This window comes from Tiliqua scincoides, chromosome 3 (genome assembly GCF_035046505.1).
Source record: "Tiliqua scincoides isolate rTilSci1 chromosome 3, rTilSci1.hap2, whole genome shotgun sequence".
Lineage (NCBI taxonomy): Eukaryota > Metazoa > Chordata > Lepidosauria > Squamata > Scincidae > Tiliqua > Tiliqua scincoides.
In genome coordinates this window covers 178,731,787-178,844,838 of record NC_089823.1, presented here as the reverse complement: position 1 = coordinate 178,844,838, position 113,052 = coordinate 178,731,787, and the positions used below count along the sequence as shown (strand labels likewise).

The 113,052-nt window shown below is 44.0% G+C and overlaps 2 protein-coding genes and 1 long non-coding RNA gene across 4 annotated transcripts; 1 reads left to right on the top strand and 2 right to left on the bottom strand.

Annotated features, from left to right (window-relative positions):
* Positions 1 to 8,149: 8,149 nt before the first annotated feature.
* On the bottom strand, positions 8,150 to 22,294 carry SPMIP5 (sperm microtubule inner protein 5). The gene is made up of 5 exons (XM_066621456.1): positions 22,237 to 22,294; positions 20,085 to 20,306; positions 12,391 to 12,577; positions 10,561 to 10,658; positions 8,150 to 8,310 (listed from the first exon to the last, which is right to left on the bottom strand). The coding sequence occupies exons 1-5, from the start codon at positions 22,292 to 22,294 to the stop codon at positions 8,150 to 8,152; spliced, it is 726 nt and encodes a 241-aa protein (XP_066477553.1).
* A 7,928-nt stretch (positions 22,295 to 30,222) lies between these two features.
* Positions 30,223 to 95,812, bottom strand: HSPA12A (heat shock protein family A (Hsp70) member 12A). Of its 2 annotated transcripts, none has more exons than XM_066620189.1 (12): positions 95,686 to 95,812; positions 81,320 to 81,405; positions 77,825 to 77,952; positions 71,937 to 72,123; positions 69,760 to 69,864; positions 61,877 to 61,993; positions 44,294 to 44,465; positions 41,312 to 41,398; positions 40,244 to 40,348; positions 38,909 to 39,167; positions 35,525 to 35,628; positions 30,223 to 33,861 (listed from the first exon to the last, which is right to left on the bottom strand). In XM_066620189.1, exons 1-12 carry the CDS (start codon positions 95,711 to 95,713, stop codon positions 33,227 to 33,229), a joined length of 2,013 nt encoding a protein of 670 aa, XP_066476286.1. In that variant the 5' UTR covers positions 95,714 to 95,812; the 3' UTR covers positions 30,223 to 33,226. The 2 variants fall into 2 exon arrangements, with proteins under 2 accessions (XP_066476286.1, XP_066476287.1); XM_066620190.1 differs by having other exon boundaries at positions 77,825 to 77,949.
* Positions 95,813 to 102,431: 6,619 nt separating this feature from the next.
* Positions 102,432 to 105,419, top strand: LOC136644368 (uncharacterized). Its single transcript, XR_010794090.1, has 3 exons — positions 102,432 to 102,606; positions 104,556 to 104,700; positions 105,180 to 105,419. It is a non-coding gene; the product is annotated as an uncharacterized lncRNA (long non-coding RNA).
* The last annotated feature ends 7,633 nt before the right edge of the window (positions 105,420 to 113,052 follow it).

Sequence of the window (113,052 nt, the reverse complement as noted above, 5' to 3'; positions counted from 1 at the left end):
GTGACTCTAAAAGACTCAAGTTGATTCCCCCCCCCCTTTAAAAAGCCCACCACAAAAAAAACAGGGCTGCTGCCAGGCTCTGCATGTGTGTCATAGTTCTCCTTTAAGACTCCCCTGCTGTCCCCATCCATCTGTAAACAGGGCAGGAGGGGATGGGAGGGACTGTGCGAGAGCTAGGACAGAAGCTGCAAGAGAGAAAAGGGTCACATGCAGCAGCTGTGAGGCTTACCATGATGACCAGATCCTTTGCTGCTCTACTCAGAAGTAGTCCCTCTACAGCTGGCCATTCAATGAAGCTCTCCCCTTCCCACCAGCCATGCGGTGCAAAGCATGATCACTATGAACTCCCTCCCCTTTTCCCTAGGCTTATTAAGCAAATCTCACCCTTCCTGGGCTTCTCAAGCAAATCATAAGGCAAGAACCCCCTTGGCCTTTCCTCCTTCCTTCCCTCCCTCAGCCAATGAAGATATCAGAATGCCCATCCTTTGTCCAATGATCATCTGTTCCTTCCTTCCTATCAGAGATGGGAAAAGAGCCCAGTCCCTCTTCCCCGCCATTCACTGCAAGAGGAGAGCATTAACCCTTTCCTGCTTCCTGGCTGGAACTTTCCTACTGCTTGCCTGGGACCTACTCATGGTCCCATGAGGTTTTCCACACTGTGAAAACAGTAAGCAAACATACCCAGACAGATTCAAATCTGCATGTGTGGGAATGAGTGCTGAGTCAGGGAGGCCCTCACTCGAGTATTTTTCAGAGTCTTCCATGAGTACAACTCACATGTCAACGAGTCACCCATAAATCATGCATTTTTGCAAGTCAGGTCTGAGTCCGAGTTCCCAACCCTGCTTGGGAGCCTCCACAGAAGACAAAATGGTGATATGAAGCCAGCTGCACTGACCCACTGGGGAGAGTGCACAGGTAAGTAGGTTGAGCCTGGGGGGCAGTCATGCTCTTCAGGCTCCACCCAAGTTTCACCTCTGTCTCCTCCCCAACCCCTTCGATGTGAATAGAACCCTTCGGTAGCGCTGTTCATACACACCTACCAGCCCTGTCTTGCCATACCATAGTGCTGCCATGCATGCCATACTGCTGCAGCCCAACCAGCAAGGCTTTTGCCCCAAGTCTAACTCTTGTTGTGTTTAAGTTGCTCTTCACTCATTGGGCCAGAATGTGTATGCATATTTGAATGTGTAGTGATGTGTAATAATGATGCCATCCATCTGCAATACATTGCTTGCCGTGGGGTGTATTTTTTAATGTGTATTCTACCTTCTGTCACAACTAGTTAACTAAGGTCGCAGTCCAATCCTCCACCACTGATGCAGCCATGTTGATGGTGGAGTATTGTGTCCAGTTCTGGTCGCCGCATCTCAAAAAAGACATAGTGGAAATGGAAAAGGTGCAAAAGAGAGCGACTAAGATGATTACTGGGCTGAGGCACCTTCCTTATGAGGAAAGGCTACGGCATTTGGGCCTCTTCAGCCTAGAAAAGAGACGCCTGAGGGGGGACATGATTGAGACATACAAAATTATGCAGGGGATGGACAGAGTGGATAGGGAGATGCTCTTTACACTCTCACATAATACCAGGACATCCACTAAAATTGAGTGTTGGGCGGGTTAGGAGAGACAAAAGAAAATATTTACTCAGCGTGTGGTCGGTCTGTTGAACTCCTTGCCACAGGATGTGGTGCTGGCGTCTAGCCTAGATGCCTTTAAAAGGGGATTGGACAAGTTTCTGGAGGAAAAATCCATTATGGGATACAAGCCATGATGTGTATGTGCAACCTCCTGATTTTAGAAATGGGCTATGTCAGATGCAAGGGAGGGCACCGGGATGCAGGTCTCTTGTTATCTGGTGTGCTCCCTGGGACATTTGGTGGGCCGCTGTGAGATACAGGAAGCTGGACTAGATGGGCCTATGGCCTGATCCAGTGGGGCTGTTCTTATGTGTGTGTGTGTGGGGGGGGGGGGATCAGGAGGCCTGCCAGAGATAAGCAGAAATATTTTCTACTTACCTCTGAATAAGCTTCCTGGTGGCCAGTGGGTCACCTCAGACTTATGCCAGCTATATAGCTGGTGTAAGTCCAAGCAGAGAAAATGGGTGGGATGGGTTTGAAAAGAAGGAATAAAATCCTGGCTTATGCTGGTGCCACTGGATACACCCCTGCCCCCCTCCTTTACCCAAAACTCCCCAGCCTGAAACTTCCCCTACCCCTTCCCATTCATGGCACACACTGCCATCAACTTACCAAGAGTGGCAGTCCTCTGAGATCCAATGGCTTGCACTCCACCCTTTTTCCCCATTTGTAACTGCAGCCTGTAAGCACACAACAGTGACTCGAATTTCATGCAGCGGCAAAGGACCTTGCACTGCTAGAGTGCAATTTCCAGCACTGCAAGGCCCACATAGGACTGGGGCATCAGTATATCTGGCTCCAAAGCATTAACCCAGCTGTCATTTGACTTCATAACGCAAGTGATTCCGCTGAGATAACCTTCGTCATACAGTTCTTTGAATATAATAGTCCAATAGATCCTATATATACACAGACTAAAAACATACAGCAGGAGTGGCTTCCTTGTGGATCTATTCTGTGCATCTTAGGGCACAATCCTAACCCCTTATGTCAGTGCTTTCCAGCACTGACATAAGGGCAATGCAGCTCTGAGGTAAGGGAACAAACATTCCCCTACTTTGAGGAGGCCTCTGTGAGTGACACCCAACTGCAGGATGCAGCACACGTCCCACTGGCACTGCTATGCCAGTGCTGGAAAGCACTGACATAAGGGGTTAGGATTGCGCCCTCAGTTTTAACAAAAATAATTGCATGTTAAGAATTTAAGAGACAACCCTGTCCCTTGCTGCATACTCTTCCCCTTTCTGGTATACTGCTGCACACATAGGAGTCTCCTACCAATGACTCCTCCCCGCCATTCCTGTTAGTTTTCCAGCAAAAGCATATCTGTCACTGCAAAAAGACTGTGTGGCTAACAGCGCGTAGTGGGAAGGGGCTGGATCTGCCCCAAAAGCCTTTAAGGAAGCAAAAAAAAAAATGTTTTCTTCCAGTCACAACCTTCTGTCTCAACCAAAAATGTAACAGGAAATGAAAATGATTTCCCATCAAGCTTATTTTTATTCAAAGCAGCTAATTCTCATCTACAATGAGACCAAGGTTGGTTATTCAATGGAAACATTTTTAATCGTTTTAAGTAGAAGAACTCAAGTTACAGTATGACATATTTGTCTATTGACTAACCTTGAAAAGGGAGTTCAGAAAGCCCCCTTTTTGAGCTATGTGCTGAGGGTTGCCAGTGTTTTCCTAACCAAGCTCTTATGCCTCTGAACAGCATGAAAAGAAGAAATGCATCTAGTGATGGGGAAAACCATCACAGCACTTGCACATTGGGCAAAATTGCTTGTTGTGAAATTAAGAAGAGCCCTGTTGGATCAGGACAAAGGCCCATCTAGTCCAACTTCCTGTATCTCACAGTGGCCCACCAAATGCCTTAGGGAACACACTAGACCACAGACACAACCTGCATTTTGGTACCCTCACCTGCATCTAGCATCTAGCAATCAGCAGCAGCGTATCTCTGCCTTGCACATACCTACCATGACTTGTAACCAGTGATAAACCTTTCCTCCAGATTTTTGTCCAATCCCCTCTTAAAGGCATCTAGGCAAGATGCCATCACTACTTCTTGTGGCAAGGAGTTCTACAGACTAAATACATGCTGGGTAAAGAAATGTTTTCTTTTGTCTGTCCTAACTAGGGCACAGGAGCCCTGCCAGAAAAAGTGGCCCTTAAAAAAAGTGTGGACTTTGCAGAAACAGCTACAAGAAGAAGTTGTAATGAAGCAAAGTCTACGAGCTGACAAACACTAACTGGGTCCAAAAGCCCATTCTCTAGTTTTAAAGATATGCCCTAGAAAATTCTATCGAGCCTTTTTGGTGCTGCTGCTCTCGGCATCAATGTATTCGCAGTTAACGATGGGTTACCAAACATCCTCTTTTGATAATGAAGCGGGGCAGCATTTGCTTTGTTGACTGGTGTTTATTTTAACAACACTTTACAAAGCTATCACATAAAATGCAAAGTTAAATGAACACCAAATTACTGTCCATTTCCCTGGCTTTTCAGTACTAATGGGGATATTTTTATGACCTTTCCAATGGCTTAATTTTTTTTTAAAATGACAACATAAAAACATTTGTTGTTTGAAAATGAAAGTGGCTATAAACCATATATTACTTGTAAATACAGCATGTTCCTGCAACATTCATTTCAATGTCTCGTTGCAGCCTAATTGATATATATTTTGGTTGACGCACATTGTTCTCTTGTAAAGGTGTCAAATTCCTCAGTTATACTGCTGACAAAAGGCCTACAGCCTGAGATACATAAATTATTATTCTCCTTACCATATAATCAGTCATATCTATTAGAACGCTATTTGCAACAAAACATGTTCAAAATATGTACAAGACTGAGCAGTCTCTCCCCCTTCCCCCCACACACTCTCATATTGCACTTTACACAGTAAACGTTGTGTTTTTTAAAAACATGTTTTCAACTGAAGTTTTCAAATCCAAACTATTCTACTGAACTGTAAAATCACAGTTATAAAATTGTAAAATTATAGTAGCGTAAAAACAGAGCTCAGAACTGTTGTAGTGATAATATGCAGATCTAAGATCAGGGCTTACACACACACACACACACACACACACACACACACACACAGGTGTGCAAAAGGAGATCCCTGCTGTCACGAAATTAGGTTGTTAAGTGAACATTCAGATCAATCTAGTACTTCTGTTGTGCAAACTCCCTGCTAGAAACTAGCTGGCAGCACAGGCTATTGGAAATAGATTGCCTCTTTGTTGTGTAAACAGACACTCTGCTGCAGGCTATGGGAGACCTGATGGCCTCATTAAGAGCCTCTTGTGTTTTGTCTTATATGTGGTCCATCTTTAAGCAATGCATGCCTATATATTGTTGGCATCCTTCAGTCTTGGAAGACTATGGTATCACGCTCTGAATGGTGGTTCTGGAATAGAGTGTCCTCTCCAGTGCGCGAAGCCTGGGTAAAGTAGATATGGAGGATAGACTGTTACCTATGCAGCAAATCCCCCCTCTCCACATCACTGAAATGATCCAATGGAAAGGCAGAGGCCAATACGGTTGGTTCCAGCGGCATCGCAGGAGTTGCCAGAATGTGACTGTGTTCAGCCATGAACTGCCTCAGGGACTCCGGCTCCGGATTTTGCCTCAAGGTTGACACCTGAAGCCTTTTCCATAACTGGATGTAGCCACAAGGCAGTGGAGGTTTGGGATCAGAGTTTTCCTTCTCTCAGATGAGCTGCCTTCCCAGGCTAATGAGTCCCATCTACCTCAGAGAGGTTTCTGAGAGACACTTCCTGTTTGACAAAAAACCAGAAGTCAGAAGCCTCTAGGAAACCTTCGGAGGCGCAAGGAGGCTGCATGTGGCCTCCTTGTGCCTCAGATCACCTCTGGATGCAACCAGAAGGCACTTCCGACCATGTACAGAGGTCCTCTGTCCCCACTATGGATCTTTATATCCCCAGGTTTGGTATCCACTGGGGGGTGCAGGATCAGATCCCCAGCAGACACCGAGGGCTGACCTGTATTTATAGTCTGCCTAGCTCAATATTTTCTGGCAGTGGTTCTCCAGGGTTAAAGACAGGACTCTTTCTCAGCCAATCTTAGGATTCTAGGAAATTGAACCTGGTATGCTCTGCAGGCAACTATAGCTTATAGTTCTACAACAGAACTACAGGCCCTTACAATAAGGCCAAGTGGGGTTCTCATGTTGGAGAGATTAACACAGACTCCCTTGCACACTAAAAGCTCCCATGTCAAGGAGAAGGGTTTTTACTTAACTTTATCCACATGATGGTACATTCAAGTATGCAATTCCCAGGCTCAGCTGGAGAGGTGGCACCCAGGAAGGACTATACCAGATTCTATTTCCACATATCTGATCAGGCCTCAAGGTCTTTTTCCACATTCTGGAAAAAAAGGTTCCCCAAGTGGCACAATCCACTTTCCTCTTTCTGAGCAGAACTACACTGAAGCGGTACTCTTGCACTAACAAGGGATTTTTAAGAGCTAATTCCTAATGCAAATAAAGTTAATAATTATAATTTGCAATGCAGCAGATGCCATCTCATTTGCCTCCCTCTTCTGATGGCAGACTGTACAAATTATAGGCTGAGGAGGAAAATCACAGTCTAAAGGGTGAGAGTTTAAGCGAAAGAATTAAAACTTAAATGCTCAACAAGGTGCGACTGAATGCAAAAACAGTGCAATTAAAATTATGCATGTGTTAAAAAAACAAACCCTTAACAAATTATGGAACTGATTAGAGAGGTGAACGCAAATGTCTCCTTCTGATTTTGACAAAGTAAATGGGGGTGATTTCATTATCTAAATAGATGAGTGCACACGAATACACCTGGAAGTGGGTGAAAGAAATGTACCTCAATTACCATAAGAAATTTTTTTTGGGGGGGGAGGGGGAATCAAAGCTCTATCATGCAAGCAAAACACTCAGCTTTTCTACTTTTGAACAGTAGATTGAAAGTAGTACTGCAAAAGTACAGTAATTCTTTCTAAAAGATAAGTCTCAAAACTTATTCTGAGCCTTTTTAAACAACTATTTCTTGGTATAATAAATGCATACCGCCGTTTTAGAGAATCCAAGTGCCTTCCCTTCTGCTAGTACCTTTGCTATGGGAATATTACATTTCTCAGTTCTAATATGTGGCAGAAAGTAAAATGCAGGCTCCCCCTATGAATCTCCCATCTTGTTAACACATTTGCCATGTGGAACATGGCTGTCAGAGGCATGCAGTGAACTACAAAACTGACTGCTTCCTTTCTAGCTTTGGTTCAACATGTAGTCTGCCAGTTTTGTGGCTGATGTCACTTCCAGATGCCAAGTGGACCAAGTCACAGAATGGTATCAGTAGCTCCTGGATGCGCTGAATGTATGAAGTTGACTTGACAGAGCATCAATCCATTCAGGGCCATTTTGTCTGCATGGACTGGCATTGCCTCTTCAGAGATGGCGGTCTTTCCTGGTCCTAACTGGGGATGTGAGGGATTGAAACTGGGACCTTCTGCGTGCAAAGCATGTGCTCTCCTGTTCAGCTATGGATCCACCCCCAAACATTCACTGGATATCATGCATTGCATATCATGCAAACAAACTAACTAACTAACTAACTAAAAAAAAAAAACCTGTAGAAGTATTACACTTCCAGTAGAGTGTTATCAAGGCATGAACTAGCTGAATCTCTTGTTGGAGTCCAGTTCAAACTGTGTTTAAAACATATGGGCATTCAAGTGACTAACAGCACAATCTTTAGTCATTTAGTCCGAGCAATAAAAGATGACTTCAGTAAGGCTTTTCAAGAGAGTAGAATATGGTTCAGTTCTGCTCTTAAATGGTTAATCTCATGCTCCAAGTGTTGTGTAAGAATAATGAAAGGGCTGTTTATGGTTGGACAGATTGAAATAGTGTACAACCTCATAATGGTACAACCTGATGAATTTTAAACTAGGTTTAGTTAGGGCCCAATCCTATCCAACTTTCCAGTAGTGATGCAATTGCAATGCAACAAGGCCTCTGCGCCATCTTTGCGGAGATAGGCCGGCGCATGGACATGAGCTGGCCTCCCTGTGCTGACCATGCTCCTGTCAAATTATTTTAATCCTTGACCCTAACTTAAATACATTACTCTTACTCCAAAGTGTTGAATCCATTTAGAAATAACTGATCTGAGGTATTTCATTCTGCCAGTTTTATTTCACAGCACTTGATATTTCATTTTTACACTTCCTCAATTATAAAAGAAACTACTATATATTTTGAATTTTTGATTCCTGAGAGAGTCATCAGAACAATATTTTTCTAGTGCAAATTCAGTTTACAAGCTGTGTCATGGTTCCCAACAGCCACCACAACACACCCCTGCAAGTGAAACGGATATGCTACATTTCTTATTTGAAATACTTACAATCCCTCTGACTAGGAACATGATCAAATAGAGAATCCTTCATGTTCATCTCAGTCATTTCTGTACGTTTTTAATTGTCTGTTGCCAAAGTTCAAAACATTACACATCTGCGGCTTTCTTCTCATTCACCAGCTGCTCCAGAGCCTGTTCAGCCTTGCGTTTCTTGGCAAGATAAGCCCCATAGTTCTCATCCATGTGATTGCAAACAGAACAGCTTCGGGAAATGTTGCCAAATGTCCTTCCAATGCCAGAACGTTCATCTGAAAGACATAAAGGTGTATTTCAGGGCTGGTCTAGCCATGAGGAGAACTGAAGCAGCTGCTCCAAGCTGCAGGCTAGAAGAGGCAATGAACTAATGCAGAATATCCCACCATGTCCACCTCTGCCTCCCTCCAGCCCACTGCCCACCCAGCCAATTCACCCCGAACTGTGATCCTTTTCTTGCCCAGTTAAAGTGAACGAGAAGGGATGAGAACAGCAGCAACTAACCTCTTCCTCTACTGCAGTTGTTCCCAACCTTTATTTGGGACGCTACCCCCTTAAGAAGGGTAGTAGCCTGACCAGAGACCTATAGGTGCCATTAGTATGGCACTTATGGGTTTCACCACCACCAACGCCAAATGCAAGTACGTAAAAAAACCCCATCTTACTTACATGCATTCGGCGGCAGTGGCAACTGCAGCAAAACCTGGAAGTGTTGTACTAATCACACCTATGGGTCCCTGGTTGGGTTGCTACGCTCCTTAATGGGGTAGCGCCTCAAACAAAGGTTGGGAACGCCGCCCTGGACGGTCGCAACACCCAGGTTGGGAAATACTGCTCAAGTGCTACTGTCACAAGCAACTGCAGTTGGTAGTACTGGAGAAAGGAAGTGGAGTGATCCTGTTCTAATCACTTCCTCCCAGGAAAGTGAGCAAAACAGGATCACTTTGCCTCTTCTGCTCCCAAAGCCACGTGACAACTGCGTTCCATTAGGGAGTCTAAACCTCCATGTTCTCAGTAGCTAAAAGAGGCAGAGGCCCACATTGTGATGTCTCCAGTCCATAAGGTGAAATATATTGACTCACCATGAACACTGAACTTACGTTTTAATCCAGTGGACTCTCAGTTTATACCCAGTAAATAATTATAAAGCTTGAAAATTTCTTATATATCTTTTATGTATATATTATTAACAACCCCTGGGGGCTGGGGGATTAAAATAGGCCCTCAGCTTGGCTGCACTTGTCGTAAGAGGAGACTAAACAGCCACCGGGTAGATGGGACTCGTTAGCCTGGGAAGGCAGCTCATCTGAGAGAAAGAAAACTCTAATCCCAAACCTCCACTGCCTTGTGGCTGCATCCAGTTACCGAAAAGGCTTCAGGAGTCAACCTCGAGGCAAAATCCGGACCCAGAGTCCCTGAGGCAGTTCGCGGCTGAACACAGACACGTTCTGGCAACTCCTGCAATGCCACTGGAACCAACCGTACTGGCTTCTGCCTTTCCATTGGACCATTTCAGCGACATAGAGAGGGGGGATTTGCTGCATGGGTAACAGTCTATCCTCCATATCTACCTTACCCAGGCTTCGCGCACTGGAGAGGGCACTCTGTTCCAGAACCACTATCAGAGCGCGATACCATAGTCTTCAGAGACTGAAAGATGCCAACATCATATTATTGTGATGCAAAAAGGAGTTCAGCCAACATATTTCTGAGAGCTGCAGATTATATGTCAAAGAGTCGCATGTAGCTCACAAGCTGCAGTTTGGCCACTCCTGAAATATACCCTGGTCCTAAAACACCAACATAGATATAATGGGATATTGATTCAGTGTTGAATCTTTTATCTCAGGGATGGCCAGATTGACATCCCAACCCAGGTTGGGGTTCCATGATTCCATGGAAGATGACCTCCACACACATATTCTCAGCCAAATGGGGAATCACATGCTCAAAATGGGTTCTTGCTCATATAGTTCTCCTCGCTGATCCAACTATTGGAGCCCTGTCCAAAAGGATAACATTCTAGTGTTGGAGTGTCTGAAAAGGAAGCACCGGGCTGAATTCACTCTTCTCTCTTCCTAGTAGCTGTTTTGTAGAATTTGGGATATTCTGAAAGATATTCTGGGGATACTCCCCAGGCAGAAACCAGAGGTCCCACATAAGAACTTTTATATCAAGGCACCTTCTCTGTGTTCAACAACAGGGTGAACAGGGAAATTCTCCAATGCTCTTGCCCCTCGCTCTACACTTCTTCTATTCCATTTCCTTCCTTTTCAAGTCTAAGGAGCGTGAGGAGGATGGTGGCTAGATGTCCTGCTGGGTACGAGGGGGAATGGCATTTAACACAACAAGGTCAAGGGAGCATTGGGGAGTACTAGCTTAGGTTCTAGGAGAATTTGGGCTAGCTGTGGAGACTGGGAATGGAGAAGGTAAACCCAGAATAAGACAAGCAAACACAATCCCCTGACTAGGCTCCCAGAAAATTGTAAGCTTTAAAGGAAAATACAGTATCCATAATGCCTTACGTGGAATATGACCAGTATACTTGGGCAGCATCCCCTCAGACCTATAGAATCTCTGCTGTGGGCGTGAGAACGTGGTCTTGGTTACATGTTCCTCTCCCCTAAATGAAAACACCATAATGAATTTCTAGAGATGTATTTGTTGTTTTCCAAATGTCTTAACTATCAATATTTTTTACATACTTTTCAGTCATGATTAAACCAAAAGTAAAAGTGAGTGTCTTGCCATGTTTCTCCTGTTTTCTTTTCTTGCTAACTGGTTAAACCCTTTTTCTTCCTTTTTTTTTTATTTAAAAAAGGCAAAATCCAGTCAGGGCTGTCTTTTTTTCCTGCTTTGCACATTTAACAAGGAAATATTAAATGTATAACAAGGCAAAACGTCAACAAGCGGTTGATTGATTGATTCCCTATCCATGTATCACAATGATGGAAAGAGTTATACCTGATGAACCATTGCTTTTGTACAGAGCAAAAGAGAGAGGCCCACAAATTTTGTTCATTGAATCTAGTAGTTCATCACTGTTCTAATGAGACAGACTTTGTGGCTTCCTGTTTCACAGTGCCAAAGTTACTGCAGCCCTTTTGTACCTTTCTAATGAGGACTTCTTTCAGAGGAGGAATGGCAGATAGCATATATTCATTGTAGCTACCTGTGTTCCCCCCCAAAGCTGTGTGGCTGAGCAACTCAAAGCTGAACTCCACACAGTATAGAACTCAGTAACTTGGACGTTTGGTATTGATGTGTGATGTCATTGCCAAGTATCCAGGACAGATTCTCAACAACATGGTGGAAGATAAGGGGCCTGCACACTGGCACAGATCTCTTTCAGGAAAATAGATAGCAATCTCTTTCCTCCAATCAAACCCAGGCTAAGGTTGGCCATCATGGGTTGGCCAAGCTGAGCACTGACCCAGAGCCCAGGATTATTAGAACATCAATTTCAAGGAGCAGTGGTGCAGAATAATGTGCTCTGGCTGCCACCATTTAAAAAAAACAAAAAACAATGATGCGACAGGCTTAGCCCATTGCCACATGACTGTAATGCAGCGATGGGAGAAGCACATTGCATTATTAATTTTTTTTTTTAAGTCAGTCACCAGCATAGCTGCTATGAAGCGTTCCAGACCGCTGGTGCCTGGCCATTTCGGGGCAGGAAGGGACTTAGTATAGGGACCATACAATCTGGTACCAACTCTGCCCATGTAAGCAAGGCTACACTCCAAAACAATCTCAGTCTCGCATCATTTTGAAATGGTTTCTTTCTGCCACCCTGTGTCTACAGTGGTTGTTTTAAATAAATGCATTCGTTCTATAATGAAGGCTATCCTTGCTGATCACAAGACTTACTTTTTTGGTTGACATTAGGAATCTGACAATTCTGTTTGTTGATCTTGGCTATTAACACTCACAGACCACTTTCTTAGGAAAAAAAATTAGCAACCCTAAATTCATATGAACACTCCCACTGACATTACCAAAATGATTTGTGCCAGTCTACAATCAACCACCCAGTTGCCCACTGTGAAGGATAAAATTGGTCACATGTAGGAAATCCTGAGAAGTTTTGGAAAGATATTAGAATGCATCAAGTTCCTCCAGTTTAAGTTCAGTGCAATTTTTTGGATTTTTTTAGACAGAATTTTCTCCTTTCCCAGTACATTAACACTTACTTACACAGAATGTCCAGGGAACAAAACATAAACTGTGCATGAAAAGGTACAACACACACACATATAATATCATAGATGAGTAAAGACCATTATAGAACATCCTTTGTACGTGGCTACTCGGATCCAGTGCTCTGCATTTCAAAGATCTTTATGCCAACATACTTGATGTCTGTGCTAGCAGGATCATGGCCGCCCTTCTCCAGCAAGTTCTTAAAATCTTGATAGCAATTTTCTGCCATAACGTGGTACCGCATTCCATGACCAAACTCTGTAACTTTGGACCTGGGCACAAATCCAGTCCAGCCTGGAATGGGTGGCTCCAGGAGACCTCGTCTTGTTTCTACAGGCCCTGCATTATGATGAAATGTAATATTTTAAAGTTTCTTGTTCTTAAAGATAATAATTAAAAAAGTAATCTATGGGTTCTAACAAAGAAAAAAAGCACCTAGAGCAACAGCTCCAAGATTTGGAAAGCATATGAAGGTTCTTTACATGCATGCCATGGTCATCCCAATGTTATGGTTTAATGCCACAGGACTTCCTACTCATCTCCATGAAACAAAACGTAATCAAGCACCAATGTTGGGACCTGATTTGTGCTGCATTTGCTTGGTGGCTCAATGCTTCATGGTAACAACAACCAGCAGGCCCATTAGAGACATATGGAATAGTGGGGTGGAATGGTGACATCCTGTAGTATACTATCAGTCAATCACTGCAGACCATTAACTGAAAAAAGAGGGAGAATACTCACTGAAGTTTCCCTTTAATACACCAAAAGCGCAAAATCAAGGGGCCAAGACAAAGAAATTTTTTACAAAAAGTATGATTTTCCTCAGCCAGTAAGAGAAATAACTGTTCTACATAGTTTCAGGGTTTATTATTAAATCTATTTATATATCAGTTCTAAAAAAAATTCACACAAAAGCACTTTATAATTAAGAACATAAAACCATATCCCCAAGTCAACAACAATACACACCAGCAATATAAAATCACCAGCTGAAAGAAAAAACCCCACTGTAAGACATTAAGCTAGAATCAGTTAGGTGCCTAGCAGAATATTTTGAGGACTTGTTTAAAAGCAACCAGTGTGACGGCCTGATGAACCTCCTCAGCAAAGTCTGTAGCTGTGCTCCATAAGCATATTTGCGCAAGTGATAGACTAGAGAGTAGGGTCTAGGCAAGCAAGGAATTTCTAAGATACCTTATTTTTCGCTCCATAAAACGCATTTCCCCCCCCCCCCCAAAAGTGGCTCTCTTATGGAGCGAATACTGCAAAAAAAAAAAAACAAAAAAACTCCGCCCCGGCCCCGCCCCCTGCCTGCTCTGCCCGGCTTCCCCGGGCAGTCAGAGGCTGAGCTGGCGGGGAGGGGCTCCTGCCTTCCCTCAGCGCCTGGCGGACTGTAGCAGCGCTGGACGGAGCGTGAGGGCGATGAGCAGGGCTCCAAGGCGCCGCAGCCCGCCAGAGCCTGAGCCTCGCAAGCCCGTGTGTCTACTCAGAAGTAAGTCTCAGAGTCACTGGGGCTCACTCCCAGGAAAGCATGGGTGGGGTGGCAGTCTCGCTGCCCAATCCTGTGCATGCCTACTCTGAAGTAAGTCCCATTAGAGTCAGGGGGGCTTACTCCCAGGAAAGCCTCTCTCTCCCCCCCCCCAAGCCTGGAGCATCACAGCTTCTCTCTTCTGCCCCCCAAACCTGGAGCATCACAGCCTCTCCCCCCCCCCAAAGCCTGGAGCATCACAGCCTCTCTCCCCCCCCCCCAAAGCCTGGAGCATCACAGCCTCTCTCTCTCCCCCCCCAAGCCTGGAGCATCACAGCTTCTCTCTTCTGCCCCCCAAACCTGGAGCATCACAGCCTCTCTCCCCCCCAAAGCCTGGAGCATCACAGCCTCTCTCCCCCCCCAAAGCCTGGAGCATCACAGCCTCTCTCTCTCTCCCCAAGCCTCTCTCTCCCCAAGCCTCTCTCTCCCCCCCCAAGCCTAGAGCATCACAGACTCTTCCCCCCCCAAACCTGGAGCATCACAACTTCTCTACAACGCAAACACTTTTCCCCCTCTCTCACACACACAGGCTGCCCCCTTCTCTTACACACACAGATGCTCTGCCCCCCCCCACACTCACACAGCAGGGGAGGGGCGCTTTCACTCACCTCATCCAGTATCTGAATGTAAGCCCCCCCCCTGCCATCATAAAGAAAAAACTGTCTCCTTGGTCAGAATGCCAGTGTTTGCTTATTGCACAAGCCCCAGGTAAGGCTCAGTTCTCACCATAAATCCAGAGGTTTGTTGTGTCTTGAGAATTCAAGTTGTGGTTGGACTTTCCACTTGTTCATTTGTATTGTATTGTATGGGAACTGGCGAGGAGGTAGATGTGGTGCCAGCAGTGGCCCCTTTAAGGGTAAGGCCTGGGCATCCAGCAGAGTGTGCTGCACAGCTGCAGCCACTGGAAGGCAATAGGGCCCTCAGGGATATAAGGAGTACCTGAGGCAGAAAGGGTTTGTGGGTTTTGGAGTGCAGGTTGGAGGTAGGAGAGGAGACTGACTTTATTGAATTTGGAATCTGACTGTGGCTTGTGACTGGACTTGGATACCCTGACGGATTTGACTGACCTACCGTACCTGGAACCTGACCTTGGACTGTAATTTGGCTTATTGGCTCTGGGCTCTGATTTGGCAACTGTGATTGATGGGACTGATTTACTTGGCATCTGTGGACTGGAACTGGACTCACTTTTGCTTGCTGCACTGGTGAGTTGCACAAGGGGGACTGATCAGCCTTAAGTGGGCACAAGGCCCAGTGGATTGGAATTTGGCAGAACATCATTGTAGCAGAAAGATAATGTGATACCCTATTTGTGTGCACCTGCTTTTGTGAGCCTTATAAATTCTGAGTTCTTGGGGTTTCCAGAAAACCAGAGTACTCAAACCCTTAAGTCTCTCCATTTGTTAATGATGGTGATAATGGTTCTTAATGCCACTGTTGACTGCTGTTCACTTTACATGGTTCAAGTGTTATTCTGTTATAGTTTATTAAATATTTTATTACACTATTTGGTTCAGAATATTTTTTCCTGTTTTCCTCCTCTAAAAACTAGGTGCGTCTTATGGAGCGAAAAATACGGTAGGTTCAAAATTAGAAATTTCAAGTGATACAATTAAGTACACAATTCCAATTGCAAAAAGCATACAGTTAAGGGTACAATCTTATACAAACTTACCTGGGAGTAAGCCCCATTGACTATAATGGGACTTACTTCTAAGTAGATATACATAGACATGGACTCTGACACAACAGGAAATACAATAGTGCTCCCCTTGGTTAACAAAGCAGCCAAGTGCAGATGTCACTCCATCAACTGTATACTCTGAAGCAATTTCCTCTGTGCACTTACCTGTGTTAGCTCAAACCGAGGCTATTATTGCCCAAGTTTTAATGGTTTAATGTTAGGGCAAACCCACCAGATGATAAATATTTAAGTTCCTGCAAGACATAAACATCTACTTTGTCTATCTTACAGCTTGGGATCAAGGCATTTGAGGAAATGTCTTCTCTGCACTGCAAAGAGATCAGATCAGTCAATCCTACAGGAAATCAACCCTGTTTGTTAAGCTGAAGCTGAAATACTTTGGTATTTCTCATGAGAAGGGAGGACTCTTTAGAAAAGACCCGGATGCTGGGGAAAAATTGAAGGCAAAAGGAGAAGGGGACAGCAGAGGGTGAGATGGTTAGTAGTGTCACAGAGGTAATGAACATGAATTTGGACAAACTCCGGAAGTTAGTGGTAGACGGGGGGGGGGGGGGCCTGGGATGCTGTGGTCCATGAGGTCACGAAGAGTCGGACATGACTTAACGACTGAACAACTCCTCTCATATGAACCAGCCTCTCCTCTGAGGTTGTGAGGGGACCATGCTGCATGTAATGCAGCTGTAATATCTGCTGCACTTTTCCTTTACAGCACATGCCTTATCTCGTCTGATCTTGGAAGCTAAGCAGGGTCAGGCCTGGTTAGTACTTGGATGGGAGACCGCCTGGGAATACTGGGTGCTGTAGGCTTATACCATAGTCTTTCGAGACTGAAGGTTGCCAACCATATTTCCTTTACAACATTCAGGCCACTCGTAGCCATGAATTTCCCGGGCAGAAGCCAGATTGGGTGTGACAAGAAGCAGGACTTACTGTTTGGTGGCACCATTATGCAACTCCTTCCCAGTACAATTAAGAACTATGCCTTCATGGTAGGACTATGCCCTCATTGGATGAGGCCTCAAAACTTATTTTTTACCATTTTTTCCCTCTTAAATATTTCTGGTGCTTAGCTTTTTTTTTGGTCTCTGCTACTTGCATTTTCTATTTTTATTCCTGTTAATTTTAGCTATGCTGCTATATCATAGGTTTTTAGCACTGTTTTATTGTGCATTGATACTTTACTATTTGTTGTAAACAGTCTCGAGTGCTCTATACTTTAGGAAGAAAGGTGGTATATAAACCCTTCAACTAGATATACAATATTTTTGAAAATGGATTCCAAAACGTGCACTACTTTATTTCTAGGGGACATCCACTAAAACTGAGTGTCAGGAGAGTTAGAACAGACAAAAGAAAATATTTCTTTACCCAGCATGTACTTAGTCTATGGAACTCCTTGCACAGAATGTGGTGATGGTGTCTGGCCTAGATGCCTTTAAAAGGGGTTTGGGCAGATTTCTGGAGGAAAAGTCCATCACAGGTTACAAACCATGATGGGTTACGTGCAAACACCTGGCTTTAGAAGTAGGTTACCAGGTGCCAGGGAATGCACCAGATTGTCACTAGTGAATGCCAGGTGCAAGGAAGTGGCACCAGGATCCAACTATATTGTCTTGTGTGCTCCCTGAGGTATCTAGTGAAATACAGAAAGCTGGACTAGATGGGCCTTTGGCCTGACCCAGCAGGGCTCTTATGTTCTATACCTCTTGGCTGTGATCTGGAGGTCATGGGATAGGTCCACGTAGCTGTAGATAAAATGTCAGACAGAAAGCAATTTCTATTGCTCTTGCCTGCAATAACAGAGCTATCAGAGTTCTTTGTCACGGCTTAGTGCTGCTAGTCTCAGATGACGTTTCTACAAAAGACTTGGAAAAACCTCCCTAGTACTTCTTCCAAAGAGAGAACCGTCATTACCCCCTTAAACACTACAATTCATCAATGCAGCTGTAATATCTGCTGCACTTTTCCTCTGCACCATTCAGGCCACACACAGGCTGCTGCTATGAATTTTCCTGGCAGCAGACTACAAAAACAAAAACAGCTTTTGCTACTAGAATTTGTCATCTGTACTCCATTACACAGGAACAAAGGCCAAGGTTTTCAGAAGGAAATCAAAGCTGCCTTAAGCTCTCTCATTTTATTAAAGGAAAAGGACAGAACAGAAAAATCACAGAGACAGTTTTGGCCACAAGAACTCACAGCAAATGGAACTCAACACTGCTAATCAGCCCTACTTCTTACTTGCAAAGTAAAATATAGCTCAGAAGGAATCATGGTTCCCTGTCCCCCTTAGGATACATTTCTAATGGCTCAAACATGGCCGCCTTATGGCTTGTTAGGGAGGAATCAGGAAATGCTAGTGACAAAGCTCGAAATAGGAGCTGAGAGTATCTCTAAGCCAGGGGTGCCCAAACCCTGGCCTGGGGCCACATGTGGCCCTCAGGGAGCCCCCAGTCTCCAATGAGCCTCTGGCCCTCCGGAGATTTGGTGGAGCCCGCACTGGCTCAACGCATCTGCTCTCAGCATCTCGCGTGAGCTGTGGGATGAGGGCTTCCTCCACTGCTTGCTGTTTCACGCCTGTGAAACAGCAAAGTAGCGGCAGCAAAGGAAAGGCCAGCTTTGCTTTGTGCAAGGCCTTTTATAGGCCTTGAGCTATTACAAAACCTTCATTCATCCATATAAGTTCATCTTTAATATATTCATTTATGTAAACTTATGCAAATTTATTCAAATTTTAAATGTAAATTAATTCTTTTTTTCCCCTGGCCCCCGACACAGTGTCAGAAAGATGATGTGGCCCTCCAGCCAAAAACTTTGGACACCCCCTGCTCTAAGCAATAAGATCAAATACAGAACTGACTTAAGTTGGTATGAAAATACAGGTAGAGTCTTGGCATTGCAGAGGTTCTGTTCCAGGAACCCCCATGGATGCTAAAAACCACAGATAAGCAAATCCATGGTCTGATCCACAGAGAACCTCTGGGACGAAACCAGAGGTCATATCTGGCAGGTCTTCTCAGTTGCAGGGAGGTTGCACACCACACGACTGAGAAGGCTGGCTGGAACCTTTAAGGCTCTGAGGTCCTTAGACCCAGGCTTTGCCATCTGTGGTGAAACAATCTGCGGATGATGTGTAACTGTACACTTTACTCTTCTTATATCTCTTTTCCCTATACTCAGGGTCAGTAAGTCGGGACCCTTGGACAAATGCTAGGGTCCAATGTTCTCACTGCTTTTCCCATACACTTTGTAAAAGCCATATTACAGCAACATGCAATGGTTCTAAAATGGGGAGGAGTCTCTTCAGTGACCCCAAGGAGACTTCCAGCTGGCTCCCAACTAGTGTTGGATACAGTGGAGACCATGACTCTCTGCTGAACCAGCGTTCTAGGATTGGGCTGTGAGAGACAGTTGACACTTTTACTTCCAGGTTTTTTCTCCTCTCCCACTCAATTTCCTAGTCTTCCTTCTCTAATTATCACCGCTACCTCAAACTTCTCAAGGCTCTATCTTCTTTTTTAAGAAATCTCAACCAGTATAGTAAAATCAGTTATCCAATTTAGGATGAATGGTTCCAAAGAGAAACAGAAGTGCCATGGAAACACAGGATCTTCAGTTCCACCCTCTGTTCTAGAATTCTCCACACTGTGGTCTTGTTGCTGGACAACAGCCTGTGGGTGGCCAAGCCTGCTGATGGAATTCCAGGAGGGCTAACCATTCTACGCCCTGCCTATGAATCTTTACTCTCCTCCCTTCTTTTATTTCCACCTAAACTGAAACTATACACTTAACAAAACCTATAAAACCAACAAATCATATTAATAACCACCAGCTTGCCATGCCATCTTCTGCTTACCCTGCAGATTGTTCCAGAAAGGAACTTACAATTCTTAACATACAAACGCACACACTCACACCCCCTCAGGTGCATGCTATTTCCAATCTCAAATGTCCAAAATTGACTTCTATGAGTATCCTACATGAGGGGCTTTTTTTCCAAAAGAAGTAACTGAGTCCAACTCAAGAGTCTCTGAAGTGACCCACTTCAACACCAGCCCAACAATGCACCAACAAAATCCTGCTACATGGACTCTGTTGTACTCTAGTAACATCAGAGCTCCCTGTTGTACTCTAGTACATTGCTTTCTCAAACTGTGGGTTGGGACCCACTAGGTGGGTCGTGAACCAATTTCAGGTGGGTAGCCATTCATTTCAAAGTTTTATTTTGAATCTATTAGACTTGATGCTACCATGGGATGTGACTGCGTTTGGGGAAAATGTTACAGACCTGTACTTTGAACAAGCTAATATGTATAGTCTCTTAACAATGATAGTAAATGGGACTTACTCCTGGGTAAGTGTGGGTAGGATTGCAGCCTAGATTTGTTAAAACTTTTCCTGCTTGATGATGTCGCTTCCAGTCATTACATCACTTCTGATGGGTCCTGACAGATTCTCATTCTAAAAAGTGGGTCTCAGTGCTAAATGTGTAAGAGCCAGTGCTCCAGAAGCAACAGAGCTCCCTGGTGGATAAGTATTTTGTAAAAGGTGATAACGTTTGCAGTGTGTGTGGCTACATTCAAGTTAGTTAGAAGTGACGCATACTGTACCCAGCACATAAGGATGACGTTTGTAATTATAGTCATCAAGTACATCTATCATCTCTTCATTGGAGCGAAGAGGTGGGAGCTGTGGTGTTGTAGCTGCTGCATGCTGCAGTTCACAGGTTTGCTGCTCTTTTCTCTCAGTAGCATTACGAAACGCATTCACACAATACACAGAATCGCTTCCAAAGCTAGTCCCAATTCGGTAGAATCTAAGAGGAATATAGCCTAGAAGAGGGATCAGAAGCAATTCAAAGCATCACTAAGAAGCCATCAATGGGATAGTCTCTGCTTACCAACAAAATAATAATCTTGAACCTGCACAGACACTGGAAACACTGAATAATTCCACTGCTTATGCATCATTTGTGTAAAGTGACCAGAAAGGGAGCCAATTATGTTCTGTGTAGTTGCAGCAAGTGTGTGAAAATGATTTAGGAGGTTTTCTTCAGCTCCAGGTTTTGGCAGTGATCACCCCTTCCCAGTCATCATCAACTTGTCATTTTGACATATCCTGCCACATAATTAAAGGCTATATAATTTAATATGTGCTGCATTTGTTTCTCTTTATTGGCTGTTTTCATTTGTAAACCACCTTGAGTTCCTGGAAGGACAAAAAGGTGGGGTGTAAATAAATACACACACACACACAGCATGAACTTTGTCTGGCTGCAGTTTGTCTTCCTACTCCAAACATAACAGTGTGCCAAACCCAAACCAGAAATGCCCACCTTTACTACAAATTCATCTCAGAACACCCAAGGTGCATTCCCACTGGACTCATCACATCTCACAAGTACATATCCATGCTTTTGGGAGGGTTGCTGATAGAGAGAGTGATCAGCAGGAAATGCCTGCGTATGTGAAGAGCGTGGGGAGGATACAAATGGTGAGTGAATTGGACCCTGTATATTCAGTGATATACAGATGTGAAAAGAGCCCCCCTCCCTGTGACTGGGCTGGACCACTGTGTAATTTGATGTTAAAGCACTTTTCACATACTCATAGTACTATACTATTATTCCTTATTATCTGAGGCTGCAATCCTAACCAGGTCTACTCAGAAGTAAGTCCTATTTTGTTCAATGGGGCTTACTCTCAGGAAAGTGTGGTTAAGGATTGCAGCCTAAATCCCCAGGTGGCCCCATGGGTCCCCTCAGATCTGTGCCCGCTATTGACCAGGTCCAGATTTGAGGAGACCTGTGTCAGGTCTCCTAGGCCAGGAGGGGGGATAAGATATGGTGGCAAGGCTTGCTGCCATCACCAACCCCTCCCATCCCTGCCTTACAGCATGTTTGTGACAGTGCATGCTGGCAGTGGGCTGGCATGAACCCTTCAGGATCTGGCTCTAAGGCTACCATTCCATCCACACTTTACTGAGAGTAAGTCCCAATGAATACAGTTAGACTTACCTCTGAGTAGACATGCATAGGATTGCACTGTAGAAGTCAAGAACAAGAGGATGGGAGAAAGGTGGAAGAAGGAAACACAGAGGAAGAGAATACCAGTACTTCAGTTTTGTGTTCTTGGATTTAGGCTGCAGTCCTATACACACCTATCTGGGAGTAAGTCCTGTTGAAACCAGTGGGGCTTACTTCTGAGTAGACATGCATACAATTACAGTAGGTAGGGTATGCTCCAAAGTGTATCAGAAAATAGTGGACTTTCAGCAGGAATTGGAAGCAAGTAAAAGAAAAGCCTTCAGACAAGGGTTTGGGGAGGGGACATAAGGGGCAGCAAGATAGCTCTTCAACAAGGATACAGGAGGGAGAACAAGAAGGACAATGAAGGCAGCAGCATCCTTGGGTAGGGAGATAAGGGGATAGGTCCTTGGCCTGAGGGCAGGTGACTGAGGCTGGAATCCTAACTACACTTTCCTGAGAGTAAACCCCATTGACTAAAATAGGACTTACTTCTGAGTAGACCTAGTTAGGATTGTGCCCTTAGTTGGGCACTTAATGATACAGCTTGCAGCACCTGTTGGCAATGCGATAGCTTCAGGAGGAGATAGGTACTAAGAATATCCACGCGCTAAGCAATACTTGTGCTAAGAGTGACCCTAGCAGGTAGTAGCACCATTATCCTTCTTGGCAAAAGTATTTTCTTTTCCACTGAGTTATCAGCTGAGAAACAGGGTCAACATTCAGACCAAGCCTACCTGTGTATCCTGGGATCAGAGGGTGGCATTCATCTACCTGCCGTCGAAATGCCGTCATGCTTTTTCAGGCTATGACAAAAAAAAAGGCACTGAATCCACACCCTAACATAGCAATTGTCAATCTTTTTCATCTCACAGCACACTAATAAGGCACTAAAATTGTCAAGGCACACCATGTTGCCAGTGGGGGTTCACATCCCCCATTGACCCTACTAATAAATGACCTTCCCCCAAATTCTTGTGGCATACCTGTGGCCCACTCATGGTACATTACTAGTTGGCAACCTCAGTCTCAAAAGACTATGGTATCAAGCTCTGAATGGTGGTTCTGGAACAGCGTCTAGTGTGGCTGAAAAGGCCAATTCGGGAGTGACAATCCCTTCCACACTGGGAGCAAGTGCAGTCTGTCCCTGGTCTGTCTCCCTGGCTATGGAGACAGAGTCCTTCTTTGCCTCAGACTGCTGGCCAAGTGTCTCTTCAAACTGGGAAAGGCCATGCTGTACAGCCTGCCTCCAAGCGGGCCACTCAGAGACGAGGGTTTCCCACCTGTTGAGGTCCACTCCTAAGGCCTTCAGATCTCTCTTGCAGCTGTGGTCTACCTATAGGGCACTTTCCCTGCACAAGTTCTCCATAGAGGAGATTCTTTGGGATCCATCCCTTCTCTCCCTCTGCAATCCTCCATTACCATGGCGAATTAACTATTAGTTGATCCACACTTAGTGATTGAAAACAGCTGCCTTAACATTACAAAGCCAATGAAAGACAGACTCAATTCAAAGTCTTCTACCACTTCAGTTCACAAACACCTGAAATTCATTCATTGGTGCATTCATCACATTCTCAATTTGTGTGAGTCGTTACAAAATAAGCTGAAAAGGAAAATTCTGTTTGAAACCTTGAGAAGAGTTACTCATGAGCCAACAGTTTGACTGAGGGCCCTATCCTATCCAACTTTCCAGCCTTGAGGAAAGGGAACAAGTGTTCCCTTACCTGGAGGAGGCCTCCATGATTGCCCCCCCCCATGTAGCACATGCCCCATTGGCATGGCTGCACTGGTGTTGGAAAACTGGCTAGGATTTAGCCCTCAGGCTGCAATCCTAGCCACACTTTGCTGAGAGTAAGCCCCATTGAACACAAGAGGACTTACTTCTAAGTAGTCATGCATAGGATTGGGCCCTCAGTTTAAGGCACAGCTTCCTGCGTAGGTGTCATCCAGCCAACATAGCTAAACATGGACCATCCCTTAGTGGGTGTCATTACTTTTAAAGCCTGTCCTGGCCATCAGCACATCAGATGTGCTGTGGTTTCCTTGGTTTCTGGGCTGGCTGCATTTCCTGATCCTCCTCTCAACAGAGCATCAAAGTGCAAACAGAGGTAATTCCCAGAAAGGGAGAGGTTGGGGGTTAACTTCCAACCAATGTGCCTTCATGTGCCTGGCCCCCGCCTAAGAAACCATCAGGCCAGCCCTGCAAACTGGGATTCCCAAACGAGACAATGCCTCACTGGAGGGAAGGGGGCTGGAACGTTTACCTAGCTGAGCTCTGCGGACAATAAAGCCCTCTGCAACCGGCCGCTTCCCCAACAGGTGAGCTCCCCCCTGTCCAGCCCCATCCCAGGGCATTGTGACTTCAGCCCGACCACTGCCACACGTAGGCGGAGGGAGAGGCTTCCGGAACGTCCTTGCCATTCACAGGCAAGGCAGGGCAATCCAGCTCCATCGGGGGCGCTGTGGGGCCAGGAGGAGGAAAATCAACACCGCCCCCCTCCACGTAGCAATTGGACACGTGTAGGTTTACTAATCAGTCCCGTCCCCCCCGCCCACCGTGAGCAAGGAGGGAAAAGGTTAACAGGTTGCAGGATCACGGTCCTTGTGTGAACTGGAAAGCTTGGGTTGCACACTTCCAAGCACTTACCTGGGAGTAAGTCCCGCTGAACTCAGTGGAGCTCATCTCGGAGTAGACTTGCTTAGGTTGCTGTCCTACAGCCCCTGTGCGTTCGGGATTTGCTTCTTGGTTAAGGAGGCTGAAATCCTAGCCACACTTACCTGGGAGTAAGCCCCATTGACTGTAATGGGCATTACTTCTGAGTAGACATGCCTAGGATGGGGCTCTGAACCTCCTACCCCAAATTAAGACCCGGAGCGTGTATGTGTGGGGAAGTTTAACTTGGCTTCCAGGAGGTGGGGGGCGGGGGTCCATTGCCTCGCCAGGACGACCTGGTTCCTTCTCTGAGGACAGCTTTTGTCAGATCCCAGTCTTGAGAGGGAGACAGGCTCACCAGATCCAGTGGAGGACAGAGTGCCTATATACCTTTAAAGCAATGTATAGCAGAGGGAATTTGGCCAGGGGCAACTCGACATGGAAGGGTTGAAAAAGCTGCAGCTGTCCAAATTCCTTCTCTATACGATGGTTTAAAAGTATAGGCATTCGGTCTTCCAGTGGATTTGGTCACCCTGGTTAGAGAAGACACTGCTTCGTCCAGGTCAGGCGTAACAGAGATAACGTAACACAAGGTTTGCAGGATCTTGCCCTTTTTCAGCACCGTAAAGGAGCTCTCACAACTCTTTCAGCTCTTGGGAGTTTTAAAGCAGCCCAGACTTCACATGGGCACAATGGCCAGTCAGATGTCTTCAAGCCCTTCCCAACCCACAGCCCTCTCCTACTATTACTCCCCAGTAACCTAACGATCAACACCAAACATAGGGCTTAAGAAGGTCAGGGGTGTGTGTGTGCCCATTTCAATAGACCAGTGTTTCTCAATGTTTGTCCTCTGCCATACCACTTCACATGATCCACCTATTCAAAATACCACAAGAAGTAACTGGCAATGACATCATTGCCAGTTTTTTCTGGGTTGGGAGGTCAGATGCAACTTGCCAAGCACTAGTAAGAGGATGGATGGCAGGGTTTTCTTCAAGCACTGAAAAGCATGTTTTGGAGGCTCCTACCACTGTTTGTTGTGTTGCATTCCTGGTCTTGTTGCTGGGTTGCAGGTGTTCAGGGGTCTTGTGAGTACCACCAGATGCCACCACAAGTATCACTGGTGGTACCTATACCACTGATTGAGAAACACTGTAATAGATTAGTCCAGATTTTGCCTGGGGACAGCACTTCATTCTTTTGGGGGGGGGGGGGTCGGAAACAAACTTGCATGCAAAAGCCAAAGATAATCAGCACAACACATGATTTACTGTGTTTTATTTGACACATTTGAAGGGCACAGTATTCAGAAGATGCAATAATCACAAGCTGCAATGTGCTCCAGAAGCCAGTGAGGTTTCTAGTCTTGCAACAGGAAGGGAAAATGAATGAAATCACAATGACCAGTAATATTATTGTGTTTTTTTTACAATGTATTTGAAGGATTTGCAAATGAGAGTACTGTAACATTACGCCCTACACAATGCGCCGTGGTTTATTTGTAGCATAAATATGCAGTTTACCATAGCAGTGACATTGCTGTTGGTTGAAAATTACATCCTTGAACAATATATTCAAATGCTTGGGGTTTTATGGAAGCGCCATACAGTGCTCTGACTGAGTACTGATCCAGGTGACTCTGAGCACTGCTGGACGTGTATCAGATTCTACTGTAGTTGGTTCTTAATGTGCAGGTCTAGACTAAGTCATTTTGGGCCACATCTTCCATAATTTTGCTCAGACAGAAAATTCCAATGAAAGCAGTTTTGCTGACAGGCTGTATGTTTGTGTCCTCTTATTAGGGCACTGAGCACAATGCTTTTCTTACATTTTTTACTGATCAAGAGTTCTGTGAGAAACCAGCAGCAGAAGCTACTTAAATACCTAATCTATTAGTTTCTTCCTTGCCTGTGAATTATTTTTACCAAGTTAATAGACAGGCTAAGTTCTATCTATAAGCTAACCAACATATGCCACATTTTATCCATATGCCTGTAGCATATGGATACATACTAGTCACAGAATCACATTCTAGGTCTATCTCTAAAGCGTTGCAACAGACACTTATCCTAGCTTGGCTATAATGGGGGGGGGGGGGTAGATTGTGAGTGGCAGTCTGCAAGTCCAGCAAAATTATTCTCAATTTGAGGACAGAGTTGGATGAAAAAGAAAGTGTTTGGAAAAATTGCATCTCACAATAGTAGCAGTGCTACGGCAGCATTTAAAAAAATAGGCTATTGGACGTTTCCTTTAAAACGTTAAAACTACAGATAAGAGGCAGTGAATTACTGTTCAGCCACTGCTATGTGGCTATAGCCCAGAGTGCTTCCACCAACACATTTGCAATTGCCCTAGTTTTACGTACTCCAGTGGGAATCAGTTGGCAAGAACACACATACGCTGAAGCAGTGTCAGCTGCAGTATATTTTTGTAAAGCGTTGCAGCCATCTGCGAGTCATCTCCCATCATTGGCTGCAGGCATAATGAAAATATTACATCAGGGGAATGAAATCAGATCAGACACCATCATGTCTGCATCCAAAAGGAGTCCTTTCCCGGTGAGCTTTTGTACTGCTAGGTGAACTTCAGTTCTCTTCCAGATTCATGGAACTGTCCTGTTAGCAAGATGAATTAGATCTCTGTGCAGAAGTAAAGAAACTTCTGGTTTGAGACAAAACCAGATTCACAATATTGCAGAATTACATTTTGTGGTTTAGAAAGAGCAGTGAAAGTAGATTAGTTAACACATAATATATGCATATTTTGTTCAGGAAAGATAATGGGTTGGGGGGCTCTATAGTGTTGATTCACAAAGAAAGTGGTATCCTGGTTCTAAGTATTACATGTTACTGACAGCATTCATAAATATATGTTGGGTGACTCAAAAAGCCCACCCTTCTACCCCACTTTAATCTTGTCCAATTATGTGGACAAAGGAAAATGTTTAATATAGAATGAAACAAACTGCTAGTAATAGCTTGGAGTATGTGACTTACAGCCCAATTTGAACCAACTTTCCAGTGCCAATGCAGCCATGACAACAGGGCACACACACTGTAGTCTGCAGTGGGGGATAGTCACAGAAGCCTCCTCAGGGTAAGGGAACTGCATTGGTAGAGAAAGGGCTACATTGGTACTGGAAAGTTGGTTAAGATTGGGCTGTTAGTGATTCTGATCAACCACTATGATACTGAGAACCAAACCAAAGCAGGCCATTGTCCTGTATAGTCCAGATACAGAAGAAGGGTGAGCAGGCACATAATGATGACATTTTACTATTTGTCATAAAGGATTATAATTAATTGGCACATCTAAAAGCTGGAAAGTGTCTCAGGAGATTGTTACCCAAAGGATATTTTTCCAACTTGCCTGAAAAGGTGAAGGGGGGAGGGGAACAACCCTTCAAGTGCTAAGAATTTCACAGTCTTTGGTGATTGCTTCAAAATTCCTATAGTGTGAAATCCCTTCCTAATGTGGACAGGGAATATGAAGGATGGCAGTTTTACCCAGTCCTTATGTAGTAGCACTGCTCCTTTGCTAGCAATGTTAAAAGTAGTTATAAATTTGGGACCTGCATTTCCTGCCCCCTTTTAAATAGATGATGATGTGACAATTGGAACAAATATACTCTAAGACAGGGGTGTCCAAAGTTTTTGGCAGGAGGGCCACATCAGCTCTCTGATACTGTGTCGGGGGCCGGGAAAAAAAAAGAATTAATTTACATTTAAAATTTGAATAAATTTACATAAGTTTACATAAATGAATATATTAAAGATGAACTTATATGAACGAATGAAGGTCTTGCAATAGCTCAATGCCTATAAAAGGCCTTGCACAAAGCAAGGCTGGCCTTTCCTTTGCTACCGCTGCTGCATCACAGATGTGAAAGAGCAAGCAGTGGAGGGAGCCCTCATCCCACAGCTCACATGAGAGGTCAAACAGTCGCTGTCACGCTGAGAGAAGTTGCGTTGGGCCAGTGCGGGCTTCAACAAATCTCTGGAGGGCCAGAGGCTCATTGGAGACTGGGGGTTCCCTGAGGGCCGCATTAAGAGACCCCGAGGGCCGCAAGTGGCCCCCGGGCCGGGGTTTGGGCACCCCTGCTCTAAGACAATCAGGAGGTCATCATCCACTTTTTTGACTACTCAAAGGTCAGGAGGACTTTAGATGGCCATGTGGCATGGCCACATGCAATCATATTTCCATGACTGGGATGCAGATTGCACTACGTGGCCTATCAAAAGAGGTGGTAAATCAAAAATAGTTGCCCTATCACCTACCCTAGGACTGAGACATTTTTTAATTCCCTAGTAAGCAAACTGCATTCATGTTCTCCAGTTTTCTAGGTTGTCACTGTATTTATTACTTTGTTCTATAGCTAGTTTGTACAACTTGGGAGCCACTGTGCTAAATGCAGCCCACCAGAGCAATCCCCCTATTTTTATATGAAGCTGCCTTAAACATAAGAATGTATGAAACTGCCCTGTGCTGAATAGACCATTGGTCCATCTGGTTCAGTATTGTCTATGCTTACTGACAGTGACTTTTTTAGGGTTTCACATAAGGGTCTTTCCCCATCCTATGTTCTGTGTGTAAAGCAGATGCTCTACCACTAAGCTATGGCTCCTCCCCTAAAAACAAATAGCTATTTGTGACTGGTGGCCCACATTGTGTTTGAATGATCAGAAGCTCGGCAGGCCCAGTCTAACAGTAAGTATAAAGATATATCTCAAATAATAAGAGATATTATTGAAATGAACATGTGTTTTCAAATGGGACATCGTGCAAGATAACACCATGCTCCTATGTTATCACTCAATGAGAGCCTATGTATGTCCACTGAGAAGTTCCATTGAGCTTAATGGAACTTACTCTCAGGTAAATGTGTAGAGGATTGCAGCCTAAGGGCCCAATCCTAAGCATCCTCAGTGCAGGTGCTGAGCTCCAGCACTCAGTGTTGCAAACATGCCGAGAGGAGGGGCCACTGGCATTGGGTCAGCACCAGTCAGCACTTAGGCAATTGGAAGTGAGCCAGCACCAGTCAGGAAGAACTGGGGCAGGACTATCCTTCGAGCTGGGATAGAAAGCGTTGACAAAGCGTCGGGATAAAAAGCCCAACACAGAGTTTCTCAAGTCTGCACTGGCCAAATAGCTGGTGCAGACGTAAGAAGCCCCATTGAGGGGACAAGGGTTTTCCCCAGGGGAAAAGGAGGAAAGTTTCCTTTCCCCGAGGAGACTTCCGGTGGCCTTGGTGGTGCTGCTGGATGCAGGGGTAGCCATTTTGGTGCTAGTTTGCACAACTTGGGAGCCACTGTGCTAAATGCAGCCCACCAGAGCAATCCCCCTATTTTTATATGAAGCTGCCTTAAACATAAGAATGTATGAAACTGCCCTGTGCTGAATAGACCATTGGTCCATCTGGTTCAGTATTGTCTATGCTTACCGACAGTGACTTTTTTAGGGTTTCACATAAGGGTCTTTCCCCATCCTATGTTCTGTGTGTAAAGCAGATGCTCTACCACTAAGCTATGGCTCCTCCCCTAAAAACAAATAGCTATTTGTGACTGGTGGCCCACATTGTGTTTGAATGATCAGAAGCTCGGCAGGCCCAGTCTAACAGTAAGTATAAAGATATATCTCAAATAATAAGAGATATTATTGAAATGAACATGTGTTTTCAAATGGGACATCGTGCAAGATAACACCATGCTCCTATGTTATCACTCAATGAGAGCCTATGTATGTCCACTGAGAAGTTCCATTGAGCTTAATGGAACTTACTCTCAGGTAAATGTGTAGAGGATTGCAGCCTAAGGGCCCAATCCTAAGCATCCTCAGTGCAGGTGCTGAGCTCCAGCACTCAGTGTTGCAAACATGCCGAGAGGAGGGGCCACTGGCATTGGGTCAGCACCAGTCAGCACTTAGGCAATTGGAAGTGAGCCAGCACCAGTCAGGAAGAACTGGGGCAGGACTATCCTTCGAGCTGGGATATAAAGCGTTGACAAAGTGTCGGGATAAAAAGCCCAACACAGAGTTTCTCAAGTCTGCACTGGCCAAATAGCTGGTGCAGACGTAAGAAGCCCCATTGAGGGGACAAGGGTTTTCCCCAGGGGAAAAGGAGGAAAGTTTCCTTTCCCCGAGGAGACTTCCGGTGGCCTTGGTGGTGCTGCTGGATGCAGGGGTAGCCATTTTGGTGCCGCTGCACCTGTTGGAACTGCCGGCTTCAGGATTGGGCTGTTAGTCTTCATATAAGAGAGTTTACTAACAGAAGGATTGCTTCATTGTCATTCCTATGCCTTCCTATAAAAGTCATTGGGAACCATTAAAGCCCCCCCAAAAGAATTAAAAACCTAGCAGTATGCGTGCATGCTATTATTTGTGTAAAAGAAGAACGTGGTATTGTCTGACATCCTGACATTCCTCTCCCCTTATTAAAAGATCAGCTTGTGCATGTCATATCTTGCCATCTTTAAAAGCCTATAATTAGCAAAGCAGACTGAGAAACAGTATTATTTAAAATTGACCACCGAATGCAAATCAACAGGGGTAAAGAGCATTCTATACAAGAAAACAGCATTTTAGAAAGAAAACTTCTGTACAATATTTAAATATTGTATGTACATTAAATGATTTTCATAACCCATCCAAAGAGTTGCTTGTTTGTAAAGCATGGAAGGCAACATACAGAGACATATACATAGATATAAAAATTAAATATTTGACTTTAAAATACAGCGGGCAGCATAAAAGATAATGCCAACATGCACACTTTCTAATTATTCCAAAAGAATAATTATTCAAGAAACAGCAGGCCAGATACACTGTGACTAGAATTATCCAGTCTATCCCTTTGATAGATAATTCTGCAAAGCTTATTCACATTCTATCAGGGAACAATGTAACAAACAAAAATATGAGTGTGCCCCTCACTTCTTCACTGAGAATTTAAAATACTGATTGAACAATGCAGACCTGGCCCCTACAATATTATTTAAGTGCCTGACAAAGAATCTGAGGTGTTTTTTTTTTCTTTTTAAGTAAAGGGATTCTATGGCTTTTTACTCATGCATAGCTAATAGGCTCAATTCAACAATTAACCCTCCAGTAGCGTCTTCAAAGCATGATGGATTTCAGTGGATGATGGAAATGTTTTCAAAGTGATGTGAAAAATGACAGCATTTTTAGCTGACCACAGCAGACCCATTGGAGCCTTCCGCACAGTACTGGGATCTGTTTTTGAATGAATGACTCTGTGTCCGTGTAGTGACTCTCAGTTGTACGATGTTGAAGTTGCCTCCATGTATTTTAAACTATTGAACTGAAAGAATGCACCATGAAAAGAAGTGTATTTTACCAAGCCACCCTTAATCACAGTAGGTGAGTTTGCCAAGGTGAGCAGTAACATCAAATGCCTCTAGATGGTAAGTCACTCCAGACTAACCAGTTGTCAGAGTCAGACAGCATCATTGTACTACAATTCAAAGCAGTTTCCACACATACAGCTTGTGTGCCATTGCTCTTATTCACACTTGGAAGACATCCCATTTGTCACTTTCAGCTTTTGATTGTTCTGAAACCATGGTATGTATCTTTTTTTTAAGGGGGGGGGATCTCCTCTCTCCTCTCCTGGAAGCCATTTGAACCATGCACATAGCAGTGTTCTGGCTCCCTCTTTTGGTCAGAAATAGCATAGCTTGACTTTGGAAATTTTTCTTGCTATTCCCTGCTGACATTGATCTCCTGGCTGTTTTGGCAGGTGTGAGTTATTTAAGCTTCCTTAAAGCTTAAAGATGTGGTTTGTCACAGATGTGGGGAAGCTTGGAAACTGCACACTTCATAAAAGAAACACCCAGCTTATGGAACATTAATGACATCATGGAAGACAAAGGGGAGGTAAACATGTCTGTCAAAGACAAGCAACTGGTCTGCAAGTGGATTACTAACTTCTTATGTTTTCCTGATAAAGAGTTCTGAATAATGTTGAAAGCTGTATAATTCCTCCACCAATAGGTGAAATTAACTGGTTCAATGAAAATATAGCATTTTTCTGAAACTGTATTCTAGAGCTATCACTCCAACACAGATCCAACTAACTTAACAGATATCTGAGAGAGAATGAAAATGGTCCCTGACTTTCTCCAACCTGAGGACAGGCATATTTTCTGGTTAACTTCTACTCCCTTATTTGTTTTAAATATTTCTTCATGAACTGGCTAGCTGGAGGTATGTATAAAAGTGTCTCCTTTCCCGAAGTAAAATGTGATGTGGGGACACATTATAATTTTCTAAAACTACTGAAAAGAAGGACTTCTACAAGACTCATCCAATGGAGAAAGAGAAGGAGTGGAAATGCAAATGTTTTGTGGCCTAGATTTTTGTTTTTCTTAAACAGAACAGAAAAGCACCACTCCAAATACATCATGTGTGCCTATCCCGGAGCAAATATACTTTGGTAGCAAAGGAAGCCAATTTCTAAAGTTGGGTTGTCAATATTGTTCATTTCTATTTTAAAATGACAGGCCAGATGTTTGTGCTCTAGCATGCATATTCAAATATGTAAATTAGAGAGGTCTGCTTTTTAAAACTGCTAAACATCTACAAGCCTCCATGAATAACAATAGCCAATGGCACAGGCCCCCTTCATTAGCTGCTAGAGATCAGTGATTCTGGAAAGATGATATTCTGCTGCCGTAAGCATTGATATCAGGGAGAGAAATTGATTACTGGAGCCTTAAATACAGGACCAGGAATATCAGCAGTGATAGTTTTAGTCACAAATACAGACCATATGTATGACTTCTTATAGTTTGTTTTCCCAATCCAGAGGGCAGTGACCATCCAGTGACTAATTCTCATTATGTACTTAGCCATTTGGAGTTATTTTGCTTAGCACCAGATAACCATGTGTTGGGGCCACTGAACAGATCACTTCAAAAACAAAACAAAAGCCTGACATGTTCTCTTTCAATGGCTATCCTTATCTGCCTGTTAAAATTCAAGTCCATTTGATGACAAGTGGAAAACATAAGAATTGAGCATTGAAATAAGAGGCAGTGGGGATGGAAGGACAGTGATTAGTAGTTTAGGAAATCAATTCCAGCTTTGACACTTTTAGAGGTGGCAATATCAATTGCCATGGCTTTAATCTCAGTGTCCCCAAACTGCATTAGCGTTTTGATCTCCCTCCGGCTTGGCACCGATATATCTGTTCCTGTAAGATCCAGACGGAGTGTGCCACACTTTTTCACTCCTGGTTCAGTAATGAAACTGACGTTATCGTGTTCAGAGCTGTAGATATTGATCACGATGACCAGTTGGGAAGGCTTGGCAGGGGTATAACTGCGTGACACAGTCTCACCAAGTGCCACCGACTGGTCGGCAGAGATAAATTTGTCGAAGACATCAGTGCACCAGCGGGTGCCATCTTTAACAAGCAGCTTCTCTGTAGGGTGCTTCCCTTCCACATAACGATTTAGGACCCCTACGCCATAGGTCAGAGGGGAACGGCGCACTTTTATGACAGCAGGATCCAAGCCAAATAACACTGCTCCCTTAAGGATAGTGAGCCCCACATCCTGAGGAATGATAATTCGACATTTTGAGCCAAATGCATTCTGGATGGCTTGTTGTAGTAGTGGCGCTTCAGCAAATCCACCCACGAGGAACAGGAACTTCACATTAGTAACTTCTGGCTTTTCAAATAGCTCACCTTAGCAGAGAAAGAAACTGGCTTAGTCAGGAAATCTATGGGGTCAGTAAAACAATACCATGGTTAGGATCTACCAGTAAGAACTACAAATGGAAAGAGCACTTAGGGTGCAACCCTGGGTCACCCTTGGGCCAGCCCGGGAGTGTCACAGACACTCAGTAAGGCTAGTTTTCACCTCTTTTAGAGTCGGGGAAGCTAGTGCAAGGTGGCGCGGCAGCCTCCCAGGATCGCTTCCCAACTTCGGTAAATTATGCTGGCCAAGGGTGGCCAGCATTGGGGAGGGCAGAAGAAAGGTGTTCCAGGGTGGGCAGCAGGTGGACCAGTGGGAGGAGGAGGGGGACGAGACTAGAATCTGACACTTAGGCCGGATCCTAACCCCCTCCCAAGCAGTTTGGCCTTACGCCACGTCACTCGGGTCTGTGGCACCTCTTTATGCGATACAGATCCAAGTAGCCGCATGGGGTAAGGAGAACGCCGTGCGACACGGGGTAAGGAGAATGAATTCCCCCTTGCTTCAAGTTGTGTGGCAGCCAGCCTCAAACCCATGCTGGATACAGGGCAGACCAGGTGGCCTGCCTGTTTCAGTGTGAGTTGGGATGGGTTGCCAATATAGCTTCATAAGTGAAAATGAAATATGCACCTTTTAAATCAATCATACACAGGATGAAAGCATGAAGAAATTGAAATGGGCCTGATACCCTTCAATCCTAGGATGTTATTGAACGTCTGCTGACTAAAATCGTGCTTGACATCTCAAATATTTCTTCCCACTCTGGCTGTTCACAGAATGAAATAATTGTAGGATTTGACATTAGGGCTGCAAGCGGTAATCGGTTTAATTGGTAAGTTAATCACCTAATACCCTAGTTAATTAATAGGTAGGGGCCAGTTTTAATTGGTAGGGCTCAGAGACTGGGCACACATATTTTTCTTTTTTTAGGCTATTTTGGTTCTATGATGTTGTCATAATAAGAAATGAGAGAGATGGCCTTTCCTTCTCATAATGAGAACTTGCACCTTAATAAAAGTAAATGATTGTACTTGTCCTGCTCTGTCTACAAAGTCATCTAGGTTGAGGTTTTTGTATTATGTAAAAGTATTTAATAGTATGTTATTTAACATATTTAACCAATATGTTGTTTAAAAGGTGCTGAGCAGGTAGTTGGACCAGAAGTCCCCTTCCTCGAAGTCCCCTTCCAAATCTCACATTCTATGACTGATAAATTAAGCATCACTTAATCGAGAGATGTAATTAGGAGGAATTTTAATATTGGGAAGACCATCCACCAATTTCCCAAGTTCTGACTCTACAAACATACAGTTATCATAACATAAAGCAGATGCCATATATCCAGACACTGACAGTAGTTTGGATGTAGAGAACTACAAGCAGTGTTTTGCCCAAAGAAGGGGGCTTTCCTGTGCCCTTTTCATCATACCAGCCACTGTGCTTGCACAGTCACAGATTAGGACTGCACACTTAGTGACTCGTGTATCAGCTGCTGTGGTTTGAGGACAGGTTGAATGCCACACAGGAGAAATTATCTCAGGATATTCACTGGGAAAACAATTCCTGGATTACTATACTATATAGAGAAAACTCCTTGAATGTTTAATGTTTAATTAAGCAAAAATTGTCTCAGAAATTCAACATGATACGTACTGAGATGCTGTGTGATTTGGTCAATGGTGGGTTTGAAGAGGGCGTTCATTGCATCTGGACTCATCCTCAGCATTCCTTGAGAGGACCATTTCACAAAATCCACACTGCAAGAAGAAAGTTCGCTTTTAAACTAACATCTGTTTTAAAGCTAAGACCTCCTCTTTGAGATGCATTAAGTACTACCAGGATGTGCTTTCGAGAACACAGATGTGGCACAGCTCTCCTTGGAAAATGTATGAGGCCTTTTATTTTTTTAAGCAAGTAAACATTCCCCTGAAACTGTCTGATACATGTCCAGACCAATAGGTTCCTTTTTATTAAAAAATATTTATTTTATGTCCTTAAATCAATGTGTGCTGAGTTTGAATTTGTGCTGCTACCTTCTTTGTCCATGACTGCACTCTATGGTGATAATAATACAGCATATTCATGTACAGTAATAACTATGATGGGGAAGAATGACACATTTACTACTTTGTCATTTTCCAGCTGAGGCTGGAATTTGAAGTGGAAAGCTGGAGGGGCGGGGAGTGAACTGCTTCTTAACAGTTCCTGCCTGCAACTACGTTTACTTTCCCCAAGAAAAAAAATATGGGTACTTGTATCATTTTCTTTATGGGGATGGGGGAAGAAAAGTAGGAATTTCCAGTGAAAGAATGGCTCAAGGTGTAAGGCTTAAAACTCTCCTCCTGCCCTGCTGCACCCATTATCTTTCACATCAAATGGCAGCACAAATGTGTCTGCATGTGTAGGAAAAAGAATCACAGAACTATGCATCACATGTAGTTTGACTACAGATATCGAAGAAAAATAAAAACGTATGAAGTTCTGAGAGGAACAGTAAATTGATACAGACTTGAGCCCTGATCAGACACTTGGCTCCACAGGGAGATGAGCATGGAGTAGAGGGGAAACACCAGTCCTGTTCCCTTCTATCACTGACCCTGGGAGAGATTCCTTCTGTGAATGGGAAAACTGGGAATCAAATATTTCCAGTTAGGGGGAGTGTTTGTCTCTCCATGATATAGTGTTTGTCTATGAAGACAGACAATGCATGGAGGGCAGGGGGTTTCAGGAATACATTGGTGAGTGAACAGGACTTGCCAGTGCACTTTAATTGTTGGCCACTCCCATCCCTGACCACCCATTTGTTTCCACGTTACTTAATATATACAATAAAATAATTACTACTTCAAATCAAGGAAATGGTAGCAACACTGAATTTTGTTAGTGCTTCACTTTGAACAAGCTACAACTTGGTTACATCTAGGTCATTTGTTTCCCCCCCCCCCCCACTTCTAACTGATGTAAAAGGATCACTTCATAAGCTATTTTTATCCTGTTTATGAAACACCACTGATTTGAGGTTGTTTACATTAACTAAAGCCATGATGAAGAGTATACAAATTCATGATCAGTGGAATATTTCTTAGCTCACACCTGGTCATTGGTTCCATTCACTCACCTGACTTGGGAGTGGAAATGTGAACATCTGTTAATTTTAAACCAGCCTATCAGAGCTAGGGATTTATCTCCCTAAAATGAGATAAAAGAAAATTGTCCAGCTCGGTTAAGACAGATAGCAAGATGCAAGTTAGGCTTTGCAAAATGCCAGCCAAGACAAAAGCTCTAGTTAGGAAGAACGTTCTCTCCTGTGTCAGTGAATTGTAAGTGGATGCTTTAACCCAGGGAAATCTTAAAGCCTGATCCTATTGGTCACAGTGCTGGTCCTCCAGCTCCACTGCTAGGGCTGGGTGTTGTAAAAATGCTGTTGGGCTCAGAATGATTGAAAGAAGGTAAAAAAAAATCACTTCCAGCTTTTTTGGTAAAACCAGAAGCGATTTTTTTTACCTTGTTTCAGTCATTTTGAGTCTGGCAGAGGCTGCAGGCAAATGCACACAGCCTCTGTGGGACTCAGAAGACCCTCCGGAGACAAGAGGAATGCAGCTCCTCTCACCTTCAGAGGGGGTGCATGGTGGCTCTGCAGGTACCTGATCCACAGGTAAGTGTAAATATGGGATCCGGGAATATGGGGTCCCTCTGTACCCCTACTGGGCAGTGGGTAGGCTTTTTAGGGCAGAGGATATAGAGGAGGGTGGGAGAAAGATGGGAAGGGGGTGTTACTGGGCAGAAGGCAAATCGGGTCTGGGGGCATGCTGCTGAATCGTATGCCCCCTCCAGAGCCATGAAGCCCAACATGGGCCTCCTTGGTTCTGTGTTTGCTAGGTTGCAGGCACAGATCCAAGGAGGCCCATTGGGGCCAGCAACGTTTCAATGTTTCTTTACCCCGATGAGACTCCAGCAGCTGCTCTGGCCCCATGAGAAACACTCAATCTGTTTTGATTTTATTTTGAGCTTTGCCACTTGATCTCAAGTATAGAATGTGATTGGTTGTTTATTTTTTATTTTTTTGGCCTTGTTCCATTTTAATCCCCCATAAAAAGTTTCCCTTCATTTGAATAAAAAGAACCTTTAACAACTTGCCTGATATATATGTAAGCATACTACCCCAAAAAGGCTTGAGCATGTGTGTGACTGTACAGGGATATCTGTTGGGCAGCCCAATTCTAGTTAGCACCAATGCAGCAGGGCCAGCGTGGTTGCGCTGCATCCTGTGCTGGAAGTGAGCAGGCTGGAAGTCTCTTCCAAGTAAGGGGGCATTTATCCCCTTGCCCTGGGGAAAGACCCAGCCTGTACAATCGGAATACTTGAACCTGCATCCTCCTGGGACCTGGTCCATCCATCCCATCCCTCCCTACCCCATTACTCCCTTCCCTGCCTTCCCCTGAACTTCCCCACTCCTGCAATGCTTGGAGCAGCTCTTGCCTGCTCTGGCACATATTCCTCCTTACACTGGTGATGGCAGGATGGCACAGATCTTTCCAACGGACACTCCTGTTCCATTGCAACATGATTTACAGCATGTTTGCAACAGCATGCGCTGGTGCAGTGGTTACTGCAGTGGCACAGGGTAAGTATAGGACTGTGCCATGAGAGAGGGAGAGAAGCGTGGAGGTTGTTCAAGGCACTGGCCTTCTCTCTCCTCAGGTAACTCAGCATGAGAGCTGTTGGTTGACAGAAAAAAATCCAGATGAGTGAATGGGTGGAAACATGACCCTGATGGTGCATTTCTGGTGGCTTGAACCCACCCTACAAATACAGCCAGGGTGTGACTATGTGTGATTCTGACATGATCTGAGGGTGGGGAAAAGCACCAGATTTCCCTGAGGGGAACATATGACTTCTTAGTACTTCCATGGAAATTTCCACACTCACATATTGTGAAAAGTAATTTTTTTCCCCCATTTCACAAACAAATTATGCCTTTCTCTCTGGCACTGTGCACCATCTAAAACCTCTGGATTCTTTGGACCTCCCACCTACTTGCTTTTCCTTAAAGCGTGTTCGACACTGTGACCTCGGAATTTCTTGTAGTAGTCAATGAATGAGAAAGGAAGAGTGATGTTGAGTGGATTCGTCCGGTCTGGGGCCGCTGCCCTCTTGCGCGATTCAAATGCTATCATCAGATCAACCCAGGCAGCAGGACGCTTGATTTTAAATTGTTCAATAAAATCTTCTCCAAATATCTTACACAGGAGTTTTTCAAATTCGTAGTCCACACCTAAGGAACCATGTGGCCCACCTGTAACAGAAACACAATATATTGTATAGGCACTGCAATATGCATAAAGAAATTATACAGAAAAGCACATTTCACATGGTACAGGAAAACTTAGAGACAATTAAGGTTATACAATTCTAAAGATACATACTGTGGAGTGTTCCATTCAGTGGGATTTGGCCAAGGTTCTAAATCATGGCAAGAAATTCTCCCCATATTTAGTACTATCAGAAGACCAGCATTGAATTGGGGTGGGGGCTGGCCCAGGAACATGCCAGTGTGGGTCATATCTAGTCAATGTGCACCCATCTCCACATGTGCACTGAATGGGAAGAATAATGCCCAAAAAGGACTTTTCTGCTGAAGAATTGTACTTATGAGTATATTATAAGTGACGTATAATAGATGTATTTGCCAGGTTTTGAGTACAAATAATATGTTCAATAATTACACCTATGAAGATGTGAATTATCCTAGACTGAAAGATGGTTTCTTACTCTGATTATCCAGGGGTTCTACTAGATATTACTTCATTAGTCACAGGTCAGGGAAGGAACAACTTCATAAGGAGAGGCAGATGAAAGGGTTTTTCTTCCTCACTTTTTTGAACTAGCTCCATTTACTTGCCTAAGATCCCAATCCTATCCATTCCCCACCCTGCCGATGCAGCAGCACCAAAAAGGCAAAAAGGGGAGGAAGTCGCAAAGGTCTCCCCCAGGTAAGGGAATAGAGGTAAGCCTCTGCTGCAAGGAGAGATCTACTCAGACCTGTGTTAACAAATTAGCAGGCACAGGTCTGCATGGACCCACACCATGGGAATGGATCCAGATAGGGCTAGAATTTGGTGGTCACTGCAGATGCCAAACCAACTCCTTCCTGGACCTGATCCACCCTCCCCTTGCCCCATTTCTGCCCTGTTCATCCTACTCCTGCCCCGTCAATGCCTCATTCTTCCCTCACCCACCCCTGTTCCTGCCTCAGCAGGTAGCTGGTGATCCCACAATGCAGGTGGGAAGGCTCACCATTGCTTCGATAACAGCACAGTCATGTGAAATGCAAGATTCTACAAATGGTAAGAGTGAACAATGCAATTTTACCAGTAGCCTTATAGAGTTCCTTCAAGTGTCCTTCAGGTAATCTGATCTGGTGGACAGTGACATCAACTGTCCCTCCTCCACTGTCAACAACTATGTACCGGTCACCTGTTAATATGAGAGTAACAACAAGGCACAGCCTGTATTAGTGTCAAATCAAATGCTTAAGCTTTTTACAGACACTAACAAGATGCATGAACACCTTGTCTAATGAAATTGCCTGCTACTCGTAGTTTGCTATCTAAAAAACATGCAGAGGTTGATAATGGGAATAAGATTTGCAGTGCAGCATGTTAACAGCTGTAAGCATAGACACTGGAAAAATGTGCAGAGTGAGAAACAGAATGGTGTGTGTCACCCACAAACACTACAACTTGTTTTTAAAGTGGACAGAATCAAGAGTGTGAGCTGGATCAAGACAAGTTGGTCTATAAGGCTCTTTTTGAAAATGTGAAGCTCTTATTCATACTTTAAACCTCCAGCAATTAATTAGTCCTTGGTGAATCACAAAATGCAAACAGCACCCAACCCTTCTTTCTCTCTTTGTCCCCTCTTGCTGCCACTGCCGCCCATGATCACAGCCATGACGCTATTCCAGGTTCCAGCCTCAAAGCTAGGGTTGGGATAGCACCATAAGGCAGTTCCCAGCTGATGAAGCAGAATGTGGCACTCTGAGGTCTACACATGCTTTCTTTTTCTCTCTTCTAGCCTCAAACAGGTAGATTATTTTTGCTTCTACATAGCTTAGGAGGGGGCAGGGAAGGGGGGAAGAAACAAGTCCTATGTGATAAGGAGGAAGAAGAAGAATAGAAATTGGGTTTGAATATGAATTTGCAAGGCTGCCTTAAAATGCGTACCTGCATTTCTCACACCACACTGTTTTCTGTGGTGTATTTTATTAACAGCACGCAACTTTCAGACTGAAGGGGCCACAAAAAGGACACATGTGCCTTTCGGCTACTAAAAGTGCTCCCGAGTGACTTAAAAACACTAAGCAATTTTGTACAGAACACATTGTCACTGGCAGTATAAAACCAGCAAGAGCAAAGGTCATTCCGGAAAGGACACTACCTTCCTCCAACTCGGACCAGATCTCTCCTATGACATTTTCCACCAAAAAGGTGCGGCTCTGCCGGTTACGCCGTATATGTTCTTTAGCTAGTGGATGACAGAGAGAAAATGACTTAAGTATAAGAAAGCATGAACAAGCTGAAAGCGTATGTTGCAGGAAGCGAATGCAAGAAGGCTGGCTAGTTATCATTTTGTTAAGTTCTAGCAGACTATTCAATATTCTAAATACTTTGGAGATAAAAGCCATGCCCCCCACTTGGAGACATTCTTTTAATTCTTACAATGAATGGATTCCAAAGATGGCAGTGCCAGAGGCTGAAAGCTTTTAATTTTGCATTAACAAAATGGAATTTATATTGAGATCATTTTGGGTTGTAACTATACTTCTGCCAGCAGAGGGCATAATTGACAGAGAATCAGGACACATGTTTTAATTCATTTGTATTAAGAATGGGTAGTATTAGGTTGAGGTGTTTACAAAGTAATTTTAGGTGATCACTTTGCTGTGGCAAACACAAATGCCATTGCTGTTCAAAAGGAAGGACAGTTCCTGAAAATGCCTTTAAGGAAAACCTCTGAAATGGTCTCCATCTCTGAACACTTCAGTTATTGTCATTATCACTATGGAGCTAACTGTTACTGTACATATGGAATGTGTCTGGTCCAGAAATTTCTTAAATGAATAACTGGAAGGATTTTCTTATCATTCATGATAAATCAAGATCAATGTATTGTAGTAACAATATAATCCAGAAGCACTTTTTCCATTATTTAATACAAATGAAGTTGAGTTCTCAGATGCTCTGAGTTTTGCTAAGAAAATGCTGAATAATAAAACTGCACATATAATTGACACATAAATCTACACACAGAGAGAAAAATGAAATCATATCAAATGTTGCTCTCATTTAGATCTCAAGCCAGCAGTATAAAAGCAGTAGAGATGCTGAGAAAAAATAAAGGCACATTCAATGGGATATGACTGTAATGGGCACCATCCACCACACTGCTCTCTTGTGAAGCCCCACTGAAATGAATGGGAGTGGACTGTTCATACTGAAAAATATTTATGTTTGGAGAGCTAAAAATCAGAATTATAACACACAGGGTTTATAATAGCATCCACACATTTTTGGTTAGCTAACAATGTTTACAACTTATGTTTCCCATGGGTCTTTCCTTTGAAAGGCACTGTAAGGTCAACTGTACAGTTAAGGCACTGTAAGGTCAACTGCAAAAAACCTAATTCTCAATACCGTCTGCTCTCTTTATTCACTAGGATTAGGTTCCTGGAAACTCTAGTGGATAGCGAATTCACAGATAATGATTCATCGATCCTATGGGATCAATGGGGTTAGGTACAAAGGGGTATGGGGGGAAGGGGCACCATGAGAAGAATTCAGCAGACCTTCCGGAAGCGAACAGAGTACAGAAGAAAGTGCCAAAATATCTCTGAATGCTGCAGAGACCTTCAGAATGGCCCCCACAACCAACACAGACCCCTTTAAAATGATTGGCAGAAGCTTCTATAGGCCATTTTAAAGGGGTCCGTGCTGGTCACAGGCACTATTCTGAAGGTCCCCGCAGCCTCCAGAAGGTCTCTGCATAGTAGATGATGAGAACAGGCGTGGAAAATGAGAGAAGGTAGCAATTCTCCCACTCACAAAAGAGTGAATTCACATATAAAGAGAACCGACTGTAGATGTATACAGCATTACTATGTATCACTCAAGACCAGTTTTAATTTTGCAAAGTGCTTCACAGTCTTGAATGCATTTGGTCTCATGGCAACTTGTGAAGAGGGTTTTTCCCCTGCAGATTACATAAATACTTAGTGGAGTAAAGTTATTTGCTGAAGGCACATGTACTCAGTGAAGCATCCCAGTTGCTAGAGATGACAATTAAAAGGTTATGATTAAACAGATTTCAACAGTGTTGACAGAGGCTCAAGTTACTGGATTATTTCGCAATACTAGTCTACCTTGCGAACAATGACACCATGCTCATATTTTCTGCTGCGCGGGGTTTTCTATGTTCTGGTTGAGGGAGTCTGTGAATATCCTTACTATTTCTGTGCTTCCGTTCAATTATATTCTGTTCAATCAATCTATAAAATAAGCCACAACTCTTGTGCAGTTGTGCAGTTTAAGACTGCTATAAGGCAGTATCTGCTGGTGGACTGCTAGTTTCTGCCAGTTGATAAACCCAATGGGATTAAGCTGTTAGTTTTGACTAGACATGCCTAGGATTGTGCTGTTAGTTACGCTAAAGATGCTATACAGCGCAATCCTAGGCACGTCTACTCAGAAGTAAGCCTCACTGAGTTTAATGAGACTTTTTCCCAGGTAAGTGTGTATAGGATTGCAACCTTAATCATCTTTTATTCACAAAATCAGGATGGATAAAAGGTAGGGAAAGGCTGTTCTTCTGTCTTTATTCTCTCCCTACCCAGTGTGAAGAATGTCCTGATCATCAAATTTAAATTAATCTCTTTTGTTTCAATTTGGTCATTCCCACATTTGATCCTATCGTTTAGAAAGATCCAATAAACTACACATATTCCGCAGACTGCAAATTAGTCCACATTTTTTAAAGCCTGATTGTATGAACAGGATTGTTATCACACATCATACGAGAACTAAGGGCGCAATCCTAACCCCTCATGCCAGTGCTTTCCAGCACTGACATAAGGACAATGCAGCTCTGAGGTAAGGGAACAAACATTCCCTTATTTGAGGAGGCCTCCGTGAGTGACACCCAACTGAAGGATGCAGCACACGTCCCATTGGTACCGCTATGCCAGTGCTGGAAAGCACTTACATAAGGGGTTAGGATTGAGCCCTAATTCAGATTAAACGGATTGTGTAAATCCCTCTTCAGTCATGCCAGCAAGTTCTGAAGATATCTGGGGGCAAAAGACTCTGACAAGAAATGACGGTAGAAGAGCTAGAATTGAACCACAGCCTGCTAGGTATCTGGTACCTGGGGTAAAGCCTGTGCCAATACTCTCACTCGGATTATAACCATTGATGGGCCCTTTGCTGCTGAGGTCGATCATCTGATGAAGGCGGAGTTTCCGGCAGTAGATTGATGCGGCCTCTGGTTCCAGGGCAATTATCAGTTGCTCAGGATTCTCAGGGGATGCCATTCCTGCCTGTGAAAAAAGAATCATGGGAACAGGAGGCAAAGTGGAGGGTTTTTTTTTTTTAAAGAAACATTGAACAATCAGTCAGTTTTAAAGCTCTGACTACAGTGAAATTCTTTTGCCAGTCCTGACCTTTTCATTCTATTTTTTAAAGAACATCTGCAACCATGTTTAACTAGCTGAGAGTAAAGCACCTAGTTCGTTTCACGTATTCATAATTGGGAAGGATGCATGCATTTTCCCTACAGAATATATACTGTAGTTAGTAAAGCAGGTACATGCAATAAACCTAAATAAAGATATATTTTCTTTTAAAAAAAACAACAGTGTATTATAGGTTTCCAAGCTTAACAGGAAATTCCAGATTTCGTATAAAGTAGCAATTTTCAACTTTTTAAAATCTTATGGCGCCCTGATAAGGCATTAAAATTGTCAAGGGAAACCATCAGTTTTTTGACAACTGACAAGGCGCACCACACTGCCAACTGTGGGATTACATCCCCCAGTAGCCCTGCGAATATATGACCCACCCCACCCCCAAACTCCCGCAGCACACCTGCAGATCATTCATGACACACCAGTGTGCCACAGCACAGTGGCGGAAAACAGCTGGTATAAAGGAACAGAGCCAGTTTTGGCCTTTGTGTCTATAGATGCCCCACCTCCTCTGCCTCCTGCCAAAGGAGGAACGTCCACATTGTATGAACAGGGAAACATTTTCAGGGATGACTCTTCATCACACACTTTACACCAGGCCATTGCGCTCACATGTTGTTTATTTGAGGGGGCATACAAGAAGGGGGTGGCCTCAGGACCAGTCTGCAACAATCCCCTTTTGTTACTGAGCGACGCAGGTCAGAGAGTTGCCCACCTCCCCCAGATCATCTTTTCTGGTATAAGATCAGGCTGGGAAGCTTCTCTTTGCCTGGAGCCCCCCTGCCCTGGCCTCCCTCCTTGAGCCTTTGCCAGCTTCCCCCTTGTGACTTCTTGCTCTCTCCTTTTTCAGGACCCTCCCACCAGGATGTCTGCTTCTTTGCCCTTGGTCCTTTCCCCCTTTTCCACTACTTGCCTCCCACTGTGCCACACTCGCTTGCAGTCCATCCTTCTCCCCTCCCCTCCCCCCAGCTCTCCTTTCCCCTCCTGACTCCTATGACTGTCTTTGAGCTTTCAGATACTTTCCTCTCTTGGCTTCTCCTATTTTCGACCTCCAAACTGTTCTCATCCTTCTTCTCTCTCTTGCCTCCCTTCTCCTCAGTTTTCCCTTTTGCATCTTCCCACTTCCACACCCTTGCCTTCTGAAGCATTGCTGCCAACTGGTGAGGTGCTGGCATCTTGTCTTCTGGGGTTGTTCAGTGATGACATCATCACAGGTCCATGGAGTCAAGGCTGTGGCCAGCTCCCAGAGGAAGCGGATATGCCATACAGCATCACCAGCATTCAACATAGCTATTTCCATCTCTCTGCCCAATACGAAACAGGAAAGACGCATTGCCATTCACCTAAACAAGATTGGGTTATGCAGGAACATGGAAATATTATTAACATTATTATTAACAGTATTTATATACCGCTTTTCAGCTAAAAGTTCACAAAGCGGTTTACAGAGAAAAATCAAATAACTAAATGGCTCCCTGTCCCAAAAGGGCTCACAATCTAAAAAGATGCAAATGAATACCAGCAGACAGCCACTAGAACAGACAGTGCTGGGGTGAGGTGGGCCAGTTACTCTCCCCCTGCTAAAAAAAGGAGCACCCACTTGAAAAAGTACCTCTTACCCAATTAGTAGGGGTTAATAGTTTTTCTAGGCTGCTAAGTTATCATTCTGGTCCCTGAATATGTTCATAACTGTTCTGAAAGCCAAGGATATATTGTAAATACAGCCCTGAGGGCTAGCAACTCAGCATGCATTCTAGCCAGCATTAAGCACATTTAACTCACAACAACTGACGGAAGCCAATGCGGTTAAATATGCTTAGTTTTGCCTAGATCATACGGTTATTAAAAGAACACAAATCCTGTCTCTGAAGATTCTAACCAGCTTAAGGGTACATGTTTTTCAAGTTATGTCACTGGAAATAGGACTACACTTGGAATAAATTAATCAAGCACAAATGAACAATAAATATTAAAAAATTATATCGGCCAATGATACTTGCACAAATGTATGCATCTTTCCTCATCTATTATCTCTTGTTTGTAATGCCTATTCTTGTTTGATGTACCCCATTCAGAAGCAAAATTGCATTCTTAGGGGTGTGAAGGTCAATGCTAAGAGTGGCAGAACAGTCTAAAGAACTTTTTTACATTGCTGCATGCATGACCAAGTAGGGTTCAAGGTAATGTGTTCAGCTGAAGATTGAAGACAGTAGTAATCATGGAAGTAAATCCTCTTCTCTGGTACTCTGATATATGTAGTTCCATCAGAAATAACTCCTAAAGATTTGCAATACAACACAACATTGTAGGATTGATTTAAGAACTGAAGCAGCTTTTAATTAGGAAGCTTTGAGACATATATTGTGTTCCATGTTAAAGGACATTCCTACATTCTAGAACTATGTAACATATTGCAGGTTGTGAATGGAATGCTGGTTTTCTGAAGGATTACAAAGAATAGGCCATGGAAAATAAAAGCATGATAGACACAAAACGTACTACTAATGCCTCAGCATTATTATTTAAGGCATACTGGTCTTATTTATGATATACTTTGGGTAAATGATGGTGCTGGAGTGATATTTGACAAAACACATTCCCCATTACCATACAGAACAATACATAGTGAAGGCTATGATTAGACTTCTTTATACAAGATAATGCACAGAGCCTCTTTTATGGATATCTAAAGAAAGGATTTAAATCCCAAAAACAAAAGGTCATCCTTAAAGCACAACTGTATCCGTGACCAGTATAAAAAGCTAAGTTCCTTCTGACCCACTTAGATTCTGCCTATGGAAAATTATACTCTTGGGTCATGATTCAAAGAATCATGTGAGAAGTTATGTGCATGTAATAAGGGCTTCTTAGCACTTTATCCTAATAATAGTCCCACATGCCAGTTAACAATTTTCTTACAAAATCTGGCAACATGTCAAAAGTGGCTTCTGATGCAACAAAAGAAACAAGCCCTTGCGAAAAAGCCCTTGCTGGTGTCTAAAGGACCTGGCAAGATTCATATTAGCAATTAAGATTTAACAACTTAACGAAAGATTTTTTCAGCCTTAATAAAATGAGCATCTTACCTAAAATGAGCATCTTAATAAAATGAGCATCTTTCACAAGTGTGAAAATGTGTCACACTTCCTTGACACATGTGTGTATGTGCATGAGGAAGGCTTTTACTTTCAGTATCAGGTGGTTGCATCAGGATGTGATTTTTTGAAATAAGATACGTACATCCATTGCATTTGAAAGATTGTTGTTGTTTAGAAGCATTTCTTACCACTTTGCGAAAAAGTTTTACACACACACACACACACACACACACACACACACACACACACACACACACACACACACACAGGTTTTATTTCTTGCTCAAGACATTCCTGATGCCTCAGAGGCAGGCAGATGCTCCTTAAAATCTTGGAAAACTACATGCAGACCTCCCGCTCTTCGCCTTTGCCGCCTCGTGCTACTGTCAACATAATCAGTGGAGACTGCTTCTGACAGAGTGAGAGACACGGGGCTCGATGCTAAAAAGCCTGAAGTTATTCAAGTTCTCACCATAATGGGTTACTGAGTTCAACAATCTTTTCAGTTTGAATTTCGAGCTATCCATTTGATTCTGTGAAGAGATCTGCTTTCAGCTGAAGAACTACATTGTGGAGGAATCTTGGAGGGGAAAAAAGTCTGGAAGATCTGTGGTTCCCACAGCATTTTGAAACAAATGATTTAAGTATGGAGTAAGATAATTAGTTCACTGAATTATGCCTAATGAGTGACAATAGTGACATTTAGCCTTTATGCTACCAGTTATTTTCATGTCAATCTGAACATTGATTTGACAGCTCATCAGAGCTGAGCTGGAAATAAACTCAACCAGTGGAGAAAAATTCATCTGTTTTTGTCCATGTATTTCTACTAAAAGCGCAATCCTAACCCTGCACCAATACAGCCAGGCTGCATGGCCTGCACTGTATCCAATGCAGGATTGAAGTGAGCTGGAGGTCACCTCAGAGTAAGAGGATATTTTTTCCCTTAGCCCATGTTTTTCTCCAGCCTACCCTATGGGGCTACTTGGATCTGCACCAGCTATTTGGCTGGTGCACATCCAAAAAGCCAATGTAGTTCTCCAAAACCCAGGAGTGGGGGTTACAGCGTGCACTGCTGTCGTCGATTTCTCCCCATCCTGAGCCTGATCTGCCCCTGTTCAACCCTCCCCTACCCAGAAATGCCCCATCCACACCTCCAAAACGCTCTCCTGCCATCCTCTCCCACCCCTGCGCCATCCGGCACACACTTAACTGTGCCAGCTGGTATGGGGACTGGATCCAGTGCCCGCAGGTCAGTGTATGTCATTGTGCTGGTGGCTGCTGGCCCTTGAGTCCATGCAAAAATGTCTTATGGCACATTTGCGACATTTAAGCAGGAACAGGGAGGCCTGCACCAATTCAACTCCCTTTAGGACGGTGCAACCTTTGTATAGAAGGTGTGGATAGAAAGCCTAAAAAAACTATTTACTTAATCTTGAGTTTATCATAATTTTCACACACTCACCAATCCACCCACCCACCCAATTTGAAATTCTCATTTTAACATGCCTATACATCATGCTCTAGAATTTAATAATTCAAAATCTTAAGTTACGCAGCACCATAGTAATCAAATACTGGGGGGAAAATCACATAAAGCAAGATGCATCCTGCCTCAAAAGCATGAATACAAATCGGGGGAGGGGGGGAAAGCTGCATGATAAATTGCAAGAAAGCCAGTACTGAGCTAATGCAGTACAAAAAAGCATTAAGGATTGCAGACCTCTACAATAATGGATGCAGTGTTCTTCCAGAACTGTGAAGAAAGGGCAGACTCGATGCCAACTGATTCTGTTCATATGGTTGAAAGAAAAATATCAGACCAGGTAACAATAATCTGGTTTTGCCTCCTCTCTAGGAAGATCCACTGTTGGCTCACATTCTGTTGGCAGAAAGAGGAGGATGCTAGTGAAACGTCACTTCTGCCAATGAGTAGTGTGAGGCCACCGGCGGAATCAACGGCAGCCCAGTGGGCGCATCAGTGGAGCTGACTGCATCTGCCGGCGCCAACAAGTTGGTGGTTGGGGCAGGTGGTGGGCAGAATGGGGAGGGGAATGGAAGGAATGGGGGAGTTTCTAGGCAGGGAGGAGGGAGGTGGAATGAGGAAGGGAGAGAGTGGATTTGGCGGCACTCCAATGCAGCCAAATCCACTCCCTCTCCGCCACTCTTACTTTGCGATCCTGGGTCAGCAAAAGAGCTGGTGCAGGAGACCTATACAGAAAACAGAGGCCTTCCCCAGAGCAAGTGTACAAAGGTTCACTTATTTCCATTTTTGTAAATGACTGTGCACAACAGCTCAATCTGGGATAGGACTGGGCTGTTACACACATCTCAGGAAATAATATCTGATTGTGTGACGCTGCTGTTCACCTGTACTGCTTTCCATGTGTGAGGGGCACGTTGATTCTCTCCTCCCACCTCAGGTATTCGCATCTTGGATTCTGCGACAGAAGAGCTCCCAGACAGTTGGGACAAGACGGCAGTGATCACGTGAAGAGCTGCTCAGGAGGACTGGCTTTTTATTTTCTATTTTGTCAGCTGCTGCTACAACTTGCTAAAAGCAGCCCTTCCTCAGCTCACTGTGCCCTGGAGCAGCACTGACACGCTTCCATTGCTTCTTCCCTCTCCCACTGTTAACTTTGCATCTCTTCTCAGCTCCCCCACTCTTCTTGCTCTCTGTTTCATTCCTCTTTCACCCTTTGCTCTGTCTCATGTCTAGCTTTTCTTTCATCCCTTCCAATGTCCTATTCTTTCGGGTTCACTCTCCCTGCCCATCCCTACTGTTTGTTTCTCCTTTAACTCTTTATTTCCTTCACTTTTTCCTCATATTTTCTCCCCCCTACTTTACCCCCTACTTTATTCTCTATGACTCCATCACTTCTGTCCCCCTGCACCAACTTGGTTCTTTATTTTCTTTTTCATTGTCCTTTCCACAGGGTTTCTTCCCCCCTTTCTACATTATTACTCATCTTCCTTATTTCCAACGCTTTCACTTTGCTATAAATAACTGCAGCACCTGCTGCCGCCACAGAAGGGAGCATTAACCATGTGGCGCCATGTTTTCAACCATTAAGCAGAAAAGTTGTTCCATGCTTTCAATAATAATTTTTAAAAACAGACAACAGAGAGCCTAAGAACACAATGTTATCACTCTCAACCACAATGAATAAGAGCACCACCCCACCATGCCCTGCAAAGCATCAATTAGAATAAAAACCAATGTGATAACAATCCACCTCACCACACCTGATCATACATCCATAGTAAGTGCAACATCTGCATGAGTTCTGACTCCAGGGTTCTGTAGCAACTCACAAAACTGCTGCAGAATTTCCAATCATGTCTATCATTTGTCTAAACTGCCTCATAATAAGAGGACACTTGGTACCCTGAAACCTCTATTACTGAAAAGTTGGCAAAAGCATTTCTTCCAATCCTAGACCTACTACCACGATCTAATGACATTTCTAGAAGTGCTTGCCATTTATTATTACTCTTATCAGCATTTATATAGCGTGATTCATGGGCATTTATGAAAGTTTTGCATAAGTACTACACAGGCAAAGCTTGAAAAAAGAAGTTTATCTTTGGAAGAAGCCTCATCTGAACGGCAGTAATCCTCTCTAACCATGCTAAATTTACCAAGATCCAAGTGTGCCAAGATCTCAAACTGTATCTAATTTAGCATTAATGGGTCCATATTCACACATGAGAGCTAATTTAATTAATTGCTAAGTGGTGATGATTCTAGGTATTTAAAGCAGTGGGTCCTTATTGTCAGATAGGAGATTGTCTGGAGAGAGACCCACGCTTCTGAGTTCATACAAAGGCACAATATTTTGGATTTCATGTAAATTAATTTCCAGCCCAAAGCCTTCCTCATATTGCCCAAGAATTTCCTTTTGTTCAGAGGTCTCTGGCTGAGGGGTTAAACAAAAAAAAACAAACAAGCAAAAAGATTGTTATCAGCCAATGTAATATGCCTCTCCTCATTAAAAATTTTTGCAAAATAAATTGCTTCTTGAGTCATTTGCTGAAGGTACTATAGAAATGACGAATAAAATTTGCACTCATGGATGCTTCCCCTTCCCAAATTGGGACCACGGTGGGGGATGGTGACAATGATGACAGTTAAAACTCCCCTTCCCTGTGTTGTAGTTTCCCACTCCCACCTCCTAAATGTGGACCCATATGAGAGGTTTCAGAAACTTGGTCCATCATCATTTGCCCTTGAAAATGCAAATGCTTTGAGGAAACATCTCCCAGATCACCTCAATCGAAGCAAATCCTGGCACTTTTTAGAAAAAGGACAGAGATGCTTCTCTACCCAGCACACATTCTGCTTTTCCACAGCAACAATGTGGTTTTAGCTGCCCCCCACAAACCACAGCTGCTGTAAAAACACCACAGTGTAGTGGATGAAGCCATAGTATAGAGGAGCGTAATCAGTGATAAATTGTGTTTCACAAGATGCAGAGGGTCGGTCGGTAAGTGCAGCTTTTATAGATAGCGCTAACATTTGATAGCTCATTTAGTTTGTCAGTTGTCATATTTTTGCAAGGATGCGCTAAAATGTTTCTGGTCATTTACAAGGCGCATCAGCTCGGGTCCTGCTCTGCTTAAGTTCCGAAGCTGTTAGCAGTTAGTTATGCTATACGTACAAATGCAGGATTGCGGAGTATTCCATTAGTGTGGCGCATTCGATATATTTGCGCAAACCTAACTGCCGCAATTAGCAGGTGCAAATTGAAATCTGTTAGTGCACATTTCCTGCTCCATGCATTTTAACACTACGATCAATTAAGCTTCCTTAATTAATTATGGCTTGAAAATATTGCAATGCTCATACTAAATTATAGCTTTGTAACAGCATGGGTGTTTATGCTAAAAAGAGAGTCCATAAGTGAAAAGTATCACCAGAAGAATCACGGCCACGAGAACTAGCAGTAATAATGCCGATCCGTTCACTGACAACAATCTGTCTCTACCAGCAAGTGTCAATTAAATGAGTTCCTCCATTTCCCGTAATACTGCTAATGTGGTTAATTCCTGATGCTTTGGCTACTCTCTGCAAAGGTTGGCAGGAAATGAAGTGCAGCCTTGCAGCTTTACATCATCACTTGCCTTTGTTCCTGAAGAGCTTTCCGTAATAGATATAGGAATTAGCCAGGAACTGACAACAACTATAACATGTCTGCTGTACAATATCAAATCAATCATCCACTATCCTAAAAATACTATTTCAGTTTCTATAAAATCAAATATCCCATGAATGCCTTCGGAAATCCTGCATCAAAACATATTTGTGAGCCATGCCTGCAAGTAGACAGCTTAAGCCAAGCAAACAGAATTTAGTATAAAAACTAACTGCAAACATGCAATTTGAATAGTTTGGGCTATAAGTTACAGTTATCTTGCCAGGGAATCTGGAATACTTAGAAGCAAATTATGCGATCAAACAGATGAAGCTGTCTTACAGTGAGTCAGACCATTGATCTGTCTAGCTCAGTATTGTCTGCAGCAGCTCTCCAGGGCTTCGGGAAGAGGTCTTTCCCGACACTGAGGCAGTGGAGGTATTGGAGGAGAGGAGGAGGATCAGACATACCATCCAATTCACAGACACAATGTACTCCCTGTGGCATTTGGTGGGCCACTGTGAGATACAGGAAGCTTGACTAGATGGGCCTTTGGCCTGATCCAGTAGGGCTCTTCTTATGACACTGTATGTTCAGTGCAGGATTCAGCAGATATTTTGCCCATATCCAGTCACATTCCACAAAACTTAAGAGTTCAGAAAGAACTATATATATATAAAACATTTAGGTATGGGCTAAAAATTTGTGACCTATACAAACAAAGCTTAGTTAGCAACCAAATTCCAACTGGCCCATGATCTACCAAAAGCACATAACTTTGTCATACTATACAACATCTTGTTTTTAATTACTTAAGAAATAACACATTAATATTAATAACACACTAATAATGCATTAATAACAAATATAATTAGATTATATGCCACCTATGGTTTGCCTGGCTCTTATTAATTATAACTTCAGCATGTAGGAAATGACATTCTTTTTTGTGCTATCTCTACTGTAGTGTTTCCTAACCTATCTAAACTAAAGATGAAAGGTCAGATGACCACAGAAGAATAAATACATTTTTAAGCAGCAGCTCCTTTTCAACAATGATGCCTGAATTGCAAACCTATGGAAACTACTGGACAGTGGAACAAATGTTCACACTGAAAGTGTGTGTACATATGTACACACAGAAGCATGCACACATGCACAGCCATGTTGCACTTTCAGGTGGGTGCAATCCATCTGAAAAGCGCTGGTTTTGGAGACAGCTGGTTTTGTGAGGGGGAGAGGTTGTGGTTTTTGGAATGGAGAGAGATGCTGTGTTTTGGAGACTCAGAAGTGATGAGTAAATGAGAGCCAGTTCAGTACTTCATAGAACTGTTCGTGGAACTCACTTCCCCAGGAGATTCACTGTTCCCATTCCCCCCTTTTTGTTATTTTATTCCTTGAAAACCTATTTATTTACTCCTGCCCTTCCTGGTTTTGTTCAGTCTTTGGCTGCTTCTGTCTCTTCCACCTGTGTTGGTTTCTGATGCGCAGTATTGCAGTGGCATAGCTGGAAGGTGTGCTGCCCCGGGGCACACCTTCCAGGGCTGCCCCAACCTGCGCCACCTCCGCACCCCCTCCAAATGTGAACAGCGTTGCACTCCTGTAGTTTCTGGAGGGTGTTCTGAGGCCTGGAGAGGCCATGTGTAGCTTCCCTGAGCCTCAGAACACCTTCTAAGGCCTCTGGAATGGCTAAGAATGTCAAATTCATTATTCCGGCAAAACCGGAAGTGACGTTTTAAGGCCTTAAATATCACTTCCTGTTTTGCCAAAAAATTGGAAGTCATATTTTAAGGCCTTCCAGAGGCATTCTGGAAGGCACTCTGAGCCCCAGGGGTGAGCAGAGAGGGCAGGACCCAGTGGCTGCAGCACAGGCGGAAGAGGACTGCCTGGGGTCCTGTGACCTCTTCCTTAGCTAAACAATACTGTTGTATTGTTGTTTTACTGTTTTTATGATGTGTTGTGTGAGTCCTTTGAGAATGAGGCAAGATAGAAATCTTTTAAAATCAATCAATAACAAACAACTTCCTATGCATATCTAACGTAGCTTCTGAAGTGTTTCAAAGGGTTGAGTTTTATTCAGGGGCAAAAAAGTCTAATAAAAGCCAACATAACAGGATGCAGAAACATTGGAATATCTTATTTTGAGAAATTCAAAGTAGCCAAAATTTCTCAAGTGATAATATCTAGAATTCCTTGCATTCATGTAAATAATTATTTTCCTCCTCCTCCTCTTCCGCTTCCTCCTCATGCTTTAAGGAACCGTACAAACCTTCAGTGGCATCACTAGGGTTCACGTCACCCGGTGCGGGAAGCTAGCGCATCACCCCCCATGCAGTGGGCAGGGCAACAACCCAGTTGGTGGGCGTGGTAATGTACCATCACTCTGCCCCCACTGGTTTTTTGGCTGTACGTTTTGATACAACAAAGATAGAGCACATTCTGCATGAAATTACACATTGATTGATATATAACATGATGGTATTATTCCTCCAAACTGTGATTTTGTCCTCTAGTGGTGTCACACCCCTCCAGGGTGTCAATTTACTAACCCCTTATTGCAGCAGTTCTCAAACTTTTAACACTGGGATCCACTTTTTAGAATGACAATCTGTCCAAGACCCACCAGAAGTTATGTCATGGTGGAAGTGACATCATCAGGCAAATTAAAATAAATAAGTATAAATAATTAAAGTAAAACAAATAATTAAATAAGTAGAAGCCAGCCCTGGTCCACAAAGTGAATTTCCTCTGTAGCCTGCCTGCAATAACAACCCACCTTTAAAATCAGTAAAGTTTTCAGCCCTACCCAGTGCCCAGTTCAATTTAAGAACTTCTGCTTAAACCAGAAAACTGTCAGGATCCACCTGGCTTCGTAAGTCTCAAAAAAGTTCACCTTATCAGCTAAAGCCTCTGTTTTGATCCTTTGGGGGGAGGGAGAGGCTGCCTTCTGGAGCATTTGTTGAGCTCCAGTTCCATCAGATCATGACCATTCACATTCCCCTTTGCCTGGCCTGACCACTAGCCAAGGCATGTTTGCTTACTCATGAGTAAACGCAACCATGAGGCTTCGTGTTGCTTTCCTTAGGGCTCAATACATTCGTCTGCTTGGAGGGAGGGACTTCCTTCTCAGGTGCTTTAGGGGGCTGCATTCACTGGATCAGCACCATTCTGGTGTCATTGGATTCCTCTCAGCCTGCCCTTTCTGACAGACTAAGGCAAGTTCACCTACTCGCAAGTAAATGTGCGATACTGCTCAGTTTCACTTTCCATAGGACTTCATGCATTTTTTGTTCTCTGGTTTTTTGGCCATAACTTTTGATAGAAAGGAGATATTTCACTTTGGCTTTTTGCATTGCATTCTGCTAGACATTCCACATCCGATGGTATATAAACATGATGGTATTACTCCTAACCACCGCAATTTTAGCATGTCATTCTCCCAGTGTGTGCCAGCCCCCCTGTGCGCATCACCTGGTGCAGCCCGCACCATCCACATCCCCCTAGCGACGCCACTGCATACCTTGGTACTCTCAACAGCAATGAAACTAAACATGATACAGCATCATCCCTTAAAAAGCACCAGTGGAAGGTACCACCTTTAACCACATGGGGGCCACCAGTAGTATAGAGGCTTACCAGAATTTCACCATGCAATTATTTCTGGGTTGACAAGAAAAATTAAATACTTGTGGAAACTAAACACCATTATATTACCACTACATTTAAAAGGTTAGAAAAATTTAAAAATCTTACAGATTACCAAGTACTAATGCTTGCCATAAGTAGTGATTTGCCACAAAGGTAACCTTATGCTTGAAAGCAATGTCATAGCTATCTTCCTCTTCCACTGGGCACCTTCTGTTTCTGCTACCAATACATTTTTCAATCATGAGATAATTGCAAATTTTTCTTATAATCTCTGCTTATTCTAGTACTTGATAGTTATTTTCTCTTAATATATCTGGTGCAGGGGTGTCAAACTCATTTCAAACAGAGGGCTGGTTAGCATTCGTGCTGCCTACTGAGGGCCAGAAGTTACATCATTAAGCAGGAAGTGACATCACTAAGCAAATGATGGACAGACATAAGGACTATGTTCTCACATAGAAACTATTAGCTGCAAATGACAGAAGAGGAAATGTGCTAATCTTGTTCATATTTTCAAGATATGAGAGAGCACAATTATCATGTTGGGAGAACCCAGTTATAATGGGGGCCAGATAAATTGTTTCTGTGGGCTGCATTTGGCCCATCAGCCTTAAGTTTGACACTCCTGATCTGATGTGTTTGATCTATAGAATAAACTGGGTCCTACAACAATTACTGGAATATAATTTACTAATCCAAATTATCTGTAATTCCTTCTGTTATAATGTTCGACGCAATACATAATTTTATTTTATCTATGTTTTCCCAGTTTTATTCCATTTTTCCAACCAAAACAGTCCAGAAGGCTCCTTCAGATAACACACAGCACAACCATTTTGTGGGCCTCAACTACCTGTACTTCCATGTCGATATTTTCCTAAGATTTATTCACGCTAACTACAAATTCTCAACTAAAATTTCACTAACTATCAGGCTGGTTGATAAACACACAAGCACAGACAAAAAAATTACAACAGATGCAGACACTATTTGACAACACTCCATTGTGCCACAAATGGGAAATATGAATAGATCATTAGACTACCTGTTTTCCTTGCACTACTGGTTTCTATTCCATGGGTACACATGCACATAAACACCAGGCAAGCGACAACAGACAAAGATAACACACGAGTCTCTAATGTTTCAGCTTTACCTATGACCGTGTCCTTCCATGAGAACCTTTAAGTGATTTGCTTCTGGCACTAGTATTAGCAATCCCACAAACATAGACTGTTGAAAAAAATGTTGCTCAACATTAGAGACAGGTAAAAGATATTCAAAATGATTAGGGTGGCTCTAAACAAAATGTTAGGGGGTTACTTTGAAATACTCATACAACATATAGGAAACATGCATCACATAGTCACTGCTAGTGGTTTATGCCATTTTTGCTAGCTAAAGAAATTAAAATACAAGCTGCTAACTAGTGGAAAGATATGCACATCTAAACATGGCAAAGACATGGACAAGTCTAAAATAAAGAACAGACACTAGCAGCCCAATGACTACTCAGATGTAGGTTCCACTGAGTTCATTTCTTGGTTTACAGCATCTTAAAGAAGATGGTGATCAGAAAGGGTGTATATGTGTGTGGAAGACGGGGTATGTGCTTCTTACAGGACAATCCTATCTGTCCCATGAGTTGACAGAACTTGTGCAGCAGCCGCTGTGATAGCATGCAGGCTGGTGCTGCCAGCGTGAACGGCTGGCAAACAGCGTGAATGGTTTGGGTGCACACCAATGGAGCATTCAGCCCCCACCGCAGCAAGTAAGTTGGTGGAATGGTTCAAGGGGAAGATCAGAGCAGGGATTGGGGCATGTCAAAGGCAGGCTGGGGTGGATATCCGCAAAATTAGCTCCACCAATATCCTATGCCCCTGGCCTCAACATGCTCCTCCTGGAGCCACTCAGATTTATGTCAACTAAGGAGCTGGTGCAGCTCCAGGTGAGCCCACTGGGGACTATGGTGTGGAAGAGTAGGTAAGTAGAAATTTTTTTTACTTACCTCTCTGTCACTTTCTTGTCCCCAGCTGACCCATAGCATGCAGGGGAGGCTGTACCAGCACCACTGCACACTATGGGCAGGCCCAGGACAGGATTGGGCTCTTAATAATACAAAGAGAACATCACTTTCTCCTCTGCATCACACTTTGAAATTAGATAATCCCTATATTAGTTCACAATTTCAATTCTGACATAATGTATTTCTGTCCTGAAAATAAGAGGCATAAAATTTCATCATCATGGATATTTACTCCCACCCCTTTTTTAAATTTATCATGCCATTATTTAAGAAATGTCAGATGAAGTTTAGGTCTACCATGGTTACTAGGGGAGATCAGGTGTCAATTGTCCTGTTTCAATGCACTCAACATGCAAAAGACACATAAGGATTGTGCTAGTATCTATACTGATGATCCCTGCTAGTTCAAAACGGCAGACTGGAGGATTAGAGGAGCCACAGATGGCATCGCTCAAAAAAAAAACAACACTCCTCAGAACTGCCAAAGTTCAAGGCATGTGATTCTTGTTCTGGTCCTGCTTTCTGCATATCCAGTTTAGTCTTCGATCAGGACCAAACTGTACATGACACATCAAGTATGTAAAAGTCTTCAGATGACGGTTTTGTGCTTTTTTTTTTTTTTTAATGAAAAGCACCTCTGAGATACCTCTGTCTTTCACCCAGAAGATGGAAAAGCAGGATGGTTGGATCTGTTTTTTTGGCTCTGTTTTGTGTAGAAAAGTTGCCATTAGGGAAAGGATTAAGCAGTCTCTCTCTCTCCCCCCCCCCTTCTGCCATTCCTCCACTCAAACTGGTTGCATCTCATGTCTGCATTCAAGATATTACTATACATTAACCACTGTGTAATATCTATGTTGCAGACAGATTTCTAAACTCCTTCAGTGTGCAGGAAACAAAGGAGGGATCAGCTGTGTAGATAGGTGTAGCCAGAGGAATCTAAATAAAGACAACAGGCATGCTGCAAACTAATTATGTACATCCTATACATTCAGCTTGCGGACTGTTTTGCTTCTCGCACCTTTTGCTTTTGTTCTTGTTAGTGTCGGCACATTCTCACTATAGGTGGCTGTGTAAGAACTCTAGGAATTTGCATAGTTGTGATGGTGCCATGCAGCACAGAGATGGCTGGAAGGTGCAGAATCTGTTGGCATATGTATCACCTTCCTTTAAAAACAAAAAACCCCAGAGCTCTTACGGTTCTGCAAAACTCAAGAACTAGACTGCTTACTCGGGATTCAGCAACCCAAAGTAATGGGTGCCGTAAATTCTTTAGCAGCTCCCAAGATCCCACAATCATTTATTTCAGCCTCCCCTTACACGTATTGCCTTCACTGCATCCTACCACTTCCATCACCTCCCTTGCCACCAATTATACCACATTCTGCATAATCCTCGCCTTGCCCTGGAATAAAAAAAAATGTTGCAAACATGCTTAATGTATGTTGACCTCAGAACTATCTATGCTTTCTGATCATGGAATTTGGCCTTTTTGAATAAAATGTCGACATCTGCACTCATTCAGTGTGTGAGCTAGGACATGATGGAGCAAGTGAGGCTCTTTCAATAGTTTTGCATCATACTGAATGCTACTCTTAGACGAGCTCCCCTCTCCAGATACAAATGTGGAGGTCTTCAGAGCAGAAATTATCTTGGATGTTCTTGTAGTGAACAATGTGCATATTAGCAGAATTAGCACCTTAAAATGACAGAGGTTTAATTTAGGAAGTTAGCAAAGATTGCAGACTAGCCAGCCCTAAGTAGAATATGTGATGATTTAACTTTCTTTACTTCTTTACTTCAGGCCATTCAGATGAATCTCAATCACATACAGTGCAGGGCCTGCTCAACTTTTTTTTCTTGAGCAGACTTTCCAGGAAGTGTTTTGTGGACTGTCTGTATGCCTGATGAGAACTGCCCGCATGCCTCATTTTAAATGCTAATCAGCTGGTTGCCAGGCAGATGTGTCCAGCTCTGGTGCACTGGTATACCTGAGGGGTCAGGAGGACAAGTGCTCCAGGGTACCACATGGCAGGGGCTGAGCCATGACCCTCTCCCCCACCACCCATTTTTTCGCCCTTAAGGCCCTTTACAGGACTTTTTAGGCTTTTAAGGACCCCTTTGGGTCCTTTTTAGGCTTTCTGGAGGCCTTAGCAGGCTTACCAGGGGCTGGGGATGCCAAGGGCACTCTCTTTGGTCCTGATAAGGTCTAAAAATGTCACTTTTGTCACATTTTTAGGCCTGGGGGTGGCATTTTGCAGTGCTGGCCTCAGGTGGCACAGGGGCCAGGATCACAGTTGCTTTGGTGCATGATGTCATTCCTGCCTTGCCTTGCTCAAACTGGTTTATCACAAGTATCCCCTCTTATTCACTGGTGATTGGCTTGCATCATAAAGGGGGTGGATACCCTCTTACCCTAAAGGCTTTTATCAGTTCATTGGCCAAGCTCTAAAGCCTAGGAGTTTCAGGGCCAATTCAAACAATATGAACACCAGAACCCTTCAAAACACATGGGGGAGGAACATTTGCACACATGTGAGGGACTTCTTCCCTCTAACTGGCATGCCATTATTCTGCTGCATAATCATGTGAGGGCAGCTTGTCCTCACATGATTATGACCGCATCACAAACAGTTTAAATACTACTTGAACATTTAAACTTTAAACTGCAGTTCCAGTCATATTTAAAACAGCACAGTTCAGGCCATTCAGATGAATCTCCTCCAAGCAATGAGCCAGTGGAATGACAAGACACTGGGTGATGGGAGATGTGCACGTACTTGCCCTTTCCCCACAGGTGATTCCAAGTTACCAATGGACCTGTAATCTGTACCAGCCCTCAGACTGGTTTAGCTTCCTAATGCAGTCTGCTGACATGGGATAAAAGATCCTGTTTTACAGGATTCTGGACAATATATGCTTGGGACAATGTTGGCAAGCTGCCTGCCTCTTAGATCACTGATATAGCTTAGAAACACAATTTAATTCCTAGAACTCTGCAGCTTAAGTAAGCATGCATGCCCTATCCCTCAGAGCAGAGAGTTTTTTTAAAAAGATCTCATTTTCATCTATTCTTGAATTTGAAATGAGCTAATTGCCTAACAATAAGCCTATTATAAATACTACATTAATGTCCTAATGGATTTAACACAGCTTCTCCCTAATTTTTTGTATCATTCTGTTGTACTACGCAGAACCTCTAAACAAATTTTTTTTAAAAATTATAGGAGAAACTGAGGCACGTTCAGGGAGTTGGAGAGGCAGTAGTTGACCATCGCTTTGTGACTTTAAGGACATATATATTAACCAGAGAACCAACCAAGGTTGTTAAACTTCTTTTATGGCCACATCTCATCTTACCTTGTATGCAGCTTGCCTCATGAACTGCTTTGCAGGTTGCTTCCAGATAGCTGGCACTGTGATAACCCATCGTACATCAGAGTTTTCAAACTCTGATCCTGCTTGATCACCCAGTTCCTGGAAAAAATGAAAGCAGACAAGTGGCAGTGAGGTTTCAAATCAATGACAGCTGGTTCCAAAAAATGATATTTTCTACTGGCTCCTGAGAAAATAAGTTGCACTTTTCATTATTCTTAATGTTAAGTCTATGGCAGCATGTTCAAATCACTGACAGACATCTTAAGAACGCATAGAATGTCAGAACCGGGTTTTGGTTACATCTTGCCAAGAAAGCCAACAGAAAAGTGAGAAATCAGGAAGGAAAAGTTTTTCTCCAGTTCAAACACAAAATCTGGCAACAATGTATACAACATCCGGACTTCATGATGAAGGTACAGCCTGCTCTAAATGGATTCTATTAAGCATTCAGGCTAAAAAAAATTTGCTGGTTTACGAGAAACCATATTCTACACATTTTATTTATTTCAAGTAAGTGCTAACATTCTTCAGCGACTGAATGGCCATTCAGTCATTCAACATTCTTTCTTGACTTCACAGGTGAGGATGGGCAGTGGCTTCTCGTCTGTTGGAGAGGGACACCTTGGGACAGGCGTAGTGGATTGGTATAGCTCTGTGTAGAAGTTCGCAGTGATGTGTTCTACGTCTGCTCTTGCGGTTCTCGGTCTTCCGGTGCTATCCTTCAGGCAGGTGGTAACAAGTTGTTGGTCAGTAAGGTCTCTTCGACAGCGTTTCAGACTACCTCGCTGAGCAGCAGTTGAAAGGAGTTTCTTCTTCCGGTACTCAGCAATGGATTCTTTAACAGCAACATGGCAGGCCTTGTGACGGAATCTCTGTGGACCTCCTCAGAGCAGGAGATGAAAGCATCCACAAACTGCTGGCCTTTCACTTTAACTCCTACCTTGAGATTGGGAATATCCCCAAGCAATGGAAAAACTCAGAGACGGTCCTGATCCACAAGAAGGGTGACAAAGAAGATGTCGGCAACTACCAGCCAATTGCTTTGCTATGAATCCCCTACAAAGATTTTACCAAGATCATCCTGAACCGACTGGAGTCAACACTGGACACATACCAGCCAGTGGAACAAGCCGGCTTCTGAAAGGGCTTCTGCTGCATGGATCATATCCACACTATTACCCAGCTGATCAAGCAATGCCAAGAGTACAAGATGCCGCTTATGCTGATGTTCGTGGACCACAAAAAGGCCTTCGACTCAGCAGAAGTCAACGCCGTCCTCAACACTCTCCTGCACGCCAGAATGGACCCGTCATACATCAACATCCTAGAACAATGCAACACCGGGACATCAACAACCATCCAATTGTTTGACCGCAAGCTGAGCATCCCCATTGAAAAAGGAGTCTGACATAGTGACACCATCTCCCCGAAGCTCTTTACCTCAGCTCTTCAGTATGCCATGAGCCAACTTGATTGGGACCATAAGGGTCTGTTGATCAATGGAAAGAAGCTCTCAAAACTGCGGTTCGCAGACAACATCGTGCTTATCAGCAACAATACAATGGAGATGAACGAGATGCTGAATGAGCTGAATAAAGTAGGCAAAGCTTGGAGACGAATATGAATAAAACTCAGACGATGACCAACCAATGGTGTGACAACAGCAACATGCAACTCTGTGGTGCCACCCTGAATAAAGTTGACAGCTACATCTACTTGGGACGTGAAGTGAACATGGCCAACGATCTAATGATGGAGATTGGGAGACGAAGGAAAGCTGCGAGGGCTGCCATGGGATTAATCCGAGAAGTCACCAGTCAGATCCAGGATCCACAACTGGGAGCCCACCTGTTTGACTCCATAGTACTTCCGGCTTTTTGCTATGCCACAGAAACATGGGCCGATAACAAGACCATAGTTACTGCCATGCGAACCACCCACCGGGCACTTGAAAGATGCCTCCTCAGAATGAACCGCTGAAAGCAATGGCAACATGTCTCAGAAGTCAAGAACTCCAGCAAGAATCCAAGATCCGCGACCCACTCAAGTACATGGCTTCTGCAAAGCACAGATGGGCAGGACACGTCATCTGCTGAACAGACGACTGATGGAGCACCAGAATCATGCACTGGATCCCATACCATGTCAAAAGAACCCGCGGCCGACCAGCTAATCGCTGGTCAGATACCTTTTCCAGGTCATTTAAACCACAGGGACTGCCGCACTGGACGACAGTCGCACTAGACCGAAAAACATGGAGCGAGTGTAGGCCACATTGGAAAGATTGCCAATGAGGATGGACCATCAACATATCAATGTAAGTGTTAACATCTTTAATGGCCGAATTGTAATGGGGCCTGGTAGTAGTGAAATGCATGGTCCGCTGGTGCTGACTGTTGTAAAGCAGCCAGTGCTAGTGGGAAGACCTGAGCCTTCCCGTGTGCTCCAGAGCAGGTGGAAGAAGCTGCTGAGAGAGGTAAAGTGATGGGAGAGGCAGGGTGGCGTGGAACAGGGCTGCAACAGGATATGGGTGGATATGGTCTGGATTCAGCTATCAAATCCTAACTCCCTTCCTGAACCCAATCCTGCAATTTAGCTAGCACAGTTCCATGTAGACTCCCTTGTGCTGTAGAAGCTTACTTCCAGGTAAAGGATTTGTTGTTCCCTTACCCAGAAGAGTCCTTTGCAACAGCCCCCCACAGGATGCAGTGGTAGCCATTTTAGCACCGCTACATCATTTCATATGTTTCTGCTCAAACATACTGTCTGTTGGCTTGCCACCTAGAGAAGATGGGCTTCACCATATCACGGTCTCTGTTCTCCTGTTCCTTTAATGTACTAATCTGTCCAGAGTTGCATATGATTCTAGCTTTTTAAGGGAAAGACATAGTCAATGTGTCTCCGAAGATTATTTGGCAATATAAAGGGGTTTGGAAAAAGATGTAAGGAACTGCATTATACAGAGTCAAAGAAAGTTCATCCAACACGAGTCTACTCTGACTGGTTCTCCAGAGTCCCAAACAAAGATTTTTTACAGTATTCAAAACTGAAATCCTTTAACCTGAGATGTCATGGCTCAGGTTTCTTTGGCTGAGAAATCCAGGTTGCACTTACCTGTAATTGATATTTGTTGAGTGGCTCTGTACGATTTCCAATGTGGGAACTGAACAGAGGCCACCAAGATGAAGATTATCTTGATGAACTTACTGCTTGTAAGCAAAAGGAGGCATTCACTACCATCCTTTTTCAGACTATGGAAATCATGGTTATTGACGGGTATTTACCCAATGCTGTGTTTAAATTAGACTCTCCATTTGTGGAATCAATATGGTGGAAACCTCCTGTATTATGTATTTGTTCTGCCCTCTGCGTTACAGGAGCCCCAAGAAGAACAGGCTTCTCCCTTCTTTAGACAGAACGGCCAATAGAGCTATTTTGTTATAAAATTAGGTTTCTACAGGATGATATACACAAGCCAACAACCACTAAAAAAGTGCAAAGAATCATAACGTTGTCAAAATGAGCATTAAAACCTGAAAACATAAGAAGAGCCCACTGGATCAGGCCAAAAACCCATCTAGACCAGCTTCCTGAATCTCACCGTGGCCCACCAGATGCCTCAGGGAGTACACAAGACAACAAGAGATCTGCATCCCCTGCATCTGGCATTCTGAGGTAGCCTAAAATCAGGAAATTGCACATACCTATCATGGCTTGTACCCTGTGATGGACTTTTGCTGCAGAAACTTTTCCAGTCCCCTTTTAAAGGCATCTAGGACAGATGCCATCACCATAACCCGTAGCAAGGAGTTCCACAGACTAATTACACGCTGGGTAAAGAAATGTTTTCTTTTATCTGTTCTAACTCTTCCAACATTCAATTTTAGTGGATGTCCCCTGGTTGTGGTGTTGTGTGAGAGGGAATCCTGCCCATTCTAGCCATCCTCTGCATAGTTTTGTATGTCTCAATCATATACCCCCTTAGGCTCCTTTTTTCTACAGACTGAAGAGCCCCAAATGCTGTAGCCTCTTTTTCCTGCACCTTTTACATTTCCACTATATCCTTTTTGAGATGTGGCGACCAGAACTGGACACAATATTCCAGGTGCGGCCTTACCATCAATTTGTACAATGACATAATATTATGTTTTATTCTCAATCCCTTTTCTAATGATCCCAAGTATGAAATTAGCTTTCTTCACCGCCGTCGCACATTGGGTCAACACTTTCGTCGAGCTGTTCACTAGCTGTTCACTAGCACCCCAACATCTTTCTTCTGCTCTGTTACAGACAGCTCTGACCCTATTAGCCTATATGTGAAGTTTTGATTTTTTGCCCCATTGTGTGTTGCTATAGCAATTGTTTGTAAGAAATTTGAGTGTGCTTTGTTCTGGATAGCTGTCCCTACTTATATATGCTCATAATTGTATATGCTGCTGAGTGTTTTGGTAAAAACAATAAAATTGACTGATTTTGAACTGAATATGCCCAGGACCAAACTTAAGACATTCTACCACAGAGCTAAGGACTGTAGAAACTCATGTCACTTCTGACTATAGCATGCAGAGAAAAATGATAATAATCAACAATAATAAACCTATTCTAAATAAACAAAAAAGTAGGTTAAGTTAGTAACAAACAGACAGTTTAACTTGTATAAGTAGACCCTTTACAACAACTTTACCTTGTTGGCAACCTTCAGTCTCGAGAGACTATGGTATCGCGCTCTGAAAGGTGGTTTTGGAACATCTTCTAGTGTGGCTGAAATGGCCAATTCGGGAGTGACAATCCCTTCCACAACGGGAGCAAGTGCAGTCTGTCCCTGGTCTGTCTCCCTGGCTATGGGCCTTCCTTCTTTGTCTCTTAGCCTCAGACTGTTGGCCAAGTGTCTCTTCAAACTGGGAAAGGCCATGTTGCACAGCCTGCCTCCAAGCGGGCCGCTCAGAGGCCAGGGTTTCCCACTTGTTGAGGTCCATCCCTAAGGCCTTCAGATCCCTCTTGCAGATGTCCTTGTATCGCAGCTGTGGTCTACCTGTAGGGCGCTTTCCTTGCACGAGTTCTCCATAGAGGAGATCCTTTGGGAACCGGCCATCATCCATTCTCACGACATGACCGAGCCAACGCAGGCGTCTCTGTTTCAGCAGTGCATACATGCTAGGGATTCCAGCACATTCCAGGACTGTGTTGTTAGGAACTTTGTCCTGCCAGGTGATGCCGAGAATGCGTCGGAGGCAGCGCATGTGGAAAGCGTTCAGTTTCCTCTCCTGTTGTGAGCGAAGAGTCCATGACTCGCTGCAGTACAGAAGTGTACTCAGGACACAAGCTCTGTAGACCTGGATCTTGGTATGTTCCGTCAGCTTCTTGTTGGACCAGACTCACTTTGTGAGTCTGGAAAACGTGGTAGCTGCTTTACCGATGAATTTGTTTAGCTCAGTATCGAGAGAAAGAGTGTCAGAGATCGTTGAGCCAAGGTACACAAAGTCATGGACAACCTCCAGTTCATGCGCAGAGATTGTAATGCAGGGAGGTGAGTCCACATCCTGAACCATGACCTGTGTTTTCTTCAGGCTGATTGTCAGTCCAAAATCTTGGCAGGCCTTGCTAAAACGATCCATGAGCTGCTGGAGATCTTTGGCAGAGTGGGTAGTGACAGCTGCATCGTCGTCAAAGAGGAAGTCACGCAGACATTCCAGCTGGACTTTGGACTTTGTTCTCAGTCTGGAGAGGTTGAAGAGCTTTCCGTCTGATCTGGTCCGGAGATAGATGCCTTCTGTTGCGGTTCCAAAGGCCTGCTTCAGCAGGACAGCGAAGAAAATCCCAAACAAGGTTGGTGCAAAAACACAGCCCTGCTTCACGCCGCTTCGGATGTCAAAGGGGTCTGATGTGGAGCCATCGAAGACAACAGTGCCCTTCATGTCCTTGTGGAAGGACTGGATGATGCTGAGAAGCCTGGGTGGACATCCAATCTTGGTGAGAATCTTGAAGAGGCCATCCCTGCTGACCAGGTCGAAGGCCTTCGTGAGATCTATGAAGGCTATAAAGAGTGGCTGTCACTGTTCCCTGCATTTCTCCTGCAGTTGTCTAAGGGAGAATACCATATCAGTGGTGGACCTGTTGGCTCGGAATCCGCACTGTGATTCTGGATAAATGCTCTCTGCAAGTACCTGGAGCCTCTTTAGTGCAACTCGGGCAAACAACTTTCCTACAACACTAAGGAGAGAGATGCCACGGTAGTTATTGCAGTCACCCCTGTCACCTTTGTTCTTGTACAGCGTGATGATGTTTGCATCCCTCATGTCTTGAGGTACTCCACCTTCTCTCCAGCAGAGACAGAGGATTTCATGCAGCTCAGTGACAATGATCTCTTTGCAGCACTTTAGGACTTCAGCAGGGATGCTGTCTTTTCCAGGTGCCTTGCCAAAGGCAAGGGAGTCCAGGGCCACGTGAAGTTCTTCTAGGGTTGGTTCACTGTCAAGCTCCTCCAGCACAGGCAGGCACTCAATGTTGTTCAGCGCTTCTTCGGTGACTACATTTTCTCTGGAATATAGCTCAGAGTAGTGCTGCACCCAGCGTTCCATCTGCTGCGTCCGACCCTGGATGACCTCGCCTGTGGCAGACTTCAGAGGGGCAATTTTCTTCTGTGTTGGACCTAGGGCCTGCTTGATACCATCATACATCCCCTTGATGTATCCCCTTGATGTATCCCCTTGATGTAACAACTTTACCTACTGTAAGTAAAATATAGTTGGCTCTCCAAATCTGGATTCTGAACACTGGGATAGTGTGGTACTGAAATACAGTTACTGAGAAGTACAACACCAACAACCTGTAAATAACTGAAGTTTCACTTGCAACCAGATCCTTTATTCAACATGCCTTATACTTGACATTTTGGAAAAGGAAAATCGATTTGTCTGCATGTCACAAGTCCACTCTTTTTTAAGGGTCTATGCTGAAACTAGAAAAGGATCACCAAAAAGAGTTCACAAGGTTTGTTCCTCCACTCCCTTATCAGAAGGGCTGAGAACCACATGGCTGTCTGCCCTGTGTCCAGGAGGAAGAGACATAGAGATAGGCTGGTTATTGGAGCACAGGTCAATAGCTGCTGATTAAATTGAGTGGTTGCCGATTTTAAATGTCACACCTTTGTTCTCCCATCGGGAAGGGAACCAGAGAGAAGACTGGCCAGCCTGGGAGGACACTGAATGGGAGAACTCCTCCTGACAATTAAGGACCAAACAAAATGCTACTTTAAAGCCACCTTTAACAGATAGGTTTAGTACAGGAAAGGGCTACAATCTGGAAAGAAAATAAGCTGGAGCTGGGCCAGGCCAACCACACAGCTCTGGAAGCTCTTGAGCAGATTGTGACAGTAGTGGCTCAGGATCATGACAGGGTCCAAGGGAGAACCCCAAACGTCCACTCCACAGTACCAATTCAAATCCTTCCCCTGAACCTACTATTTAAAGAACAAAAAACAAGCATGTCAAGGCCAAGCACACGCTTCATATGCATGTTAGTCTAACTCAACAAATATCTTGACACAGAGAAAATATTCTCGTTGTGTTGAAATATAGGACAGAAATAATTTTCATTGATTGCTACACAGCTGGCATGACACCACCGGTACGCGCATCATGGGATTCTACATATTTGCCTAGATACTGATTCTTCGTGAGGAAGGAGGTCATGTGCAAGTATCTAGGACACTTCAGCATCATCAGAGTTCCTGCATTTCCTACAGCTGTTCCATTTTGTTTACATCAAATACCGCTGCAGGCTGAAGTCTGGCAAGGTTAAATTTGTTGGACCAGCTTTTGCTGCAATTATAAATATACAGCTGAAAACAGGAAGGTTTTCTTTACCTTTAATGCTTGTTCCTTAAAGTACTGCAGAGCATAGCCAAATATTTCCAGTGCTTTGACTTTCTTGCCATTTGCAGCTGTCAAGTCTGTTTCCAGAGAGAGATTCTGGAGGAAGGAAATCATCAGGAAATTATTAAAAGGAAGTGTCAGAATCCAATGCTCTTGACTTGAGAAAATGGAATTTGCGACTCTTGAGAGATTCATTATTTTTTTCAAATGTTACTCCAAATATTTACGCCTTTTGTGTAATTTTCCCTTGGATAGAAAGTTTCAACACTAGTTAGTATTTCCTGGATTGTGTCATTGCAATGTCCTTAAAAGTGTCAGGATCTTTGCACTTGCTAGCTCTGGTTTCGAAGAGACACAAGTTTAGCTTATGCTTCTTTAAAGTTTGTATATCTCATGGCCATCTCATAGGTAGCTGTGATAGTGAATACAGCTGACAGTGCGATATGAGCCAAACACCATGGCAAAGGCTCAAAATCAATGTGTGCAATATGATGAAATGACAACCTTTATAACTCTTATGGCCCAATCCTATGGTGGCCTTAAGCTGGCAACCTCCAACATTGAACTGCTTGCTAATGATGGTGCAGGAACAGAGAAGCAGGTAGGTTGGTGACTGGGTTATTTGAGAAGGCTCATGAGAGGTTATGGGGCAGAAGGAAGAGGATCTCAGCTGCAGCAGTGTATGCTGGGATCCTATCACCCTTTCCTTAGCCCAACATGATGTGGGCCCAAGGAGACCCAATGGAGCCAAGAAGCACTATGGGGAGATAAGTAAAAAAGATATTTTTACTTCTCCCGGGCCATCTGGTCACCCCTCTCACCCTTGAATGCAGTGAGTCCCCATTAGTGGCATTGCATGCAATGGACTGGCAGGGCTGATTGGGCTGATTGATCTTTCCATTCTTATATAATACTATATTGGAAAAATACCTTTAAAAGAAAGGAGACAGAAAACCTACAGAATTTTATTGTGGTTACTTTCAAAAGTAGGGAATTGTTTGACAAAGAATATATTAAAAATCCAATACAGTTTCTCTTGGATAAAAGTGGAATTGTCAAGAGGATCTGTTCTGTTTTTGGATTTCAGATTTAATACAACTCTTAGAAATGAAAGTTGCCGAAATTCTGTTAAATTCATGGCAGTCACAGTAATGAATGAATTAATGAATTTGACTGCCACGAGCATCAGGGGAATAAGGCAAATTTGTGACTGACTAGTAATATTTGAACTGTATTTCTGGTCTGGTGTGCATATGGATTCAATTACATAAATATTTTTGCAGCATACATGTAATCTACATGCATGCAGCCACAAATGTAATCTTGTAACTGAAAAGTGTCTTTCAGAAATGCAGTACACATTCAAATGATTAACACAGGGCCAGTTTAGCCAATACTCTGAACCAGCCCTCTCTGTCAAATGAGGGAAGATCATGGGAATTCACATTCTCCTCCCTCCTCAGTGTGTGGGTGCACCAGCATCTAACTGTGCAAGAGGGGGGAGTGTTTTTTCTATGCACTGTTCAAATAGGACTTTAAAATTGTATTTGAATACCTTGTAGAAGAGCAGTTGGTACAAATTACTCCTGTGCAATTAGGTACTGCATGATGGAGCAATGGGGATAACATGTTTGCCCAGTGCCAGCTTTATATGATCAAGGGGACCAGTTCAAAGCACCATCTGAATTGACCCAATGTGCACACTGCAAGATATAAAAGGGAGACACCTGCAAACCTGGTCATCAACCAACACATGGGACCATGGCTAATCATGGCTTCTTAGGGCATATTCTCTACTTGCCCAGTATATGTGCAGGCACATCTCCCTTTCATGCTTGCCAATGTTCAGTGTTCAACACATCTTCTTCATACAGTGTTAATTGACCTGATATTTATGTGAGCCCTCCTGCAACTTGCCTGTACTAAAATAAATTTAATCCCAGACATGACGTGGTGTGTAGATGTTTTTATGACCATAATTCAACCTGTGGTGTTAAGAATGGTACTAATTTTAAAAGGTTTGAGAACCCTTCTGAGAGAGGGAAACAAAATGCCATTGAAAGTATTACATTACCAGTTTTACATACAAGATCAACAGATGTTATTGCAAGAAAATGCTATGTTTGAGAAAAGAAATAGGAAGAATGTAGAATTCAGTCATTACTTACACCAGTTGTGTGAAGCTTCATCTTAAATTTTTCAAAATACAACCAGTGCTTTGATTCATTAGGGTCCAGGTCATGATAGAAATCTCTGGCTGCATAACCAAAACTGTGGAATTTTCTTTCTGGAGTTAAAAGGATAGTTGTTGGTGTCTTCTGATTGGACACACCAGGATCTCCTCCTTCCCATCGCCTAAAACATAGAGGAAGTCATTTAAAAATCAATAAGACTTTGAAATGCTTAAGCATGCACACAGCACACTTTGTTCAAGCAGTTATGTGAACGGAATATCACTCTGAAATGTTTTTAATGAAAAGCAGAATAGCTCCCAGAAGATCTGAGATCAAAATCCACAGTTCAAAATCAGGGACATCTCTATACCTTGGTGCCTCCTCAGTGAAGCAATAATATTCAAAGGGTAAAGCCAGGGTTCCCATAGTGAGAAGTGAGGCCACCTAAGGGCATGAGAATTAACCGTTATGCTGCGCTGTCCTAAATATCAAGCGCTAAGACATCAATTTCTCTCTCCCTTGCTCAGTGCTAAATCAGGGCATTCAGAAAATGCTATAATTCAATACCTTCTGGGGGTGACAACGAGCATATAACACTTTCAGTTGCACAGTTTCTAAACCTGAGTAACTTGAACCGAGCCAAGCTATTGGTCCCAAGTAACCATTGAGTAGATCACATCCTGGCAAAGTCTGTAATTGGCTGTTTTCTGTTTTTTAAATAATATATGCACGTATGTATAATGTTATGTTTGTATGTATTTGTGTGTACATTTATGTGTGCACACACACACATCTATCTATCTATCTATCTACCTACCTACCTACCTACCTACCTACCTACCTACCTATCTCTGTGTATTGCTTAGGTCTCTATTCTCAGTATGTTATCTGTTCAGAGACCTTATTTACCAAATACTTATGCCAAATAAAGGTTGAACGAACAAACAAATGAACAAATTAACCTGAAGAAGTCATTGCAAAATGAGGTGATGGTCAATGGTTTAGATAGCTTTACAAGAAGATTAAACAACATCATGGAGAATAAGGGCCAAATCCTACTTTCCAGTGCCAGTGCAAGTGCAAGTGCAATGCAGCCCCTTGGTGATCGAACAAATGTTGCCTTACCTTGTGGAGACCCCATAACTATCCTTCCACCACCTGATGCAGCACACACCCCACTGGCACGGCTACACCAGGGTTGGAAAGTTGGATAGAATTTGGCCCTAAAGTAGAGGAAATACTGGCAAAGTCTGTATTACCTTGTGGAGACCCCATAACTATCCTTCCACCACCTGATGTAGCACACACCCCTCTGGCATGGCTACACCAGGGTTGGAAAGTTGGATAGAATTTGGTCCTAAAGTAGAGGAATGTGCAAAAATCAATGGCAAATGCCAAACCTTAAGTGTGTCCACCTTCAAAATTTGACTGAATGCCCACATATAGCTCTCTAGTCTTCAGGGAAATAAATCAGATAAGATGCCATCAATACTACACTGTATTCTGTTCAGCCTCTAAGCAGAAACTGGTGCTTGTTGAATCCTACGCACCAGCTGCATATTCAGGGAAAGAAGAAAGACACTGTTTTGATCAGGAATCCTTAATGACTGTAATTTTGACTCATTCATGGTCTGTTATGCTAATAGAAAGTGCACTTAGCAGTTGAATAATTATGACAGCTCTCTATTTTTTCCAAACAGAAATTGCATTAGACCCCTTTTTGGGATGAATAGCTCTGAGCTGCAGTTCAGTTAGCAACACAGTATTCCATTGATATTACAGCTAAGATTTGCAAAGCTACATTAGTATATGAATGACACATAAATTCCTTTAATTTCTTGCACAAATTGGATACCCAATACTCTCAAAGCACAGGCAATGCCATGTGTAGTCTGTGGTCGTGCTAGATGTTGCACAAATAGGTAGACAGACACTGAATTCATTTTGCAGTGATTCTCAGCTTTCTTTCTTTTTTTTAATGGCACAATCCTAAGTGTGCGTTCTGCTGGCATAATGCGCTTTCTGGCTGTCACAAACACGACAATGCTGGAAAACACAGCCTCGCTGCCACCAGAAGCAGCAGGTAAACTAGGCAGGTAAGACTGCTTGGGACGGGGATGAGGTAGAATAGGTGGGTCGGTGGAACAGTGTGGAGATGGGATGGGGAGGAAGGCAGATCAGGTCTGTGAAAGGGGTGGGTTCAGCAGCAGCAACACCAGCCTAATCCAAACCCTTTAATTGGACCTGATCCACCTTCATGGATCAATGCGGATTTGCACCATTGATATCACTGGAGGAGGAAACAAATGGTCTCTGCCTCCTGAGGTTGAAACTCCCCTGTGGGATTCAGTGGATCTCTCACTAGCACTGATGCATCAGGGCAGGGAGTTAGGTAGGACTGGGCTGTACGTTTCTGGTTTGAAGAGTTGAGAACATAGGCTTGAAAGTCAGGCAAAGTCTCATAAAATCTCAGGAAACAGGGTGAAGCTAAGCACTGTCTACAGCAGTCAGGAGCTGGGACTCCCTTCTCTAGCTCTTTGCCTCTCCCTTTAACTAAGAGAAAAAACTATATATTATGCAAAAATAAGAAAAGCTAAACAAGTTGTCTTAATATGCCTAACTCAGAGAATGTGAGTTACAACCCAATCTTACAGGCTACTTACACCAGTGGATCTAGAGATCTGCTGCTGTAAATCACCTTCTGTCAGCACAAACTTTGCACCACCATCGCACATTACAGAGCTGCTAGCAGAAACACGTTTATGCAGAGGAGGTCTGTGGGCGGTTTGGGGGAGGACTGGGGCAGGAAGTGGGCCAAATCAGGGGGTGATTCAGGGACAGGAGGAGTAGATCTAGGCAGCAGTCACACACACCAGATCTTATCACTCTTTCCTGGTCCAGGCCTATCCCTTTCCTCTCCTCAGACATACACCTGCTGCATACGTAGCTGGTGTAGGTCTAAGGAGACCCATAGCCCACCAGGAGGCCTACACAGAGGTAAGGAGAAAATATTTTATTGACCTCTGACAGGCTTCCCAATGACCCCTGCCCATAGCAGTGCATGCTCTGTAAGTGGTGCTGTATGCAATGAACTGGAGGAGGATAGGAATAGGACTGGGTTGTTAGCAGCATGAATTTTTTTTGAAGAGTTTTAGGTTATGGTAATCAGCCAACAGAAAGAGCATCTTGTACCCTTTGTTGCTGTATTGTCTTTCTAGGACAGGACTGCTCCTGCCCTTCTGCTATTACAAACATAGAAACAACATTAAAAGTCAGGTTTTGGCAAATTCATTTTTAGTTCACTAGCCTTTATGTCTACAAGGTACTGTAAAGATAACCCTATTGGGAAATGTGGTTCATGTGTCTGTGATTATGGTACTGGAGAATACATATTACCAGGAGCATCACAGAATTTCAATACCTTTCTACCAAGATGCAGTAAGTCATTCATCCATGTAAATCTCATTATACGATGATGCGCTTAGCTTAAAAACAATGGGCCAGAGCTTCAGCTAGCAAAAATGACAATTATATGACTGATCAGCCCAGCAGTGTCAGTTTGATACTGGTCTTCTGCACCTTCTTACCTGATGCTCCTTCACCCCATCCCCACTACACCTTTGCCATCACTTATTGCCCCTTATTATGCATCTAATGTAGCTCTGATATGCATGTATGTTATTATGCATCAAATGTAGCTTTGTCAGCTACACCTATTCTCAGTATAGTACTCTGCATAATGCTGGGACTAAAATAATGTTAAACTGTAGCAGTAAGAACAGATTAAATTCTCCAGCTTTGCACCATGGTCCCTTCTAAACAGTTTCAGGAAAGTAAAGGAGAATACAGAGCATATGACAGGTATGTCTAAAGACATGCTTTCAGCAGAATCTGGTTTGTAATCAAATATCACTTAGCATGAGCCCAGTCATGCACCTAGTCCCAGTAGGATACCAGTAGGAGTGAATGAAGCATGAGCGTATGTATCACTAAAATAAAAGGACTTAATTTGGACCAGTAAGCTTGTATGTGTCTACTTTATTTTTATTTGAACCAGTAGGCTTTTATGACTTCAGTAGACTTTTATAGCTGAATCTTTGTTACATAACCTTCCCATATCCATGTTCTATCAGACCTGTCATCACGCAACACAGTCCTCCGTTACACTTTCCAAAGTATTTTTGAACAGCCCCACATTTTTAAAGTAACAATATATTAAACGAACATAAAATTAACTCACATTACTCACTCCTTGTATTTCATCTACAGGAACCTCTCATCCCTGATTCCCTTCTTTCAGCATCTTCCAATCCCTTACCAGTGGTTACCAAACTGCAGGTCATGACCCAATTTTTGGTGGTTTGTGAAACTGACAGGTCAGATTAGGCTATGTGCATCAAGGGTTAAACAAGCTGTTACTTGAGGGAGGGGAGCACTGCAACCTAACTAACATTATAGCCACACCCCTTGGCACTTATAAATCAGGCAGAATCTAGAGCTTTGAAAAAGTTTGGGAACCACTGTTTGTCCAACTATGCGGACATCAGAGCACAGAGTGCATAACCCTCAAATGTCTGTCTAACCCACTGCACTGATCAGCTGTTGTTTCTGCAGCTGTATTAACAGTAAAAGCAAAGGAAACAACCTTTTAAAAAATACTGACAGGATTGAAATAAGACAGGCTGCTTTTAAATTAAAAAGGACAAGGCTAGAAAATGGAGGTTCTATTTTTGCGTAAACATTCTCAAGGACCGTGCAGCCAAAAATGCCATTTCCTGTGCAAAAATATATGAAAGTATCTTGCAAACTGCACTCATGATGTAAACATAGTGTTTATAATACCCCTCAGCATTACATGCTGTCACACAGTTTGTAATTTATATTGTTTTACATACTTAACCCTTTCCACTTACTAAATCCATGAAACTAGACCATGAGATGCTTTTTTCCCCCTTCAAACTTTCTTGTTTTAGAAATAAAAGAGAAGCCACTGAATTTATTGATTGCTAAGATTACATGTTATAAACTTCCTGAGCACATAACTGCTGGTTAGCTGAACATTTGGACATTTTTGCCAGTTAAAGTTTATTCTAGCAAAACATTTGCCATCGCTTGTATAATTCTGGAATCAGGATTAGAAATCTGCTTTCTTTTCTTGTTTATGGAAGAACTGTCTCAGTGCGACCTATACTAACACTTTTCACCTTTTCATCTGACATTATTCATCTGACAAGATTATTTCTTTGTGTAAAATTAATGGAGTTAAACAAGAAAACAAAGTCACCAAAATATATATAACTGAACAGCACATGGGCACAGACAGTCAGAGAGCAGTTTGGTCTTCTTCAATTATAAAAGTACATGCTTAGACTGAAGAGCCAGGCAAGGGTTTGAGGTTCTAAAGACCTAAGAAGAACCTACCAGCCCCCATGTGTTACCTGGAAACTGCTGAACTAGAAGCTACAGCACCAACCTCTGGGCAGTTGTATGCCTGGGGCCTAAATCCAGCAAAATGTATTACAACTCTGTCTTTTGGCTATCTACTGTTACGGCAGAGAAAGTGCAATGTCCACTCCCGAAGCTACTCAACTATTTCCAGGCTCCAGTCCATGTTTCAGGGATTTCCATATGGTTTTATTAATGATGCCCACTAAGTGAATTCTGTCTCTGCTTTGCACTTGTTCCAATCCTTTGAAGTGTCACATAAAGAAATGGGGTGAGCCCTTGAAATGGCATTTTTCCTAGCAGCCCTTGCTAGCGGCTTGATGAACTCCCTAAGTGATGTTTGATTGATCATTAGGAAATGTCTAAATACTGCGATAACTAGCCAGTCACAGGCATCCCAGTCACCACACACATAAGGCTGCATTGCTGGCTTTTACCTCATAACATGAATGCATTCTGGTTCCTTGGTAAAGCTGTAGGCGTAGCCGCTGGAAGTCGTGCCAAAATCAATAGCCACAACAACGAGAAATGACTCCTCTTCTGCATCATTGGCATCGGAGTCCTTCTGATGAAACCATAAAAAGAACAGATTATTTCAAGGAGTTGTGAACATCACTGACTCTCTTTTACACCAAAGTACATCACTATTAGAGAGAATGAAATAAGTCGTTGGTTCTCAAACATTTCCGCACAGGGACCCACTTTTTAGAGGGACAACCTGTCGGGACCACTGGAAGTGACGGCATTAACCTGGAAGTGATGTCATGGTCGGAAGTGACATCATCAAGCAGGAAAATTTTTAACACTCCCCATATGACAAAATCAAATCTAAGTAAATTAAAAGTTTACAATAAGTATAAATTTTAAAAAAATTATTTAAAATAAAGAATGCTCCTAACCTTCCCAAGCAGTTGCTGATCTGTTTGAAAATCATTCCCCAAACATCCCAAAGGCTGCAATCCTATCCACACTTACCCAGGAGTAAGCCCCATTGACTATCATTGTTAAAAGCATATACTTCATAACCTGTTAAAAGTACAGATCTGTTACATTTGCTCAAATGCAGTCACAGAGCATGGTAGCATCAAATTTAATATATTACAAATAAAATACAGATTGAAATGACTGGGGACCCACCTGAAATTGGCTTGTGACCCACCTAGTGGGTCCCAATCCATAGTTTGAAAAACACTTAAATAAGTAATTCCTAAATATCAGCAGGGCTCACACAGTAATATGGATGGGAACTTAATACAATGCCGCACTGATATTTAAATTTTGTAAATTTGATGAATGGATGAGAGGGCCACTCTCGTTCCTTCTTTGTAATTTCTGTGATCTACATGGACCACTCACTGATGGTTCAGAAAAGTAGTGAATGAAAAAAACGGACAATTCTTGAAATGCACTATATGTTGTATACACAACAAAGCTCCATTGCATTGCACACAGTCATAATTTAATTAGCACAAATTCTAACTTGTTGGGGTTACAAAAGTGAAGCAAAGAAGGCCCACCAACTCCAGTAAGTTCGCAGGGTGGGTGTAATGGGGCAAAGGGAGTTACTGAGTAGAACAGGGGAAGAGCTGGGGGCATGTCAGAGGTAAGGGGGTGGCATCTGGCCTGGGTGACTTGCATCAGATATCTCCTCCAGCAGCAGCTCCCATGATCCTTTTTTCTCCCAGAACTGTGCCAGAACTGTGCCAGAACTGGCACAAGTTCAAAGAGACCCATTGGCAAGCAGAAGGCTTTCTGAAGGGTAAGAGAAAATGATTTTCCTTTCTCCTCCCAAAATTTCCATTCTGCCCTCCCTTCCTCCAAGCATTCAGCTCAGCCTGTTTTGACACAGCTGCACGCTATGGCAGGAAAAAACCATAGCAGTGGACTGTGACCTTGTAGGATTTTGGGAACCACTGATTTAAGCATTTAGGGAAGTGACTGTGCCCATTAGATATACACTCCTTAGGATATAACAACAGTATTACCTTCAATGCAGAGGTCTTAAAAGGGAGCCATTGCTAACCTTATAGGAGTATCAAACTGCCATCAGTTGATGTTGGGGTCCATGTGTCACATAGGGGCGACTGGGTTGCAGGAGGATTTTTGTGTCAAGGGACAAGACTGATGCATGGAACCTGACTGTTTCTGAGCAAATCAAGGTACCTGGCCTGAGGAGAATCCAGCCTCCAAGTTTTCAAGATCTCTTTGCAGCAAAATGGGTTACCACAAGCTAAATGAAGAATTATATCCCTCCTCTCAGCTTGACTTTCAGGGGAGTGCCAGTTTCAGTTCCAAGATTTCGTCAAGCTTCTCATTGTGAAAATATAGCAAAATGTCATCGCTCTAATCCAAATTATTGGCAGACACAACAGGCCACTGTTCACACCAAGTCTGAAGCGAGTCTGCGCAAACACATGCAAATCATTTTGCATAATAAAAGACCTGGGGGCATTAGTAACAGAAGAAGAAGTAGCAGCAGCAGCAGCAGCTTTACAAGGTCTCTCTGTAGAATGAACTTCCATAAGAAAAGTTTTGTCAGATTGATTCTTACATTTTGTTCTTTGATTTTATTGTTATTCTAATTATGATTGTAAACCACTTTTGGCACCTTTGTATTAGGATAGAAAAGGGGTATAGAAATGACCTTAATTAATTAATTAAACATTTCCACATTATATGCCAGAGGCAAAAAGCACACTATTACTTGCCATCACCATAGAAACTGTAAAAGCCTATTAACAAAATCACACAAAATGTCAACATGGGATTCCTTGTGGCAGATGAAGCCTGACACAGTGAATTTTTGCAGGCTCAGAATGTTCTCTACCTTGTAATGCCAAGTAAGCTGTCAGTTTAGTATCCAGTCACATTGGTCTCTTATTGCCCTCCAGGTCTTGGTGAGCACTGACGCAAACTTCTTGATTTTTAGCTCCAGGGTACTACTGAAAAAGATCTCTCCCAGTATTTCTCCTTCGCAGAATCTCTTCTCTTGTTTGGAATCAGTAACTTGCCATTCAACATAGAAGGCTATTGGTTAATGGTATGTTATGAGGACTGCTTGTTTGCATGCAGTCACCCATGCAGGTACTGACCAGAACTAATCTTGCTTAGCTTTAGCAAGGTTGCTGCAGCATGCGACTTCATAAACTACTCTGGAATTAGCTGGGGAGAAAACACTACCATGGTCCCACAACAAAGCAAATAAGGACCCAATCCTAGCCTGCATGTGCTGCAATAGTGCCAGCCATTGCAAAAGTACAGTAAAGCACTTTGCGACAGTATAGCAGTCCCAGCCTGGTGGGAAGGCTCACACCAACCCAAACGGGCCAGCACAAGGAGCAGCGTGTGCCAGATTCAGTGAGTTCCATGTTAAGCATTGCAGGGGTGAGGGAAAATTGGGCAGGGGTAGAATGGGAGAGGGTGGTGATGGGGCGAGGGTTGGATTGAGCATGGAAGGGGTGGGATTGACGGCACTGGTGCACACCGCATCTTATCTCCCTTCATGGGCCAGATCTACTAGCATGGGGGAAAGCAGACTTGTGCCAGCAACTGAGTTTGCACAGGTTTGAGTTGCCCCACTGAGAATGCAATCCAAACTGCACCCTGGGCTGACGCAAGTCCCTTGTGCCAGGCAGGGAGTGTCACAAAAGTGCCATCAAGCACTTTTGAGTCACTCCGGGGGAAGAAAGGCTAGCACACAGACATGTGCTGGCCTCCCTGTGCTGATGCAAGCTCTGGGGATGGTGAGTTTGCATCGGCTGAGCTCGGCTGTTGCAGGGATCTGGGGGCTGTGTGGGGAAGGCAGGGAGGAGGCGGGAATGAGCCAAGACAAGCAATCAGAGAGAACTGTAGTGGAAACTCCTCACTTTGGGGGGGGAGATAAATAATAGCAGTACTATATAAAATATATTTAGAAGCTATATATTTCTCACCGCAATATGTGATGGGGACAGTGGTGTTATTCCTGGGTCTCCCAGACTTCTAGCTGGAGATGCATAGGCAGCCGTTGATACTGCATCTGAAAAAAAAATGGAAGACTTTTAGCCAACTGAATATTCTGCAGAGGGGAACACAAATGAAGACGAGGGGTTAGATCACAACATCCAGTCTGTCCATTGTGACAAAGCACCCACTGCAATAAAGACACCAGGCTTGCTCCAATTACAAATTACACAGGCCTACAAAATTGAGGATCAGAAAAGCTTTTCCCAAACTTTATGGTGGTTTGATATGAATTTGGGGTGCTGATTCCCAAAATGGCATCCGTTTTGCCCTATCACGTCTAGTTTTGGAGATATAGTATAACCTCATTAGTGAATGGTTCAAGCAGCTTCCTCATGAGGAAGCCATGGTGTAGGCCACTGGGATAGAAGGCACAAAGCCCTATCCTTTAATCAGCACAATGCAAGAAATGATGTGCTCCATTTTTTGTTCCTGAATTTTGTGTACAGCACTATGCATGCATAGTCTGCAGCAGCCTTCAGTTTCTTTGGGTAAAATCCTATGCATGTCTACTCAGAAGTAAGTCCCATTGTGTTCTATATGGCTTACTCCCAGGAAAGTGTGTATAGGATTGCAGCCTTTGAGACTCATACATGAGCTGCCTTGAGCATCTTATTTATTAAGAAGATATGACAGGGTATGGTTTTTTAAAAAATAACACACCTGCACACATACATAAACACACACGTCAAATCTCTATTGCCTTCTGAAAATTTTGCAAGGGCAAGCTGAAAAATCTGGTTTTGTTTTGCTTTAGGATATGTTATAGTCTTCCTGTGACTGTGGTCTAGAACTTTTAATAAACATTTGGAAGTACAGAAAACAAAAGAAGGTAGTCTGTTGGTGGAGGTGAGTCCCTTTATCCACCAGGATTGAGCCACCGAAACCGATACTGTGATTACCCAATACAGACTACTGATAGAGCAGTGTGAAGTATACATGAATTTCGGAGGAGCAGAGTTGGCTATTGCCACAAAGCACAAGTTACCAGAATCCTTTAGAACCACAAACATCTTTGAAAAGTCTTGAGGATTACAGCAACACAGCAATAAATGATGTCAAAACTCGAGGACTTTGACCTGAGAACTTCTCCCCTCCTAATATTCCTCTCCAAGCATGAAGAGGATTTCAACCCATAAAACAGTTTGGGAAGATGGAAAGTGACTGTAGTTTGCTGGGCAGATGCTCAAACAACTATTTCAAATATTTGCACGTCCATGTAAAAAAAATTGTTCTTTATGTGACAATTACTACTTTCTGTTAGACCTTCCGAGAAGGAAGGAGGCGATTTGGGCTTGTCAGGAGACAATTTAATAGAATGCATTCTAGTTTCACTCACTCGACTAGCTAATATAGCTCCTTCCTCTTGGGTTTCCATGGACACCACTGTGGAGCACACATCCTATAATCAAAACAATGGGGGGTTCTGCTTAAATCTCACAGTGCTATGAAGGGGCAGTTACATTCAAGGAATAATGCTCTATAATAGTGATTTTCTCTTACCTGCTCTGTTTCAGTCTCCTCAAACCCTCTATGCAGTAAAATACAAAACAGCATTTTTAGTGTTTAATTGCCTAAGAGGGAATAACATTGAGATTCTACCAATGCATAACCCCAGGAAGATAACTCTTGGCTCCTATGAAAACCGTGTTATCACTACACTACCAACATACATAGCCTTCTTCACTGATAGTGCTTTATAACACATCTTTATTGTGGTTGCCCTTAAGTGACTTAGAGCCTGATCCTGAAGGGCTCGTGTCGGCCCACCGCTGGCACGCACTGTCACAAATGTGCCGTAAGGTACGCCTGCGACTGTCAGCACTGGCCCAGTGCGAGCCCATGCACTCCATGAAAGCGCTGGGTGGCGGAACAGTAAGTTGGGGTAGGGAGGGAGGTGGTCTGGGGTAGGGGGGTGCGGAGCGGAGATTGCGGCAGATCCTGCTGCCATATCCTATCCTACCTCCTGGCCCAGGACACCGAAGACGGGTCTCCTTGAATCTGTGCCTTCTCAATAGTGGGCACAGATTCGAGGAGATCCACTGGGGCCACCTGGGCATTACATGGGGTAAGGAAGCATAAGTGCCCTTACCCCAAGTAGCCCCGGCACTGCTTCCCAGCCCCATGGAATGCAGCGGTAGCCATGGCTGCTGGGAAGCTCACGATTGGGCTGCCGGTTGATAAGTACAGTATTAGTCTTATTTTGCAGATGAGACCTTCCTTGTCCATATAATTAGCCCATAGGCCTCATGGGTTCCTGGACCTCCAGAGCAGACCTCCTGTCCTGCAACTACACATGGTACAGCTAAGCACTGTCATTTTTCTTTTGTACCACAGAATGATGGCAGCTTTTTCTATCTGTCTATACATTAGAGAGAATGAGTCTCCCGCCTGCTTTATGAGGGGCAGACACAAAGCTCTCTCCAAAATGCATATCGTAATTGCTCTGGTTATGTGTTCTTCAGTTTGACACTTTCCTTGCAGTCTTGCACTACTTTGATTTCATTTATTGAAGCTCTTCAGTATAGTATCAGTTTCTTTGGGGTAGCCCAATCCTAACAAAAGTCTCCCATGCCAGTGCAGCGGTGTCAGAATGGCTTATGATACATCCTGTAGGGGAAACCTGCAGTATGGAGATCTCCCTGATGTAATGGGGCATTTGTCCCCTTGCCCTGGGGAAAGCGCTAGCCAGTGCAATGGGCCTACTTGGACCTGTAGCTACTAAATCACCAGTGCAAGTCCAAGTAGATAAGTGTTCCCAGATTTCATCTCTGTAAGTTGATAGGATATCGTGTGCACCAGCACCACCAATTCCACCCCCTCCCTGGCCCAGTCCACCCCATTGCCACCCTTCTTCAGTCCTTCTGCTACCCAGTGCAGACCTTATCTGCCCTGGTGTGTGGTGTTCCTTCCACAGTCACCTGCGGACCAGCGCAAGGCTTCCTGCTGGTGACACAAACTCCTACACTTACAAAGTGTATTACGGTGCTAGTTCCAGCAGCAGGAGTGAGGATAGGATTGGGCCATATGCCTTACTGCACAAACTGAGATATATTTGTACATAAACATAGATAGCTCCACTGTGTCCTGTTCCTTCAATGACAGAGTTATATGGTATAACAAAGTGCAATGCAAAGCAGAGAAGAACTCTTCAGCCCAGCACTGGAAAGATCATGAGGGAAGTCTTCTTCTCACCTTTCCTACACTCTGCTGCTGCTCTATTATCCAGCAAGAACTGAAGATGAATTCTGACCTCCAGATCGGTTTTTCTTTATATTTCTGATTGAGACCAAATTCCAACTCCTTATAGATCACAGATTCAGGATTCCTGATGTTTCTAGAGGTTTTCTCTTTCCTGGGCAGTGCAGGCACCATCATCTTTCTTTCAGGGATTATCAAGTCAATCGATGCTAAAACAACTTCCTTGCTTTGCATTTTTTCCTCAGTCTTTAATCACACCTTCCTTGCAAATGTTTGTAACATCAGACTTGCTGCATCATACACCATGATGCATCATACACCATGATGCAGCAATTTGCCTATGAACATTTTATAATAAAGTAAAATCTCAGTGGTGAATTTGCTATTAGGAAGAAAGGAAACTTGGAGAGATATTTTGGGGAAAAGTAAATGATGTGAAAAATGCTGTGATCTTACCAGCAAAGCTGCATGCAGATTATCTTACCCAGGGTAATGGTTCACAATTTAGTGAAATCATCAATGGAATACTCACATGTTAAAATAGAATATAGTTTAGTATTATAGAGAAGGAAACAGAGAAAATGCAACCTCATCTGCATATGAGCCCCTCTGCATCATCATCTCACCCGCCCCTTCAGGAACGGCTCTGATTTGGAGCCAAACGGAGTTATGGGCAGGCAGGAGGGCCCTTCAGTGCTCTGCTCATTGCTCTGAACATTTGGGTGGTGAATGCTGTGCACTCCCCCAGCAGAGAGCCCAACAAAACCTCTGGATCACTGCAGGGGGGAGGGGCAAGGCACCCCAGCATAGCTACCCCACTGTGAAAGAGACAGACCCATGAACGAGGCTTATTAAAAAATATGCACTATGTGTATGCACTGAAGGTGACTAAAGAAAATGTTTCTCTCTTTCTCTCAACACTTGAACACTTGAAGGGTCATCCAATGAAGCTAATGGGAGGGGGAGATTCAGAACAGAAGAGAATAAATACTTCTTCATGTAGTGCGTAATTAATTATGAAATTGGGTGCCACAAGATGGGGAGATGGCCACATTTGCTTAGTGTTAAAAGAGATCACACATACTCATGGAGGACAGGCCTAGTATTAGACACTACACTTGAGAGCTATTGTATATGTTACCTCCAGGTTTAAAACCAGTGTGCCCTGAATACCACAACAGTGGAAGAGAGGAATGCCCTTCTCGCCTGCTTGTGGACTTCCTAGCAGCAGCGGGTAGATCACTGTGGGAATCTGGTGGCTGGGGTAGATGGGCCTTTGGTCTGATCCAGCAAGATTTTGTTCTTATGCTGCTTTTAGTCCCTGTCTTTTTGTTTCTCGTTTGATACTATTTCTATATTGGAACATTTTATAAAACTTCATTTTTATGAAAGTTTTAACATGATAGCTGCAATCTGATACACAGTTACAAGGAGCAAGTACCTAAACACTTAGGGTCTTGGTTCTGAAAAAACATGAACAGGATTACACTACAAGTGCAATTTTTCTCTTCTGTTTTTATGATCCAGAACTTGGATTTTAGCCTTAAGAGTGTAAAAGGGATCCTTCTTTATATGTTTTTCCTTCAGGTACTGAATGCATTAATACATCTGGTAATAAAAACACTAATCTCTCAATATATAACTGGTTCTTCAGTTTATAGAACCCTAAGTCTGGGCATAATTCTAAAAAATGTTAGCATGTATCTGCAACTTCATACAGTTACTCCACTTCTTGCTCCTTTTGGTATCAATTATCTCTCTATAATGAAAACTTATTTTTTTGAAAAAACTCAGAAAAAAATTCCTTTATTTCTGAAGTCGTAATCAAAACAGGCCCACCTTAAAGAAGATGGCAGTTTCCTTAGTGCAGTGTTTCTCAAACTATGGATCGGGACCCACTAGGTGGGGCATAAGCCAAGTTCAGGTGGGTCCCCATTCATTTCAATATTTTATTTTTAATATATAAGACTTGATGCTACCATGGTATGTGACTGCATTTGGGTAAATGTTACAGACCTGTACTTTTAACAAGCTACTATGTATATTATTTTAACAATGATAGTAAATGGGACTTAATCCTGACTAAGTGTGGGAAGTACTGAGGCCTAGGATTGTGAAAAATTTTCCTGCTTGTTGATATCACTTCTGGTCATGACATCACTTCTGGTGGGTCCTGACAGATAAAAAGTGGGTCCCGGTGCTAAATTTGTGAGAACCATTGCCTTACAGCCCAATCCTATCCAACTTTCCAGCCGCAATGCAACCGTAATGCAGCCCTGGGGTAAGGGAACAAATGTTCCCAAACCTTAAGGAGGCTTCTGTGACTGCATTCCCAACACAGGATGCAGTGCATACTCTATAGGCACAGCAGCACTGGCACTGGAAAACTGGATAGGATTGGGCCCCCAGTGGGTACTCACTGCACTCCAGAAGACTGCAAAGATTTGAAACAGAGGAGGCAAATAAGCCAGAAAAAGCTTCCAGGACAGATCAAAGGGTTAAAGAAAGCATCTGGATTCCTAACCAGGTAGAGAAAGGATTTGTTTCAACATTAATACCTGCAAAAATTTGAGCTGCAGTTTATGGCGGGGGGTGGGTGGTTAGAGAGAGATAGAAACAGAGTTGGGAAAATCTGAGACAGAAAGAGGAAAGTAAGACTGGCTGTTCTGTACTGTGGACTGCAGCCCACCCTATGCAATTTATGAGATTCAGGACTTGCTTATTCTGAAATAAGTCCCACTAGCAGCCCAATCCTACTTAAATCCCTACACGATGATGCAGTGGTACCGGTGCAGCTTCTGCAGCATCCCGCAGGGAATTCTCAGCTGCTAGATGTCTACTTGGAGTGAAGGGATGTTTGTCCCATTGATCCTGCCTAAGCCCCAGCAGCTTCTATGGGATAACTTGGACATGCACCAGCTCAGTCACTGGCACAAGCCCACACTGACCAATGAAGGCAGATCAGGCCTAGGAAGGGGTCAGGATTTGGCATGTGCTGCCGCAGACCCCACCTCCACCCAGGCCTGATCTGCCCTCCTCTTACTCCATCATCACTCCATTCTGCCCACCCCTTCCTGCCCCATTCAACCCGCCTCCCTACCTCCCTCCAACCCCCTGCATGGGTTTACCTGTTCCACTGGCTCTCCGTGGGCCAACTGGTGTGCAGGAGGCCACTGAAGCCTTCCCACCAGTAGACCTGTAGCATGTTGGTAAAGGCTGTTTTGCGACAGCTGTAAAGCAGCCTCTGCTGGCACAATGCTAGTTATGTCAGCAGGGAAGCAGATTAGGATTAGGCCATGAGTCCAGCGGCATTTACTCTCAGGAAGATACTCGTTCTGTAACTTTCTATAGCAGATCTCTCTCCTAATATTTGAGTGGTGAAATACCTTCCACATTGGTGGTCAGGAGAGGAAGGGGAGTCTATGGAAGGAAATGGCTTCAACTCCTGAGGCCCTTGGGCTTCCTGGAAGCAGAGGCTGGGCCACAAGAAGGGAAGGAGGCAACACCCCAAGTTTTAAAAGCAGTTTGGGGATTTTCTGCAATAGCTTTTCAAAAGGCAAGTGCTTCCAGTGTATACATCCTACATTTTCTTTCTATTTTCTCTTCCTCTTATGCCAAATATCTACACTTACTGAAACTCAAAGGGAATTTAAAGAGTAATTTGTGACTTCTGCAGAGGAAACTAGCGATATGTTAACTCTGATTAAAAAATTGCAATGCACACACACACCTCTCTGTCAGAGAGTCTTTGGATTTCAGCTTATATCTGTGAGTAATGACCGGGCACACATGGCACGTCCTGTTGTGGGTTTCCCAAACCTGGGATGACGCTCAGACCTGCTGTTCAGCACATGTTGCACCAGCTGAGCTAGGCACAACATTTCCACAGTATTCAGAAACTGCTTGTAACCTCCCATTGAGTCTGCGGCTAAATGATAGCAAAACATTTTACTTTTGAGCAATCTGTGACTGAGAATGCATGACACCTGCGTACATAACACGCAGCCAAGATATCAATGAAAGAGAAAACTGATCTCGAGATAAGATTTTTATTACAGAATCAATGCTTACAGTGAAGTTATCAGTCTTTTCCCAGGAAGTGTTCAAGTTCATTACATTAAACTACTCAAGAGAATAATTATAGTGGTAACGTGTATGCTGAAGATGAAGGTTGCATGTGGTTGCCAGAGCTGAACAGTGAATGAAAGGAGGGACCCCATGTGAGGCACAAATGTCCATGCAACAGCCACATGCCTGCATGACACTGCCACAGCCTCAATGGCAACCAAGCAACACCTGCTGGTATGCACATAAGTCTGCCTTCCCTTGATTGCTGCTGAGGCCTGATAGCCACAGATTACCTTCCTCTCCCCTGCACAAACCACCACTGATAACTACCTCAAATGCAGTCTTATGCATACTTATCAGGGCATAAACCCCATTAATTCAGTGAGACTCAGGGTAAGCATGCATAGTACTGGTAAAAAGTACAAGATAATTTCAACCTGATGGAATGGAAATCAACCAAAATAATAAGACCATAGAACTAAAACACAGAGGTCTTACTGAGTCTTCAGTGGAAACGTTTTGATTCCTCTTTAATCATTCTTTGTAAGAACATTTAACTGAATTGGGTAAGCAACGTTCCATTTTCCATCATCTACTTTTTTTTCTTTCTGAGGAACTCACAGACAATGGGAATCTGGGGAACATGTTCAAGGTATGGTTTGGACGCAAGGATGCATCTGTAACAGCCTTACAGTGCAAATCTTTGCATGTCTCCTCAGAAGTAAGTACCATTGTGTTCAATGGGGCTTATTTCCAGGAAAATGCATATAGGATTGCAGCCTGAGGCCCAATCCTATCCAATTTTCGAGGGCTGGTGCAGCCATGCCAATGGGGTGTGTGCTGCATCCTTTGTTGGGGAGGCAGTCACAGAGACCTCCTCAATGTTAGGAAACATTTGTTCCCTTACCTCCAGGCTGCATCGCTGCTGCACCGGTGCTAGAAAGTTGGATAGGATTGGGCCCTTAGGCTGCAATCTTATACACCCTTACCTTTGAGGAAATCCCAATGAACTAAATGGAACTCATTCTGGAGTAGACATGCATAGGATTGCACTATTATGGACCAATCATACAGGCCCAATGTGCTGGCATACTGCCAGGTACATCAGTGCAATGAGGGCCCCAATGGCACAGTCCATGCAGCACTGCTGCTGGTGCAACAGCTGGAAAGCCAAGCATCAACAGCAACATGGCATAGATCGGCCACTGGCAAGGTTTCGCTGGTAGAAGGGTAGGGATCAGGATGGATCATGGTGAGGATCAGGGTGGTTCAGGGAGGGATGGAGCAAATTGGCACAGCAGTAGCATCCGCCACATCCTGAATCAGAATCACACTCTGAATCTGCCACATCCGTCTCAGGCCAGACACACCCCCAGCAGGCTCCTCAGAGCTACGCCAGCAAAAGAGCTAAATAGCGCAGGTAAGTCCCATAGGGGACTATGCAATGGCCAGTAAGGTAAGGTATTTCACTTCTTATGACTCCCAACTGGCCCAGTCCCCAGATAGCATGCTAGATGTAGTGGATGCTATGCTGATGGCTCTGCATCCAGTGTGCTGTCACTGGACATGATTTGGCCCTTAAACTAGATATCATAGACCTAGAAAGTAGCTTAAAGATTATTTTATTGACAGCCTGATCATATCCTGGGCAAATGCTCAAGCAGCGATTCACTTACTTCATAAAAATATTTCACCGTGTACAGCAATCTTTGTCCTGTCTGTCTCGAGTTCCTGCATAATGCTGTCAATGGCCTGTTTCCTACTGCCCAAGTGAAAAGGACTACCATGTGATGTTTTGTGAACAAGAATTCCTGCTCCTATGTAGACTTGGGGAAACAGGGAGAAGTGAATTTCAGTCAAAGACAGTATCCTGCCTGTAAGTTTTTGACACCCTAGTTAGTAGAGTTGACAATGTTGTGTACCATCATCAAGTAGTCCTTCTTACAAGTGGTTTAGTTCCAAAATGAATCAACCCTCACTAATAGAGTTTCAGAACTTTACAGAAACAAAAGGATTGCTTCTTTTCTACATTTGTAACAGCCCAATCTAAATCAGGACTGGGCCGTCGGGCTAAGGGATTAACAACAGCAGAACAGACTTCCACTGTCATCAAGTGGTCTCCAGAAGAGCGTTCAACATGCCATCACCAGCCATTTAGAACCACTGCTACAAATAGCACTGGTTCTGGAGGCTCACCAACAGGCTCTGCCGTGTCCACCAGTGAAGGTAGGCTGGCAGCAGGGGTGAGGGATGGGTGGAATGGAGAGGAGATTGGGGACATGTTAAGGGCAGGCAGGGGGCGGATATCGGTGGCAACAACATGGCCAACATCCTGTGCCTGCCATGCATCCTCGCAATGCCTCCTCAGATCCCTAGGATTTGCGCCAGGCAAAGGGTGGAATAGGGTAAATAAAACTTTATCTTATTTCCCTCTCCCATCACATCATCCCTCCCCCATGGGATACAACACAATCCTCCTTGACGTGGCTGCATTGGTGGGCGAGAAAATGGACAGGATTTGGGCCTAAGACAAAACCCTGCCCTGTGCTGGGTGCTGCAAAAGTGGTAGGTACCCTTGAGTCCCACTCCCTAAAAGACCAGCCAGTGGCATAGCCAACAATTTTGGAGCCTGAGGCAGGGCTAAAAATGATGTCCCGGAAGTGACATCACAACCTGAAAACCCTTGCTATGCCGACCCCCCCCCAGCACCAGGCCCCTTCTGTTGGCCCTCCCAAGCCCCTGAAGCAAGAGGTGACAAATGGCTATGTTGGCCACCACCACTTTAAAGAAAAAAAAAGGAACTGTTTGTAAAAGACGGCTGCTGCCACCTCTTGCTTCGCCGCTTCCCCCAGCACCAACTCTCTCCTGCTCTATGCCCCCAGTCACCTCCCAAGCAAGAGGCATTGAGCAGCCCCCCAGCACTAGCCCCCAAGCCTAAGTACCTCAGTGCTCGTGCTGCAGTTGCTGCAGACTGCTATCAGGTGCACACCAGTCACCAACATCTTGGCGGCAGCTGGCATGACACCACCCTGCCCAGGACCAGCACCAAGAAATTATGTGTGAGGGGGAGGACGCACTATTTATTTATTTATTTATTAGTACGGTACTTTTTTTCTTTTGAAATTTTGCACCCCTAAGAATTTTGCATCCAGGACAACCACCCCTGTGTCCCCGTCCACACTACACCATGGAGACCAGCCACAAGCATTAGAGATTACTTAAACTGTCACACTACATTCCGGCATTTCAAGATAGGACAAATAGAAGGTTCTGCCTGTGTCTTTGTTATAAACAATCTGGATCTCTGCACTATATTTCACCGACCAGAAGGTCACAGGATGGAGCAACTACCATAAGCATCTCTGCCAAACTGACACCACCCAAACCAACTCAGCTGCAGTATTTGGGGATTAGCAGTATCTGAAGCTTCAGTACAGCTGTTTTACTGTCTGTCTGGGGTTTCTGCTGGAAATACTGCAGTGCTGTAAGACCTGGAACCATAAACATGATTAATAGCTGATGCGGGCAGCATTTTGCTTTTTCATTTGGTTTCGGCAGTGCTGTCTCTGTAGCGCAGCTTAGAGAAACAGACCCCATCACCATTCACTTTGCAATGTAATATTTCAGAAAGTAGCATCATTATTCAGACGTTTAAAAAAAATACGTAAGGATATCCAGATTTCAGCATTTCTGATATGACAAATAGAGGTTCTACTAAATCACATACCATACAGGCACCATAAAAGAAAGTTCCTCCTTAGTTTTATTTCTGCATCAATTCTATAGCAGATTCATTAATCATGTGGGAAAAGAAAATACCACATCCATCATATTTCAGTTAAGTAATTACCCCTTTACTCTTTTTCATATTATTCAATATCTACCTCTGTAATGCTTTAATTCTGTACAGTCAAAGGGGGGGGCATTTCAAATGCATATTTAAGAAAATTAAAAAGGTGTTTAAAATGATGTTCCTCTGAAAAAGGAGATATTCAATTACACACAATATGTGCACATAAAAAGCAGCTCCCTTTAACTTTCAATCTTGCTACGCTTCCAAATGGATGCTGTCTTTTTTCTGTTTCAGGTGTGCTGTATTTAAATTACTTTATTATGAAGGATTCTCTATGCAGATGCACACAGATGAACTGGATGCATACAGATGAATTGCCTCTCAGCTAGTTAAGTTTCTCTTTGCATTATCAACACTCCACAGAATTATGTAGCAAGCAGGACTGAAAGGTACAGGATTTATCATCCTCCATACATCCCATGCGCTAGCATCAAGCAAAGTACACTGGCAAAATTTTCAGTTCTTGACAGTTCTTATGAATGTGCATCCTCTTAGCACTTAAACATGGTGAGCACCATGCGCCAGCCCCTCCCAAAAGACACTGGGGCATGAGAATTAGAGAAGTACTGGCCTGATCTGGAAAGACCACAAGATTACCCCCATTCCAGAACCTTGGGGCACCACAGTCAAGACCAGGGTGTGTTCTATTCCCCATGGCCTTCCCTGTTTCAGTCTCCTTGCTCCAGCCATTAATAGATGGAATGTGATAGGAATAACCCTGGAAGGCAGAACATAATCCACCTCAGTATCCTCAGTATCCTCAGATACTACAGTATATCCTCAGATATCTGAGTACAGTATATCCTCAGATATCTACAGTATCAGTATCCTCAGATACTACAAGGTGTAGGGTGGGGACAGCCACATTTTCAATGCAGCAAGAACACTTGAGCTACCCCTGGGCACTAATCCTAAAACTATGGAATGAAAATGGAATTAAGTACTGTATTATCCACAAATATTATGGAAACGGGAGAGACCTCCAAATACGAAATAACTCTGAGAGTTCAACTGGGGATTCAGAGACCTGGAGACAGAATCTTTATCTTCAATGACATGCACTATTTTCATTAACCCATTTCTGCCCAGCCCACAGGTGGACACATTTGATCCCCGCTGCGTATATACAACGGGTTTGGGCAGAAATGATTTTTAAACGCAGCAGGAATTGACAACAAGGAGATGGTGGTGGAGACAACAGGCCAAAGTTCAGATCAAATTGGCTTTTTCCAGCAGATGTGGCCCTTTTTCCTCTTGATTTCACACGGTCTCCTTCCCCCACCCAATGATGCAATGTGTTCTGGCATCCGTCCGCTTGGGCATGCACTGGGTTTTCCTTGCTGCTCTAGGAGTCAAATGCTATTTGAAGGTGGAAATTATTAGCCATGGGTGGAAAACTTTGTTCCGCTTTATCTCCAAAGCAGAGGCAGGTCTTGGCGATCTCACACCTCCTGCCTGGCTCCCCTGGCCTGGAGCAGAGCTGCCAAAGGGAAACAGGCAAGGGAAGGGCTGCTGCGTCCTGGCCGGCCTTCGCTGTCACTGCGATTCCGGGAAGGCGCTGCATCGCCAGCCCTGGTGATCCCTGGCCGGGCGCCCCGCCCCGCCGCAGAGCAGAGGAGCATCCTCTTCCCAGCCACGCCGCGGGGGAGGGGCGCCTCGGATTCCTCCGCATTATTTTTCCACCTGGATCCTATCGCCAGGCGCTTCTCCGCCCCATGCGGTGCAGCAGCCCTTTTCTCCCAGAGACTGGCCGGCCTTCGCAGCAGACAGGCTGTGGCCAGAGCGCCTCCGCCCCCTTCCTTGCAGAGCTTGCAAGCAAGTGGCAGGAAATCGAGCCCAGATGATCCTGCCTGCGCTTCCCCAACTTGGAACCCCGGGCAACTCACACGCCTCAGTGGAAGAGCAAAGGGTTTCTTGGCTCGCCAGCCCAGGAGCCTCCCAATTAGTCTGTGCGAATGAAAGGCCGGTCATTATCCTCCGCTCTCCGTCGCAATTAACAGCTCGGTACACGCATCTGAGCCGGGTCAGCTCATGCGTAAGGAAGCTCCTGTTTGGTCTGTGCTTGTTTTCCCCTCCAAACTAACCCTAAAGCTTCTTCCACAAGCAGCCACGCTCGGTTTTGCAGTTCTCTCCTCCATCTTCTGGGTGAGCCTGCATCACTTGCACGTCTGAACGCGATACACGCGGAGATGGGTCTACACAGCACGCTCCCTCATTGGTCTCTAACAGGCACGCGTACATACTTTCCCCTACGGGTATACCATACAGATTGTACATACGTAAAACGCAATGCATCCCCGTGTACGCATCAGTGTGTACGCATATAGAATGCAGCGGGCATTCACGCGCAGTTTATATGATGATAGGAGGTAGGTGGGTGGGTGCATTGCGTTGTATGTACAATCAGTACATGTGCAGACCGAGATCACACTCTATTCTCTTGTGAGTGCAGCTGGACAGAGCTCTGCCCACTTGGAGTACGACCCAACCCTATGCCTGTCTACTTAAGTTCCATTGGAGTCAATGGAGATTACTCCCAGGAAAGTGGATCGGACTGCAGCCCTAAAGCCCAATCCTACATTTACTCAGAAGAAAGTCCCCTCGTAGTCAATGGGGCTTACTCTCAGATAAGTGTGGACAGGATTGCAGCCTCACATACCCTATGTATGTTCAGAAGTCCCATGATAGTCAATGGGGCTTACTCCCAGGAAAGTGTGGATAGGACTGCAACCCGAGCCCAATCCTATGCATGTCTACTCAGAAGTAAGTCCCATTATAGTCAGCGGGGCTTACTCCCAGGTAAGTGGGGACAGGACTGCAGCCCTAGTCTGCATGCACGCATGGAGAGGCCCCGCACCTGTCTGTGTCCAGGTACTGCCCACTCACTCGCACCCCACATCGCTGCTCGATCTGCGGCAAGGTGGATGGAGGCCTGCCTTGCCCGAGCCCTCTGCCCACGGCACGCCTCCCTTTCCCAGGGAAGCTGCAGAGCCGGCGAGAGCTTGAGGTCCCCAGGGAGGACCGTGGCCCCGAGACCAGCTCTTGCTCCGGGGCCACCGCCGGCCACGATTCGAGGCAGCAGGGCTCCTCCTGCATTGCAGAGGCACGTCCCTTTCCACGGGGAAGGGAAGCCGCCTTTCCCCCCCCCGCGCCTCCCCCGCCAAGCATCGCTACCTGCCGTGACGCTTTCGGTGCCCGCCATGGCTGGAGGCGCCCGCTGCAGCCTCCGCTCCGTCCTTCAGCCACGCACGAGGGCCAGATCCGCCGGGAGGGGAGTGAGCAGGGCGGCGCTGCTCGGCTCTCACTCTGCAGCCTGAGCCATTCGGCGCACGCCAAGCCTGCCGCAGTCGCCTCCGCGCACCGCGACCCAGCCAAGGCTCCTGCGGCTTCCCCCGCCTCCTCCTCCTTCCCCACCCACCGCCGGCGGCGGCGCAGGCAGCCGGAGGGCAGGCTTCGCTTTGGACCCTGCGCTCACAAGCCTTTCTTCCCCTTGCAAGGCTCCGGCTGCTCACGGTTCTGCAGCGCCCCTCCCCTTTGGAGTGGGTGGGCTGCCTGCCTCCCTCTCTCCCGCCCACCCACCAGCACGCGAGGATGACTGCGAAAAGCACAAAAGAGCTTTCAAAAGGAAGCCTCCCAGGTCGCCCGGGCCAGGATCCCCGGCTTGGAAGAGGATCTCTCTCTAAATGTCAAGGATCGCCTTCCCCACACTTGTGCTTTGTTTTTAGCTGCATAGGCTGTAAGCCATGAATACTGTACTCTCCGGCCTAGCTTCCTTATCTGGCTGATTACCGGCCCAATCCTGTCCACACTTTCCAGGGAGTGAGTCCCATTGACTCCAATGGGACACTTCTGAGTAGACATGCCTAGGATGGGGCTGTACATCTGGACTGTAGATTGTTCAGTTAAATAGGGGAGGTCACTGAGGGCCCAATCCTATCCAACTTTCCAGCACTGCTGCAGCAGCAGTGCAGCCCCAAGGTAAGGGAACAAATGTTCCCATACCTTGAGGAGGCCTCTGGGACTGCCTTCCCACAAGAGGCAGTGCATGCCCCATGGGCACAGCTGCACCAGCACTGGAAAGTTGGATAGGATTTGGCTCTCAGGCTTCAAACACACACCAATAAATGTCTGAGGGATCTTCCCAGGCAGTCACAGAAAGTACCTTGCACAAGTGAAGTGAACTGAACCACTATGGAATTCTCAGCAAGAGAAGACTCAGTGGCAATAGGGTGATGTCCCATCTGCTTCCCATCATGGATGACATTTAGGTAGGTGCCTTCAGACACACAGGCTTCAAACACACCACTGAATGCCTGAGGGATCTTCCCACAAGTACCTTGCACAAGTAAAGTGAATTGAACCACTATGGAATTCTCAGCAAGAGAAGATTCAGTGGCAGTAGGGTGATGTCCCATCTGCTCCCCATCAGGGATGACACTAGTTTGTTGTACAGAAGGGAAAGAGAAGAGATTGCCATGCTGCTGCACATTACCTTTGAGTAAATGTGCATTTCTGCACAAATGCACACAAATGCACTCTTGCACAGATGCATGCCTTACTCTGGCCTCAGTCAGAGGGCTGTACCTCTGCCTCTCCCCTATATGACAGGGCTGCCCAAACTTGCTTAACATAAGAGCCACATACCATAAACTTCAGATGTCTGAGAGCCACAATACTTAGAAGCATTTAAATTCTTAAATATATTTGCTCACTATGAACATTAAATTTCCATTTTAACCCAGTGGGCTCTCAGTTCATCCCTGGTAAATAATCATAAAGCTTGAACATTTATTTACCTTTTATATTAATTGTGATGCAAAAAGGAGTTCAGTCAACATATTTCTGAGAGCTACACATTATATGTCAAAGAGCTGCATGTAGCTTGCAAGCCAGTTTGGCCAGCCATGCTATATGAGGTCTCAAAAAGGCAGGACTGAGGTTCTGCTGGATATCTGCTTTGCACAAAAAATATATAGGAGAAATCCTCCAGAACAAGAAAGTTCCACATGGTATGAGAGAACTGTGGGCCTCTCTCCCATGTTGCATGAAGATAACATGTCAAACTCTCCATCCTTTTATAGGCAAGAAACCAGACACAGATCAGTTCCAGCCCATTGTGGCTTGCCAGGAGCTGCTGAATAAGACCCATATTGATGAACTCTTGTGATGAGTTTGTGGTCAATGCCCTTCAACCTGGGCCATCGTTTGATTAAATAGGGGAATTACTGAGAGTTGGCTCAATTGTCACACAACCATTTTCATAATCAGATAAAACTGAACTATGAGTCAATGTCCCTTGCTTTCATTTGTCACATGTGTTTGTGTTCAACAAAGATGGTGCATAAATCATTTGTGCATGGTTAGTCAGGGGAGACCCTACAGGTTTGCTGAAGAGTAACCAAAAATGAGCCCCAAATGTTCTCAGAGCAGGTCAAGCTAGTGCCACTTTTGTAATGTGTGAAAGGAATCTCAGTACCACAAAGTGCTCTAGTAGGAACCTAATATATTTGTATGCAGCATTTTTTTTAACCATGCTTTATCTCCTAATTCTTTTAATAAGGGACAATTGGTGTGAGAGATATGCAAATGTAAGCTAAATCCTTTGAAAACTGAAGCTTTGACTTTTAGGGTCCAGTCCTGAACTGGGCCAGCACTAGCACTGATCTCCAGCACCAGTGCTGGGTGTTGTAAAAGTGCCATGAGGTGTGCATGCGACACCCTGAGCTAAATCAGCGCCAGCCCGTCACAAGTTGGCTCTACCAGGGGTGTCCAAACTTTTTGGCAGGAGGGCCACATCATCTCTCTGACACTGTGTTGGGGGTTGGGAAAAAGAAGAATTCATTTAGGTTTCAAATTTGAATAAATTTACATAAATAAATATATTAGAGATGGAACTTATATGAATGAATGAAGGTCTTGCAATACTCAACGCCTATAAAAGGCCTTGCACAAAGCAAGGCCGGTCTTTCCTTTGCTGCCACACATCAGACGTGAAATGGCAAGCAATGGAGGGAGCCCTCGTCCCACAGCTCACATGAGAAGTCGCCCTCATGCTGACAACAGTCGCCCTCATGCTGACAGCAGTTGCATTGGGCTAGCACGGGCTCCAGCAAATCTCCAGAGGACCAGAGGCTCATTGGAGACTGGGGGCTCTCCACAGGCCAGATTGGGAGTCCTCAAGGGCTGCAAGTGGCCCTTGGGCCAGTGTTTGGACACCCCTGCTCTTGACCCAGCATCAGCTGAATGCCATCCAGACCTAGGTAAGAGCTCTGGGCAATGTAAGAGCTGGGTAAGAGCTTACCAGACCTAGGTAAGAGCTGGGGGGGGCAGGGGCAGGCATTCCAGGGAGAGGGTGGGGGAGGAAGTGGAGCAGGACCGGCGGAGCACTGCTGGATCCTGAACTCTGTGTCGGGTCTTTCAACCCAACACAGAATCTCTCAACTCTGTGCCAACAAATAGCCCAATGAAGACTTGAGAAGCCCTATTGCAAGGCTTGGGGCTTTCCCCAGGGGAAGGGGACAAAAGTTCCCTTCCCCTGAGGAGACCTCCGGTAGCTGCCCCAGTGCCACAGGATGCAGCAGTAGCCACTTTGGTGCTGCTGCACCTAGCAGTGCTGCCACCTTTAGGTTTGGATTACCCATCTCTGTTGTGCAGAGGCTAACTGTTGGCAAATGCTATCTGCAAATGCTCAGAGGTACTCTCTTCTTTAATGTTGCTTCTCATGTTCCAGAAGACCAGTTAATTAAAATAAGGCCTTGGGTCAATTTAAGCTCCAAGAATACCATAGCATAAAGGCTAAAAAGAAGAAATTCGGAAATAATTGATAAATAGTTGGACAGTTAAATACTGGTGCCATGGTTGAGAGACTGAGCTGCAAGTCTCTCCCCAGTTCAAATCTCACCTCGCCATGAATTCACTGGGTGGCCTTAGGCAAAAGGCTTCTTCAGCTCTCCAGTTGCAATAGAAGAGTTGCAATACCTACCTTACAGCGTTTTTGATAACATCAAGGTAATACATGTGAAGCACTTTGCACAATCAGAAAGTGCAGAATGAGTGCTGTTATTAAAAATACATTTTAAAAGCTTTGGAAATATATCTTGGTTGAACAACGGTAGCTATAAAGGAGTTTGTGCTCAGCACTTAAATGAAGCTCTTCACTTGCTTTGGCTCTGGAGTTCCAAGTATTCATCATTCAGAGTAAAATTCCCCCGGGGGGGCGGGGGGATAAGGACAACATGCCATGGAATTCTGGGTTCCCTTTTTTTCTCGTCTTCCATACCCACATATCAGGAAGCAACATCTGGCCTTTAGCCTGCTACAAGCAGATTCTAAATTTAGCATCTGACAGCAAACCCGTAGGAAACAGGAAACTGAACAACTTTCATTTCATGTTACAGTTTCCTAACAAGCAAAACTTCCACAAATCCCTGAATGTGTATCACATTATTAACTTGGGGCTTTGAGATTGTTTATTCTGTATTTGAAATTGTATATTACAATAATGGATGTAATAGGAAGCAAAATGGTTATATACACACATTCAAGCATCCTTTTGAATTTCTTTGTTTTTTCCCCCCTTGAAACATAAAGCAATCTAAATGTACACATAAAGATGGCATTTGCCAGATAGCAGCATCTTTTTGAATGTCAAGCATGTTGACAACGTTAATCTTTATCAAGTCAGGTTGCCTAAGTTACAGGCCTGATTGTAGGTGTTGTGAATAATACAGGAGGAGCAGAGTTGAGTGGGTACAAAAATAAAACATTTTTCTCAGAAGCCAAGCAGCAATTTTCAGTGCTTACGGAACTAATAACTCTCTGTTATCCAACCAGATGATTGAATCCCCTGATGTTGAACAAAACATTGTGCTTACATTGTGGATTTGTGCTGGTTTAGTGATACTTTTGCACCGGCACAAGTCTTTGCCAGGATAAGCTGGCAGGACACTACCCACATAAAGGGGAAACTTGGACAGAATTAAAGGCATGATAGGGAAAGAGCCAAGCTCAGTCAGAACCTATTCCCACCAAGAATGACGGCATAATATTACACCTGCAAAAGATAATAAAAAGTATTCCCACTGGAAGCCATGGAGAATCCCAGGTGACTGATTCCCCCCCCCAACTTTTTCCACCCACAGCCACAAGAAAAAATATCAATATCAACTAACTCCAACTAGCCAATCACAGCAGAGCAGCAGGAACATGCAGGTCTCAGCAAGGGAACATAACTCACATATCAAAATGAACTTGGAGATAGGGAATGCTGGTGAAAAGGCACTTTGCACAAATAATAAATGGACAAAGCTAACAACATATAGAAGAAGAGCAGATGAATAACGCTTGTGATCTCAGTGCATATAAAGTGCAGGCACTCTGAACCCCAAGTGGCTCCTTGAAACAGGCCAGAGAAGTTAAGATTTTCAACAATGACCACCCCCACCCCCAGCAATTCTTTCAGACCATTCCTAGGCTGCAGTTCTAACCAACTTTCCAGCACTGACATAAGGGCAATGCAACCCTGAGGTAAGGGAACAAACATTGCCTTACCTTGAGGAGGCCTCCGTGAATTACACCCAACTGCAGGATGCAGCACAGGTCTCACTGGCACAGCTATGCCAGTGCTGGAAAGTTAGTTAGGATTGCGCCCCTCGACTTGTCATCTTTTCCACAGAAGCAGGAAGTGCATTTTGAAACCCAGAGGTTGTCAGACTCACCCTATCACAAGGGGTTTGTATGTTCGATATTTAGGAAGCTTCAGCTCAATGGATGCAAGATAGCCATAGCAAGCAGAATAACCACCATTCTGCTGCCTGTAAACCATGCAGCACTTTGTCACCTTTCTAGGTACTGCAGATGCAGACAGTACTCAGGGCAGCACTCAAATTAAAACAGCAGTGGGGATGATGTACATGGCCGAGAAAGATGCTTTAAATTGCTTCCCTTGACATTTATCTTTGTGTGGTGAGCTGCTCCTGTGCATTGGCTCACAATACAGCTCAGTGGGAAAAATTAGCCAATTTGCATGGCGAGACATGCACACAAATGGCTCTCTGTGCACAGGCAGCTACCACACAAAGCCTTTCAAAGCAGCCTCCACATGGTGGCTCCATCTTGCACGCTAGCTGTCAAGAGTCTCACTTGGCAGTGAAATAAGGAAAGCTGTGGGCCTTCTTAAGATATACAGTGAGGCTGCATAAACCCAGGCTGGTGACTCCAAACAACTGAGCTGTACAACCTGCTAGACAAGAGGGCCTTCCACTGCCCAATCCAGGGTTGGTCCAGAGTATGTAGTGCTGCCAACACAGTGTGTGCTTCCTGCTATGAGTCAGCTGAGGACCAAGCAGCTTGGAGGAGGAAAGTAAAGAAAGGTTTACTTATCTCTCCAGAGGCTGGTTGGGACCTATTTCAGCTCTTTGGCTGGCTTCTCAGGGGCCCTTGGGGGCAGGTCTGGGCTGGAAAAGGGGATAGAATTAGGCATGTGCTGCTGTCACTAAGATTTCCCCCCTCTTTCCCTCTCCCAATCCTGGCCTGGCCTAATCCCCGCCCTGATCTACCCCAAAATCCAGTCTCCCCCCCCCCAACTTTGCAGATAAGCATGGAGGTTCTGCAGCCCACCACTTACCAGCTGCCAGTGAGCTGTGGAATGACAGAGCAGCTGCAACAATTGTGGGCCTAGCATTACACTGGCAGAGTGTGAGATCAACCAGCAAAATAGGCATTTAGGATTGGGCTGTACACTGCAATCCTCTGTATAATTACTTGGATGCAGTTCCCACTAAGTTTAGTGAAAATGAGTATGTATAGTAAGTACGTATACATACGAAGCAAGTATGTATAAGATTGCAGCCATAATATGAAAATGAACTCTTAGTATTAATACTGACACCTACATTTTTTCCCCAAAGGCAAAAGAGCAACTAGGGGCGCAATTCTGGGTCACCCTTGGGGCGGCACAAGTCCCTTGCACTGGCCCAGGAGGGTCACAAACCTGCTGTAAAGCTCGTTTGTGCCTCCTCAGGAGGAAGCCGAGCCAGTACACAGAGGTGCACTGGAGCACAGAGGCTGCATAGCCTCCACCGCAACTTCCCCCAGGTAAGTTGCGTCAGCTGAGCTTGGTCTGGGGAGGGCGGGTGGGAGGTGTTCCGGGGCGGGGGGAGGGTAGGCAAAGGGCGGCCCGGGAGTGGGCAGGGAGTGGGAGGCGGGCCTGGGATCTGGCTGTTATGCCTGATCCTAGCCCCCATACCCGAGCAGCGTGGAGGGTCTTCAAGCCACTCCACTGTCCTCTGACTTATGCCTACTCAGGAGGTGGCACAAGTTCGAGGAGATTCATAGGGGCTGAAGTGGCTTACCCGGGTTTAAGGGGGAAAGTTTCTGGCTGAGCCATTTTGGTGCCCTATCGTGCGCTTGAGACAGCACATGCCTCCTGGCCTGCCTGTTCCAGCGCAAGATAGGATTGCACTGTAGTTTACACAAAATCCTTTCAGGGCAGAGGGTGCATAGCTCAGTGGCTGAGTATGTGGTATGCTTGGAGAAGGCTCCAGGTTCAATCACCAGCACCCCCAAACAGTACTAGGATCACCCCCCAAAATCAGAAAGCTACCATTAACCAGCATAGACAACATAAAGCCAGATGGACCAGTAGTCCAATTCTGTAGAAGGTAGCTTCTATATAAATTTGGACAAATAGATTCCTCTGCTGCTCCGTCTGTTTTACCCCATTCAACGACTGAGGCCCAGACCAATCATACAAAAACGTACATGGAAACGGGCATTTCCCATGGAATAAGCACACATTTGGGAGCAAAATTCGCATGCGTTTCCTTATCCGTGAGACTTCTTTGTTGTTGTTTTTTGGGTTTTTTGCCACAGAATATTTAAGTACCTCTTTTCCATTAATTCATCTCTTGATCTGTGAGTCCAGAGCCTCCTATATGGGTTTTTTGAACATACGGTTGCAAAACCCATGTAATTCCAGTGGCATAGCTAAGGAGGTGCAGGGGGTAGCAATTGCACTGGGCATCAAGCTCCCAGCCATGTGGGCTGGCAAGTGCAGCTGGGATATAGGAAGACTGCCAAAGGATTTGGCAGCATTTGAGGAGGGACTAGCATGCACAGGAAGACCTGCATTGCAGTGAATGTGTGGTCATAAATCCCACATGAGTTGAAACGTTCCCAGATGTATTTTCTCATGGAATAACTGCACATTTGTCTGCATCTACGAGTAAGACAAATACTAAAACATATTGACAGACTTCAAAACTGAATATTTTGTAGAACTGTATATTTGTAGTGATATTGTATTGGTGACTTCAGGAGTTGCCTTGTGTTTGAATTTTACTATCAATTGTTTGGTTTTATTATTTTTTGGATTATAGACATAATATTTCATATTATTCAGTGTTAGTATTGGGTCTCCCTTTTGTGGTTTCCTGATCATTTTGTGGTCTCTCCCTTTTAGAGATAAAGGTTTTCAGTAACATTTTTCTTACGATGGTTCAAATGTAATTGCTTCTCCTTTTCATTTAAGGAGAAGAAAAATCAAAGTGCTTCCAGCATAATCCTAGGCATGTCTTCTCAGAAGTAAGCCCCACTGAATTCAGGCTGCAATCCTATCTACACTTTCCTGGGAGTAAGTCCCACTAACTATAATGGGACTGATTCCTGATTCCTGATTGGATTTCTGAATCCAATGCATAGGATTGGACTTTCAGTAGGTACAAGATTGCGGCTACAGGATTGCAGCCTTAATATATTAATAATTATTCTATAACTTCTTTATTCAATTGTGATCAAGATTTTCAGCTGGGCCCTATTTCCATTGAAGACTATGGGGTTCTGGAATGTAAATGATGGTACACTTGTCTGCAATCTTAAGCATACCTAATAGTGAGTAAGCCCAACTGGATGCAGAGGATTTACTTCCAAGTAAACATGCATAGAATTGCATTGTAAGAGGCATTCATGAATGTGTTAAAATAAGAACATCTCAATGTATTCGGTAGATCAAGCAAATATTGTCAATTTCTTTCTCTCATTTTCAGACTTCTCAGTGAAGAACAATCCATTAGCATCAATAACCTTATGAAGAACATGGTACTTTTAGTGTCTCTAACACAGAGACTGAGAATATTTATTAGAGTCAAAAGGTGACCAAGTGATGTCAGTCTGCCTTATAGTGTCCCTTGGGTAAATATCCAGAAAACTGTGTGTTTCAATAATAATGCAGATTCAATAATAATGCAGGTAAATTAAGGTCAGCAGTAGCACAGTCCAATTCTATGCTCCCCCGTCCCAGCCAGTGCAGGAGTGCCAAAACAGCCTGTGGTGCATCTTGCAGAGGGGAGGCAGTCCTGGGGGTCTCCCTCTGGAAAAGATAATGTTCGTTCCCTTACTTGAGGGTAAGCCTCTGTGGCATGGAGGGATCTACTCAGACCCATGCCAGCAAAATTGCTGGTGCACATCTGCATGGACCCAGGCTGCAGGATCGGGTTCTATTAGGATCAGATGGGTTTGCTCCCAAATAAACCTGCATAAGATTGAAGTATCGATAATTTTACCATACTTTTATTGCTATGCCATTATATAGATTTCAGTGAAACAAGTGTGAGTGTTTGAGGTCTTTGGAGGAATGCATGCACACTTAAAATCTGCTGGCTTTGTTTTAGCTTAGATGTGAAACGAGACTCAATTCCTTGCCATTTTAAAAAAGAGAGAGAAAGCTGAAAAGGAGACAAGATTGACTTCATACTCATGCAATGCCAGCTGATCTCAGCAAGGACACTTGGAAACCCAAACAATTTGAGGACACAGACTTTTGTATTGGGGTTTCGTGCAATATCTTTGCTGATACAATGTCCCACCATTTTCCAAATAATTTTTTTTTTAATGTGAGTGTAAATCTTTGTTTCCTAGAATTGTCTGCAATGGGGAAGGAGGGAGAGATAGTTGGTGGGTGGATGGGGTGAATGTATGAGAGATAAATTATCTCCAAGACCCAAAGGGCCATACAGCATAACAAACAGAAAAAAAAATGGCAGATGCCATTATTTTTACACAGTGTAATATACTTGATTATACCAGTGACAAATGGTAATTTATCACTTATGTCAAAATGGATGTTGCTAGTTTCTGGTTGCTGTAGAGGCTGTTACCCATAATAATTATAAATCATAGTTCAGAATTTTAAATGAAGAAGGGAGGAAAAGCAAGGGGCATGTATTAATAAAGGAAGATAAGAAATAAAAAAGCCCATGATGTGCTACTGTTTTGTTCTGAACCTGGTCTGGATTTATTGGGGTTTATAGGCACTGGTAAAGTGCCACATTATAAAGTGCAGGAGATTAAGTCCCGTTCCTCCGCCCCAGTCATGCTCCGTTAACAGCCCAACTCTATTCTCCCCCCTACCGCTGATGCAGCAGCGCCAAAATGTCTCCACTACATCCCGCCTGAAGAGGGCAGTTGTGGAGATCTCTGGGTAAGGGATCAGTCATTTCCTTCCCTGGGGCAAGGCTCTGCCACTGCCATCAAACCAACCTCCTTTCTGGACCTGTTCTGCCCATTCCCTTCCCCATTGCTGCCCTGTTCTGCCCTCCCCTTGCTCTGATCCACGCTCACCCCACCCCACCCCACCCCACCCCCCACCACCTTACCTCATTTGGTGACTTCTTCTGGCTGCTCCAAAGCACCTTTTACAGCTGGCACTGATTGCTTTATGGCAAATATGGAACACATGTTCCTCTGCCACCCAGCCCCACTGGGATTGGGCTGTAAGCCTATAACAAAGCAAAAATCAACTTTAAATTACTTAAGAGTGTTCTCTTCTTCTGCCATTTATTTGTACTTCAAAAATTATTGTATTTCATTCCATCCCCAAGGTAGGAAGCAATAGTTTTAAAACAAGTGTACAGAAATTGAAAACTCGAATTTAAAAAATTCCAAATGAATATAAAAGGTATATTGCAGTGCATATTTATTCACAAGAAAGTTACTGTGATCAATAAGATTTACTCTCTGGTATATTCCCGTAGAATATACCTTAACGTAACATGAGCTTAACGTAAGCTCATGCCTTAACGTAACATGAGCTGATACAGGCAGGCCTCACTTAACAACCTTCTGCTTAATTATGGACTGCATATAAGAGGGTGGTCAAAGCACCACAAGGAGGCTCTTAATGGGGCGGTCAGGACTCTCATAGCCTGCAGCAAATTGTCTGTTTACACAACAGAGAGGCTCTTAATATAGAGAAGAAGCAATCTATCTCCAGTAACCTGTGTAGCCAGCTAGTTTCTGGCATGGAGTGTCTGTTTACACAATAAAGGCACTAGAGTGGTCTGAATGTTCACTTAATGACCTAATCACATAACAACATGGATTGGAGACTTTATCCCCGTTGTTAAGTGACAGCACACCTGTACCTCAGGCACCTTTCTAAGTTTCTCAGCTTCCTGCTGCACATGATGCTTCTTCTCAGCTCAAGTCCTTTGAAAAAGTTATCCTATGTAGGATAGGTTCCAGAGCTCTGCTCCAGCCTACACTGCTCTGCCATGCTTATAGAGCAGACATCCTCATGCATATATTAAATACAAGGAGAGAGGCCATGCCTCGTGATCACAAGCCCATCCCATGACTGCATATTTAGTGTTTGTGTGCAAAGTTCTCTATGTGGGTTGTGCACATGAATGCTATCTCCGTCACATCAAATTTTGTCAGCTAAAGTATAAAAGTGAAAATTTTCTAAGTAGAAACAGTTCATGCTGAGAAATGTGCAGTGAGGAATGACAGCACAGGCAAGAATGAGGACCAGACGATAAGAACAGAGTTTGCTAAAACAAGGTCACTGCAGAAAAGGTTTCAGATTCCAGCCTATGTTTATCTCCTTTCATGTCAAGCTGTCCAGTAACAGAGCCAAAAGGGTTGAGTTGGCAAAAGGAAACTTTCTCTGTCATTTTCAGTCTCATCCAACTTGATCCAAGATGCTTCTCTGTCAAAGCTTATAAAATTAAAAATTAAATGAGGCTGTTGTTATGTTGTTGATGTGCAAAGGAGCAGAATGAAAGGGAAAGGTTCTGAGGAACAATTTAATGAAGATAACTGAGTAGGGAAGCAAGCTATCTCGGCTGGCCCCAGATCTCCTGGTGCTTGACGTAGAATACCAAATGCTGTCTAAATACTATTTTGGTACTGAGGTTTGATTCACACATGCAAAGTGTCTCATGGACATTTGAAACTAACAGTGAGAACAAATGTAGAAATGAAGGGTCGGATGTTCAGAAATGAGCTTACCTAGTTTGGAAATTCCTCTCAGCCATTATAAGAGAACTGGACTTAGAAATCCCTCAGTAATTTCCAGTGTGGGCACCAGGTTGCTTGGAGATCTGGGGCAAAGCCCTCCACAGGCCTCCCATGGAGCACTCTATCCACCTCCTGATTTTTTGACCACTTCTACTACTAGTAACACTGAAGATTCAGCAGTCATCTTGGCCTGGTAGCACTTTGATAGGCATGGGGACGACCTGACCTGACCCGATTTGACCAACCCTGATGTCACCCTGGTCTCCTTTCTCCAAATTTCAACTTGATTTGTAATGGCTCAGCCTCAGAGCTCTCAGCTTCCCTCCTTCCAGCTCCCTCTCAGATTTTCCAATTTTGAGTGGAGGGAGAGGGAGTAGAAAATTTTTTTTGTCCTTCTCTCACAATATTAGAACTAGGGACCATCCAATGAAACTGACTGGCTGGAAAATTAGGATTTGAACCTGCTGGTGATGGCAATGTTAAAAATAGTCAGACCCAGGGCCTCTGAGAGGAATTTTATCAGGGGGTACAAAGTTTCTTTTGGGTCCCTTCCCAAAGGTGGAGGGGGCAATGGGGCCAGACAGAACAAGGGGAGAGACGAAATAGGGCAATGGGAGGGTGCTGACAGCCAGAAAAGTCTTTGGAGCCCAGGTCTACCAAGCTTCTTGATGTGGAGCTCAGGTCTACCTGACCATGCGGCATTGGCAGCTAGATAAAGTAAGATGGAAAACAAAACTCCCATGTCTCTCTAAAACCTTTGAAATATAGAAAATCCATTGCAAAAAATTAGTATCTTTATATCTGAGAAGGGACACTGCTGTATGCACCAAAATGAACTTCTGTAGCAGCTGTTCCCTGATCTCCTATACACTCCTTCATGGTAAGCGGATCCACAAGTCAAAGAGCTACTGTAGCAGATTTTACACTGTTAAGGAGGGTCATGGATGCATTCCTGGGCCCGGTGTGTATGGCTTGCAGCAGCAGTTGCCACTGCATGTCCGCAGTTGTGCCCCCAGCTTTATGGCAGGCAGCGAGTTCAGATGAAATAGGAAAATGCAAGATCCCAGGAACTTTTTGGGCCCCCTTCTTTGACTTCTGAGCCCCCTTTCCAACTCTGGGCCTGGGTACAAATTTCTCCCTTCTCCTAGGCCCTGGTCAGAACAAGGTAATGGTGACATTACTTTCTCATACAACGACAAAATGAATATCTTTCCACGTCGGCTTCTTTATATGATCACTCCAGGTGACTCAATTTTGGTTCAGCGTAAGGCAATGAACTATTTTTACAGTTTCTGACAGTTAAATGAATTAACACGCAAATAGGTAGCTTCCCTTCTAGGTTATCTGGCAGCCCTCCATTCATTTACCCCAGAAAAAAAAAAAAAAACTTGTAAAAACATTTGTTGCCCTGCCAATTCTATTCAATATTGTTACACTTCAGTAAGGATAATTATCTGATCTTTTCATTTAGTTTTACAAAATGGTGCTATACTAGCATAGATTTGCTTCAAAGAAACTTCCAAAGATGTACCTACATAACCTTTGACAGGATGAGAGAGGGAGATGCTAAAGGAACTTGTGACATATCTTTGTGTACAGGATCTATCCATTTCCACCTTGCAAATATTCATATATGGTAATATGAACTGTAGCAGAAATGTCAGATTTAATTTGTGTTCCTTGATGTAAGCACACTTAAAATGCAAAGTTGACACAAATGGGAGTTAAAGCTGAGTTAAAATCCAGTGGTCCCCGTGAACTGAAACCTGTATACAGTAATCCACTTCCTAGAAATGTGTTTAGTATTGGGCTGTCAGAGTCTAAGGTCTCATTTGGACAAGATCTTTCCATATTCTCACTTTAGTTGCTTTAGCACAAACACAAAATGACCCTGTACCTTGCTTTCAATGTGACCTTGCCAGCATTGCTCCTGAGGGAAATACTGGCAGAGCCCTCTGTGCTGGCAAGGGGATTCCCAGCATCTGCAATGCAGACTGGTGGGGAGGGACATGGACTAACATGAGGGATGAGAAAAGGACCATGAAGAGGACCTCAGGGTATCATAAGTCATTATTAGTGCTGGAGCTTTCACAGTCTTCAGAAACTGCCTTCTGTGGAATAGTTTGTTCATATAATGATCAGTTTGCCCTCAAAAACCCCCTACAGTATCTTCAAAATCAGAAATGGCTATTTTTTGATGAGTGAGTACTGGATTAAGTGATACCGGTCCATGGACCCTTCTCTATACATGTTGGGGAGGTGTGAGAGCCCACCTTCCCTCTTCACCCACTCTGTGTGCCTTTCACATCTCCAAAGTCTGTGGACTTTGAGAAGCATAATATCTGAATAGGGCCTATGTGTATAAAATCTCACATGGTAGGTACCCAGATTTCTAACAAAAACATACAAAATGGGCCTACTTAAATGGGATTTTAGCCATATAGGCTCTATTCAAATGTTACATTTCCACATGGATGTGTGGAAGTGTAACATTTGAACCAAATGATTGAACCATTTTTTGGTCCAGTGGAATTTGAAGTGCCCTGGGTTGGTCACAGACTAATAGTCCATTCCAAGACTTAAACTGGACTGAAGGGACAGGGAAGATTCTAAAAATGGAGTGGACCAGTGGCGTTGCTAGGGGGGGTGCAGGGGTGCGGGCCACACCAGGTGATGCGCTGGGGGTGACGCGCCCTGGGGGGATGATGCGCTAAAATTGTGGCTTTCAGAGCTACCCTGTCATGCCACACACCATTGGATAAAGAACGTCCAGCGGAATGCAATGCAAAAATCCTGAGTGAAATGGCTCCTTTCTTTAAAAAGTTATGGCCAAAATACCGGAAAGAAAAAAATGCATGGAGCCCTGTGGAAAGTGAGCCGTATCGCACGTTTACTCGTGAGTAGGCGTAATTGCCTTAGTCTGTCAGAAAGGGCAGGCTGAGAGGAATCCAACGACACTGGAATGGTCCTGATCCAATGAATGCAGCCCCTCCAAAACACCCAAGAAGGAGGTTCCTTCTAGCTGCGAGTCTATTGAGTTCTTTGGAAAGGGAAATGAAGCCGTGTGGCTGTGTTCACTCATGAGTAGGCAAACCTGCCTTAGTCTGTCGGAAAGGGCAGACTGAGAGGACTCCAACAATGTGAGAATAGTCCTGATCCAATGAATGCAGCCCCCGAAAACACCCGGGAAGGAGGTCCCTCCCTCCCAGCTGGCGATTGTATTGAACCCTATGGAAAGCAAACTCAGCCACATGGTTGCATTTACTCGCGAGTAGGCAGATGTGCTTCGGCTTGTGATCAGGCCAGGGGAATGGGAAAGGGGAAAGGGGAATGTGAGGCCACCAGAATGGTCCTGATCCAATGGAACTGGAGTGCAACAAATGCTCCAGAAGGCAGCCTCCCCCCCCCCCCACTAAAAAGAACAAAAAAAAGAGGCTTGAGCTGGAAAGGGGAATGTTTTCTGTTTTGCACTTGTAAAGCCAGGTGGGTCTTTATCTTGATAAACTTGAAATAGAAGAACTTTAAACTGGGCACTGGGGAGGGCTGGAAATCTCACTGATACTTTTGGGGGGGGGGGTGTTATTGCAGGCAGGCTACAGAGAAAATTCACTTTGTGGAACAGGACTGGCTCCCCCTTATTTAATTATTTATTTTATTTTTATTTAATCATTTATAATTATTTATTTTAATTTGCTTGATGATGTCACTTCTGGCCATGACATCACTTCCAATGGGTCCTGGTCATTCTAAAAAGTGGGCCCAGTTGCTAAAAGTTTGAGAACTGCTGTAATAAGGTGATAGTAAGTTGACACAGGGTGTGTGTGTATGTGTGTGACTCTACAAGTTTTCAAAACCACTAAAATCAGAGTTTGGAGGAATAACACCATCATGTTATATATCAATCAATGCGTAATTTCATACAGAATGCAATAAAACAAACCACATTGAAATGTCTGTGTTCTATCAAAAGGTATAGCCAAAAAACCAGTGGGGGCGGGGTGATGGAACATCACCATGCCCACCACCTGGGGTGTTGCCCCACCCACTGCATGGGGTGACACGCAGGCCTTCCGCACTGGGTGACGTGAATCCTAGTGACGTCACTGGAGTGGACTGTGGTTTGTGTGTGGCCATCAGCTGAGAAAGATTTTGTTAAAGACAATTCTGCTTATCTAGTCTCACCTTCAGTAAGTCTTAGCACTCTACTATAGTGAACATCCAAGGATATCAGGTAGGTGCACCAAGTGGGCAGGAAGGGGAGGTGGCATTTTGTTCACTATAAGAGAAACTATAACATTCACTATATGTTCACTATATACATGTGTAGTTATATACACTACATAACATTTTCACTATAACATGTGATGGAGGATTGGAATGAGATGTAATTGAATCCTGCCTTAGTACCAGCCCCCCAGTCAACAAAAACAGGCTTCAATGTGAACTGTCAAACATTCAGTGTTTCCATGTTGGCTGTGTGGTTTGAAGAGCATTTCCAGTTGTGAATACATGATGCAGTTTGAACTTATCAAAATTATCACAAGGCTGAAAACACCATAATTTCCGTTTCCATTTTGCATCTTTTTGAAGGCTCATATAGACGACAATACAAGATGGCAAGGATGATTATAGTGTCATCAGTGTAAAATGGCTTCTGATGAGATCCAAGTAAACAGTGGCAAAGCTTCTAACAGTAAGAAAAAAAAACCAATAATAGGAAAGGAGGCATAGGAAAATGATCAGCAGTAGACATGACCAGAGGCAATCACTTCGAAAAGAAATACAGTATAAGCTGATAAATTTACAGTATATGATTATTCTAAATTAACAACATACTGAAAGAGAAATGATGCCAGATACTGTGTGACTAATTCAGATCTTGTCAATGTTACAAATGAAACTGACATGGAACTGGTCCCTTCAGATAACCATACATTTACACCTTGTATTTAATTCCTTTAACTGCTGCCAAATTAGACGTAATTACCTCCATAACAGAACAGTAGAACGTTCATAAAAGCATGCTGCAGATGTCATAAAAGCATGCTGCAGATGTACATGGTCGTATAAGGAACAGTGAAACCCACCTCCCATAAAATAGGTACACAGACCCAAGAAAGCCTACAAAAACACACAACTCTGCAGAGGGCACCTAGGAGAAATGGTACGTTTGTGTCTTCCTTTTTGTATGATTTGTCATCAAATACACCACCACAAAAATTAGCAGGCACTGCAGTTGTCTGA

What these genes read in the sequence shown, in the direction of transcription:
- SPMIP5 (XM_066621456.1), bottom strand. Translation starts at nt 22,294, where the DNA reads ATGACGGCATTTCGACGGCAGGTAGATGAATGCCACCCTCTGATCCCA. An exon ending in ACGTCATCCTTATGTGCTGG is followed by an intron (nt 12,578 to 20,084) that starts GTACAGTATGCG and finishes ATCATAATGCAG; the next exon opens with GGCCTGTAGAAACAAGACGA. An exon ending in CCTGCTAGCACAGACATCAA is followed by an intron (nt 10,659 to 12,390) that starts GTATGTTGGCAT and finishes GTTTTCATTTAG; the next exon opens with GGGAGAGGAACATGTAACCA.
- HSPA12A (XM_066620189.1), bottom strand. Translation starts at nt 95,713, where the DNA reads ATGGCGGGCACCGAAAGCGTCACGGCAG. An exon ending in TGAGGCAAGCTGCATACAAG is followed by an intron (nt 44,466 to 61,876) that starts GTAAGATGAGAT and finishes CTTTTTTCACAG; the next exon opens with GCAGGAATGGCATCCCCTGA. An exon ending in CCAAATCACACAGCATCTCA is followed by an intron (nt 33,862 to 35,524) that starts GTACGTATCATG and finishes TTCTCTGCTAAG; the next exon opens with GTGAGCTATTTGAAAAGCCA.